General features: G+C 40.1%; 1 protein-coding gene across 6 annotated transcripts; it reads left to right on the top strand.

Moving 5' to 3' along the window:
* The first annotated feature begins 10592 nt into the window (after positions 1-10592).
* Positions 10593-111073, top strand: PCGF5 (polycomb group ring finger 5). 6 transcript variants are annotated; one of them, XM_055719996.1, is made up of 11 exons: positions 10593-10687; positions 53464-53558; positions 75342-75651; positions 84666-84762; positions 89804-89859; positions 89982-90041; positions 93893-94041; positions 95364-95462; positions 97074-97163; positions 99010-99069; positions 101355-111073. In XM_055719996.1, exons 3-11 carry the CDS (start codon positions 75540-75542, stop codon positions 101400-101402), a joined length of 771 nt encoding a protein of 256 aa, XP_055575971.1. In that variant the 5' UTR covers positions 10593-10687; positions 53464-53558; positions 75342-75539; the 3' UTR covers positions 101403-111073. The 6 variants fall into 6 exon arrangements, with proteins under 6 accessions (XP_055575971.1, XP_055575969.1, XP_055575968.1 ...); XM_055719994.1 differs by having other exon boundaries at positions 10595-10687; positions 53461-53558; XM_055719993.1 differs by lacking the exon at positions 10593-10687 and adding an exon at positions 40125-40255 and having other exon boundaries at positions 53461-53558.
* Positions 111074-115919: the final 4846 nt, after the last annotated feature.

Here is a 115919-nt window from a genome sequence, read left to right as displayed (position 1 = left end):
GGGCTCCTCTGGGGAAGACGGGCAGACAAGCAGGTTGGCTTCTGCAGGTTCAGGTGCATTGCCAGTTTAGGAGGGTTGGCCCTTCATTCTTGGCCCTTTCATGAGCTCGGGGGAGATGTGTCCCTTGGCACACATCTGCAGCAAGCTCTGCGGTGCCAGCAGTGGTTACCTGGATACACACGGCTGTGTCTTTCTGAATGGCATGAGAGTGGGAGGAATAGCTTCAACTCATTATAGGTGGAATGAATAAAAGTAACAATGCTGATTTCATCACTTCCTTAGTAAGGTGATAGCTAATCAACGCTGTGTGCTGCACTGCAGCACAAGTATCTTAAAAATAAGCAGTTTTGGCAGGGGAGAATTTTTTCGTGTTTCAGATATTTGATTTAATCTGTAATGCTGGGGACAGCTAAAACCACTGGAAATCTTGAATCCCATGCTTGAGCTGGATGCTGCAAAAGACTTCCATGTGCTATGCAATTCCTGCACCCTCCACACAAAGAAATCTGGATGAGTTTGCACAGCCCATCCTCCTAGATATTTCCCTCACCTCTTGATAAATGGCTATGGTTCCTGGCCAGGTTTACTTGCTTACTCAACCAGCCAATTTTATTTTTTTCTTCCTCCTCAGCCTGAAGGTTGTATCCTGTAACTTTCATGTGTGCATGCAAAGTTAGCGGCAACAGCAAGAGATTTAGGACCATCCAGCGGGGAGGGGGAGGGAAGATGACACATCCATTCTTGTCTGTTTGGTGCTTTAATAGTGAGAAGGGCAGTGTGGCGTCAGTGACAACTGGCTGTTGGCTCTGCAGAGGTCTGCCTGTCAAGCAGCAGCTGAAAGACTAACTGGGCCCTTATATTTGCAAATCCCCTTTGGCAATGCATGTGTTCTCCCTCTGGCAGTTGTGCTGAGCAGGGATCCTAGACCTGTGTCTTCATATGGGAGCTACGAGCAGGGCTGTGGGATTTTTTTCAGGCAGTGAAACTAGGGATGGCAAGTCCTGCCTGTGGAGATTAATAATGGTGGGCTATCCCACAGGGTCTGCTGCTGTGGGGTTTAAATCTCTGGAACAAAGCAAGCTATTTTCTTTTAATGAGTATTATGTGCTCCAAGCTTATGCTTTAATAGGATTAAACAGTCTCAGCATGGCCTTGGCAGGGTTGCACATACCCTAGGGCAGGAGAGTCTAGACTCCCTGTCTGCCCCAGGCATCCTCACCCTCTTGATGCTGGCAGGTGAGGAGCATGGCTCTGAGGGCACTTTGGCAGGCGTGGTGTGGCTGGATCCAGCCCTAACACAGGCTGCCTTAGTCTGGGATCAGGTTATTGTCCTGTAAGCATGTATTTACCTGCGAACTTTACTTAAAAAAAAAAAAAGTGAAAGATGAGCTGAAATAAAGCATGCACTGATGCAAGCATTGTACTGAGGGATGCATTTCTCTCTGAAGAGAACTGGGCAGGAACCATTAGGAGCTCAGTGCCATCTCCCTCTACGGGAATGTTTCTCTCCTGCCTGTTCCGTCATCTTCCGTTCTTTTGTCTGTATATGACTTGGTCATATAGAGATGTGTAGTGTCTAACACAGTGTGACCATCTGAGGGTGCCCTTGTTCGTAGGGTTGCTTATTCCAGGCTGATCTGTTGCAAAGCAAAAAGAGGTTGAGAGTCTGAACCAGGGTGGGAGGGCAACCAGGGCTAGACTGGTGTAAGCAACAAGCTTCATGTTGGGAGCAGGGGTCTTGTGACGAGAGGCATGAGTGCCTTCTCCTCACTCTTGCTCCTCTGCAAAGAAAGTACAACTTCTTTTCCTTCACTCTGCCTCACCAGCTACAGCTGCTCTACTCTTATGCCAGCCCTCCTGGCAGGTCTGAGATACGGAAGTTGTGGGCCCACGTTTCAGTGCCTGCCCAGCAAACACTGTGAAGGAAGAGTGCAGTTCCAGGATGGAGCTTTCCTCTTGCTAGTGCCTCTGAAGGCAGCTCTGTGGAAGCGAGTTCCAATTAAAATAGATGACTCTAGAAGACCAGTGCTGGAAGCTGTTTTGTTTTATTCCACGTATCAGTTTTCCTCATGGAAATGCAATGTGTCTGTGTCAAGGCTACAAAATAAAATACCTCTTTTTCCAGAAATGAATAAATTAATCATGAATGTCAGATGGCATTGCCACATATGCTGAACAGAGAACAAAAAGGCAACAGCAGCTTGTAATAAAATTCCTTTTATTGAAGCAGTAAAGATCCACATGATCTTCCACCTACCCTTTAAGATGGTAATAAAAGTGACTCAGCTTGGCAGCACTGGTAACAAGTGGTAGATGGCTTCAGAGTTGTTTTGTTAAAGGAAAAACACGCATTAAATACAGCCTTGGGTTGATCAGGTATTGGCTTCTGAAATAAGTGTGAGGAGGAGGATCTGCCTTTACTGCTGGAAGGTTCATGATAAACTTGCACCGTGAAATGAAAGCATCCTCTGCTACTAACGCTTCCCCTCTCTGCCATCTTTCTGCAAAGGCACATGTAAAGAGGAGCTGAGCAAGCAAACAAGAAGTAGTTCAGAGTCTTGCCAATGATTTCAGGGTGATGCTGTGGCAGAAATGGGAAGATGAGTTCTCTGTGACCTTAACTGTGTTCTCACTTCTCACGGTTGTTTCTAAGTCAAAATCACCACTTTGAGGTCTTGTAATGGAAAGCTCTGTAGCAGGGTGGGATATTGAACTCTTTGTCACATAAATGGCATCAGGAAATAGACACCCCCTCATCCCATCTTCATTCAGCTACTTCTCTATCATCTTTTCCAAACACAGCATATCTGTAGGAGTTTCCAACGAGAATGATCTGGTGATCTGCTTACCTAAAATAAGCAGGCAAAAAGTCATTTACAAGGCACTTTAGTACTCGGAGCAAAATCAGCAGAGAATTGAACTGGAAGCACTTATGAGATAGGCAAGCAAGTCTGGTGCTTCTGCGATGGTGAGAGTGCAAAGGGAGGGATGGTGGGGAAAAGCTGAATGTGACAAGCTGCAGAAATAATAATGTAACTGTTCAGGGATCCTTGTGAACAACGAGGGGTGGGGTAAATCTCTGCAGGGGTGCTTCCCCTGCAGAGGGTGGCAACAAATGCTGCTCTGGAGGTTCATTTTGTGTGCAGGCTGGTAGAAGTTCATGCCAGCTGAGGTACTCTGCTCTGACAAAGCTGGTTTGACAGGCCAACGTGACTCTCTGAAATGAGCAATCTTTCTGCCTGCCTGCAGCCCTTTGGGATCTGACTTCTGAAGGCAAACCACTGGCCTACACAGAAACTTGCATTGTGTTTAGCATCTTTGGTAGGAAGCTCAGCTGCAGTTCTGGGGTTCTGGTGGGACTTCATCAAAGCATTCACCTGCTTTCAGGACTTGGGGTTGAAGAGAGGTCAGGGAAAGCTTTTGTGGCTCCACAAGAAACATGATGGCCAGGACAAGAGGAAGAGAGGGAAGGAAATCTGTTTTGCTTTAACTTACTTAGTTTTCCTAGACGCTCTGCTGGACAGAGCATGTACTGATGCAACTGGCTGTACATCCTGGAGGCTTGTAGAGAGCATGTTGGTGATCTCATGGCTGAAAAAGTGTAGCTGAGGGGTTATGGCACTGATTCTTAGTGGTCTGAATCTTGTGTAGGTACCTGTGTTGCGGCAACATGGTAGTAGTATTTCTGGTTTTGTTTCTTTGCCAGAAGCTGAATTTTTACTACTTAAATGGTCTCTGAATGCATCCTCAGCTTTGACCGCTGAGTGCACAAACCACTGCTTTAATCTTTGACAGGGCCTGCACGCCTTTGGCTTTAGGCCAGGAAATCCTGCAGGTCCATACTCAAACCCGTACAGTATTGCTTGGGAGTTTCATTATCTCCCACTGTAGGCTGTGCCTGCAAACATCCGGAGTTTGGATTCAATCATCTGCAGGAAGATGCCTTAAAGGGTATCTTAGAAGAGCAGAGTTGAGCTGGTGCCCTGTGGCGCTGCTGCGTGAAATGGAAAGATACTGTGGATGGCTTTGGGCAGGGGGGAACCAGCTCAGTTTAACTTGGAAACACTCTGGCAAGTGAAAAGTTCAATGCAAGGAAAAGATGCTGAAAGCTGAGGAGGAAAGGGGATTTTAGCTGTTGTGCTGAAAATGCTTGTTTCTCAGTGTTGGGGTATGTGTGAGGTCTGCTGGTGTTATTTCCTGGGGCAGAAGAATTGAAGTTGTGCCCCTGCTGGTCTTTGTGGAGGTTTTTGGGAAAGAGCATGGGCAGTAGGGCCCTGCATCCCAAACAGCAATGAAAGAGGGAGAGGAACTTCTGTTAATAACCTGCTGGAGAAAACTGCTCGGATTTTCCCAGAGTAGCACTACACTGTAACAGGGCTTGGTTAGCAACCTCTGGGGATGAGAAGTTATTCAACCTTGTCATCTAGTACAGCAGCAACCCTATTAAACAGGCCCCTCGTTGTGAACAAAATATCTTGGCGCACTGCGTAGCGAGACCTTTCCAACACCAGCTCTCTGAGGGTGGGAGTGATCCTCTTGCTGCACACACACCACGTGGTAATGCTTCCATAAGCTTCTGCAGACCCTCACTTTTTAACATGCTTAGTTCCTAGTAATCTCTCCTCTGATCATTTCAGCAATTGAATGGGGCTCATGCTTTGTGATGGGAACAGTTGCGGATGCCCATATTTTGTTCTCAAAGGGTATGTCTGCTTCATGCAACAGAGTGCAAAACTAACCCCCCCACACACACACACACTCTCAGCTATCGCTGGCTATGCTCTGGACTTCACATGGGGCAGCTCTGTGCAGCATGACCTTTCCCCTGGACACCAAAAGCAGCAGAGCTATTAAGAGGGCTGCAGGCAGCACACCAGCTGATCTGGGTTCTGCCCTGTATGGATGTTGCTTCTGCTGTGAAGCTCACCTGGCTCTGTGCACCTACGCTGTCCCACAGCACTGGAGGCACCAGCAGAGCTGGCTCAGAGGTGGCTGCCGTGTCTTGCCACAGAGCAGCTGTGCCTGTAGCACCTCTAGCAATAGTAGCACTGAACAGAGATTTCTGTCTCAGACTCCTTCAGGTAACCTATTGCCCACTCCTTTATACTGGCAGCCTGGTGTGCCGTCAGCTAAGCCTCCAGGTCTCCCATGGTCAGCAACTGAACTTTCATATGCAAGTTTGCCAAGGAGGTGAATCTTTCCTGGGACAGTTTCCAAGACGGTGAAGCATGTTCCTCTTCCAGCTAGAGATCACCACAGCTTTTAGCAAAACAAATCCCAAGAACAAGGCACACATCCTCCAACCTATAACACAAACATATAGCAGTGTCTATGTTCTTAGAAGGGGGGGAAAAAAAAAAAAAAAGCCCTACCACAACGAGGTACTCCTCTGTCTGTGCCTCAAGGGAGAGATGGGAACAAACAGCATGTGACAGACCTTAGCTGTGTTTTCTAGTTCCAGGCTGGAAGGCACTCAGCTGATAAGCTGGATGTAGGAACCTAGACAGAACAGTGCTGAAGAGACTTCCACAGATCAACATGCTTTAGTTACTAGGGCATTAAGCAGTCTGCTTCAGTCCTCCTAGAAATTTAATTTAAAAAAAATATAACAGTTGATCTAGCTTTGAGTTGTTATTGGACGTTAAGTAAGATTTCTCAGGTGTGTCTTGATCTTCTTGGATGGACATGGAGAGAATCTGGGTCAAGTGTGTCAGCTGTACAATGCACACATCCAAGCACTACCTTGGGATGAGCAATGTGGTTTGCCAAGTGGTGGTGTTTCCTGAAAATCACTCACTGTGCTTAAAAAATGAGGTTTGAGTGTGGTAAAAGAGGAAAGAGTGGAGGGGAGAAAACTTGCCTGTGAAGACTATTGTGAGAAGGTGTCTAAAATGGGAGCAGGATGGGGGGGAAGAGAGGGGGCACAGTAGCTATCAGAGAAGTCACCTTGCTACTCATGATGCAAAATAGTTAATTAGGTTCCCCTCAACCTGTTTGTAAGACCTAGTGATTCATCCTCTTAAGGATGAGTCACTTAAAACAGTGAACAACTGGCTATGAAAATATTTACCTTAGTCTTCATCACATATTTGGCCTGTCCCTGTTTCTTTAGTTAGAATAACTCATCTTGTTCCTTCTGTTCTTTAATCTCATGATATTACAGGCGTTTTGACAACCTTGTATAGGCTAGGTGTGATAGGTAGGAGAAATGGGAATAGCATAGAGGTACTTTTCTGTGGATGGTAGAGATAAGGTAAGAAAGTGTTGAGCTTGTGTAGACTGGCTCACAGAGGATTAGTGGGGAAATGGCAGTTTTAAGGTACCTTTTAAAATCAGTTTTACGGAAACTGTAAGCAACTGTTTGGGCTGATACCTGTCTTGAGACAAATCTTCCTGGGAATTTTTCTCATTTTCAAGAGACAGGCTTCAGAACTCAGGCAATAAAAAGATTTGCAACATGGAAAACATTCTGATAACTTACTCTAGGAGAAAACACTTAGAAATTATTTGTCTTTTATCAGAGACATCCCATGATGAACCAAATCTGTGCATTTACGCTTGCCATATAATGAACATAGGAAAAGAGATGTTCAGAGTTAAGATGAAAAATACAAGTGATGTACAGCTACTTAGTGTTCTGAGAGCTCACAGCATCATGGTGCAGCCCTTCATGTGGCATCACTTTGGTCTGGATGCCTGCAGTCTTTCTGTGGCTGACTGACAACATGGTAACGGTTAGCTGAAGTTTGCATATGTCCAGTGATTCAAGGTTACATTTTCTCAGCTTGATAGTCAATATCCAGCTGGATGAATCTCATTGCTTTAGATTCAGTTTATGCTTTTGCAGCAGGCTGTACTGATGTGACAGCCCAACTCCTTCAATTTGGTGGAGTTTAGTTGTTGCTGAATATACAGCAGCGCAGCCAACATCAGGGCTCAACTGTACACTACTGTATGGATAGTGGACCACCCCCCTTCAACTCCAATAGTGCTTGCTGGTGATCTTGTAATAAAGCTCCATTGCTGCTGTTATGTGAATAAGATGTGGTATTAAAACTGTGACACTCATCAGAGTGATGATTAAAACTTTCATACACTTGTCCCAAGTTGTTGGCCCCTGAGTAAGACAGGATAAAACTTCTTGCTGCCAGCCTTCGAGGCACTGCAAGACCAATCCCAGTATCTCCTGTTGCAGTAAGAGCCAGTCCTGTTTGTTTTCAGGTCAAGTGAAAAGAAATTTTTATGGTAATGACATGGAGCTATCAAAATGCCCAATTCAAGGCAGGCAGGAGTTTGGGAACCACCTTTAGTCCAAAGCAAAGAGCGAGAGGTCATGTCAGCTCTTAACGTCTTCACAGAAAATGATCTGCAGGCTGCTTTTATGCTGTTTTGATGATCTAGTTTTCTTTAAAACAGCTATATCATTAATGTAAATGTGTGTTACTGCTTGGCTTTTCCTACTCCTTACTTTTGTTGTTTATTTATAAAAAAGAAGGTGCTGCAATTTCTCTCCTATACCAAAGAATTTCTCATTTTTTTCTGCTCTCACTTTAAAATCCTGAGGCTAAGCCTTCCCTGAAGACTCTGTTTTCCCGTTTCAAATAACTCCAAGTTCACCAACATAAGCTTATTCTCCTTGTGCCTCTCTTGCTCGTGCTTTAGATTCTGCTGCTGCACGTGTGTCAGTTTCACTTCAATTGCTTTCCATTTTCCCCTCTGCATACAGTAAATTTCATATAGCAGCCACTCAGTTGTTCATCCCTTTTTGATCCTTGCTCTGCTACAATTCAGTTTTAATGTTATCTTCTTTCCACTCCTGTTTCTCTCAAAGTTAAATTCAAATCACAGAATCTCAAGTAACCTGGATCTATTAGCTACAAATAAGGAGCTAGGTATTCTTTCTCTCCGGCAGTACCTCAGATCTTAAATATTCACAAGAATGGATTCTTACTACCTATCTTGGTTTTGTGTTCCCTATCCACTCGGTGGATAAGGAATTGGCTGGTGGTTGACAGCTCAATGTCCAAGTGGAAGCCAGTGACAAGTGGCATTCCTCAGGGGTCAGCATTCGGACTGGTGCTGTTCAACATCTTTGTTGGCAACACAGACCCTGGGGCTGAGCACAGCTGCACCAAGTTTGCCAACACCACCAAGCTCTGTGGTGTGCCTGACATGCTGAAGGGAAGGGATGCCATCCACGGGGACCTTGGCAGGTGTGAGCCCTTGTGAACTTCATGAAGCTGAACAAGGCCAAGTAAAAGGTCCTGCATGTGGGTTGGGGCAATCCCAAGCACAAATACAGGCTGGGCAGAGAATGGATTGAGAGCAGCCCTGAGGAGAAGGACTTGGGGGTGCTCGTTGATGAGAAGCTCAACATGGCCCAGCAGTGTGCGCTTGCAGCCCAGAAAGCCAACCATATCCTGGCCTGTACCAAAAGAAGTGTGACCAGCAGGTTGAGGGAAGTGACTGTCCCTCTGTTCTGCTCTCGTGCGACCCTCCACCTGGAGTACTGTGTTCAGCTCTGGGGCCCCCAACAGAAAGAAGGATGTGGACCTCTTGGAGTGGGTCCAGAGGAGGGCCATGAAGATGATCAGGGGGCTGGAGCACTTCTATGAAGACAGGCTGAGAGAGCTGGGGCTGTTCAGCCTGGAGAAGAGGAGGCTCTAGGAAGTCCTTATTGCAGCCTTCGAGTACCCAAAGGGGTCTGCAGAAAAGCTGGAGAGGGACTTCTTACAAGGGCATGGAGCAATAGGACAAGGGGAATGGTTTTAGACTGAAAGAGAATTTAGGTTAATATTAGGAAGAAACTCTTTACTGTGAGGCGCTGCACAGGTTGCCCAGAGCAGCTGTGGGTGCCCCATCCCCAGCAGTGCTCAAGGCCGGGCTGGACGGGGCTTTGAGCACCCTGGTCTAGTGGGAGGTGTCTCTGCCCATGGCAGGGGGTTGGAACTAGATGATCTTTAAGGTCCCTTCCAACCCAAACCATTCGATGACTCTGTTTAGATCTTCCTGAGAAGTTCTCTTTGGGCTTGCTCCTGCTACTGTCTCTAAGCTGGACCCCAAAGCCACTTGGCCACCTTCTCGCCTTCAGGAGGAGGCTGCTGCAGGATGCTTGATAGCAGAGCCTCGCTCTGCACACCCTAGCTCCAGAGACCTTTAGCGTCACTGGGAGTAGAACTGGTAAGGATTTTTTTGACGCATTAGCTTTTCCTATCAAAATACTGGTTCACTAAAACAGACTCACCTTTCCATGGAAACTTGATCTTCCTTAAATTCTTGTCACTACCAGAATACAAAAGCAGAGCAGCAAATAGCTACTGATTAGGACATTTTTCCTGGCCAAACAGAAACAGGTTCAAAGCTCTTGTCAAAATAGGACATGGTAAGGTGGTGAACCTGGGTACATGGTGTCTCAGGTCAGTTTGAGTCACTGAATTATTCTAGGATAGAAATTGTATGCCCATTTATCAAGCAGGTTTCATCTATTCCTTTACTCTTCAGGAATTTATATAAATAAACAGAGGCATCTTCCCCCCTCCCCTCCCTCTCCCCCATAAAACTCATTAATTTTATACTGAGTTTCTATTTTGAATTGTATATTTGACTTGTCATGTGTGGAGGTTTGCTTGGGGAGCTCTTGGCTGGCACTTGTTAAATCTGTTTGCAGATTACTAAATCCTATTGTATAAAAGCACATTCACATAGCCAGGGGCCATGTGAATACCCAGGTAAATGCTCATGTGGATAAATCACTTCCAATAGCTATGTCTTTCTGTGCAAACAACAGTTGTTTTCCTGCCAAGGAAAACTACTGCAATAAACATAACATACAAAAATATGTAATTGCATGTACTTCTATCAATTAAAAATACTTCTAAAGAGATAATACAAGAAATGTAAAGCATTTAATGTTATTTACATGTGATGTTGGGCACTCCTTCTTTGTTGAAATGTTGATAACAAGATTCCAGCAAGTACAAATAACTGAGGAAGGTAGTTTATTCCAGTGATGCATACTTGGCTACCTGCGGAGAATGGTGTACTCCAAAGTGATCTCCTCTTAGGAAAGTGAGATGTTCCCAGTTGAGGGTATTTCTTCCATAAACTAAAACTGAAAAGACTTCCTCCCACCCCCACCCCCCACCCCCAGTTTTGAGCCTTCTTCCATCAGAACCCTGAATAAATGAGCAGAATTATAATGAATGTTAAGCAGATGTTTCTCTTAGAATACTGTACAAACTTGCAGAGATGAGCAGGCAAGAATGAAGATAATCACAGTGGAAAATGAAAATAAAATGGAGACAACTAAAAATGAGGAGTCTGACACAGTCCTGAAAATGAAATATTTTTCTACTTCTCCTGCCATGACTGCACCATAAATCTACTTAATTCTTTATATGTCTTAGTGAAGTAGAGGGAGCAAAAACTAAGAAACCACCTAAGATAGATGTGTGCTTTGCCAAAGTAATTAAATCTCATTTTGCTGCTGTAATGACTCCCTGGACTCTGTCCTTTGCTCCCCGGTAAACACTTTTCCTCTGTGATTTCACAATCCTTTGCTGCACCAATCCATTAATGTATCTACAGCCACATATAGTTCCAGACTGTTGAATTTACTCACTCGAGCCTGCTGCACGTAACCACCAAGCCTGCCTTCGCTAAGGAATAACACTTAGCTGACAGCTGGGTAAGTCCCTCAAAAAAGGCCTTGGGCACTGCAACAGGAATTCTTGGCTGAGGCTTTCGGGTACTAAAGTAATACAAATAACTAACTACGTTTTATCATGGTGATCTGTGTGGTGTTTTAGCAGACGGCCCTTTCAGTAAAGCATAAAATTATAGGTGTAAACTTGTTCTAATGGATTTGTGCTGATGATCTCTGCTTACTGTTCTTATGTAGTTGTTTGGCAATGTGCAAAACGGATCAGAGGAAAGGGCTTACCCTTCGGCAAGGGAAGTAAGTGTCTTCTGGTACACAAAGGACAGTCACTGCAACAGTCTCAAATAATAATGATGCAGCTACTTGCAGGTAACACTGGCCTGTTACCTACAAGCAAGCAACAGGATTGTGTTTTTATTATATCCCCTGAATTCTTACTGGGCTGCTGAGAAGGCAGCATTTACTCTGCCTTCTCCCTGTGGTAGTTGTAACATAAAGGCTGCCAAAAAAACCTGCTGATTTGTGCCAGGTATTCCATCATGGTGTGATAAAGCAGGAAATGGAGCCATAGGAGTGCTAGTTTGTCACGGATGTACTGTAGCTTTGCCTGGCTTCATCTGCACTGGCTGCTATGGGAGCAGGAATACTTACATGTTTGCAGGGTCATGGCCCATGCTGACAGTAGATGCAGTCTCTCTTCCAATTCCATGTAAGACAAAACTTCGTATGTGGCATCTGTAGCTATTTGAAGAAGACAGTCCTTATGATAGCAAAAAAAAATTTGCTATTTTTCCCCATGCTGTCCTTAAAAAAAAGAGCTTAGTGTTTCATTCTGGTTTTCATTCCATGACTCTTCCCCCGCACCTGCTGTGACAGGTATGCAAACTTCTTGAGTACTTCAGAATAATTAAGTAGATTTCAAATTTATAAACAAGTTGCAGGGTATAAAACAAAGAACAGCAGTTGGACATGCAAGTGGGACAGCACAAATAAAGAACTAGGACTGAAGCTCACAGCGTCCCCTTCCTTTAAATAAAGCAACCAGTATTGGCTGGAGTGGGGAACTTCACTTAATGTCCAACAGCAATTCCATACAAATAACATGGCTGTAAACTCATTCTAAAGTATGTTACAGCATTGCCGGCTTGAGTTGACACCTCCTGAAACTGAAACAAGAGGGAAGGTGCAAAGCAGGTTTCTGTGACCAGTCATTTCGCTTCTAAAACCCACTACTACATAAATTCAGATCTACGTTGTTTTTGGTTTTTGTGGCTAACCTTGCATCTATGCTTAATGCTGGGAATGGTCACCAAAACAGCAACTCTTAATATTTCAGAATCTGGTTAGAAAACTGTTGCAAATCTGTTAGAAAACAAATACTAAAGCTGTAACCGTGAGCTGTTTCATTGGGAAAGATGATACTGTTATTTCCTTGTAACAGCTGGGAGTTCATCTGTTGGTAATGTCTAATAGAAAATATAGCTTGTGTTGTCATGGGTTTTTTATTTTTTTTATATCATGTTTGAACCTGAGTCAAAAAAGCGAAAGGGGGAGATGTTGCACTAAGAGTCTGGGGGAAGAGGGGGGGAGTAAGACAGCCCTCCCCTAGAGTCATGAGGTTCAGAAAGGATCCTTTCACTTTCTAAACTCCTTCTCAGAGAGGAGTCTAGGTGCAGCTAAATCCAACCCTAGTCTCAGACTTGGTCAACAGGTTTAAGTCTAAAGGCTTAGATGTGCAGCCACTCGTAGAACCAAGCTCTGCCTGTCAGAGCCCAGTTAAGGACTTTGGCTGAAACGGTTTTGCAAAGCTGGCAAAATAGATGATTTATTAAGGCAGCACGTATAACAAATTTGGAATTGGCTTTGATAAATACACTTGCTGCAAAAATCGAGCTTGAGTTAGGTGTACAGTGCTTGTCCTGGCTAATGTCCAATGTAGTTGGAGGCGCAAATCTGATCAAAGAGGCATCCCTGATGGGGAGGAGAGGTCCAGGCCCGCCAACCCCTGCTGTAGTTAAGAGCTGAAAAAAAAGTCCCACCTTGCCAGGAGTATAAAAGTATAAAATCTGGCATTTTAGGACTAAGTATTGTGTGCTGACTGGCCCTTAACCCAGTGCCAATTGGGGAAGGTCAGCTGGGCCCAGTGGTTCAGCGCGGAGCTGGGGGGTTGGTGCAGACACAGGTGTGTGGTTACAGATGGGGGGGTCTTCCTGGCCTTTGCTGCAGCAACACTGGGCTGTGAGGCCCCTGCCTCACCACGGGCATCACTCGGTTTTTCTCATTAGACCATCTCCGTTGCCTGTTTTGCAAGACAGATGTGCTGCTCAAGCCAAACTCTGGACTGCGCTTTGAGCTGGAGGCAGTCATTGGCCATGAGGTCAGGGTGGGGGGTAGCACACTGTCACAAGAGAGAAGAGCAATACTTCAGGTAACTTAAATCAATTTACAGCAGTCCAACTGACATCCCCTTCCTTTGCCTTGTCCCCTAAAACCAAAGCCAAAGGCTGTGCAGGGGAAGGGAGCGCATTTGAACCATTCTCACTTCGGTACAAATCAGGAGGGCTGCCACCTCAGGAGAACAGGTTTGCTCTCCCAGGCACCAGCTGGTGTAGCTGAGAGTACTACAGCTACAGGGCACAAGCGTGTGGTACAGTGAATTTCTGTGGTAGGAGGGGGAAGATTTAAATAGAAAGCTTCTGTGATGGTCGCTCTAGTTTTCTTTTAGATCTGAGCTTTGCAAGCATTTCTCTCCCTCCTGCCTCTTTTTTTTTTTTTTTTTTTCTTAAGCCAGACTTCTTCCATTCTTCTACACAATCCAGTACTAGATGTGCAAGTAAAAATATTTTGTAAGAGGTAGAAATACAAGAGATTTTATCCATTCCAATGGTGTTTTTTCTCCGAAATATATATTTATATATCTATATTTTATATGTAAATAGACATATATTTATATAGTCACTGCACTGAGTTGCTGCTGGACCAACAGCCAAAGGTAGACTTTTCTTTATTGGTGTTAATTAGTGCATCTGTTCACTGCTGGCAACAAAAACATGAAACAGGATTAGGGTCAGAAGACATAGAAGCTGCAATGAAATTAACATTTCAACAGGTGTCTCATCTATTTAGGATTATTGAGTTACTGTCAAATCCCAGTCGTACAAGATGGAGTAAGAATAGGATCTGAATCAGTTATTAAAAGCATCTTCTTTGTTTTCCAAAGCCAGAATAATTACCACCCATCCAAATTTAATTGCATGACAGCACCAGCATCATTTCTTCTCAGGGTGACTAATAAATTTTCTTGGTCTCCAAACCTTTTTCTCATGTTAGGCAGCTTTTTGTATTCCAAAATTGGGGTTTGTAGCCTTAAGTTTGAACAAGTGCATGGTTTATACAAATAGACTTCATTAAGGTAATAAGGTGAAATTCAGACAAACCAATAATTTTTGGAGTTTAATTAAACTGTCATCTTAATTCTGAAAGGATGGTTTTCAAGGATATTGGATTTCATACAGTTCCTTCATAAGCGTTGTTTTTGCCAAGAAAATTTGGGTTGTGGAAACAATGATTTACCTCCCTTTTCACCGATTACAGAAAAATAACAATTTGTGTGAGAAAGGAGTGAACCCTACTCGGAAAGTTCTTCTATTGCTGATAAATGATTATTCAAACATTTAAGTCCTCGTCAGCCTCTACAAATGTCACTGGCAGTGGAGGAATACCTGGTCTCCGGAAGGCCCATATAGCTGAAAAAGATTTTACAGCTAGGAAGACTTAGAGGATAACTTATATTTACATTCTGAAATTACACATGGATGTGTTTTTCACTTTAACTGATGCAGTTTCTCCTGTAATTGAGCCTACAAAACATTCCTCTTTGAGCATCAACAAAAACCTTCTCAGAGCTCCACTTCTAGAAACAAGCCAAGGGAGTGGGTTGCAATTAGAGCTGCCTAAATAAGCAGGGGCTTTTGGATCAGTGGCTAAGCTGGAGCATCCAAGAAAAACGTTGAGTTGACTCAAAGTGAAATTCTCTTGGGTTTTTCTCTGTAAAATAACGAAGAAATCTCCCTACCTGCGACTGTTTCACTTGAGTCAAAAGCAGGTTTGCTTTGTTTTAGCATCTGTCTGTCAATTTTCAAAACAAATGTCAGGTAAATGGTTGAAGTATTTTGACTTTCCATTTTCTCCTCTTCGGTCACCATTACACCCTAAATCTGAACTGAATTCATGAAAGCTTTCTCTACCTATTTCATCTTCCCAAGGGAGGAATTTTTCAACAAAATATTTACTGAAGGGTATTTAACTTCAACTCCAACTCCAGTCAGAAGTAGGTCTTATGGCCTTTGAACAGGTTGGGTATTGAAATCTTTGTCTGAAAGATGGTGAATTCCAACAGCCTCCAGTAACCCCTGCTCAATTAAAGATTTAGATAGCTCTTTTTCTACACATTAAGAGCCTGGCCCAAGTGAGGTTAATTTCCCTTAGATGGGGCTGGCATTACGGTTCCCAGAGCTGGTGTTGCTGCCTGGGGTCCCGTTGAACCAGGCATTGCCCAGGTCCAGGAGATAAAGCTGGTCCCTGCTGCAGGGAGGTGGAATTGCTTCTCCAGGCATGCGGATAGGTGATGGTGAGGGAGATGAGCAGCCAGGGCCCCCAGGATGGTGGACAGCAACCACTGCATGGGTGGCAATGGCAGTGACATCCAGGTGCCAAACAGCTGTCAGCTTTGTGTTGCTGCTGAAGCAGAAGAGAGGCTTGAAGGAAGGATTCAAAAGGGGATGCGGAGTAAACACTAGCAAAACCATCTCTCCTCAAGCCTTCAGGGCAGAATGGCAGGGACAGAAACACCTGTTCAAAACTTCCAGTGGGCAAGGCTGGCTGACAGTGCTGTTCTGCTAAGGGTAGGGCAGGACAGCACATCTTGCTGTCTCTACACCCTTTATGCCCATTGCTGTAGCAGATCAAGCCATTCTGTTGTGTAGGAAAGCTGAACAAGAGCTGCAGGTTAGATGAGGAAAAATAAACACAAGAATAGTTGTGTGTAGCGTTGGTGCTGACTGATCCAGGACCAGCTTTCCAATGTCTGTGGGGTTCTGGAAGGCTGGAAACATCAGAAATTCAAACCATCTCCTTTCTGCCAGTGTGTTAAGATGACTGCCCAAAGAGATGCTAGTCAAACAGATCAAATGCCTTTGTGGTTTGAACGTGCACCTGTCCCAGATCTGGGGGATGTCAGGTTTGAGCATATTGAGCCTTATTCTGGATTTCTTGTTCTGGTTCTGGCTGGAGATGTGGACCGGGTACTGGATTCTGGTCAAACGTTGGTTCCCTGAAGTTTTTGTGCACAGGAATCCAAGTCATAGTTTATTCCAGTTTTTATACAGTGGCAGAGTAGTGTTTGGTACCTCATGGAAGTGCACAGCCTTAGTCTCCAGCTTGCACATCTGTGCAACCCTTAAAGCCGTCCCAGCTCGCTTGCTATGTGCTCTTCTCATGGTGCCTTTAGGACAACAGAGAAGTATGTGTGTGTAAGCATTCATGCGTATGTTTTTAGTGGTGAAAAGGGTTGTTTGCTTTAATTAGTGCTAACCTTTATTTAACAACAAGGTTTTATGCATTCATTGGTGTGCCTGCCAAATTTGTAAACGGAGTGATTCAATAATTCTTCTAGTATTGTGATAATTACTGTGAAACAAGATAATTGCAAGAAAACTACAGACTTCTTTCAATATTGAATTATAGACGTGGAATATTTTACTTAATAGATTCATTCAAATACTTAATTTTTAGCCTTGCCTGTTCAGGAGGAAGGTTAAAATCGCAGCTTGGGCTGACACAGAATTTTAGTCAGGAATTATATTATTGTATCACAATATTTTAGCACTTATTTAAAAATGGATAAAGCAGGAAGAGGAACCTTTTTAACAGAATTTTTGTTCTATAAAGCCCAAAATGAAAAGCTTTGCATGAAGGTTTCCTGTTTGTTTAGACTTATCTTTTAAAGTTCTAAAATGCACTCAGTATTATATGAAAGGCCCCTCAGCAGCGGCTTACTGTTGGTGTTTAAGGGAGAGTGAATGCTAAGTTGCCACATGGAACTGTTGCAAAGCTGTATAAATAGAGAAAGAAAAAAACTTCACTGTTCTAGGTAACTTAAACTCTGACTACGCTGTCAGTTCTGTCCTTAGGTTACCTGCTCCCAGCATATCTAGTTGCATGGTAAGCTGTGATCTCCTCTGCCTGGGAGTCTGTCCGAACTCCCACAGTCTTCCTGATCCACAAAATGCAAAACATAGCTTCTGCCTTCAGCTTTGACCCCCTTTCCTTTGTTCATTTAGATTTAAAGCACCTGAGATGTGAGTTTGCCCAACCACTCTGGACTGTGCCAGACTGCGTAAGGTCTTTTAGAATTCAGAGCTCCAAGCAAGAGGCTTTGAAAACCATGGTTTAGAGTTGTAAACCCATAGTACAAATCTTATCTCTTGCTAGACCAGCCCTTAACTTCGCAGCTCTCTAATTTTATGAAAGACTAGTTCCTGGGCTCCTGTTAGAGAGTTGTGTTATAAATGATTGCCAACTGATATATCTGCCTTTCTACTTTGTAGTAGGAAACAAAATTGAAGTTGCTTTGCACCTGGTGGGACGCAAGGGAGTTCCAAGGCTGAGGATGACAGAAGATGCATTCTCTAATGTAGGCAGCAGAAAAAAAATGTGTATTTTTAAACTATGAGTAAGTTATGACCTCAAAGAAAAATAAGACATGCCTGAAAGTATTAATTGTAAAGACAAGGGGAGGGTAGTTTTTTGTTCCCCTGTATATTTAAGGGAAGAAAAACCTGGCAACCAACTACTGTAGTGAACTACTTATCTCAGAAAAGGATGCAAGAGCTATAGTCAAAGGTGAGTGAGATGTTATCACCTTCTCTTTGTGACCACAATAGTGTCTGGTGATGTATATCCTTCTTCACAGGCAGGAAAGACAGATGACTAGCATCATGAAGATCAGCCTGATAATCACCACTATTTTCCCTCCAGGGAACTACAGGAGAAAGGTCCTTTGGAGACAAGTTTGCTGTTAGTTCATGAGGTCTCCTGGATGCTTGCTGCCCTGCTTAACAGAAAGGCACTTTGTTTCATAGCTCTGGCTGTGGAAGAGGCAGCAGAAATTGCGAAGGAGCATGCAGAACGTGTTCCCCAAACTTAACCATTAATATGCTCATGTTAAAGGGAAATACGATGTTAACTTTGCCAATCAAATGCATCAGGTTTTAGTTAATTTGTGGCCTGGTTTGGTAACACAATAATTAAAATGCACTATCCTCATTAGAAGAAAGGAAAGGTTTGTTGTACAAAAGACTAACTAGATTACTTATACCCTCAATGTCAAGAGCTTTTGAAATCAATAACTATGTATTCTTCATGAGATGCTTGCTTTTTCTTCCACATGTAATTACTAATCCAGAAAACTGCCACAAAATAAATTGTGATTTACCTTTGAGGAACCTGTAGATCCTCAGCTGTGGATTAAAGGAATAAATGAGGCTTTATGCATTTAAAAAAGAACAAACCCAACTGAGATAGAAAGGATCACAGAGAATCTTCCTCCTCAAAACAGGAGACGCTACATTCTTAAACCTTATCTCCTCTTGGAAACCCCTGGTGATGGATATCCCATGTGATGTCTACAGAATCTACTGTAGAGCTTTACTTAAAAGGATGATTTCTGCCCCCCTTGGGCTGTAAGTTTCCAGTTCCTCAGGGGCATTTTGAGATGCATAAACCCCTTTCCATCTAGTATGCTCCCAGCACAGTGATCAGACAGAGCCTTCATGATTTTACCACCAGCACTCTGTAAACAGCCCACACAGTATAGGTCTATTTAGCTGGAAAAAAAAAAATCAAACCCAAATAGAACGATGCAGTTGAGGTACATCTTAAGAAAAACACCAAAGCTATTACCTTAGACAGTTTCCTGTTGAGACTGTGGAAGGGCTCCCTCCTGATTTTAATTGTGTAATTATAAAATTTGACTTGGCCATTGAGTTTTATGGCAGCTCAATGTGACAAAGCTAACAAAAAGACAGAGCTTGTGCATCAAGGGCTCAGTGATCACAAAGAAGTAAATCAGATGGAGGACGCCTGATCAGTCGTGTAACTCTGTATCAGCTTTTGCCTTCTGGGAATGAAATGAAGGAGTCCTAGTGATGCCAAAAGTAACTAATGATACATTATCTGATGACCAAAAGAAGACTGAAGAAGCTCTGGGCCAGATCTAATGCAGCTACAATGCTTTAAGGCAATTCATTTATGTCACTCTATGTTAGCAGAGGATTTAATAATCCACCATGGTCAGATGACATCTCTTTGGAAAAGCACTTCTAGATTAAAGTGTTTCTTTTCTTTCTCCTCCCCACCCACCATTAAACACTAGTAAGAAGGGAATGGCAATGTTAGCTGGCTTCTTCTCTCCAAAATTCATGGTGTACAAGAACTGCCTTTTAACTGGCACTGTGATGCATAGCTCTGGCACTTGCCCATGCCGTAGCACGGCTAGAGAATATGCTCTTATCGAAATGCTCCTGGCCAGTGTTGTAACAAATGCTGATTGGGATTGGGCTGATACATACTGTTGCAGTAGGGACCGGAGGGTTTGGGGGCTCTTTAAGTCAGAAATGAAAATAAGACAACGAAATGTTAATCTTTTCAAGTAGATGCAGTATGCTGTACGGTTTCCCAGATCTGGCCATCTCTCTGAACACGTGGCAGAGCCACGCAGGCACTGGGTCTGTTGCACAGGGAGATCCGCACTAGACATCCTGGAGGGTAACTAATGGGGCCTTCTCAGGGCCAGGGAAAGAAAAGGGTAGGACACTGCAAACACATAAGCATGCTTGCTGTTGCAGTGGAGAAAAGACGTGTCGTCTGAGAGTTATTAGAGATGCAATTAATGAATGGTTAAGTGCAAAATGGCTCTGTTGTTGCCCTGAATTCTTAAGGAGAAAAAAAAAAAACAAACACCCTCTCCTGTTGATTTCCTTCATGTATGTCCTAGTTATGCAGGCTGTGTGCTAGGGGGTCGGGATTTGAGCCAGTGTTTGGCAACTCCAGAAATCAAAGACTTAGCACTTCAACTCATTTGCAAGTACCGTATAATGAGCTTTGAGAATTCCTCTTTAGTCTGAGTTTGCTCTCAGAAGGAGTTCTGTAGTCCGTGTATATTAGGGCAGCATAAATGACAGATGAGTCAAAGCCTTTTTCAGTCTCTTCTCTTTTGAACCTAAAGAAGAATTATCTGACTTGACTATCTATGCTTTCCTAAAATTAATTAAAGCTTTACTTCCACTACTTTAAGTCTCAGTGAAAGTTTGTTTCCTACTTATCACAACAACATTGAAAAGCTTCTTAAACAAAATTGATCAGTAAGTTCAACACTTTCTGGTTCCCAAAAAAATTCCAAGGTGAGATCTTGGGTTTGTTCCCCTCCGATTTCAGATTCTTGGAAGGTAACTAGAATCCTGAAGCCAGCAGAAAAATCTGTGTAGAACTCTGGTTCAGCCTTGTTGAGTGAAGATGAGACGCATCCACTAAGCTAAAGGCTACAGAATCAAGCCAGGTCATAACTGAAGCATGCTTCAAGGCGCTCTGAGGGAGCCTGTTAACTGCATGGAATAGATGTTGATATGGTTTTGTTTTCATTTGCCTTATTTTGAGGTGCGTTTCAGCATTAGTTTTGAAAAGCATCTGATAGTGGCCTCAGACCTGTTAAAGTCAGCGGGAGCTGCAAGTCATGAAGTGATCATAAACCAAACTCACCAGGGTGACCAATTGTGATGGAAAGGAAAGGAGAATGGTCCTACTGCAGAATAAGGTGACTCCCTGGGACTCGGAAAAGCTGCTTTTGTAGCAGACTCCTTGTGCAATATCAACACGTTGCTTCTCTAGTGCTTCAGCTATCCTTGCTCTGTAGAGAGGATATTTCCTTACCCAGTAGGACACAGTCCGAGACACCTGGCAAGTAAATGGCTTTATGAATGCTCATTCTTACAACTGACTAAGGTCATCCTCGCTAGTGTAACTGACTGCAGGTCTCTGGAATGGTAACAACATTTTCTGGCACTACATTGAAATCAGGGCCACAAGTGCCAGACTTGAAATCTTAACAAGGAACCACAGTGTGACACAGAGAGGTTTTGGCACAGTAGCTGAATTGCACCTTGATATTCCTGCAGATGGCAGTGGTACATGTTCTGGACATGGGACATTTACGCTGTTTGCCTTCTGAAAAATGGTGATGTTACAGCTCTTGCTGTGGCCAGAAGTATTTTCTTGGAGTGCTGCTTTAGGACTTGCAACAGTTCATATGACTAGCTGCCGAAACAGTCCCTTCCTGAAGTCCCCTTCAAAAGGAAAAGTAGGAACTCTGATATGGGCAAGGGCTGCCTGAAAGGTGAGGCCAAATCTGAGCAAGATATTTGGGACAGTAAAATCAAGCCTGCCTCTTGTGCTATTTTTTCAAGGTTATCTACCCCAAACAGTGGAGGAAGTCACACAAACAAGTGCCTCTTCATTTCCAATTTCTCAAACAATTGACAAGGTAAAGACAAACACAGTCTGTCCAAAGTTGTGCTGTTCATGGTGCTAAATACCAGCTGCTTCCTCGCAGTACTTTTGATAAGGACAGCTAATTAAGGGCAGAGGGAAGTGCAAGGCTGTTTTAACTATCCTTTTACATGTTTATATGGATAAGTGTATTTTTTAATTTTAATTTTTATATATATAATTGTATATGTATTACTTTTGGAGCTACACTTGCGCTTTAAATTGGACATGCCTTTTTTAGATTTGAGTTTGTTCACTGGGTGTATCTTCCCAAAGAGAGCCAACCCTACCATTAATTAAAGAGCTCTTCAGTCCTGCCTGACAATCTCAGCTGTTGGTGAGAACAGCTGGAATTAATATTCTCACCTTACCTCGTCTGACTCTGGTTTAATATAAAATAAATGATCAAAACATTAGTTTCTTACAACTAGAAGTTAGGCTCGTTTGTTGCAAAATACAGCTGCAAACCTCACTGGTTTTGATGACATACCCCTGCTAGTGATCACTTAGAACGAAATAGGAGATCCATTGCTTAAATACTTATAAGATCTGTTCCTGCAGAAGTCTTGCTTTGCATGTTGCTGTCTCTCTTGCCTATCATCGTCAGCCCCATTACAGTAAGCAGTACAAACTGTACTTTCTTCCACATATCTCTCAAAATACCTCTTGTTATGAAGGCAGAATCAAGAGGAACACTTGATGCAGGTTATACTGTGAGCTCTGCCGCTGTATGATGAAGGAAGAAAAATGGATAAAGATTTGAATCCTGACTTCTAATGGCTGAATAGAAACAGAAATATGTTGTGGGGAAAAAACCTTCCGGACTAGATCTTAAGCTAGAAATAAGACCTTTGCACTGTGAAGTGTTCAAACTATGAAGTATAAACAAAGGATCCTTTTTAAAATTATTTTTAAAAGGTGTGTGGATTTGTATCCTCCCATCTCAAAGGAAACCCAAGTGTCAAATCTGAATGTTTCATTGTAGAATAATGGTAGACAACTATTTGCATGTGAACTTGAAATAAAACCACAAGGCGGGGTGGTGGTGTTGGAATGTAGCAAGTCTCTCAAGAGAGTGTTCTCTGCCAGTAAGAAAACAAGATGAGCCCTGAGCAGAGATATTTATTATCTCATATTGGGGGGTGGGGGGGAAGGGGCCAAATTCCAATCAGTGCTCATCTGAATCCCCCAAAGCTGTACGTGACAAAGAACTCTACTCCATTTAGACTTCATAAAAATCTTTTCATTTCTCACCAGCAAAAATGTGATTCTGATCATCGGCAGCCTCTGATAAATTCTGTGTTTGTGCTATCATATTTGTCATTTTACGAGCTGGTGCTCAGTGTAAAGATAGATATATCTAATACATGCTGATGTTTGTATTGGATTTAGCATGCAAAGGAGCAGTTCAAGAGATAAGGGCAACTGGCAGACTGCCATTTAGAGATGAAAAAATAATAATTCAAATATAATAAAATAGTTAGAAATATCCTGTATATAAGAGTAGAAAAATTCTTGTCTGCATTAATACCTTGCTGTTTCTGGGTTACTCTAAGTCCAATGTGTGTATTTGAAAAATGTATATGTTCAGTTGCATTGAAAGAGTTGGGTTTTTAACCACAGTGTAAGTGTCAGAGATGGATCGAGCTCCTTGGTGTGGGGGAGGGAGTGAAACTATTTCAGCTGCTCAGGTTTCAGAATTGTCTGCTAAGTTTTAGGCTTCCAGGTAACTGATGCAAAACACAGATAATGGGCTGGGCTGGGAGCGAGGAGGGTAAAGGTTATTAGTAGATCAGTCCTGAATGTGCATTTATTTCTGCTCTCAGCAGTCATAGCAGTCGCTGCTGCTTGCTGGGGATTTTGTTTCCCTGGGAGAGAAGGCTATCAGAAAAACAAACCTTTGGCAACTAGTACAGCTTGTCTGCTAAAAAGACAAAGCATGATGGTTGTGAGAAATACTACCTCCATAATGAGCATGTATGTTACTCCTGGAACCTGGCACTTCACTAGCTCTTCTATGAACACACAGGCTTCACAACCAACTATTTACACGTACCTGGACAGCTGGTGAGAAAAATTGTGCCATTACCTCCCCAAAAGATTCCAAATATGTTTGCTAGAGAAGGTCTGTATTGCTTGTAAGGTAAAGACTGCTTTTAGAATTCAGAAAAAAATCTTAAGTCTTGACTTGAATTTAACTAGCATATATTTCAGGGAGCCAAATTTAAGAGAATTAAAAATTAGTACTGAGAATACAGCTAATTCAGAAGCAAGGAAAGAATAATGTAATTTGCTCGTTTGAGTGACAATACAGATCATTTAACCTTTAGTTTTATAGTCCCTTCCCCCCGTATCAAATCTAATCTACCTACTAACTTAAGTATTCACAAATGCCCTACCTCCTGTTTATCAAGCTGCATTAGTGTTCAGCACAGCCTCCCTAAACTGAGCACTGCACGCAGCGCTGCACCCAGGTGAGTGATGCTTGTGCAACGCAGGCGGTCATGTCAGCAGCTGCAGTGGAAAAAGCTGTAAAAGCTGGCAGGGATGGGTTCCACAGCTGAAGACTTGTTTACCTTTCAGCATCACCCACCTAAGCTCACTTCAGTGGAAACAACAGTGAGCTTTTTTCAGTCTATGCAAAATCCTGGCACGTATGCAAATGCAGTTCCACTCTCTGCAGACACACAGTAGCTCAGATCACACCACACAGTGTTGCTCTTCCAGTGCAAGGATGACAGAGCATCTGCACCAGCTGCGGGCCCTTTGAACACTCTGCCAGTGTCAGAGTTGTCATTCCACTCCACGGTGGTGGCTGAGAAGGAGGTGAAGGAAAGGTGTGGGGGTGGGTGGGAACTGAGCAAGAACTACAACTAGGAGGAAAGACAAAAGAAAGGATGGGAGGTGTGTGTAAGCTGGGAGAGGACTGCAAGTGTTGCTGTCATGCTGTAATTAACATTACAGATTTTAATTCAGGGCAAACGTGCCTTCCTGGTGCCACACAACCGTGTCCTCCATCACCTATGTAAATGTTTCCAGAACAACATAAAGTTCGTTTGTGGAAGAGATGCGCATTTAGAGTTTTCATCAGAAATATACATTTGTCTAAAAATGCAATCAAATTAATGGTTCAAAGTAAGCTGCATCAGTATATCCAGAGTGCTATGATTCCTGTGTCACTCAAATGATGAAGCTATCTGGAGCCAACTTAATCTATAACTTGTTTCTGCTTCATTGCAGAGTTAATACCCTCCAGGTTCAGTAACTTATGACTAACAACTTGTTGGAAATACTGAAAATAGCTTATGGAAAGGGAAAAGAAAAGGGAATCAAAGGACACAATTTTCCAAAGCAGAGCTTCTGCAGGACCAAGGAGTTGTTTTCTGAAAGTTTGCTTTGGTCCTATTTCTAGTGAAAAATACTATGTAAAGGAAAACTGTATGGCTCACAAGATTAAAAAAACCCCAACTTTAAAGAGATTGTATCCTCGTTCTTCTACTTATCTGAACAGAAATACTTGTACCTTACTTAGTTCTCTCTGAAAAGAACTTCGAAACTAAGATGGACACCTATTGTTGTCTTTTACTTCTACAATAAGAGATGTCATTCGTTAGATAAAATGTCTTTAATGTCGCGTGTTGCTTTATTGATGTTATGATGATGAAGCATGTCCTTTGGTAGCTCAGTTGTGTTTACTGTATGAAAAAGTGAAACTGTTGTGGTAAATGAGAGCCATTAAGATGTCTTTAATCTGGGAACAATATTTGCCTCAAAAACTCTTTCATGTGTGTGGATTTGCCATGGATAGAAGTAGGAGGCGTGTTTTAGCTGCTGTTGATATATTGTTTTAATTGCTCTTTTCTTTCTCTGTAATTTCCTTTTCATGGGTCTGGGAATTCTTGGCCTGGTTTTCTAAGGAAACAAGGCTTATGCAATCATATGATTTGGATGTGGTCATGCATCTGTCTGTCCTGCTGTGGCAGCTTTTCAACCCACCAGCAAATTTTAACCAACTTGGAAAGTAGCAGCAGTCTGCAAGCAATTTATATTCTTATAAATTCATGAAAATCAAGAGCCCGTGGCTGAGAGGAGTGAGACTTTGAGTGCCCCTAACAAGGGAAAGCCCCTCTGCTGAGGACTCAGTTCTTATAAGACAGAAGAGATTCTGCACAACAGAAGCTATAACTATCCCAAATCCAAGAAAAATGTAACTTAAAATTCACACCCAGTTTACTACCAGTGAATTCAGCTCCCACATAATCCATAGCAAACCAGGCTCCATTAACCCCTCTGCTCACAGACCTGTTTGTTGTGACCTTGGTCAGGGGGAAGGTAGATCCAAATGCCACCTGTGCATTACTAATACCCTGTATGTTTAGACTTATCTGGAATAGGTGTGTAGAAATAACCATTAAAATGCTGTATTTTATGCTGCTTCAAGCTTTCAGTTGACACTTAATGGCATAATAAATAGAAATGCATAAAAAGCATTTATAGAGACCTTTATTAAGTGTTCTGTTCCTGGGAAATCTGTTTGGAAAGTGGTCTGTTAGTATCTCCTTCCCCTCTCCCTTGCAACGGCACGCAGCTTTTTTACCTCTAACGAAGTTCAGCCAACACAAAAAAAGTGGTAGGCATTCCAGGTCACAGGCATTGAGGTGGCTCAAACATTTTTGAGTGCTTTTGACAGACCAGAATTCATTTTGCAAACTTTCCCTTGTTATTCTTGGATGAACAAAGGTAGAAACACGGACTCCTTGCTGCGCTCTGTGCATCAGTTTTGTCTTGATGAGGATAACTTGTTGCTTCGTTTTTGCATAAATGAAACTGAGTCAAATCATCCTTTTGGCACGTTATTTCTGTTTGAATTCTCATTCTGTTGTTCAGCACTTCAACAGTTCTGAAGAAAATTAACCACAGTGACCCACCAGTTATTTTATGTTGAGCTACTGGAGTTTATTTTCCTCAGATGCTAAATGTATTTTCATGACATAAATCAAGTTAAAGAAAAGATGATATTTCTCATAAAATATTCTTTCATGTCTTACAGCGTTACAGGGCTGATAATTATGAAGTTTTCCTATTATTTTCTGTACACAAAATTAGTGTTTCTACTATTACTTCCTTGTTGAGAAGTCTTAAAAGGGAAAACTTGAGAACATATTCAGTTTTATAGTATTTTATACCTGAAACAAAACTGCGGTTCTCACCTACTGCTGTAAGAAAGCTTGCACGCAGGAAACGTTTCCCTTTCATATTGCTCACCTCCCAGTTACAGTACTGATGGGAGGTAAGAACGTTCAGCTAGCAGTCATCTGGGGGGGTCTGGTTTTCTTTCACAGGTGGCAACTACAGATCTGTCACTATCTCTTGCTTCACTGAAATCTCTGGGCATGGATGGAAGCTGAGCTGAGACTGGGTTTTGTTCTGTGTATAGTTACTTTGTGTTTGCAAAGGACTGGAGATGTCACAACTTGTGTCCCTCCAACAATACTGCCAGTGTGCCAGAGGTAACTGGAGGTAAAACCACCCAAGTGGGCCACTTGTCAGAGGTGCGCTGCCAGCTCTGCTATCAGCTCCAGGTGACAATCAGGATTCAATGGCAAGTTACAGTCTGAAGGCTTCTTGACTGTGTTGCAATAGGATTACTTCATCTGTGCTGTAATATTTCCACCCCTCTCCATGAGGACAGCTTTCTATTTTTTGCTATTAGGGAAACCACACTGCCTGGAAAGATGTCTATATTAAGATGACACATTATATGCTGTTGGGAAATAGATTTGCATCTGATTGGCTTATTCTTAGAAGATTAGAGACTGACCATATATGAAAGTATTTCTTCATGTGTTGTTTCTTATGTTTAATATACAACTTGAAAAGGAAGGCTCTGCTAAAAGCTGTCTTCAAAAATGCTTAAAATCTTTCACAGGAATTGAATACAGGCAGGGAACGATGCCTGACCCCCAGATGTTCTTATAAAATGAAGTACTATGCGTAAAAGGATGCTTTTGGCACCTGTAGCTCTTTACCTTCTGTTTACAAAAGTGTCTCCTGGCTGGGCTCAGAAGAGCCTGCTGCCAATGGGAATATTAGTGCAACAGGAGGGAGAACAACTGGAAAGACCCAATATGTTCTTCTGCAATCGCAGGGATAGGGGCCTGCATTCTGCAGCCTCCCAGTCTCCTGGGAAAGCAGTTACCCTGTGATAGAGAGGGGAAAAAAAACCACCTATGAAGGCCTTTTAAGAGAAAGGGATAGGGACAGGTTTGCACTGCCATCTTCAGCCTCAGAAAAAAATGGAGGTCTTTCATGTAGTAGACAGAGCACCTGGTTATATGGGGTATCCCCAGCCTGCTTACAGCAGCCAGGGCAGAAACTCAGGCATGGGGACACCAAAGATCCTCATAGGAAAGGTGCTTCTACTCGTCTTCATACCATGCTGAACCACTCACCTGTCACATAGGGAAGAGATGCAGGGATTTCCTCCAGGCAGCCACTATAGGTGCTACAGAAAGAAAATGTATAACCCCTCCACGGTATGGCAGGACAACAAAAATATAGGAGGAAAGTAACAGGCAGTGAAGTAAGACTTGTGTTGGGGAGAGAGAAATCTGAAAAAATGGAGCTGCTTAGAGTCCTAAAAGGGAAAGTGAACACAGAGCAGAGAGAAAGGCTGGGAAGAGTGGGACAACATATCCCCAAGCCTGCAAGTGAAGTCTGAAAAATTGGTTGTGGGTTTCCCCTCAAATACAAACTCCTCTTTCCTTAATGCAGCAACACAGCTTCAACTAGGGGTCAGAAGATACATAGTCTGGTAATGAAGTGCTTAAACAGCATTTAAGATTTTCCATTACATAGAAATACATATCCACCAGAGAAATGTATCATTATTATTGATTTAATTGCTGTCATGTTTTGCATCTTCAAAAATCTCTTGGTGACTTCTTGGAGAACGTGGAGCCCAAAGTACTCTGAGATTAGTGGGATATTTGAATTATTAACCCCTCCTGTTGCAATATCTGGAACAAACTCTTTTCTTAGGAGTTTACAAAGGACTCTACTGGAAATCCAAAAGTGTCTTACAAATACACTAACACTGCTTTACATAAAGCCACACATCTCTGGGAATCAAGCTGCAGAATGAACCATCACATTATTGTAAAGCTGAATAGCTTTAAATACAAAACGCTGAATTCCCAAAAGCTGCTATCAGTAGCCTTTCTGTTTTATGCGCTGTTAAACTTGTGTGCAACAGGCTGTCACTGAACATTTGTTCCACATTTTGCTGAATGAAGAATGAATGCAAGGCAGCTAAGGTACCTTCCCTGCTGAGAGTAAAGATGAACGAATTGGGAGCTGCTGCAGGGATTGAAAAGGAGAGGCTGAGGGCTACCAGCAGCGTGTGCTGCAGTGATGCTTATTTGGGGATTGTGGGAGAAGGAAGCAAGATACTGGAGCTCACTGAAATTGCCAGAGCTATTATATAAGCCATTAACAAAAACCCCAAAACCACCACAACAACAAAAAACCCCACTCTAAGCTGTTAGCTATGTGGACTATACTGCTAAGGGGCAGGGGGAAGTCCTCATTTGGTGTGTATCTTGCAACTGGGAGAAGTTTGATAATGGATGCATGGATGCTCTCAGAAGACAATCAGTAATAGCTACCAGGCTTTACTATCAGCCTCGAGTCTGGCTAGGCACAAAGCATGTGTGAACTGCATCACCTAATCACACTAGCCATGAAGCCACTCCTTTAGCTGAGTATCACGTGGGACCTGCATCAAACCTGTCCGATAAAGGACTCTGACCTCTTTTACTAATAATCCAGCACCCTTTACACCCCTAGGTCTACTCACCTCGGAACTCTGTGGTAAAAGCTGTTGAGGAAAGATTGGTGAAACTTTCTGAAAAGAAAGATGGCATTAAAGTAAGCATGCTGTCAGGAGGGATTAAATTTGGGCTGGTGAAATGTGCCTAAAACCTGTTCTGGAGACAGAAATCTTCTATGTACCAGACATGCTTAGCATGGCTGATGCCAGCATAAGTGTATCCTGTCACATCGGTATGCCTCTTTCTTCACCTCGCTGAGTGAGGCAGCTATGATACTGCCACAAGGACACACCTAGATCCAGTTGTCACTCTTTTTTAAGTGGCTTTGCAGTCCAAATGACCTCCTGAGTCAAAGTCATAATAAATAGAAGATCACTACTTGTCTTTTTATAAGAAAGAAGGTGTATTTTGCATTCAGAGTCTTCCAGGTTCTCCTAGTCCCTTGGTGTGGTACAGCAGGGGCCACGGTGGATGTGTCCATACATCACTGAGGGGCTCATCCAGGCAGAGAGAAGAAGAGGGGCTCCATCTAATGGTTTAAGAACTCCTGTTCCAAATAAAAAAAAAAAAGTGAGAGGAGCCTCAGGCCAGCCTTGCTCAGGTTTCTGAGGCTTTGGAGATACTGAACCGTCAAATGATGAGCAGTCAGATTTGCTGAAGACTACCACTGGTCAGGGTGTGCTCCCATTTAGACAGCCATCCTATTTTATTATTTATTTCACCAAATACTGTGACTCATTTTTGAGCCTGATACTTGACAACTGAAATAATTCACCTCAAATATAAGCTAAAATTTGGATGCATCATACCAGATTTTAATTTTGAAAATGAGAGTCCAGCTAGTTATGTGTGGGCTTTTGAGACCTGAATTCCAAAGTGCTGCAGTCACAGCAAAATTAAATTCACTCATCTTCATCTGTCAAAGCAAATCTCAAAATATTAGTGAAACTATTTGAAACTGAAAATATCAAAATCTGTGGATATTTATTTTTAAAAAGTTTGATTTTATTGTGAATATTTTTGCATATACATAGATATAGGTTGTGCAGCTTTATGTGTACGTCAGTTACTAAGCCAGGTCTGACCAAGTTATTTTGTGTGGTGGGAACAGTATTATGAAAATTATTTATTTCCAAGTAGGAAACAAAACTGGTCAGGAGCCATATATTTCCTATCTCAGCTCTATATGTATGAAGGCTTTATTAATAGGTTTCAACTTTTTTTCAATTTGTAACCTTCCCTTGTATTTTAGGAAAATACATATATATAAGGTAGTATTTCAAAGGAAGAAAGCCTTCTGCAAAACATGGTTTTATAATTAACTGGTGCTCGCTCTTCTTGCCTTTCCAAAATGCCTCCTTGAATTACAGCATCACAATAGGGATATGAAACTGTAAATGAGGGTGTCATCTTAGAATCTACCCACTTCTCACTATGCAGTTCACCAGCTGGTTTGTACATCCATGTTTTCATTTATTCTTCTACCAATGTCTGTATCTAAGAAATTATGAAAGCTTTTCTTTCCCTCTGGTTGGTCTGCAATATTCTCTATAATGCACTTAATGAGTGCATTTAAAATTAGTGACTTCTATCAGTAACTAAGGATATGTCGGGCTGGACAGAATGCAGCACAGAACATATAAGCTAAACACAGAGGGAGGAAGAAGAAAATTGCAGTAATTACAGTCATCCACTCTGGCAAGCCATTTAGCATCACTGGCAGATTTCATTCATGTGATCTTGTGGGCAACCAGATGGAAAAAGTGGCATTGATTTTCATGACTTCCACCTCCAGAGTTTGTGAACAAAATCCCCTAACAGCATGAAAAATCCTGCCGCTGCCACTGTACCTGCAGCTAGCTCTCCAGTAGGCAGAGGAGCTGCCACTGCAGCTGGGAACTTAAATTATAAGGGCATCTGACATGCATCCTCTTTCTCTCTACTGCTCTTCTTTTTCCAGTCTCTGTTTCCGCACGCTCTGCTGCTCTTTCTCATTTCATCTTTCCAGCTATGAATCTGTCTTTATTGAACATGCTATATGCCAGTGAAGAAGTAACACCTTTAATTCAAAATTCAAATTAACTCCACAGCAGTGCATATGGATCCTGAATTTGGCAGGAATTTAGATGAGATCTTGAAAGTTCCATTACATAAAATTTGGGGGTGTAAAGTTCTTCCGTTTCACCAATTCATCCTGTCGATTCTTCCTATTTACAGTTGTGGCTGTGTGAAAATAGATTCAGTGTTAAGTTTAGGTGTCCACTTACTTCCATTGATTTATCGCTTAAGGATGTCTGTAAATTTGGTTGCTTAAAGCTTTTTCTCAAAATGTTGAATTTCAATTTAAAAAAACATTATGTTTATCATAAGGTTACTGAAAATATAGTTTAGCCTTTTAACCAAGTATTATAGGAAACTGCTTGGTTAGTATTAAGAGAATTTCTGAAGGCTAGATCTAACTGGAGTGTTTGGCAGATGTTTTTTCAGATGGGTGTTTGAAGGAAGTAAGACCTATAGTCCTGCAGTTTGTCCATCTGCTGGATTCCTTTCCCTAATGATGTTTGAATTTGCTGACAAGTTACAGCTATATTTGACAGATAGAGAGACTTTGAGAACATGAAGTTCCTGGAAGCCTCATGAAAACCAGCAGCTGGTCAGGAGAACAACCCAGATTAATGCCACCCCACTTAATGGCAGCTAGTCCAACTAGTCCCGGACATGTGCTTAGCTCCAAGGTGGAGAGCTGTAAGGGATGCAGAAGGGCAGTGGGTGATGCTTTGTGTGCTGTGGTTGGGAGGGGAAATGGGCATCTGGGAGCACTGGGAAAACAGGCAGAGTTAATCTATAGGAAAAAAATGGTCAGGGAACAGATGGCCACAGTCCATCTGCTCAGAAAACAACTTGTTGGCTTACAAAGTAGTTCATATTTAAAACCAGCAGGATTCATAGAATCATAGAATGGTTTGGGTTGGAAGGGACCTTAAAGATCATCTAGTTCCAACCCCCTGCCATGGGCAGAGACACCTCCCACTAGACCAGGGTGCTCCCAGCCCCGTCCAGCCTGGCCTTGAGCACTGCCAGGGATGGGGCACCCACAGCTGCTCTGGGCAGCCTGTGCAGCGCCTCACCAGCCTCACAGTAAAGATCTAACTTGAATGTACCCTCTTTCAGTCTAAAGCCATTCCCCCTTGTCCTATCACTCCATGCCCTTGTAAGAAGTCCTTCTCCAATTTCCTGCAACCCCCTTTAGGTGCTGGAAGGCTGCAATAAGGTCTCCCTGGAGCCTTCTCTTCTCCGGGCTGAACAACCCCAACTCTCTCAGCCTGTCTTCATAGAAGAAGTGCTCCAGCCCCTTGATCATCTTCATGGTGCACCTCTGGACCCAATCCAAGAAGTCCATGTCCATCTTCTGTTGGGGGCCCCAGAGCTGAACGCAGTACTCCAGGAAGAGGGTATGTGATGACAGAAGTATTCTGTGTGGCCTTATTCCCCTAGCCTTTACAGACTAATTATCCAGAGGTGAGACACGGTTGTCTCAGGCACACTCCTCTGGCAAGAAACTTCACGTCATTAATCTCATGGACAGAATGCTTCTGCAGTTGTGGTCTCTCTCCGAGTACCTCACAGGCAGGCAATTGCCTGTATGCTGTTTTTAGAGCAATGTCAGGGTGTCCCTATGTTCCCCAGCAGCCAAACTTACGCCAACTCTTCACATGCAAAGTTGAAAATTAATTGCAAGGACAGGATATTTAAGGCTTTCTGTGAAGTATTCAGTATAGCAGCCCAAGGTGTTGACATGTCTGCCTCGAACAAATAAAAGCCACCTGTGATAACTTCCATTGCTTACCATGAAGCTGTAGCCCAGCTGCCAAGACAGAGGCAGCTCTGCTTAAGCAGAGTAAAGTCCGGAGAAATAACAATTGGACATGTGACTAAAACATTTTCAGTTGCTATAAACTCATCTGTAAACAGCGGAACTCAGAAATAAAGAGAGCATGCACCTCATTAAATAAAATGAGATAAAAATAAATAATGTTCAATATACTATAACGAAACTATGCAGTACCTGGCTTTGAATACACAAATCACATTATGAAAGCACTGTACTTTTTCTGCATGGATTTCCGGCTATAGACTCTTCACATTTTAATGAGTGAAAAGTTTCACATAGTGAGAGAATATGCATTTGATAAACCAAAATATCCTGGTAACCATTCTGATTGGAAGTATGAAGAGCAGTCTGTCAAATTCTCCTTCCTTATCTCTTGGTTGAAAATCTTTTCTATGTTTGCCAAGAAAATATACTAGTACATTACCACCTGGTAAGTAAATCTTCCACTGACTCACTTTCAAAATATATATATTGCCTAATAATAATTTAAGCTCTCAGTAGTAACTGTTGGGACTCCTCACATATGTTTTTGTAATAGTTTTAAAAATAATTCAGGATTAAAAACTGCTGGATCCCTACTGTCTGTCTGGGAAGAAGGTTATAAAGAATGTTACTGTGTTCCAAGTGATGGTGCCAACAGGTACATGCAGAGAGGATAACAAAACATATAAAATATGTTCAGGCTATGGGGAAGAAAAAAAATGCGGTTTTATACTGTGCATTTTAGTATGTGCTAAAAAACAATTTTTATACAATATTTTGTGTGCTGTGTCATCTTAACTATTCACTAGGGAACAAGATGAGCCTTAATAATTAGAAAAGCTCCTTCTCATATAGGAACTTTTCTATCCATCTGTGCTCTATCCTGTGGGAAGAATTCTTAGCTGCTGTTTCTTTTTAAAGAAATTCAAGTAAGATCTCTGATCTGTAGGATGTATTGCTACACAAATCTTTCTTTTTGGCCTTTCTCCTTGTACCGTTGCATCCCATTGTAAAGGAAATTTTCAGTATACACAGCTCTAGTTATCTACATGGAGATCTCAGCTGCTCCACCCTAAATATATAAATCCCTCACCACTCATTTGTTTTCAGCAAGGTCCACAGGCTAGGCTACAAATGAACACTACATAAGCAGAACTTTTTTTTTGTCTCCACCTTTTAAAAATATTTATTCCTACGTTCTAGCTGACGTACAAATAAAACTTAAAAATGTATTTGCCCTTTTGGTACTAACATGTTTGGATGCCCCAGTGAGGACTGTGACATAACAAACCAGAAGAAACACTTGTGACCTTAAGTATTTTGAATTTTAATTTAGAAATTGGTGTAATACATGAAATTGACTCATAATTTATCTTACTGTTCATGTTACCACTGCAGGTGTTCTAGTAGAAACTCTAGAAATTGTAAAAAAATATTTCTAGGGATCTTAAAAAAAAAAAAAAGTCTAGTCTTTCTTTCACTTCAACATTGGCTCAAATCAACATTATCAGAATAAAATGAAGACTCAAAGCAGGAAGTAATTTTCTTTAGGATAATCCAAAAATGTTTACATGGTAGAGTGTGTACATGATTCGAATGTAGGAATCTGGCTTCACCTCCTCCTCCTGAGCAGTCACTTCTCTCAATTGACTTGTGAGCTGTTTTGCACACCACAGGTTACAGAATGGAAGTGCCAAACACTAATTATAATTATGTCCCCATCTGTAAATGAAGAGTGCTTCTGGAGAATTTGCTCTGCCATCCTCCTTTCCTTCATTCATACCATTCAGCAACATAAAAGTGACTGTCTCGTGTGGTAGCTGGGCTGATGAAGGATTGACTCCAGTAATTATGCTCTGAATCTCTTGATAAGGGGTTGTCTCCTCACTGACAAAAGGGAGACTTTCTCAGAAACAGCTGCTGTGATTATTGAGTGCAGGTATCAGTCTTGTCCTGCCAGCCCACTCAAACAGAACATTAATAGTTTAGTCTATTAAAATCTACGTTTGCAAGTCTCTGTGAGCAGAACTCCCTGGTGTGAAATAATACAGCTCATTACCAGGAGACAACCTGTCTATACCCTTCTCCATTTTGGAGGGAGATTACCCATAGTAATTCACAGGTACTTTATCCCACCTACAAAATGACACGTTGTAATAGTCTCTTATATAATGTAATTATACCTTGGTTCATATTGCATAAAATTATGAAATTCAAACTACTGCTGGGAAACACCTTTCTCTGACATTAAAACTAAAATGCTTCACAGTAATACTAAGCTACAGGGCATAGTTGAGTTAAAAAAAGGAAAAATAGTGAAATGGAAGGAAGTAGAGAAAGTTTCAGGAACAGTGCGACTAGAGAAGAAATAGGAGTTGCCTCAAAGCACTAGAGCAGGTCCAAGGAGATTCCTGCTGCCTTTGCAGGAGTGCAGAACGCCCTATTGAGAATCTAGTCCTGATGTCACTGTAGCTGTGCTTATGATCTGCTCCAACATTGGAGATGTTTGTCTCTAGTACCAGATGCTGGCTGGTAGATAGAAGATGTTTGTCCTTTATTTACATATTTACAATGCACCAATAAATTATATTAAACATACCATTTATCCACAAATCTCAACAGTTTTGTCCCGAGGAGAAAGTAAACTTTTACATATTCTTGCCATAGGCTCTGTACCAATTTTGCAATTAAGCAGCTATTCCAGCTGACAGAAGATAGAGAGATCTCTGGCAACTCCTCCTCCTGCTGGAGCTGAAGCCAGGCTGAGCAGGTGTTTTATACCTCTTCCCCTCTGCAACCGAGTGAAAACATTCTCAGTCTCATCCAAAGGCAAGAGAGCAAATGTTTTCTGTCGTGTAACTCATATGTCAGTGTGTTTCAGTACTCATACAACAGAAATAAAACAATGCTCAAGTTGAAAATATCCAACAAAAATCAGAACTCACAATTCAGTTTCACTGTTGGTATGATATCCTCTGGAATCAGAGTACCACTAAGCTGTGCTCAGTAAAACTGAAACTCAAGGGTGACTGTAGCTGACCAGTAAACAACTGATAAACAAACTTGCTTGGAAAGCCTGTTCCATATGACATAGAACTGTTTACAACGAATGAAACTGAAATGACTGAAATGCAAAATCGTAGTATAAAATAGTATTTAAGAGTATAACAGTTCTAAACAGGGAGTTAGGAGTGGTGATGCTCTCTTTTCAAATGGAAGTATCATGGAGTGCCCTAGTACTATGCTAAATAAGACAGCTTAGCAGTCAAATTCTGGATGAAAAGGGAGAGTGGGATTCATCACTCACTCTGGCAAGAAGTCCTAGCTCATAAGAAAGCTGCATAATTAATGCTATATATTTTAAAGCTGTGAATCGCAATTCCTATGTAAGCTTTGGAAATGGAAGAATGTACCCTGGCAATATTCCTGAGGAGGCAGGGAGGGCACTCACTGAGACTTACGTATATGAAGTAAGAAATTGAGAGTCAGGGATCTGAAAGATAAACATATACCAAAAGGTTATGTCTTGTCCTTTAGTGCAAGTTATGGGGGCTTACTTGACAGGCAGAATCTAATGACTCGTAAGTTAACTTACAACCCTAAATGTAGCAATTGCTGAGAACCAAGTTAAATACTTTGATTTTGCTTATTTTTAGTTTTAAAAAATATTTCCCAAGCACATACTTTAACATTGAGAACCACGTTCACGCCGGTTGTCCAAAAAAATGCATCGTCATCAGAAGAGATCCAGATGTGGCTGTTTCTCTAATCACAATTAACTGACAGCTTATAAAAGCCATCATCTTAAGAAAACACTGACATTTGAAAAAGCTTGGGATCAAGAAAAGAGCCCCAGGGAGTAGTTTAGGGCTCCTCACTCTACTAGAAATAAAATCAGCAGAGGAAGTGAAAGACATATAATTAGAAAACTGAGTCTTGAACCAGACAAACCCTCTCCTCCTGTATGCACAGTCTACTGCGAAGCTGTAAAAGCTGTTTACACTAAAAATTCAGTATCATCTAAGAATCTATATTCAGTATCATCTGGAATCTATAGTTCAGGTTTTCACAGCCACTTGATGGATTTAGACTTTACGTCTTACATTGCAACAGAGCGAGTGGTGCCAGCTCTTGTGCTTTGATTATTAGTCTCTTGCTATTTGGTGTCTCCTAGGAGCCAAGAAAACATAAGAAAAGCTTTCGTCTAATATTATATTTATATAATTGCATATTATATGTATGTACTCATATTTAATCTGTGGCCCTCCTGGCTGTGAGGAAAACCTTGACGGGGAAACCCGCATCCATCATTTAGGCAGTCAGAGAACATTTGGTGAGATAACTGTCTTAGTACTGAATAGTGTTTTGCATTGGTTTTACTGTATGCCTTCCTTGCTGTCTCAGTAAGGAAAGCTAATCTGCTCTGATCTCTGTCCTGCCACGTCTAGGCCATCACCGGAGCTGCATTTTCTACTTGTAGCAATACCCTGAATATCTTTATCTTCTGGTATGGTTCCTTCCATGACTCCAGTGCAGGCATCAGTTGTTCCTCACTGACAGCTCTCTCTCTAGGTCTTAGACTTTGGTACTATCATGCCTCCCAGAACCAGGAGAGCCCTCCAAAGTTTTAACACAGGATTTGTTTTCTAGTAAAACCACTACGTGCTCAAGTACCTTCATGTACAGGAAGGACTAGGAAGGATTTTTTCTCTTTCTGCCTTTTTTTCAGATAAACAAAGACTCTGGGGAGAACTACTGTCTCTCTCTGGAAATGTTTTTCATGATCCAGAATTTCTCTATTTATTTTCTGCAAATGAAAGCTTATAGTCACAGATTTTATTTACCAACCCCTCACCCCCCCCCCCCCAAACCAACCAACCAACCAACCAAATAAAACCCAAACAAAAACAAAACAAAACTTTTAAGGATAGGACTCAGGTAAAACAATTCAGGTATGACTGAGTTTTCAGTGAGCCTGATGCAACAGCTTAAAACATAGACAGCCCACTTTATTTTCAGTGAAAATTCTTTTAATCTCTAAAAATACCCTGTGTATTGTGTGACCCCCATTGAGTACAAACTCAGAGGAGTTGAATGCACTGCTCTGATATCACAAATCTGGCTGATTATCACAAACCCAATTATAACCAACAGCTGACCTGACAGTCAAGATCAACACTAGTCTGATCAGCAAAGCCTCAGAATATCCACTTACTGGCATTGCACACTGATGCCTAAATAAATGTGATGCAGTGACCTGGTCAGATGATGCTAAAGCATCTTAAACTCAGAAATCCTGATAAATGCTCTCAGGAAGGCCTGAAGTAGCTAAAAAGGAAAAAGATCTAAGCAGGCACAAGAGAACTCTTCCCTAGATAATGGGTTTTTTTTAATGCAATGCTACCTGGAAAGCATCACAGATAGATTAAAGCGAACCCTTCAAAACTGCTCTCCTACTTGCCATCCAAGAATGAAAGCTGAACATGTGAAAAGTGCTAACTTGCAGGTGGATGCTCAGCCGTAAGTTAGCACCAGCAGACCTGACTCCTGGCCAACTGCTCTGCCGGCTTGCAGGAAAATGGTTCTAGCAAGGGCCCTTATCCCAAACTTCATGCAAGAGCCATCATGAACACAGGTTACAGGAAATATCAGTTCTGTTATCAGCATGAGGGAGTCAAGTGCTTTAATATTAAATGTCAGGAAAACTTGATTGAGCAGCTTACTCATCTGAAAATGAGTCAGGGAAATTCCTGTGGTGCATATGAGTGGAAACTGGGAATCCCTATCGCAAAGAGCTCTCATGGCATATATTTCAATATTACATTTATTGCCATTGTTGACTGTGGGATGGGAAAAAAAGGAACGGTGAGGAGTTGCTTAACTAGAATTCATGAGTACATGAGTAATGTCATACAATCGTGTTATATTCTCATTACCTCCTTGGTTAACATTACTTACTTCACTGGAAATTACCAAGGGTAAGATATGAGTCATAATCAGCGCAGGAGAAATAAGCTAATGAGAAAGTACCCATTGCTGAAATGTCTTTTTGCCTACACAAACAGGAATAACGTGATATTTCTGTGCAGCAGTTGTTCACACAACAATAATCTTGCTTCTTGAAGACGCACGCCTCGCACCCGCTCCGCCCGCGTTATCACCCGAACTTTAAGTTTTCCTGATCTGATGCGCAAAGAGCATGAGGAATGGGTCCTTCCCCCCGGCTGGTCACGCTGTCCTCTAGTCGCGACTGAACGCCCAGGACCGGGACGCACCTGCCCGGGGGGGGGCGGGGGAAGGGGCAGCGGGGGCTGTTCCTTGGCAGGAGCCGGACAGAACGGCAAACGCCACCTCCCTGCCAGGGACGCGCAGCCACATCCACATCGAGGACAGCGGGCCCGGGGCAGGCCCCTCCCGCCCAGGCGTTACCGCTGAGGCCGTGTGCCTTCACGGCGCTGAGGACGCGAACCGAGGCGGCGTCCCGCCGGGCCCGCCGGTTACGTAACGCCTCCCGCAGGGGAGCGGAGCCGCGGCGACCGCGGCGGGCAGCTCCGCCGGCCCCTCGGAGTGGGCGGACAACGCTCCTGCGGCCCCTCCAGCCGCCGAGCCAAGCTCCCCGGGCCCCGGCCGCCGCTCCCGCAGCCTGCCCGCCCCCGGCCTCCGGCGGGAAGCGAGGGCAGAGGACGGGCAGCGGCTCGGCACCGGCCTCGCCGCCCCAGCGGGCATGCGCAGCCGTGGGGGCGCATGCGCCTCCCGGGCCCCCGCCAGCGCGCCGGGCGTGCGCAGAGGCGGCGGGCAGGCAGCGGCTGAGGGAGGGCGGTTGGCGGCGGCGGGCGCTGCCGGAGCCCCGTGGGGCGGGCGGGCGGGCAGCGGTGCGCCCCGTGCCCCGCCGCGGCACGGCCCAGTGGGGGCTCCGGCGGCGGCCGAGTGGCGCCGGGGGCCGCCGGGCCGGCAGCGCCCGAGCCAGGCTGTGCCCCAGTTTGTGTCCAATCAGAGAGTGAAGTGTGTGCACCGAGCGGGGCGGCAATGCGTAAACAAGCCCCGGGAAACTCCTCCGCCCCCCGCTCTCCCCTCCGCGCCGCTCCCGCTCGCTCCCCGCGCCGCCCCGCAGCCGCCCCCGCCGCCCGCCAACAAGTCCGGCGAGGCGCGCGTTCCCGCCGCCCAACCGCCTCAGCCGCCCTCCCCTCCCCCCGCCCGCCCGCCCGCCCAGCCGGCGCCGCCCGCGCTGCCACACGCACCCCACTCCCGCACACGCCCGCGGGTGCCCGCGGCCTCCCGAGGGGGAAGGTAAGGGTCCCGCCGGGCCGGGCGGCGGCAGGGGCGGGCGGGGGCCGCCGGGCGGGCGGGTAGGCGGCGGCGGGGTGCGGATGCGCGGGGAGGGGGGGGATCATGTGTCATAACAAGTTGTTGAACGTGACATTGCTCTTGAACTGCGCTGCGGCGGCGGCGGGGAGCGGGGCCGCGGGGGGCAGGGGCCGCCGAGTAACTTTCTCCTCAGATACGCCGCGGAGGAGGGAGGCGGCGGCGCGGGCAGGGCGGCGGTGTTGGCTGCCGGCGGGGACCGCGGAATGCGCCCGGGAGAGGCTGATGCCGTCCGCGATGCTTGTGGCTTCCTGAGGGGGACGGCGCGCAGCGCGGCTGGGTGACGAGCGCTTCGCGTCTGGCTGCTGCGGGAGCCGTTGCCACCCCTGCGGGGATTTTTCTAGCAAGGCGCCTGGGCGGCTAGTTAGCGAGGAGTAGGTTCTGGTCCAAAGCATCTGTTCCTGCGGGTAATCATCCCTGGCTAATGCTCCGTGGCAGTTTGGCCCGCTTCCGTCGTGATTAGCTTGGCTTATTATATAAGATGTCACCGGAGGAGGAGAGGCGCAAACCCTCGGTGTGAGGGGCACAGGCCGGCCCGCCGCGCCCTCCCGCAGCAGGTCGCGGCGCTGGGGGAGCGCCCCGGCCCCGGCCCCGGCCCGCGCAGGGCGGGAGCTCTCCTCGCTGCCCGCCGGTGGAGCACGGCAGCTCCTTGTGCACGTGGTTGGGTGTGTTTCCCAAACCCCTGAGCAGAAGCATAACCTGCGCTGGTTCCCCTCCGCGTGCCCTTCTCTCTCTCGGGAGCAGTAAACATTTGAGCATAGCAAAGTTTAAGAACTTGATTTTTGCTTCCTTTATGTGCATGTTTAGTATGTTAGTATGATCTGGGGACGATTGAATGAATCATCAGTTCCATGGAATAAAAGCAAGTGAATCATCTCTCATACACACACATACAACCGTGCGGGAGCATAGTTGTTACTGTAGATAGTGAAAGGTTAGCGTCGGTTTCTGATACGCAGTGGGATGTAAGAAGCATAGACAGCGCTCAGAAACCTAGCAGGTTTCCTGGGGCTACTTTGTGAACTGTGAAAGTTTTGCAACACTCGCTTGCAGTTTTTCCTGGCTCAGTGGTTGAATGATAACTTCCTTCTGTATCAACTTGCTACCCTTTATTTTACCAAAATTCTCAGAAAGGTGCTGTTAATGGCAAGATTTAATTTGCTGTGTTATTCAAAATGTATTAATTTAAAATAAAATTTAAGAAAAAAAAACCCACCACCCACCAAAAAAACCTCCTAAACATAAATGATATTGCACTACGCCTATACACTGAAGTCAGAGACAGATCCCAGACGCTTTTAATCTGGGATTCGTTTTGCTTAGTTTTGTTAAGCAAAAATACTTAGTCTCTGTTAGAGTAAAAATATATAAATACATATTTGGAAACAAATTAAGGCAGTTTATTTAATAAACATGTTAGGGTTGTACCTAGATACTCTTCTGTTCTTGATCCTCTTGCCTTTTGCTGTGTTAAATAGGATTGAGGCTGGGTCCTGTGTATAGTTTTTCTTTCAACTCTGATTTGGTTCCAAAGTGGAATTTCCATCCTCCACGTTTTCTTGATGTGTCTATCTCTACCTGTACAGAGGCAGAACTATGAATTTTAAGAGATTAATTCCTCTTCTTTTTCTCAGCATACCTGCCACTTGAGAAATGAAGTCACTGTTTACAACAAGGAAGTAGTGCTTTATACATACAAGCACTTGGGTTTACAGTATATGAAGATCTTTGCATGGTCTGCCTCCTTTGGCATCAGGTATCCTTAATCTTGCTGCCTCTGTTTTCTACCTGTAGTCGTTCTCCAAACAGGAATGGAGGAACGAATCAGTCATGGAAAGGGTTGGTTTGGGTAATTGTTACTTTTGGGGAGAAAAGGCATATTACCTTTTTTTGTTTGTCTAGAACTGAGTGCACTGGCACTTCAAAAACGGTTTTATTGCGTTAGCTACAGGATTGGAGCAGCTAAGTGTGGGAAAACTACTACTTCAGGGTTCATTGGGCGGCTTTTAACACCTCACTATCAGAAGATTCTGAAGTTAACCAAGTTAGGACTACTGTGAACACATCGTAATAGAGATTCTCTTAATTGAGGTACTTTGGGTGGTCAGATTAACAAACAGGAAAGAAATAGTTTTATTTGTGCGTTTAAATCAGCATTCATCCATTTGTATTTGATTTCCGTACAAAGAAGATAGAAACATACAGTGTGGGTGGCATTCTATGCACCCAGACCTCAGCTGAAAGCAGTAAAGCAAATAATACTGAAAGTGGACTCACTACTCTGCTCCAGCCATTTTTCCCTGCTCTATATGCGCTCTAGTCTTCAAAGCAGAAGTGAAAAACTCTAGGTTTCACTTTTAAGTCTGCAGAATGTGCAAAATAAAGTGAGATAAAATGGATTGGTTTAAGGTTACTTCTCTGCAGCTCCATTTTTTGGGATTGATAAGCAGATTACTGTAGGATGCACAGCAGAACTTTGAGAACAGTGGAGGGCAACGCAGATAAAAGTGGAGTGTCAACTTTGTATTTTGTTTTTTTGCTGTGTTGGGATACATAGACTTGGTTCTTAGCATGATAAATTTATGAATGTATATTAAATCTTACACTGCCTTTTATCAGAAAGAAAACAAAGATGAAGTTATAATCTTTATTTGAAATTAATAGTACTTTGCTTAAAAAATAGTTTATAGTACTTTGCTTAAAAAACAGTTTATCACCTGCTTTGCAGATTCTTTGCTCTGAAAGACTGGTGCCAACAGCACCTTCATATGTCCTTCCAGCTCTCTCAACTGGAAATGAATAGTTAACATCCCAATGGAAAAAAAAAAAAAGATTCTTTCCATTTTGCAGTTTTGACTTTAAAGACCCTTTCTAGGCAGATCCAGCAGTCCCAAGCAAAGTTTTGAGCTGTTTCTGTAGAAGGACATACTGCTAGTGTTGAAAAAGAGAATCCTTTCTTCAGCTACTGAAAACTTTGCACCAAGTGCATGTTGGCTTGGGGGTCATTTGCTCCCTAAATACTCAGATAAAAACATTTGTTACAGTTCTAGGGGAAGAAGTTTAATCTCTGTTACTAATCTCAATATTTAAAATATTAAGAAAATAGTTAGAAAAAGTTGATACTCTACCAAGGTGTATCGCTTTGTGTATTACAGTTGTAGCTAATCTGTTCTTGAATATTGGCGGATAGCACTTCAGACATTTCCTACAGTGAAGCTTATTTCCCTTATTATTGTGTTTTTCTCTTTACATTTTTCCAGTAAATGTAGTGCTATGAAAAGTAACAGCTTTACAGAATTTGCGACTGAAGCCTGTAGTAAGCAGAGCAGGTGTAGCACTGGCAGCAAGTTCCTCCATGCTATGACAAGACTGTGTATATGTAACTGCATGTGTGCATGTGGGAAATAACAGTGTTACTGTCTCTATCTTAATCATTGCTTATAAAATAAAAATCGCCTACTGCCAAGTGTAGGACACTTTTGGAAGGAAAGCTACATAGTGTTACTTGAGCATTATGGTCTCAACAGCTGTCACTTAGTTCTTACATGTGAAACGTAATCTTGGCTGGTTACCTAAAACTGAAACCATTTATCCCATTACTAATAGTCAAATTCATGCATGTCTCAGCAGTTTTCCTAATATCTGGCCAAACTGTTCCTTTGCTACTATGCACTGATCATTTCTTTCCTGATACGGGATAATTTTCTTCCTTTGTCGTTTTATATGTGTTTTGAGGTTTGGCTGAAATAAAAAAAAAATAGCCTGGAAGTTTGCCATAATAACCCTATTTTCATAAAAGACCTAACTAGGGGAAAGATGAGAAGACTTACTTTCTTAGAGAAGGTTAAAGATGAGAGTAAAAGTTATTGGGAGGATTTTACGTACTTAAAGATACTGTTCTATTACTGACTGATGCATCAGAAGGAGGGAGGTACCAGGCTGCAAGGTGTTGCGGTCTGTTACAGTTCAAGAGCTGCTTTCCCACGCTGAATCTTCACTGGCAGTTGAGTTTGCACTGGTTTGAGTATACCACACGGGCGTTGAGCAATGACTGCTGAAGAACCAGGTATCCGCACTCAGATAGGGTGCCTTTGGTGACTTCCTGGGCACAGCTTCAGTACTGGTTCTTCCACAAGGAGAAGAACCACTTTGTTGTCATACCACTTCTCCTCTAAGCAAATTCTTATAAAAAAGAACCCTTCCTACACACTAAATCACAAATGGAGATGCACTAAGAAATAGTGTTGGGACATAAATGGTGAAATTTTGGGTTTTGTCCTCATTCACGGGTGTGATTTATTCTATGCATATTATTGATGGCAGCATTACAAAATTATTTTCTGACAAAGATACATTGTTTCTGACAACTTTCTGGGAGTTACCTGCTTCCTCGGAAAAATCTATGGTTCTGTTCTTGGTCTGTGTTTTATGAATAGCAGACAGCTGAATCGATGAGTACAATCTGACACCAGCAGGGATGGTTGTAGCTTGTAATTGCCATAAAATTGCTTGCATCCAGTTTATTATTCCCATCTTCCAAACTCCACCCTGCACACTTGTTTAGTTCACCTGTTACAGTTTGGGTTTTGTATTACGACCTCTTGGGGAACGCTTTGTCATTCATTCTGTATTTGTAAAATTTGCAGCACTTCAGTATTCTGGCTGATTTGGCTTCCAGTCTCTATGGAGATAAGTAATAAATAATAGCTTTCATTTTAGATGGTTTTGTCTGAACCTTTACTGTGTTTCTATGCCAGGCAAAACCAAAACAATTCTTCTGCAGTTTTAATAGAACATTTGTCCAAAGACCAACACTGGAAGTAAAACATGATTCCAGATAGACAGCAGTATGAATGAAAAAGTAACAAATCTAACTCATATTTTTGTCACTCACGTGAAGCTTCAGTGAGGGAGACCATGAATACCACCAAGAGCAAAATTAAGCCCTAAGAAAAATGAGACTTCAGGTTTTTTTTAACATAGTTCAGCAGGAAGAATCTTACAGGAATTCCCAAATGTGATGAACTTCTGTAAGGGACAGATTGGTTGTCATTTTCATAGTATCTTCTGGTCCTTCTTACAAATAAACAAACAAAAAAATTGTGATTTTCTTATGTAGCCAAAACAGCCTGAGCAGCGGTTTGTTCAATTTTGGACTTGGAATCACACACTTCTTTTTGTACCTGAGCTATCCTGGTTCCCTTTGCAGAGATGTAGAATTAGGGACTGCTTACATGGATTATAGACAGATGAAATTGTTACAACTGACTTCTTCCATGGGGAGCCAAATGCTGTGGTAATAGCTTGATGACAGAGAGGCAATTTATCTTCACTTTGTAATTACAAGGGTGATTTCACTTTGGCACTGTATCAGAATATGGGAAATATATGGATTTTCAATGTAGTGTTACCAGGTACCTTTATATGAATTTCTATTTGCAGTGGTCTTTAAAAGTATTAATGTTCATTGTTTAGTTTTTCAGGACTAATATAATTGTTCTGTATCAGTTTCAGTCAGTACTAATGAATTCCATTTTACCAGACAAAGCAAGAAAGTACCCAATTTAGTTTGCAACAACTGTGAGCTAGTAGTTGTGTGGTCATATAGATGATTTTATGACTGTTTGTGTGACAGTAACATATATTTCCTAGTGGCTGCAGCTGACAAACTAATTTGCAGAAGTAGAATAGCGAGATTTCTCTTTAGAACTATAAAATGGAACATTCTAATATGCATTATCATTTACATTTTTAAAACCAGTTTCTACCATCATATAAGAAATCAAAGTATTTCTTTTCTGAATACAAATATGTATTCAGACAGATAGTGTGGATTTATGAGAACACACTTGGATTAATTCTTATGTTTTCAGCTGCTTATTAACATTTTATTTTTGTTTTCAGTCACTTTAAAATTAGGATAATGTATGTAAATAAGAGCTTTTATAAAAAAAAACCAAACCTAATATAAGACAAGAACTGTAGCTTTGACTGAGCATCCTAACCCATTAAAAAGTTCTTGTTAAGGAACAATCTCAGTGTCCAGTCTTGGCATTCTCCTAATCACTGCATTTTTCATTGTCTGTGGATTTGTGATGTGGAAAGGAAGTACCTGCAGATTGAAATTACTTGTATGGTCGTAAGTCCTATTTTAGCTTTGTCAGTACAGTGATAGCACTTACTGCTCTTGATCAATAGCAGGCCTTGGTACATAAACGCAGCTCTCCAAGACTTAACACTGAGTCTGCTTAGCAGTTGCTGATGTAATAATACAACGTAAAACTTAATAGCATGACCTATAACAAGATATTAATTTCCTGAATCTGAAGTTGTACTTGGAAGAAAGAAAAAGCACTGGAGTTGCTTTCAATAGCAGAAGAATGCATTGTGTTTCCTAGTTCTGGTTCTTTTTAAAAATGCGGGTAAAATATTACCGCCTTACTAATTTAATTTGGATTGGAAAGTGTGTTTATTAGATTATTCCAGTATGTGTCCAAAGTCCCTGAAAGAGAAATTATCGCTTTTCTTTGGGATGTAAAATGCACCAGGGTTATGTGTTTACGTAAGTTTCTTAGACAGAATTTTTCAGATGACTTTTTGCATTGTGTTACATCTATTAAAATCTTTGTGTACTAACAAGGCACATTACAGTAATAGAATACAAAAAAAAAATATTCTGAGGATAGATTTCAGTGCTAGTTAGTACTGATCAGATCTGACAGACAGATAAATTCTCTCTGCCGCAAAAAAAGTAGTTGATCTTGAGATAAAAGTCTTGAGTGATTCTTAAAGAAGCATCGCCACTAATTAAAGCAAGTGAAATTATATTTATTTCCTCCCTCAAGGAGAAGAATGGAATATGTCAGAAAACAGGCTCTTGATTAATTTCCTAGTGAGAACACAGTTCTTTTTTTCAGATGGAAGATCAGCTCTTAAACAGACAATGTGTGGATTGAATGAAGTTAAAAATCATAGAATCATAAAGTAATTCAGGGTGAAAAAGACCTTTAAGATCATTGAGTCCAACCATAAGCCTAACACTGCCAAGTTTCTTTCTTCCATGGTTTTATAAAATTGTTACTTACTTTTTTGAAGAATCATCAGTACTAGCTGCAGAGACAGAAGACCCTTTGTATGATATAAATGATATTTTGACTAACTACTCTTGGTTGATTCTGGCTGTGGAATTTCCCTGCATTCAAAGTGATTTTGAAGAGCTGCTTAATCAAACCAATATTTTTCAGCTTTCCATCTTAACTCTTTGAGTTTATCATAGATAAAGTAAATTTTCATGCTTTCATCCCAAATACATACTTACCACAATTTACAAGTGTTTTGTGCGGACAGTGATGACAGAATGCAAATGGATTTATTTGAAATAATGTACTCAGTGACAGTTGTTGCCTCACGCAGACAAGTGTTTATAATCTACCATTGATGTGTAACTTGCTGACAATTTAGAACGTAAATTTACATGGGTTTAGTCTACAATTCAAAATTTCCATTAATTGCAGAGGAGCTTTTCCAATGAATTCAGTGTGAAGCTGGATGAAACCAGTGACAAATTTGTAACAGAGGTGCTTTTCTATAATGTCTGGCTTCTCAAGGTATAATAGGTCTTATTACATCAACTGATACAATAGGAAAAAACACACAAACTAGGCCCTTTGTCAGGTCTCAAAGAATTAACCTTGAACTAAGGGTGTGATTTCAGAAGACACCTATATGTACTATTGAACTGGGGAACACTATTGAACTGCTATTGAACAAGGGAAGTGCTGCTTCTATCTCTTATGCTGTTTGAGCCCTGGCAGTCATTGAACTTGAAAATAAAGTTTAACTAAGCCATCAAGAAACTAATAAAAACAAGTTTTCTGTTGGTCTGGTGTGTTAAATGGACTTAAAGATGGATCAACAAGCTCCAGAGTGGTGCTTCCCTTTTTTGGTGCAACTGATCCATTAGATCAGCTCTGCTGTTCAGTTAAGTGTGGATTTAAGGACAAGTTGGGAATAGCTGCTTTGATTTTATTGTAATTATGGCAATCAAATAGCTAATTTGAGGCGGAAGTGTGGTTATCACCTGGAAAACAAAGTGGATATTAGTATAGGGAGAAAATGTAAGGTAGTGCTTCATCATGGGCAGAAAAAACCCAGATCATTACCACTAGAAAACTGAAGGCTTTAGCTGGTGTGTCACCATGCAGTAGAGGTAGTATCTCTAGTAAGTCTTATCATTTTTCATAGCTAGAAGATCTGTGAACCCTTGTTTCCAGGTTTAACTTGATGATCAGGACTGAGAAGTGGAATTTTCTTAAAAACTTTCTCATGGAATTCATTCTGGCACCTAGAAGTCTTGCTAATATGTGTAATTACGTTGACAGAAGAGCAGCGTGAACAGAGCAGTGTACATTAAGAAAGTGGTTCTCTAATATTTATTTAAGGTAATCTCTGGTCTTTCTTGGATACTTAGTAGGCTCCTGCACTGAAGTGGATTTTGTGTCACATGGACATGAGTTCCTGGAGCAGATTTGATGTTGTCTGGTTCTGGACTATTAGGGGCAAACTCTGCATCTGACTTCTTTCTTGGCAGTGGAGAACCCTTCCCACTTCCCCCATCTAGCTGGCCTATACCTAGATTTCTCAAGCACTCTGATACATAAAGAATATTTGCAAAAATTTGCTGAACATTGGACCTTTGGATTCACATTTTCTATCTTTTTTTGGGGTAATATGTGATAACATTGACAGGTAGCGTGCTGACTGAAATTTCCTATAATTCCTACAAGTGATGATAGCTGCTCATCATGTTATTTTTACTGTATGTTTTCAAAGGAAGCATCTTGGGTCTCATGTATCCAAGGTAGTATCCATAAAAACACAAATAATTTAGAACTTTACCCTTAGCTGAACATAACTACTGTAACTTAAACCTGAGTTGATCCATTTGACTCTAGGCCAATATTGAATATGCATGTAGATAGAGAAAAGCCTAACCACAAGTACTGCTTGTACTTACCATAGTTAAGTTACCACAGACCATGCCTTGAATTGCTTATAAAATTGCCAGTTATTAAATAATTCCAAGAACAAGATTAGGGAAAAGTTGTCATTTTGCCTAGTAAAACAATTTTTGTAACCTTTTCATTAAAGCCAGGACTTCAAATTTGGCTTAATTATTGTCTTTGTATTATGAATGTATTTTTTCCTGTCTTCTGAAAATAGAGTAGTGTTTGATCAAAGTATAAGCCTTTGAAAAAAAGTATCTAAGTTTATATATGTTCTTAGAAGAGGCTGGTGAGAGTTTGCCAGCGACATTTTCCAAAGACGGCATCTGCAGCCAAGTGCTTGAGTGGAACTTTCCCTGTCATTGTTTCTCCTTGAATCCCAGTGTGGACTCTGATACAAGTATTAAAAAGGAGGAGTTTAGCTCTGTTTTGACTGTTAGAGGCACAGACATCACAAAGGAGAAAGAAGAGGTGACTGCTTTGCAAAGGAGTGAGAATGGCAAGTGGCGTCTGTTTGCAACTATCAGCAGACAAAGGCAGTTAGAAAACCATTAGGAGGGTCTAAGCACAGGGAAATGAGGAGGTGCATGTTGAGTGATCTGGAAAGGTCTCCTGCTCAGGGGAGGGTAGGAGGCCTAAACCCAGTAGAGAACATACTTCCTAAGCCTCTTCTTTCCTCTGCTATCAGCAAATAGCAGAGAGAACAACGGGTAAAGAACGTCTCTCCCTTCAGTGCTTGCTGGATTGGTATTCATACATTTGAGGTCTGTTTGGTGGGTGGAGAATTCAAACTGCTGACAATTTACACTGCACAGAGTCATACTGACTCTGCAGTAGAAATCCTGTATTTTGGGCATAGTTAAGTATAAAAGTTAGATTGTTCTCATATAGCTCTTTTAAGGCTAAAGGACTAAAATGTTAGGACGTTTCTTGTTTTAGGCTGTTGGTGTGACCATTATGTATCCATTGTAGTGCTCTTCAATTCTGTTCTTAAAAGGCTTTCTCCCCAGCAACCCCTTATTCACTGCACAGCTGTAAATTGTTTGGGGATTTATCAGTAAAGGAGTTTTCTGCAGTAGACGGTAGAATGGGCGCAGAGGAATGCAGAAAGACAGGGAATAGTCTCAGCTTAGGGAAGTTGAATGCCACCTTGGAGGACTAGTTTCTGTCCATCTTGGATGCTAGATGACTATTTCATGTTGGGTAGGTAACATACATCAGGAATTCACAGATGGGCATTCATTTTTTAACATTTGTGAAACACATGTAACCAAATTTGCCAGTGTTCTGACATTGCCAGGACAGCTAAAATCACGTGAAACTGAGCTGTTTACTGTCTGAGTGTCTTGAAAAATTGAACTTGCATCGAGTGTATGGAACTAAAGAGTACTTGAGACAGTTTGGACCTAGACTTCTGTGTCTCCTGTTTCCATATCTGTAAATTATGGCTAGCAGTGTTTTGTTGTTGAATAGGTGTATTGGGTCTGGCTGAGCCCCATAGCAGCCCTTCGAGCGCTGTGCTCTGTTTTGGTAGCTACAAAAGTGTTGATAACACACCAGTGTTACGGCTGCTGCTGAGCGGTGCTTGCACAGCATCAAGGTTGTCTCTCCAGCATTATCCCCCTCACCAGTAGGCTGGGGGTGGGCAAAATCTAGGGAGGGGATGCAGCCAGGACAGCTGACCCAAACTGACTGAAAGGATATTCCATACCAGATGATGTCTGCTCAGATATAAAAGCTAAAAGAAAGGAGGAGGAAGGGGGGGCATTTGTGATCAACAGTGTTTGTCTTCTGGAGCAACCACTCCTTATACTGAAGCCGTGCTTCCCAGGCAGTAGCCAAACATTGCCTGCTAATGGGAAGTAGAGAATAACATCTTCTGTTTTCCTTTACTTCTTTGCGTGCAACCTTTGCTATTGCTTTATTAAACTGCCTTTATCTTGACCCACAAGTTTTTTCCATCTTACTTTCTATCCCCCAGTTCTGCTGAGGAAGGGAGTAATAGAGTGGTTTGGTGGGCACCTGGCAACCAGCCAAAGTCAACCCACCACAATAGGTTGTGAAGAAGATCATTTTTTTTACTATTTGAGGAGCATTAAGTACTGGAGTAATGAGTGGGTATGTTTGTGTGATACCAAAGACCCAGGAGTAAAATAAAAAAAGCACAGCTGTCTTTTATACTAGGTTGTTTGATAGGAAATATACATTCATAGTATTGAAACTGGTATTAGAGTTCACACATGCAAAGGCACAGATTTTTTTTTCTTCAACTCTTTTGGAGTCTGTAATTTTTACCGAAGTCGTACTACTCTTGGAAGGCCCCATCTAGATAGAGAGTTCTGTTGAGTTTAGTTTCATGGAGATGTACAAGGGATTGGTTTTGCCTGAAGGTTGTGTATTTAGCTAAAGAAATATAATAGACAAATTGGGTTCAGGGAGAGGCACTAATTATACAGGTACAGTTTTCCATAACGTACTTGGGTATACTGCTTGGAGGTACAAAGATGCAATTTTATTTTCTAAACTAAATATGCACTGGGGCATGTCCATGGCATTTTAAGCAGGTGTAAGCTCCTGCTGCCAGAGCTTGAAGAAACTGAGAAAATATCTGCCTATGGTTAGTGTAATATCAAGACAGAGTATATTAGATGTGGCTCAGTGCCATGGTAACACCAGAATATGGTTTCTAGTCAGCTTACAACACAGACATATCTTGCTGCTAGTCAGCCAGCTTGCAAATTTTCTTATAATTAAAACAAATAAGATTCATTAAAAATACTTTATTAAAACAAACAATCTTGTTTTTAGGAAGCTGTGACAGTGATCTTAACGGAGGAGTTCTGAATATAGTATTTGCAGGAAGACAGGCAGAGTTTAGGAAAGAACTAGTGTAACCGTAGAACAATAAAGACTGCAATACTTAAACTTGGACAATACAGAACCTTCTCTTCTTTTATACCTCAGTGAGTGGGATGTTACCGATCCTGCTTATTGGAGTGGGTGAGATTTACCTTGTTCATGGCAATAAACCTACACATTCCTTGAAAGTGGTGATTAGTAGTTAAATGTTGATTCCTGTGCTTTCCTACCAGTAAAAAAAGTGTGAAGATTGCCAAGTTCATCCTATATTGATAAGTGTCTCAAGAGCTTGTGCTGCAGATAGGTCAGAGTAGATCAGACAGCTTAGTGTGGTGTTGCTCTAAAAGTAAAATGTTGGCATTAATGTTTATGACTATGCAGTCAACTGACAGGAGTGTTACATGACGTGTTACAGTACATCCCATATGTTAATTTAGCTGCTAAACTATAGTAACTTTTCTTTTTAATCACTCATTTCTATGTATCTTGTGGGCTGCACAATGTTTAAGCAGTGGCTAAAAATCCCAATACTCCATCACTGCTCATTTTATCATGTTATCATGAGCAACACTCACTTGGAAATCACCAGCTCTGCATGCATCAGTCCCTGGACCTGTACCAAATACAGGAAAGCAGTGATTCCTTATAAGCTATACAGCTAAACAGGGTAGGCAAGTACAACTGCTGACTGTGCAGTTGCTGCTCTTGTCTCACTATATACCAAAATGAATCAGTGTGGTATACCCAGAAACAGAGCATCGAGCAGGAGCTCCAGAACTTTTTTTGGGTGCTACTAAAATAGAAAGAAAACTCTGTGATAGAATAGTGCTCTAGCAGCTTGTACTTCTTTTGGACCATGCATAGATGCAGGAGGAGATATTTAGGCTGTATTCCTTTTCTAGAGGAAAGGCAGCAGATCAGATCTTTGCGGGATACCAGTTTGAAGTACCTTCATAGGAGTCCCCTGCAGGAGTGAACTGCATTGCAATTACATGCACAATAGAGTACTGGGCTTAATGACTGAGAGTCTTTTTCAAAGTTGTTTTCCTGTGAGCAAGTAGGTGCTAAATATTTTCAGTTTGGGGGACTGGAGTTCCTGTCTATGTAAACATATGTTTGCAGTCTTGATTTTTAGGTCTTATGCTTGTGCTTTTCTCTGCAACGCTTCTGTTTATGAGCTAGCAATGTTTTGTATTCAGGGATTTATTTTTTCATTGTCTTTCTTTTTTTCTTTCTTTCTTTGCATGTTCCTGCTTATGTCACAAGTAGAAGGAACTGATCAAAACTCCAGGTAGAAGATAAATTCCAGAATAAGAAGAAAATCACAGAAGGATTGTGGAGAAGAATCTGGAGTACAAGTTCTGGTATGAAATTCTAAATATTTTCCTTGGAATTCAGGTCACTGTCTGCTCTGGAAGACAAACCTCACTTAGTATAGAGTATAGCATGTAAAATAGTTCCACTGAGTGTGCTGGCTGGGCAAAGATTACTTTTTACCAGAAAGACTATGTTTAAATGGGTTCAGATTAGCATAGTTCCTACTCTGTTGTACATGGTATCCACTAAGATATTTTTCATGCTTTATCCAAATGTTGAAGTGCCTTATATGTAAGAAAACTTGTTTGTATGAAAACTAGCTACAAAGTCAGGTCAACTTTCTAGTGCTAGATTTTTTTGCCACTGTTAAAAATGTTTTGAGTATGATTTTTATCCTTCTTCAGGTATCAGAAGGAAAACCATATGTAAACACTCTTGAAAGGCATTCTTCCATCTCCACAGTTTGAAGTCAAATGGCAATTCATGTCTTTAATACTGAAGATGTTGAAATCTTGCACGCATTTAAATAATGCTTTATCAGTATTCACCTACAGAATACCTTGGTCTGTTTCTGACTCCATATCTCCACTAAAGGCACTGGAAAGCATTCCCGCTAATTTAAGGGGCTACAATTTGAATCCTTTATACTTACTGCAGAAATTGTGAATTTAGATCTGTGAATTTACACAAAGTAATAAATTTTTTTCCCCTTGAAATCAGATTATGTTTAAAACCCTAGAAAGCTTATTTAAATATAGGAAACCTTAATTGCTCTTTTTTCACTTCTGTAGCAATAAATTTGCTTTTTTTGACCAGTAAGTATTTCCAGAATTTGGCTATGTAAAAGCTTGTCAGGGTAAAACCAGGTATACTTGCATTACAAGTTGACTGGCTGGAATCAGTCACCTAATCCTAGAGAAAATGGCTTGATTATTTTTAGTCTTATGTAGATGGGTTTGCTGGTACAATTTCAAAAGCTTTCTCTTTGTGCTTTCTCTTTGTAAGGGCAAGACAGAACACTGGAAAGTCACCATGTATGTTTTCTAGGCCTGTATCATAGGTGCTGTTATATAAAAAAAAAACATTTAGTGCCCACTGAACTGAAATTCAAGTGATGATCTCACTGTTGCTAAGTACCAACTTCAGCTGGTATAAAATGTTGCAGCTAGAAGTTTGTAAGTTCTGTGTTCAGCGTGACCAGAAGGAAGGACAGGGAGCAGAGAGAGGAGAAGCTCATTACAAAAGTAGTTTAACTAGATGATGCAAAACTTTGAATAAGGACCAGTACATCAGCAGAAATGAAATGGAGATATAATCTAGCAATATTCTTAAGGTAATATAATCATGATTTCCCTACAGTAGGCATTTGATTCAAGTGTTAGACTACAGTACAGCTTAACTGAATCAAAGGAGTACCACAAAGGAGATGGAAGCCAAAGAATGCATGTAGTGAGTGTAGGCATTTGTATCCTACCAACTCTTTCTTTGCTTGAAACTGCAGAAATAAGTATGCAGTATTTTAGGTGTTCATGAGGGCAACAGCAGAAGAAAACCCATGGGGGTAATTCTAAAATTGATATATTCCATATAAATGTAATTAAGCTCCCTGAAATTAGATGAGTTCAAATAGAAGTCTCATACACTTCCATGGGCATATTCCAGATCTGAGGTCTGAGATAATAAAATAGAAGAATAGGATAAATAGCAAAAGAGGAATCACTGTGTAGAAACTATTTGTAGATTCTATTTACAGAGTGCCTTGTTCACCCCTCACAAAGCACAGATTTCTAAAAGAGTTTTGAAGGGTTGTGGTATAATCAGCTGCCGATGTCAAGTGGAGACAAAGGAGTGAAGGTAGTCTTGGGTGAATGGGCAAGGGGAATATCAAGCAGTTGTCAAATTACATTGCTTCTGTGGTTGTTAATCCTGTAGTCCCTACTCAAATACTGAACTTGGTTCTGGCAATTGCACTTCAGGGAGGATGCAGAAAAATTGAAAAGGGTAGAAGACCTAAAAGAATGATACAGGACTTGGGACACATTCTTTATCATGAAAGACCGGAGGCACAGTTTAGTAAAAGTAAAGCAAAGGTGACACTTCCAGCCAGTAATCAAGCCATTCCTGAATATTGTCTTTGGTAAACTAAATGGAAACATTTGAGATAAAGTAACTGATATTAAAACCCACATTGTTCAGTCTTTCAGATCAAAGGAAAAGTAAATGATTGTAGCTTAGCAAATGAGGTAATAAAACCCAGACTAATTCAGACTATAATTAAGGATTTTTTATTATTATTATTTTACTAATTGGAAGCATTAATGATTGTGGTAGATTCCTCAGCGCTGGTAATCTTGAAAATTAAGGAGGATGATTTAGTCAGACTAATCCATTGAACTTCAGGTGGGAATTAGTAAGTCCTATGGTTTGTGGGTTTTTTTAATGCAGCTCAGACTAGGTGATCACAGTGATCTCTTTTGACTTAATATGTATTACAGTAAAGGTTGTGCAGTCAGTCTTTACTGTAACATTTGGATGTTTAATTATACAAAGCCCTGGCAGAGAATGTTCTGCACACGATTACCTGAAAATCTCCAGAATTCAGATTGCTAATTCCATAAAAGCAGAATAGAGGGACATGTATATCAAGAAGGCAGTAGGATGCTATTAGACAGATGAGACATTTTTGAGAACACCGTATCTTGTGTAGTTTGTCAGCACTTTATAAAGGCATGCCAGGGTCCCTTGTAAAATATCGGGCTATTTAAATTTTAAATCATCTTTTATCTTCCTTCATAGCTGGTAGTATTCAAAAAGTGCGTGGAAAGTAAAGCAACAGCTAGCCCTGTAGCTTTGCAAAATATAGCCCCTGGATATAAGGGAGAGCTATGCACTGTATTTGCATAGCATGTTGGTCTCCAAGTAGGTTAAGTATCTGCTTGGCCATTTGGTTTCTGTAAAAATACTGTTCCTTATTTGTTCTGTGTTAAGTCTTTTAAAATGTGTTGTTTTAACAACTGATAAAAGCAAGCTAGCTAAGTTGAGGAATGGTCCAAGGTCAGCATTCCAGAGGAGTTTTTTTCTGAAAGAAGAAAGCCAGACTTGAATGAACATCTCATATTTATTTTGCAAATAATAAGATTAGAGAAAATAAATATTGTGTGGAAGTGTATGCCCTAGCTTCCCTAAGGTAACAGTAACACAAGGATGTGTGTTGTGTAAGTAGAACTAACAGATGCTTAGGAATCCTAAGAAGTCAGGTTTCCTGTCTCAGGCTTCTTCTCTTCTTTTTGGCAGATTTTTTTCATACCACTGGTAGAAAATAAGTATTTTATTATAATTGATAAATGTCCTTGTTAATAACTACATTGTCATCCTTGTACCCTATTCCAGTGGTGTGCAAGAACGAACTTTGCCTCAGATGTACAGTAATCTTTAAGCCCCCTGTAAGAGATACACAGCAGTATGCTTCAGTGTTCACAGCATTTTTCATATGTGTGACTGATGGAGAGAGTCGAAGAGTCAGAAGCCACAGGTTCAACCCCCCCTAAAGTCAGTAGAGAGATTTGCTGCAACAACTTCTGATTTATAGCCTGTACGTTTTGATTTCTGTTTTACCCACAAAATTTCTGGATGAAAATCTACTGCAAAGAGGTTGTTTTTTAATTTTTGTTGTAATACAGCATTTTCATGCTCAGTGAGAGAACATTAAAAATATTGGGTAATACAAATGGTGCTTTACTATGAGTGCAGTAAAAGTAACAAGTATCAGTGAGGTGGCACCCAAAAATACTGTCATTTATATCTAGTATATTCCCATTCTAAAAAAAAAGTCAGTATCTTCATAGAAATATCTATCTGTTATGAAATCATGTCATTATTCTGTATGGCATCTTACATTGTGTTTCTTGCCATATTAATTAAACGTCTTCCAGCAGTGTATTAAACAATGTGCCTAACATCTGTCACATGCTTTTAACACGTCCTCTCCCCAAGGAGAAAAGCGTGTGCAGTAGGTGGCCATATTTTGGTAGACTTTTTGTGTTTATTTTGGGGCAAGTATGTTGAAAGCCTTTCTGCTGACAACACAAAATCAATGTATGATGTTACACAAAGTTACTCCTATATAGCTGATTAACCTACAGACAAACTACAGACTGAGCTGAATGCTGCCTGGGTAAGTAGTTAATCTGGTAACCAGCCCACTCCCATATTCTCTCTGTTGCTCAGAGGTGCTGGTCATGTCATACAATGCACATCTGTATCTGGCCATGGAGAAATGGGACAGCACACGTGTGGTTGTAACACAGATACAGGCTTAGTCATGTCACAGGTGTGTATGAATCCTCAATACCTACTCACATATCACCGGACAACACAGCAGAAAGGTTGGACTAATTTTGATTACATTATTTTTGTGGCTTAACTCTGGTAGGCAGCTAAGCATCACAAGCTGCTTGCTTACTCCCTGCCCCAACCACCAGTGGGATGGGGGAAGAGTAAAGGAAGCAAACGTGGGGTTGAGGTAAAAGAAAATAATTGCTTAATAAGTGAAGGATAAGTGGAAGATGAGAGAAAGGAAAGAAAACAAAAAGTGAAGCAAAGGCAATCACTCTACCTCCCACAGGCAGACTGACACCCAGCCAGTTCCCAAGCAAAAATATGTAACCTCCCTAAACCCTCCTCTTTTCCCTTTTTATGGCTGAGCATGGCATTATATGGCATGGAATATCTCTTTGGTTAGTTCAGGTTATCTGCCTGGTTGTGTCCTCTCCCAACTTACTGCACCCCACTCAGTCTTCATTGTGAAAGAGGGAAGGTCTTGATGCTGTGCAAACACTGTTCAGCAATAGCTGGAACATTAGTGTGTTATCAGGATTGTTTTGGTCACAAATGTAAAAACACGGCACTGTATGAGCTGCTCTGAAGAAAGGCAGATGTCCTAGCCAGGCCCAGGTACAATTATTTAGCAGGATGACTTAAAGAGCATTTGAGACTTACATGATTGGACTTAATGATCTTAAAGGTCTTTTTGAACCTAAGCAATTCTATGATTCTGAGTCTATAAAAAGCTATAGATAGCATTGGAATAACAAAATCTTTGACAGGAAAGAAGAAGACAGTCTTTTATAGATAAACTTAGTGCTTTTGAACACATTTTATAGTTCTTATGGTAGAGCAGATGATGAATATTTCTAACCCAGACTGAGAAGGGAATCCACACATCAAAGATATTTAAGGTACATACTTACGCAGTGTGTCCCACTGAAGCAGTGTGTCCCACTGAAGCAGTGTGTCCCGCTGAAGTTGCTCAACACTTGAATGAATTGAAAAATAAGAATTTAAGTTTGTCTTGGACACAAATCTGTACTTAGGTCAGTAAGTGTTCTGTTTCATTCCTTTTACTGCAGAAGACAGGCTGCTTACACAGTTGTGTGCATTGCATAATGCTCAGCTTTCTCAAACTAGAGTGTTTATTTTCTTGTGCAGGAGTCTTTTGGATGTTTTGCCTAAATGTCTTATGTTTCCACCTACTCCTGTCTAACATAATGCATTCCTTTTATAGAGAAATGAGATCTGAAAGACCATATTTGGCATTAGTCTCTAGTGAAACTGAAATTTTTGCTGGAATCTACTAAGGGTTTTGCAGGTTTACTAGCAGTGCTGTTTTGGGAATAGAGCAAAAAGGTTGCTGTTATTTTTGTTGACATGGAGTCTGTAGGGATGTAAGCAGTCCAGCATTCCCCATGTGAGCAGTTTTATTTCCACATGATGTTTGAATATTGCATGAAAACTTCATTCTTTCCTCATGTCTGCTCACGTGTCATTAGTAATAAATAGTCACTGACTCCACTGTGGGGTTCACTCTAATGCTTATAAAGTACAGAAGTACTTTTAGACAGAGTAGAAGGTACTTATAGTATCTAACCATCCTGGGTTTGGGAGGCGTGAGAAAGGAACTAGAAGGAAGAATGGAAATGTGGCATTTTCATATGTGCAGTTTCTGCCTGTGCAGTGGTCATCACAACCTAACGAAAGAGAGCAAAGCATCCAAGGGATTATAATGCAATCTTTGTAGCTTCAAGACTAAGAGGTGTAATAGAGCAGTAGACCAGAGGACCACTTCAGTACTTAATAGCATCCACATGCTTCCAGCACATTTTTTTAATATATAATGTAGTGCTGGAATTTTCTCACAGGATGCTTACAGGAGTTAGGAGGAATGACACTTTGTTCTCCCAGAGTTATCAATGCACTGTGGACACTGGTGGTATCCTGTATTTGACAATTTTCCTCCTAGTTATTGGGAGATTGTGGTACTTGTGCATGTGTGGAACAAGAGTAGTTTACAAGTACACTTCTAACCATGCTGCAAAGAGTGCAATGATGGAGACGTTACCCTTAAACCTCTCTGCAGAGCATAATACGTGTGTGTGCTTGAAACTGTAATAATATTTTTTTTATTTGCCACCAAAAATACTTTCAGTTAATTACAAATACAAAGTGAGACAGTATTTCTGTTTCAATGATTGTTAATATTAACTGCGCTTCGGAAATGAGTGTAACTGCATTTTTATTTCCTTTTTAGTAATGAATGTGTAGCTGTAAAACACTCTATCAGTACTAGATCTGTATTAACCAATAACCTCTTCATCACAGCAGAGGTAAAAGTACATTTACATAGAGACATAAAAATAATTTGTTTCAGGAAGTCATGGAGGTATTGTGTGGGATTAGGCTCTGTAAACAGCCATATCCCCGTTCATGAGATGTTTGTTAACATGAAAAAGCAAGAAGAGTTGATGGGTCTGATTCTTTATCATCATAAGTAATCACTTGCTTTTGCTTAAAAATGAATGCAAAAATGCAATTAAAACACAGTGTTCTGTTTCACTCCCATTTTGTAAGTGTATAAAATTATATATCTATAAATACAAAGACACATACTATATAAGGTATGAAATTCTGAAGAATCCAGCTTTTTATCTTCAAATATTTTAGTTTGAAAAATGTTATACTTGCCTCCATATGCTGAAAATTTGAGACTTAACTTGTAATTCCTTACCAATTCTGTTCTAAAACTTAACTGCAGGTATCATAATTATTTTCAGGAGCCTAGTACCAATAGCAATATGAGGCAATATGTAGGTTAAGTGTTCAGTATGGCTTTTTTCTTTTTTTTTTTTAAAATAAAATCTGTCACCTCAGAGATTAGCTGTCTGATTTAAATGCATGTCGAATGAACATTCAGATGAAGAATGATGTTGTGATTAACACATGATATTGGAATTTGAGAGTTGGAAGTTTAATTCCTAGGCAATCAGGTCTCTCTGTGTGGCTGACATCAGAAATCTATTAGAAAACCAGCTAGAAATATTTTACACTTTGTATAAAACAGGTTCAGTAATGCATCCTTTTCTTCACACACTTTAGATTGGAGACTCTTTAGACCAGATGGGCTCTCAAAGGGTGTGTTTCCACAGCAGCTGAAGGTGTATTAGCTGAATGGATGTATTTGCACCAAGTGTATTCTAGCCAGCTTTGTTAAATAGCAACAAAATAATGTCAGGTGTTCCAGTAAATGGGATGATCCAGCCTGCGCTGGGCCCTTGTGTGGCTAGGTTATGCTGGTGTGCATTCTGTATGTTCACTTCCATAATTACTGGAGTTCGCTAGATTAAAGAGTAGATCTACTTTTACCTTTCAAAAAATTTGGGTTTTTTTAATCAGCTTTTGGTTTATTCCTTTACTAAATCCTGCAGTCAACATTTACATTTACTTCTGATTTATTCTTCTGCAGAAGCAAGCTTCTTCCATCCTCTGTCGTCCCTTGGCCCTCCCTGTCCCGTAGTACATAGATTCTTCCTTTACCCACAGAAGACTGGAAGGCATGACTCTGTGGCTGCTTTGCTCAGGAAACCTGTTTTGCTGGGGAATACTAGTTGACAGTTGCCCCAGAATTCCCAAGAAGTATGATTTCCTTCGTGCTTTAAGAAAAGCAAGAAATAAATACAATTAAAGCTTGAGTCAATACAGATTTGCACAGATTTCCCTAGGGCTGGATAGCAGTAATACATAGCCCAGACCCTAAATGTAGTTACCCTCATTTTCATCCCGAACCACCTCTAACAGAGAGTCCATTTCCTGCATGAGTTACCCACTTCTGAAATTACATTCTCCTCTATGACAATTGGACTATAGGTGTTCAAAAGGCAAGCAGTGCACTAAATATAAAACTTAATTGATTGAATAGAGATCTATACTATGGAAGGACATATTCTGCAGTTTAAGATTGTGGAGTTTACCTCTTCAGGAAGGATTTAGATTCCTGTTACGTAAGTAACATGGAATAACATCTCTGCCCCAAAACTGTAATATTTTGAAAACACAATTATTTTTCTGGAAGCTAACAGGTAAATTTCTTCATCAGAATTTGAGTTAAAATTTGGTGCCTCTAAGAAAAGTAGAAATCCCTAGCAGTAAACAAAGGATAAGAGAAATGGAAAAACTTGATTGAAGGGAAAGAAGAGGGAAGCTGAAACAGGCAAAGCGGCTGTTAACCAAGTTTAAACGGACTGTGTTTTGCTGTTATGCATTATTGCAGGAAGCTTACTGTAATGGTAAATCTAACCTTAAATTGTTTCGCATGTACAGTAGCTTCTTCATAATTCAAAATTTTTAGACATGTCATGGGGCAAATGGGAATGGGCATAGAGCTGCTGTGTAATATAGTGATACTGATCTATAAGGATTTTTAGGAAAACTCAGTAGCTTTTGTTTAATTTACATTATGGTGCTCACCACAGTGGATCCCATAGGCTAATGAAGACAAGGAGGTGACAGAGCCAGTGCATGCTTGGGTGTATTCCTAGTATCCGTGCTGCACGCTGACAAGGGACCAATGTCATGGCCATGAAACAAGACCCCAGCATTCACCATGGCATACGCCTCTGATACAATTCAGACTCAAACTGGAATCGCTAACACCTTCTGTTCACAGGTTGCCTAGACCTGCAAGTAGCAAGCATATTCCAAACTTACTGAGTAACTGGTTAGTATCTCACAGAATCCCAGAAACCTTGAGGTTAGAAAGGATTTCTGGAGGTCATCAATTCCACTGCCCCTGCTTAAAGCGAGGTCAACTACAGCAGGTTGCTCTGGCCCTTATCTGTTGGGGTTTTGAAAATCTCTGAGGATGAAGACTCCGAAGCCTCTCTGGGCAAAAAAAAATAATAATAAAAAAAATACGGCACTGTTCAACCGACCTCCCAATAAAACCCTTCCTTTCCTAATGTTTAAATGGAATTTCCTGTGTTTCAGTGTGTCCATTGTCTCTTGTTCTTTCACTGGGCACCACTGAGAAGACTTTTGCTCAGTGTTCTTTACTCCTCCTTCCATCCTCCATCACAAATTTATAGACAACAGTAAGATTGCCCCTGAGCCTTCTTTCCTGCAGGCTAAACACTTCCAGCTTTCTTAATCTGTCCTCATGTGATAGATGTCAATCCCCCAGTCATCTTTGTGGCCCTTCACTAAACTCGCTGCAGTATGTCTTTGTCTCTTTTACTTGGAATTCACAACTGGACACAGCATTCCAGATGTGTCTCACCACCTCTCTTGACCTGCTGGTAATAAGCCCAGGTGGCTGTTAGCCTTCTTTACTGAAATGTGCATTGCTGGCTCATGTTTAATTTCATGTCCACCAGGAAATCCAGGTTTTCTTCTGCAAACCTGCTTTTGAGCCTGTCAGTCAGCATGTACTGGTGCAGGGGCTATTCCTTGCAAGCACAGACTTCGCACTTGCCCTTGGTGAACTTTGTAAGACTCCTGAAGGCCCATTTCTCAAGCCTCTTGTGGTCTCTGTGAGTGGTGGCACAACCATCTGGTGTATTAACTACTGCTCTCAACGTTACATCATCTGAAAAATTGCAGAGTATGCACTCTGTCCCATCACCAGGTCATCAATGATGTTGTTAGGCCGTACTGGCCCCACTATCCACCCTTGGGGTACCCAGTTGTGACTGCCCTCCGGCTGGACTTCGTGTTGCTGATCATAACCATTTGAGACGAGCAGTTCAGCCACTTTTCAGTCCATCTCGTTGTGCATTTGTCTAGTCCAGCCCCTCTAGTCAAAGCAGGGTCAACTAGACAAATTGCCAAGGGTGGAGACTCCACAGCCTCACCAAAGCAAATAATTCCAGTGTTTGTCCACCCTCACAGTGGATTTTTTTTCCTTATGTTTAAAGGGGGGTTCCCATATTTCAGTTGGTGTCTGCTGCCTCTAGTCCTATCACTGGATGATACTGAGAAGTCTCTTGCTCTGTATTACTTCCCCTGTCAGTTATTTATACATATTGATAAGAACCCCCCTGAGCAAGGCTAAATAATCTCAGTTCTCTCAGCCTCTCCTCATATGACAGATGCTCCAATCCCTTAATCATTTTAGTGGCTCTTCAAGCACTTTGTACGATAAAATCGTAAACTGAGAAAATTATGTGGTAGAATAGCAGTTACCTTTCACTCTTTATTGTCAATATTTGCATCTTGTCTGATTAATGTTACTGTGTTCTGTGGTTTTGAAGAAGAGACACTTACCAAAGAAGTATGGATCTTCATGATTTTTTGTCTATGCTAAATGAATTCCAAGAATACTATAAGTGGTTACAAGTTTATTACTCTTTGAGCACTAAGCGCTGTTTAAATTGGCTCCTGTTTACATCAGTGCCAGTGATTTGGACATCAATGGACATCATTGAAAGGTCATGTTCATAGTGAGGATATTTGCTCTAAAATTAATAATATTGACCTTGTTACTAAGTAAAAATTATGTTTCTAAAGATTTGGGTGGGGGGTCCTAGACTCGAGACAAACTATGGAGCTACTTTTTCCTTCATCAAAAAATGACTGTATGTACTCTATATACTGTATACTTTCTGTATACTTTTCTGTATACTTTCCATTTCTCTTCTTCATAACAAGCTTTGTTATGTGGTTTTGTTAGCACAACATTAACTGTACCAAAAGTTGTAGTTTTCAGGAATATTATTAAGTCTCTTTGTACTAAAATTTATTATATGTCCTTATTATAAATAAAGTTTATTTGTCCTTATTGAATGAGGGACACTAATGTGAATTTGGATTATTAGGAAGCAGTTTCAATACCTCACTTTGAGGGCTTTTTAAATGGGTTTGCATTTTTTACATTATTCACTAATTTTATTTTTTTTTAAAGGAAGGTGGGGGGGATTGCTTCACTAGTACAAATGCAGAGAGACGCAGATACAATGAAGAAGTTTGTACCATAGATTTTATATCGGATAAAGTTGTAAATTGGCAGTCTATGTTCGAAGGTACCTCTTTTTGATATATTTTGTAACAAATGGTTTCTCTCATGGTTTTGATAAGTTGCTGCTTAGTGGAAGGCATTGCCCTGAAATACATACATTAGTTGCTGACTGATGGAGGGTTATGATGGCACCAGTGTTTCTGACAAGTTTAAAAGACACAAGGATAAAACACTAGACGACATTGCAGATTTCTCAGCAGGAAAATGTAAATCTCCTTAATTTTATTCCTACTGAGCTGTGGCAACTAAGGTCTTATATTTAAATGTGAATTATTAAGTAGACAGCATGATGATGATAGGAGGAGGCTATGTGTTAAATGTATCAACAAGTTCTCATAAGCCAAATACCTTGTCAAAAATTCATATTCCATCTATGCATTTGGGAAATAATTTTAAGAGTATTATGCCTTTTATTCTTAAAAGCATACCAAGGATATTAGATGAGGGAGTGGAGTGAGATTTGCCATGTAAATTGATAGGTGAAACTTTGCTTTAACCCTCCAGAACCTAAACTTATCACAGCACTGAAGAAAATAGTCACATGTAAAAAACCTCAGCAAGGTGTATACAGGTTGCACTAATATAGAAAGGTCAGATACTGTATAGTATCTTTACAACAGTTTGTCATTTTAGAAAAACATTCTTGAAATGTATTTAACAGGCAGCTTGGTTCAGTACCAATCGTGAAAAATTTTGAAAGTGAAAAGGTTTGGACAGGTTTTGGTTGTTTGATGGGGGGCTTTTGTTTTGGTGTTTGGTTGTTTTTTGTTGGTTTTTTTTTAATGTGTTGACACTGTTAAAAAGAAAATAAGAGGCAGCAGGCAACCTCAAGCTGAGGTACTGTATATGAGATAAATCTCGTCTCTTAGTGTTTGACAATGACTATAGGATTTGGAACTCTTGCAATACAAATTAGAAATAGCAGTGAGGTATGAATAAATACTAAAGAATGGTGCATGCTCTCTGCTTATTTTATAGACCTTTATAAAATATAAGGAGGTGACTTACATACATGTGTACACTGCTGCATGGACTTCCTAAGCGTGATGCAAGTGAATAGTCAGCTACCTGCTTTAGTGAGCTGGACTGTAGATTTGCATGGACTATGGGCATGCACAGTGAGGCACGAATGGTAGTGTTTGTAGAATCAGGGCCTAAATATTAAATATAAACACAGTTCAATTCCATTTAAGTATAGATACCCCTGCAGGAGAATGTAGTGGATTTAGCAAAAATGTGATTCTTGCTAAATGACAGCTTTTTAAAGAGGAAATAAAGATCTGTTTTTCTAAACATAAAGCAAGAATTGTAATAAAACAATCCAGTCTGAGCATTTATCAGACCTTTTCAGTAAGTGCCATTAGATATTTAAGGACCAAAACAGACATTATTTTGTTTTATCCAGACAAAATCATATCTAGAAGGGCTTTGCCTGTGCTTAGGAACTGATTTCTTAGACTCAAAACCATGTAATCTCCTAAAGTACTCCCTACAGTTATTGCTGTCATTTTCTTCATGCAGAATTTTCTAGCAAACGAGTTCATGATCTTGTCTAGCTGATGAGACTGGACAAGTTAGTAATGTGAGAACGAACTTCTGCAGACAGTACAGCTTTTTAAAAGCAGGATTGTGGGAGGGACTCAGCCCTGCTCTGTCCAGAGCCGAGAAAGACAGTCCAAACCGCCATAGCCTACTCAGCTAAAATGCACGTGATCTTGTAAGTACTGTGCTGAACCCAGACTTCCAGGCATTACGACAAGGAAGCTCAATATGCAGGGATGGTAAACGTAGTCTCACAGCTTTTTGTTGATTTTGTGCTCAGTCTAATTAAATGCATATCAACCCAGAACATGCTGTTTACATGCAGGCAGAGTCTGAAGGCCGTGATTTTGGAATTGCAAAAAAAATTCAGTATTTTTTTTTGCATATTGAGAAGTGTTTTATACATCTTTCCTTTTCAAATACTCAGTGATGATAATGTTAGACACAGGCACCACTTAATGAAAACGTTGCTGATCTACTGCAGTCATGGGACTAAAGTTGGGAAACCAGCAGTCAACTTCACAAGCTAATGTGACTGCAGAACTGGCATATGATGCCAAGTTACGGGCTGAGGAGTGATTGTTCACTTAAGAATAGCTTCTGGCTAGAATCCTGAGCTTGTCTCTCCCAAAACTGGCATGTTATTTACATGAAGAATCAATTAAATGTATCAGTTTTACTTAAACTTTTTCCATTAGTATGTTGGATAAAAATTACTAGCATTTCAAGATCATGCTTTCAGTAAAGTGTTATTTGGGGTGACTCTCTTTGTTAATGTGAACTGTTATGACCATCCAGAATGCATAAATAATTTCTGGTTTTGCTTATTCTTAGAGTAAGATGGAGACAATGCCTTTTATCTAACTCAGTAGGCCAAATTCAGCAGTGACTAGAGTCATATGATTGGATGGATTGGATCATGTGGAACACACTGCTGCACACAATTTGACTTTTTTTTTATATATATACACTAAATTGCTGTCAAAAAAGATCATATGAGGATGTGAAGCTAAGGTTAGAGTATATTGGTCTGCCCCCTATTTTCTCTTAATTTATCCAGAAAAACCATTATTTATTTTACAAGTTAAAAATGAAATTCACAACTATCTATTTTTTATTTCCTCCAATGAAGCCTCCTGTTTTAATTCGCAGACAAAGTGATGGTTCCCATGAATGAGAGTCTTCCCATGCAGTTCAAATGAAATGGAGTCCATCCAACATTGTGTTATTAAGTTAAAGGTTTTATTCTTGTGAGAGCTGGAAACAGAACTCCTGTTGAAAATCGATTGAAGTAGGGTAGTTAACTCCCTGAGACATTGTGAATGTCATTAATTTGTCTTGTAAAAGATGAGGCAATTTGGTTGCTACTTTCCTATTTCCTTTCAAGCCTCTTTGTTTGCTGGTTCTGCCATCATAACAGGCATGAGTAGATTTCTTGAGGATTGCTTTTGCTGAGCTTACTGGAGTTTTAAATTTGTTTTGACTTAAGATCTAGTAGCAAGTCTTGTTTTTAATTTGCAGTGCAAGTTGATTGCATAATTGTGAAGCTGTTTGACATGTGTGATACAATTTGATTTGCATTCCGGCTAGTTTTCAACTGTAAGAAACAAAATCTGTTAGTAACAATTTTAGCAGGAGTCATTGGAAGGTTGTTACAGTTTGTTTTCCATTTCCCAGAGACTGAAAAATTACACTCTTATAAAATTATTTGAACACTTCACATTATTATGTAGTTGAGCTATATACATTGATGAAAGTGGCTTTGATATTTACAGGAGAAGAGTGGAAAAATATATTTTATATATATATAAAGAAAATGCAGTATAGCATGGGAGAAACAATATAATGCTGACAGAAACAAGGATTAAAAGAAAATAAGTAATTGAATTATAGCAAATAGTCATTAGAATGTCTTCTGGAAAAGCAAAGACTTCACTGAGATCCGATTAGAAAACTTGAAACCTATGATTGTACTGGTATAGAGGTACTTTTCCCCTAGAAGGATACATACATAGAGCTGGAAGAGTGTTTGGCCCATGACCAGCAGATCCTGGAAATCTGTGGAGGAGACATAGTCTTGCCCATGCAGACAACAGCTGTATTCAGGCTGGCCTCTGCATGTTACACCACTGGATTTTTTCTGACAATGTGGCTTTGATTGTCACTGATTGATTTCTCTTTTTCCATTGTGTAGTAGCAGGAAGACTTGAAATAGCATTAATTCCTGAGTAAAGTTTTTCTGTAGAAGCCACAGAATAAGCAGGTGATATTATTCTAGAGAGCAGCGTAAAAGGATACTGAACAGGCCGAAGCACGTAATCAGATAGCAATAGAGGTAAAGTAGTTAAGAAGTATTAGAGATTACACAATAATAGAAATGGCAACACAGGAGTGATTTCCATGAGTTCATAGAAAGACTAACAAACTATGCAGTGGACATGAAATAACTGGCCAGAGATCAAAAATGTGATTCTGAAGATGCAAGATCTTTGTGGTGCGTGGAGAGCAGCTGATTTAGAACCAAGGTGGGTTGTTTCAAATTTGTGGCTTTTTTAAGCTGTTACCAAAATCTGTGACCATTCCTTGCTCTTAAGTACTTATACAGAATTGCTGTAAATTTATATAAAGCAGAGGACTGTAAAAAACTACTGCGGTCATTCTCTGTGGTTCCCCACAATTGGAGGCAACTGTGAAATAACGGCTACTCCATTTCAGCCTACAGAACATACCACGAACCTCGAAACATTTTTTTCAATACCCTATAAAAAACTAAAGGCAATGTAGTACAGGAGACCAAAGTGCGTGGAAACTACAGTGTTCCATAAGACAAAAGCAGGAGAGTCTGAGGTATTTTAGTTGCCCACAGGTCCTAACTCCACCACAGAACATTGTTTTGAGGCCAAGCACACAGGCAAATGGGGGCACAGAAGCCTCTTGATTGCACATCTTGTATGCTTCCTGCTGTTGCATCACTCCCTGTGAACAATCTCTGGTGATTCAAAGGCAAATCCCACTTCACCATGGCACCAAAAATCAATTATGTATGAAGAAGAAAAAAAATTGTGGCACAATGCAAGGCTTTATGCCATAATGATGAATTTTTGCCTTTGAAGCCAGAGTAATGTCAATTAGGTTATTCATACGTGAAGAATCATCTTGGCGACATGGCAGCTTATACTGTACCTTTACTGTGCTTAACAAAACCCACCAAACAGAAAGCAACAGCTGATCACAGTTCACTGTTGGACACTAAAGTAACTGAATAGAGAATTTGGTCACTAATATTTTAGAAGTTTGTCCCACTTCCTCTGGGAAGTTTCTTGATATGTTTGTGTCTGATGCATGCAATCATGCCTATTAAAACTATTGTTCAAAACTGAAATACAAAACAGTGACAAAATAATAGAGGCAACACAAGGAAAATACTTTTAAAAAATATGTCCATCACACATAATTCTTAAACCTACAGCTTCTTTCAGCTGAATAATTTTATTTCTGCTGTGATAGATTGGTATTTTTAAATTTGCAATATCCCTGAAGACTGTAACCACAGTTCTTAAATCTGTTATTCACAGGGAGGTATGTCAAGCTGGTCACAAGATTTTCCCTCAGTGTGTTCAATGGTCAGCTAATAATATGTTCTAAACCAGCTATTTTTTCACTTCAATCTCTGCATACAAGTGGCTGAAGTTCAGTTGTCTCCTTCATCCTTGTGTCAATTTCTAGTCAGTTTTATTTCACAGTTGTGATTTTTTTTCCTTGCAGTGACAATCTCCCTCTCCCACTGCTATGGCCCTGCTCCTTACATGTTTTCTGTTTCTCTAGCTGGAATGAGACAGTGTTACAGTGTGCCAAGGAAATGTTTAACAATACAGATCTGCTCATCTTTCCCTTAGTAGAGGCGCTAATTTGATTCGCTCTCCTTTACTAGCAGTCAATTATTATAAAACCTGTAGGAACTTCCTTTAAAAAATTCTTTTTAAAATTGGCTTCAAATTAGTTCAACAAAGTTGGAACACTTTGTGACACCATTTTACCTTACTCTTTAAATGTATCTTGAACGCATTTGTCCTGTTTACTTACTTGTCAATAGCATAATACAGATGTTAGCATTTTGCAACCTGCTTTGCTACTTTACTTTAGACTACAAAAGAAGAGTAAGCATAAAGAAATGCTATATTTATATCCCAGAGTGCTTAATATACAGCATCTTATACAGAGCTCAGTAGGGATGAAGAAAAACCCTCACTGTAGAAATGCAAAACCTCATTGCTTGTCATTTTCACAAATAAGAGATGGGGATAAGAGTAACTTAATTCCTATTGTTTCCTATCAAGTCCAGGACAGTCTTCACACTGAGCATAGTCATATTGTTTATACAATAAACAATGTTACTGCTCTTTGCCTAAAAAGCAAAGAAATATGATGCATGATCCCAAGATAATGGCAAAGACAGTAATAATGACAGTAAGAGTTAAGTTTACTTACTGCTAGTAAATTATTCATATAAATGGGAAAGTACCCAAGATGTAGCAAGGGCAATTCCAACTGGACCTAAGGGAAAAAATCCATGATGAGGATTGCCAAGGGTTGAGACAGGTTGCCCAGAGAGGCTGTAGAATTGCCATCCTTGGATATATTCAAACTTTATTTAGATAAAGCCCTGAGCAATCTGATTTCATTTTAACATTAGACCTATTTTGAGTGGAAATTTAACACTGGAAATAAAAGATCCAAAAGTGGTTCTGTCTGGTCTATTTTTCATACCTGAGTAAATATGCAGTAATTTCAAATGATTTGCCAGCACTTTGACAGAAGTGACCTTACCTCTGTTCAGCACTGATGAGGCGACATCTGGAGTGCTGTGTCCAGTTCTGGGCATCTCAGTGCAAAAAAGAAATGAAGTGAGTCCAGGACAGGGCCACAAAGATGATTAAGGGACTGGAGCATTGCTTGTATAAGGAGATGCTGAGAGTGCAGGAACTGCTCAGCTGGCAGAAAAGCAGGCGTTGGAGGGATCTTACCAGCATGTACAAATACTTGATGGGAGGGAATGAAGATGAGGAAGTCAAACTGTTCTCAGTAGTGCCCACTGACAGGACAAGGGATAATGGGCACAAACTGAAACATAGGAAATCCCATCTAATCACAAGGAGACATTTCTTTACTATGAGGGTGGGTAAAACTGAAACACATTGCCCAGAGAAGTGATGAAGTCCCCGTCTGTGGAGATATTCAAAACCCAACTGGACACAGTCCTGGACAACCTGTGTTAGCTGACCCTGCTTGAGCACAGGTGTTGGATTAGATGATTGCAGCAGGTCTCTTCCAATCTAAGCAATTCTGCAAAGTTTTCAAGATTTTGGAAGTCATTAAATGGCATTTCCATTAGATCCCTAGAGACTCAGTGCTCAGAGAAGGTGAATACTGTGGCTTCCCTTTAAATACCATTCAGATTGCTCCGCAATGCCTATTAAGAAAAGAGGGATTTCCCCCCCCCAGTATTTTCCTAGTCCAGGTGTGCCCCAGTAATTCTTCCATCTACAAAATAAAAGTAACTCTAAGGATAACTGCAGGGTAATTGGAGACTTGCCTAGAAAACCGACTCCGGTGTGGCTCTATAGGGGCTGTAAGGTTGTACTCATGTGGATCTACTTGCTGGATTAGAATTATTCGCTCATTTTAAATGCTACTGACAACTTGGCTGTATTGACAAATGTTTATTTTCTCTCTGGAATTTACTTGAGAACTGACATCAAACATTCGTATTTTTCAAAAATGTTGGAGCTGCGTCAAGTAAAATTAATTAAATGCTTAGAGTTCACAAGTTCTTACTTATCCTGGCTGTTCCTTTAAAAAGATACATTTTATTCATATTAAATGTAAAGAATTACTCTCACAGTAGATGATCCAGTAGTTCTTTGGCCATTTCAACAAAGTACTCATCTACTTTTGTAATGCTTAGAAAGCAGTCTTTCTTTTCTATGTGTTAGACAAGCTCATTTATGTAAAAAAGGATTTAGTTTTAAAAGAAAGAACTGTGTTAGAGGACAACTCTGAGAACTGCCAAGTACGAGTCGGTTAATAGGAAAGTCAGAAGTTTAAGAAACATGGAAAAATGATAGCAGCTGTATTTTCATCACAGACTTGAGGGCTATAATCACCCTCTCTGTCACACAACGTTTGCTGTCACTAATACATGATATATATTTACTCTGACTAGCTCAGTTTATTTTGTTAATTCATTTTGTCTCATAATACGAAAATGACCACCTTCTTTGATTCAAATCCTGTTATTTAACTGCTATAAGTAAATCAAAACGCTCACATTACTTAAAGGCCCTATATTTTTAAATGAACCTGTTGCATGCAATGCTAGGAGTTAACTACTTTTGGAATTGTAATTAATTCATAAGCATTTATTAACAATTTGCTTCCTCATGATTTAAAGTAGGAGTAAGTATTTAAGGATCTTTGTTATACTCGTTTCCTCTGAGGATGGAATGAGAGGTGCTTCTATAGTGCTGCTTATTTGTTCTGTATGTTGTGGTCTTGAAAGGTGCTGAATGCCTCAGCTTTGCGTTCAGTGAGAATTAAGGGCACTCAGCATCTCATACTAGCAGGGCCAAGCTCCTATACTGCAGAGATGAGGCAAAAATTTGTCATGGTACACTGCCACTTACCTGGCATGGGACTGGTATTCCTCAAAAGAGGGACTTCAGTATGGCTTGTGGGGATATACTAGTTGTGTGTGTTTGCAAGTGTCACAACTGCTGTTCAGTTATTACCGTATGGGCTACACAGCATAATAAATTATGTAACTTGTGTTTTTAATGTGCTTGAATAGAACAGGGTGCATCCTTTATTATGTAAACATGAGCCTAGCTGATAAATTTGTTTAGAATTCATCACACCCCCCCAGTAGGGACACTGCGTAAATTATGCTTTGAAATTTCACTTGAAATCCAGTTTACAGGTCTTACCAGGCCCAGTCATTTTGAAACAACCAGGAAAGCATCAGCAGTCGCTTGTTTTAAATGCATGTATATAAGTTTAATAATGCTGTGTCATGCTTAGTCTACATTCAGGCAGAGCCACGCTCATGCTCATTCTGAAAAATGTCAACTTCTGCTAAACCAACAGAATGTGACTGCTAATGCAAATATTCCCATGAGGCATATATAGTCTATGCTGTCTACTTTATATATTAGAGTTTGGTGTTCTCTCACCTTTGACTTGGCAGCGTGCGCTTTATGGTATAATAATGCAAACAATGGTTAACAATAGAAGGTCAAAACCATCGAAATACAATGTTTTGTTAAACTATACCATGTGCTGCTTGGAAGGATTTTTAGCTTCACAGACTTTTGTTTGTGTTGTGGAGAAAGAATCTCATACAAGATGGATATTTTATCAGGAAAAACTATGTAGTTCTGTTGAATTACTGCATGCCAGGTTTATCATGCATTCACCACTGCACTGTAACTTTAACTGTAACAGTTTTTAATGCACCTGACTCAGCCTGGGAAATGAATTGATGTAAATTGAGATCTACTGGAGGGGAAATATTCCAGAAGTAGGAGTGGACGGTAGGAGCAGGCCTAAGTTATTAGAGCCTTCTGCCGTTGCAGTATGTACCCTGGGATGAGAGGGGAGACTGCACAGGAGGGCTAGTGCAAAATGAGGGTCTGTTCCAAACGCAGAATGGAAAAGCAAAGACCTAGCAGTGGCAGTATTGCAGCAGATACTAAATGCCGCCCTGTGTTTCTGTTATCATAGTTAAAAGGAGCGCAAAAGAAAATTTTCTAAAGTAGTGCAATTGAAAAATACCATTAAGGCAACTTTAGTTTGATGGATAATTTCCTGGTCATACGGTGCATTTCTGTGGATAGCGGGAGCAAACAGCAGGTGCGTTGCACCACGGGGGCAGCTTTCACCGGGGCTTAACGGTTCGCTGGCCCACCGGTGCCGGCCCAGGGCAGCCCGTGCAGAACGCGTGTAGCTGCTTGCGGGCTCTGGGCCTGACGTGGCCCCTTGGCTTAGCGTGTCCTCTCGTGGGGTGGGAGGGCGGGTGGAAGTGTCACCCCTCCGCGGGCAGGAGATGAAGCTGCCCTCAAGGAACGGCCTAAGGGCCGAAGCGGGGCGAGCGCCGGGCCGGGGGCGCGGGCTGCGCGGCGGCCACTGCTGCGCTCACCTGCGGCCGGCAGCACCCCCGCCGCGCTGCCCCCCGCCCCGCTGCCCGGGGCCGCGCAGGGGCTCCCAGCCGCTCCCGCCCCGGAGCGGCGCTGCGGGCCGTGGCGCAGCAGGGCTCGGCCGGGGAGCAGCGCCTGCGCGCCCGTCCCGCCCGCCCGCTCTGGGACCGGCCGCGGCAGCCTGGCGGGGAGCGCAGGAGGGAGGGCTGGAGCGGGGGCAGGCGCACGCCGTTCCCCTTTCTCTTTCGGTGGGCGCCCGCCGGGCTGCGCCAGGTACGGCGGGGGCCGAGGCGGGGGCGGGAGGCGCCGCAGGTGCGGGGAGGCGGGGGCGGCCGCGAGTCGGGCGGGCGGCGGGGAGCGCCCGGGCAGCGCCGCGCCGCCCCGCCCGCCGCCCTCGCTTGCCGGCGGGCTCCCGGGACGGCGGGGAGCGCTCCTCCCCGCGGGGGCCTCCGAGGCCTGCGGGCCGGGGCGGGCGGCGGGGCGGCCGCGGAGCCCGCCGGGGCTGGGCAGCGGCCCGCACCTGTCACCGCCGCCCCGCACCTGTCACCGCCGCCCCGCGGCGCCCCGCAGCTGCTCCAGCGGCCCGAGCCGTCGGGCGGCCGCGCTGCTTCGGACCCCGGCCACGGGGCGCGCAGCCGCTCCTACGGGAATGTCACCCGCGTGCCCCTGCCAAGTTGATGGCGACGCTGGTCCGCCGGGGCATGTCGCCGTGCGGCCGGGTTTATGCTCCTCTCTTCCCGCGTGTGTTGCAGGTAGGAGAATGACTCGCCTGGCCCGGGAGCAGGAGTTATGAGCCATGTCCCTGTGAGACCTCCGGAGTTGGGAGCAAATGCCTGGAGAAGTCCAGCTGCACAGAGCAGCGCCACAGCTCCCGTGAACCGCGGGCACCGACGCCACTCAGACTCGCTCCTCTGGCCCCGAGCACTCTGCCAGCGTTTCCTACCCCACGAATGGCTACTCAGAGGAGGCACTTGGTGAAAGATTTCAATCCTCATATTACCTGCTATATCTGCAAAGGCTATCTCATCAAGCCAACCACAGTGACAGAGTGCCTCCATACCTGTAAGTAGTACTTTGCAAAGTATTTCCACTTCCTTGAAGCGTTAACATGTTTGACATGACTTCTGTCCCAGTTTTTGTTTACTGCTGAATTGTGGCGTGAAATGATACGTAGTTCCTGGTGGGGTTTCCTTGACACTGGTCTGCCATCTGACTTGTCTTGGGGGCACATCAACTGTGCTTAACACTTTGCAGGGTAAAGATACCCCTTTACTTTCCCCCAAGCTAGTGGTGATTGTGCTGGCTCTAGCACCAAACATGTATCACTGGTCTGGCTGATCACAAGTAAGATCGTTAGGTTGAGTGCGGTATTTTGATAACATAACTATGCCTTTGAAACTTAGGCCGATGTATCTGTTGGTGGTGTGCGTGATGCATACACCAGTTTGGTCAGTACTGGCTCACGGCTCTCTGTAATGTGTCCCACGGCACGATGCATAGAAGGACTTGAAAGCAAAACATTTATTTAGGGAGTTGATCTCTTTGAATGAAAGTGACTTGAGAAAAATTATTCAGGTTGTCTTATGCTCCTAATACTTCAAACGCATTGGTGTGTATGAATTATATTAAATGTATGAGTGATCCTGTCCAACTCAGTCAGTTCACTTCCACAAGCTAAGTTGCCTAACTACTTGATTTTTTAAAATTTTTTTGTTTGTTTTTTACAGTTATTCCCAAGTAGAAGATAGTTTGCTTGAACTTTTTTGAGATTTGCTATCTTTCCAAATAAATTGTGAATTATTCTAATAGCAAGGGGAACTCTGTGTTTTCCACTAGATTCCCCATTTTTAAACCTTTAATAAATATCAGTTAAAAGCCTTGTCTTAGCATTTCCTGTCATTTCTGTGTAGCGTTGTTCATGCGGTTGTTATTGTCTTCACTGTTAATTGTTACATTATGATGTTACATCCCTGGTGTATCAAGCTCATAGAGAGTTAAAACATGTCATTCCTCTATGGTATTCATAGTACAAAGATAATATGGTTTGCCATTATAATAATTTAGGTTTTGAGAAGAAATAATGTTGACCTGACTTTTTCCAAGTCTAATATCATCTAAGGGTTATAATGTGTTTTGTGGTATTACTTTGCTGTTTTGGCTAAGTTGGTAAGGGAAGTTAAGTTCAGGAGGCACGAAGTTAAGCAGTGTCCTTATAACAACTTGAAATAAAACAGGAGGGAGAGAGATGTTAGCTGTTATTAAATTATCCTTCCCTTTAAAGAAAATGGAAAAAATCCAGCATTGGTTAACTTTTTTATGGTGGAAGTTTAATGACAGTAGTAGCTTTTAAAAGGTTGGGGTGAGGGCAAAAAGGTGGCATCATAAATCAGCTCAGACTTAGGAATTTTTTTATTATTATTACGGTATCTTTCTGTTTAGATAGTTTATTTGTTTATTTACTTTCACTCCCATTACAAAAAAATAATGGCAGAAGGAGCGATTTTTTTCTCAGCAGCATCTGTTTCTTTTGTTCCCTTGTAGATTGTGAGCTCTTCACTGAGACAGCTCTGTTACTGCCTAGTCCCCAGATTAGGGCACATGAATTCAACTGAGCTGCCATATAGTTGCACAGGTCTCCTCCAAGAAAAGCTGCCATGTATCTGGGTCATTAAGCAGAACTGCAGGAAAGAAGGTGGTGTTTCTTTAAAGCAAAGTTTAGTTGCTAAAATGCAACGGTTACAATGATGGGAAGGAAAATGAAAAACTTCAAGTGGTGACATGGAAGTCTTTTGTCTGTAGAGGAAAAAGTGATCTGTATGCAGCAGAATTCAGGAAGATACCCTGATAAATTATTTTACACTTTGGCTTTTAGAAAATATTTAAACTTCTTATTTTCCCCCTGAAGTACAGGCATGGTTCTTCAGTCATATCCAAATAGTTACCACAAAATAAGATTTTGACTGTCCTTTGGTATTTGTCTTTTACTACTAATTGCCATAATTCAAAATAGTGTTGCACAAATGATCAAAAATTGTAGATATTGGTGGTTTAAGAAGCCGCATTAATTCATTAGGTTCTGGGAGTGCAGTGTATTACTCTGGACAAGGCAAAAAATGTGTGTTGACATAGATGTTCTCTAGTGATCATAGAGGAACTACTGTCATCAGTAGTAACCAAATCAGTTAGTGGTTAATTCACATCTTCTGTGTTGCTGAAAAATGTTAAGTAGTAAAGTTCTGCTCTGAGAAATGTGTGCCTTATTAAAAAGAGATGTTTCTGATGGGATTTTGGAAATGTTAGACAACTCCACCATTTACTGAGAAGAGTAAGTGCAACTTGGGCATCAGCAGTACAAAGTTTCCTATCTCTGTTGGGAAGGAAATGCTTATATTACTGCAAAATAATTATTCTGCAAATTCAGTACTTCATTTATCTTTTGCTATTTGCAACAGAATAGTTTTGTCTGATAAAGACAGACCTTTTTTTCTAGTGCATTACACAGTTGTCAAGGATGTTTAAGAACTACTGGTTGAAGCAGGCTAGATGTGAGGTAAAAGGTACGTCCCATCATCTGTCTCCTGAGTCACTCTGCTGTTTAGTACAGTGTGTACTTACAAAGCTTGGGAAATAAACTATCCTAAGGAACATTCTTTAATGTCTAAAGAAATATCAGACTGTTTACACAATCATAGAAATGTTGGTTGGAAGAGGCATCCAGAGGTTGTCGAGGCCAACTTCATGCATGAGTCAGGTTAGTTGCCAACACTATACCAGGTCAAAGCATGGCTCTGTGCAGATGAGTTACAAATTCCTAAGCATGGAGTCTCCACAGCCTCTCTCAGTAACCATGTCTGCTGCTATGCTATTTACCTCATGAAGAAGTTTTTCTGTATGTCCTACCAAACAACAACTTGTGACCATTGCTCCTTCTTGATACTATTTGACACTACCAGGAAGAGCTGGGCTCTGTCACTCCTGTAACTGCTATTCAAATGGTATAGGCTGTTACTAGATCACCTACAAGCCTCAACCATGATTTGCCTTTGGTCAATCAGTGTTGCCTATTCCTGATGGCATTTTTGTCCCTCATGTCGTTGGAAATTGGTTCCAAAGGTTGTGACATGATCTGCCATCTTTCCAGGGAGCTAGGTGGGACTGTTCAGCTGTAGTTACCTGGGCCATCTTTATTAAAGGTGGGCATAACACACTACCCTTTTCCAGTCTTCGAGCACCTCCTATAATCACCATTATTATGGTGATAAGCTTTCAGCTTAGTGAATGTTACCTGGCCTACACATGTGAATACATCCAGCTTTTCTCAGAAGGCCCTAACCTGGGGCTTCCGGACTGCTGGTCGTCCCTGTCTTTCCCAAATCGTGCTGGTATGCATGGAAATCTGGGATCGGGCTCTGCCTGTGAATACCAAGGCAAGAAAGATATTGAGGACTTCAGACCTGTCTATGTAATCTATTCTTAAGTTGTGTCTCTCATTCATTGACAGACCCTCATTTTGTCCCTCTTTCAGCTACTAGTCTACTTGCAGAATGCCTTTTATGTCCCTCATCAGTTTTAGCAGTGGCTGGGCTTTGGCCTTCCTAATTCTGTCCCTAAGTGCCAGAGCAGTGATTTTATATCCTTTGGTTTCCCATCCTTTTTACCACTTCTAATATGCTCTGGTTTTGCATATTAATTAGGAAGATGGTGCACTAAGCAGTTCTTCTGAAAAAAATTCTCTGTGCAGTGGGCTAGTTAGGTCTAAATAAATTGAGGTCTGAATAAATTTTCTTATTAAAAAAAAAAAAAAGGGAAAAAAAAAAGAAAGAAAATGGCCAGCTCTCCTATGTAACTTTTTCTAATGATAGCCTCCTTAGGAAACCTGACTAGCAGTTGCTTAAACAAGCTGGAGTCCCATCTCCTGAAGTTCAGAATCTTAACTGCTGTTTAACTTGTATCCTTCCTCAAGATCCTGAACTCAGTCATCCTGTGGTCACTGCAAGGCAAGCTGCCATCTACAGGTGTATTCATCACCAGTTTTCCCCTGTTTATAAACAGCAGATCAAGTGGTGTATTACTCCGAGTTGGTCTCTGTAGTATTTGCCTTAAGAAATTGTCAACCAATGCAGACTAGGAACTTTCAGAAATGTCCTTCCATGCAGGGAAATGACAAGAGATGTAATTTTCAATATCAAACCAATATTCTTGCAACCAGAGTGTTTTTCAGATTTTGCTAAAAACTTATTCTCTCACCAGGAGATCCCCAAAGAACTTTACTGCAGCAAAAATTTCCACCTTCAGGCAAGCAAGTTGAGCTGCTTTCATACTGCTGCTCCTGCAGAAGCTTCAGTCAGTGGCATGTAGCAGGTCTTAGTTTAGCAGATCCATCTTTATTTTTTTATTTTTCAGAAAGATTTCAACCCAGAAACTGTGTCTTGATCACCACATACTGGAATTATCTGTCTCTTTTAACAGAAGGGTATCCAGTCTGACTGTGTTTGGTAATTGTAATTAACAGTGAAATAGTCTCACATGTATAGTTTCTGAGAAGGGTAGTTAACTATATTAAAGTTTTCTGTCCTGTTTTTATGCACTTTCCCTAAAAGTAAGTGCTTTTAAGGCAGGTTTAAGGTAGCTAATTAAAGACTTCATTAAACATACCAAATGGCTTGTTACATCTCTGTGCCATCACAGAGATGAGTTTGATGTTCCGCTAGCTGTGCGTATTCTCTGCCCCTCCTTTGCTCACTGGATCAAAGAGTGATTAACTTTGAGAGAGGAGATCCATAGAAGAATTTGAAGGATGAGTTGACAAAGAACTTGTCCCACAATTAACTCATTAAACTTTCACTTGTTGAATACTTTGTTTTACAAAATGCATTATGAAATTTTATTTAGGTACCTTGTTAATCAGCATTTTAAAAATAACCTAGGAAGAGTCTTCTCATTGAACAATGTGTGTAGATATGCGTAAGATATGTACTTTTTATGTTTGCATGACATGAAGATCACATTCAGCATAGTCCTGACACTTGTGTCTGTATTTTTCAGCTGATTCCAAAGATCTGAAAGAATGTGTGAACCAGGTATCTCTGTGTTGGAAAACATAGCATTATGTAGTATGTTATGGTTGCCAGCCAGTTAGCTTGTGTCACACAAGTGCTTTTATCAGCTGTAGGAAGTCATCTTATGTGAGTTTAACTTTTATTGTGGCTCACCTGAAGTGTCATAGTACAACCATGAAATTCAGGACCTCGTTTCACTGGTGGTTGTAGCACATACCTCAAAATTCTGCAAACTGTGTACATGTCGGTTAAGCTCTTTACTTTTGCCTGTTTGCTGCCACACTGTGACCTACACTGCGAAAAGTGAAACCCTGTGATTTTTATTAATCTGTACTGGAAGTGTTAACGGGTTTTGGTTTGGTCTTCCCACCCTCTGCCCCAAGGTGGTGAATTAAATATATCTGTAATTTAATGGGATTTAAAGATTCCCTTATTCCCTCAATACTTAGACTTCATCCTGTTCTCTGAAACTTCAAAGTGATAAGGTTTCAAAACGTCCTGGTTTCAGCTGGGATAGAACTAATTTTCTTTTTAGTAGCTTCACTTAGTTAACCCATGACAGAAACATGTTCAGTGTTTTATATTGAGAATAACAGAGGATGATTGTACCTATCATATCTGAAAATACTGGTTGATGATCCTACTCCTAGTAGGAATGTCACATACCATTTCATTATTCTTGAGTGCTAGAATTTACGTAGTGTATCCAGTTCTGGGCTCCCCAGTCCAAGAGAGACAGGGAACTACTGGACAGGGTTCAGAAGAGGGCCACAAAGATGATGAGGGGACTGGACCATCTCCCTTATGAGGAAAGGCTGGGAGAGCTGGGTCTCTTTAGCCTGGAGAAGACTGAGAGGGGATCTTACCCGTGTCTACAAATATCTTGAGGGTGAGTGTCAAAAGGGCAGGGCCAGGCTCTTTTCAGTGGTGCCCAGTGACAGGACAAGGGGCAGTGGGCACAAACTGCAACACGGGAAGTTCCACCTGAGTATGAGGAAAAACTTCTTTACTTTGGGGGTGACAGAGCCCTGGCACAGGTTGCCCAGAAAGGTTGTGGAGTCTCCTTCTCTGGAGACATTCAAAACCCACCTGGGCACAACTCTGTGCAACCTGCTTTAGGAGAATGTGCTTTAGCAGGGGGTGATCTCCAGGGGTCCATTCCAACCCTGCCCATTCTGAGAAAGACATGCTACCAGGATGGCCAATTTCAGAAAGAAAAGCTCACTTCATCCTAGCTTTCTCATGAACACTATCAGAATTTCCTATTAATTAAGTGTTGTTGCCCATTGGCTTTTTTCAGTTCAAGCATTGGAACAGGCTTCCAGGGAGGTGGTGGAATCACCATCCCTGGAGGCATTTAAAAAACACAAAAAACACATAGATGCTGTGCTTAGGGACGTGGTTTAGTGATGGACTTGACAGTCCTGGTTTAATAGTTGGACTTAAATCTCAAAGGTCTTTTCCAACCTAAGATGACGTGGTATGCTCATGATTTAGCTGGAGCCATTTTTTGGGGGGACAGCCTTCAGGACTACTGGTAGTATCAAAAAAAGTAAAAGTACAGTAATTGGAGTTTGAAGATAAGAACATTTTTGGAGAATATTACATGAAGTTTTTCAGCCAGCTAATGAAATTCTATCTGTGCTGGTGTCTGCTAACAATTCAGGTCTGGACAGTTGCAGGGTTTCTATTTGTTCTTTAGTATATGTTTTTACAAAGCATTATGTCCTACGGCAGTGCCTGTTCAAAGAGTCTTAACTTGTGGAAAGTATTGCTGCTGCTTCACCTGTGACTGAGACCCATTTGTGACACTTCCTGACCTCGGGACCAAACATGCACTGTGAACTATGCGGTCAGTTGCTCCCTGTGCTGCTTTGTATTTCAGGTGGGTGACAGAAGGATAGTTCAGGTAGTTTCAGGAGCTGGGATGTCTGAGGAGCTGCTGATCAGCTGAAGAATTCCACCTTGTGATGTTTGCCCCGGGCTGAACGTGTGTGGACACTAGGTCTTAAGAAAAGCTTTGAGCCAAGAACCTTCATATCTTTTCTATTTCAAGGATTACTTCTGTTGTTTTCAGTTCTAGAGGAGCTTCTCAGTCATATTAATGAGGAAAGTTTATAGAAATATTGACTACTTATGTTTTAGAAGTCAGACTTGTGCTTTAAGTGTGTTCTTAAATGCTCTGTTGAGCTGGCATGAGGGCTTCTGTGTGGGTGATGAAATTCTTTGTATTCTGTAAGTGCAGTAGCAAAATGTTTAGTTTTAGGAGTATTAATTATAAAAAGTATATAGAAAAGCGAAGAAACGCTGTAGGTATAAAACATCACATTTGTTGCTCTGTACTAGACGTCTTACCCAGTGGAAGTGTTAGGGGATGCATGCGCAAAAATCAATTAAGTCTAGTTTAACAAATGATAGAAGATCTGTGGTACGAGAAGAGTTCTGTGATTACAGGTTCTTGCATCTGTATGCCAGCACTAAATAACCCACAAGCTGAGGTTAAGAAAAACTTCACTCGTATCCTGAGGGCTGGACGGTGCTCGCATAGCATCAGCGTTCTCGCCTGTTTTGGAGTCCCCGTGTGCAGGGGACAGCGCTGCGCCCCACCTACTGAGCTCGTTTGGCAGGACTTGTGGGCTTCCTCAGCTCACTTTACCACATCATCGGAAAGCTGTCCTGCATCCAGCACTGCTAGAGCCGTTCAGCTTGGGGAGAGCGCCAAGAGCCAGGGAGCTCTGAAGTCTGTCCATCAGACTTAAAGAGGAAAGTTCATTGTAATTTCAACCAAAGCTATGAAGTTAATGTCCTTAAGTCAGTGTTTTAAAGCAGCTGGAAAAAACAGCTACACGGAGGCTTAATGTGTGTGCGTTGTCAGTGTCACCTGATTTATAGTAACTCTTTTTGAGCATACTGAGGCAAAGGTAAATGCAGAGGCTTTGCTTGTTAGGTGACTTTTGTTAAATGAATTTCAAGATACCCTAAAGATTGTCATATAATTAGGATTTACCAGCTTGTTTAGAGGTACTCTTAGTTCTTTAGGTAATTGATGAAAGAAATTACAGTGTTTCAGCAGAAAGCATATTGCAATTGCAGCAGTCCATTTATTTTTTTCAGTCCATTTACTGATGAATTTGCAGTTCTCATTTCAGTTTAGGTGAAGTAATAATAAACAGAGGATAGAGTTTATCTCCTTCTAGAATATTGTAATGCAGTAATAATAGCAGGCATATTTATTCTCATCAGCTTGACTTCCATTTTCTTATTAATGGCAGTAAAATCTATAGTGTGCAATTAATCATTTGGAAGCAACAATTGTGTGACACCTTGTTTAATTTAATTTCAGTTTATTGGATTTTAAATTCACATAGTTGTTGTCTTGGGTTTGTTTATACTTGCTGTGGTCATGATCCTGATTTTTTCATTGTAAGATTCAAGTATTAAATGTTTACTGTAAATTCTGTCATTGCTTTTGAAGGCTCTGTGTCAAAAGGGAAACATAGCCACTGTGAACTTTTCTCTTACAATAAGTATTTACAACGGTATTTTCAGTTGCCAGTGACAGTGTTAGAAAGAAAATAATGTGCATAAGTCATTTTCAAATCATCTGAAATGATGATCGGCTCTCCTGGGGTAGTGCATGCTGGGCAGCTCTTTCTCAGAACGTGCTCTTTACATGTGCTGCATGGTATGGGTTTTGCATTTGTGCTCTTTACATGTGCTGCGTGGTATGGGTTTTGCATTTTATGGTGCTGGGAGAATTCCATATAGTAAAAATACGATGTACTTTAAAGCAGTGTTTGTCTGACCTGTGCCATTGAACTCTGTGTCTTAGCACAGCAGAACTAGCTATGTCTTTGAGGAACAGGAAGTGGATAAGATGCATTGTAATTATTTGCTTTAAAATAATAGTCTTATCATTGATGCATCAAGTAGTTAGCTGGTATCAGTAGATCATGCTCAAGTAATATTACTTAGAACTTCGTCTCAGTTGGTTTTTTTCTTTGTTTTGTCCGTCAGTTTGTAAGACTTGTATTGTTCAACACTTTGAAGACAGCAATGACTGTCCCAGGTGTGGCAACCAAGTGCATGAGACCAATCCACTAGAAATGTTAAGGTAAGATGACATTGCACATTTACTGAAATGGAAGAATAAACCAAAAAACCTTAATATTTTCCTCTTGAAGGGGGAGTGGGGGTGGAGGGAGAGAGAGAGCGCGCAACTGTGCTTGCCCATAGATGCTGTCAATTTCTCATCTCCCAATAAATTGTAAATTGGCTTTTTTCAGATACAATAAAAGGAGGAAAGATAAGGGGAAGACACAGAAAGACTGGGTATATCGTACAAATCAAATATTTTAGTACCTCTATTAAACAAAAATGAGCCAGATACCTTTTATTCTTTACATTAAATTAAATTCTAGAGTTTCTTTTTTCAAACCGTTTCGGGCTTTTCCAAACTGCATGCAACTTTCTGTGTTCTTAGAGCAATGTAGAAAATGAATCATGTAAGTAACTGAATGCTTTCCAGCGCATAGATCTACAAATCTGCTGAAATCTGCTGTCAGATTAATGAAGACGTGCATGAAAGAAAGTTTTGACACTAAAAATACCCTTTCTTGAGAGTTTGCCTTTTTTATTTCACAATAACGCACCATTTTTAAACAACCATTTTTTTCTGAAAATTCTGTATTCTCTTTTAGTGGTGTTATGTTGAAATAAAGGTGATAGCTATCCTACAAGTGTAGTACAGAGAAATCAAGAAATGTCATCATAAGTGGAAGAACTTCATGTTTTCCAAAAATGATGAAGCTGCTCCCTGCCCTCACTGCCAGCACTCCTTACACACCCACACCCGTACACACCCCCAGTGGTTTTGGTTTGTACCACTGTAGTGAACTTAGGAAGAAATATTCTTACATCAATGTTAAAATAAATCTTTACATCTGGAATTTTCTAGGGTTGGTATTATTTCCTAATGTCGTTGTGTTTGTTACAATTTGCCATGTTTTGCTTTGATTTTTGACTGGTATGTGTATGCTTTGCAATTCTATGTTTCAGTTATATACCAAGAGGATAGGTGAGAGATTAAGTTCAGCAGCTCTAAAGGGTGTTACTAGCTTAAGTCTTTATAATATTTTTTTTTTTTGGAAGGGTAGGGCTAAAAACATTTATGTAGATGTTTACCATAAGTATTTTTCTGATCTGTCAGTGTCAGAGGCACTGTGTCAGCCATAACAGAAGATGCTATACAGAGTGCATAAGGCTACTAATAAGCTGAAAACAAAGGCATTTTAGAAATATTTCTTTTATTCTGATAGGACCATTTCATAGGAGCTGGAAAATGCATCTTCTGAAACATCTAGTAAATGTTTAGTAAATTAATAGTATGTTTTAAGCAGGAAATGATAGACGGGTGAGAGAAGTTGAGACCACAAACCAGAAATGTTGGAAGAGCTATTTTCTCTGCTATTATTTCCTGAAACTCCTTTTAGAGTCATTGGGGGTTTACTTGCCCACAAACTGCATGTAGCTACTAGTTTGCTGGTTGTATTTTATGAAACAGTTTTAAACATTTGCTAAACTAATAATCAGAAGAGCACATGAGCAGTGTAAGGGAATTATCTTTTTTGGATTTTGCCTGCATATCTTAATATGTTTTATACTCTGACTGCAGAGACCAGCCCCATCATTGCTCAAGAATGCAGTCATTTTTTGAGAAATGGCGTTGAACACTCTAGACAGTATTTTTAACTGAGATTTTGAGATAAACTTATAAACTACTTTATAAACTCAGTTCTGAATAACTTCATAACTATGTGATGGTTTTTAGATGTGGGTTTTTTTCCAGCTGGCAGCACTTTGGGTCTGTTGAAACTATAAGCCTAAGTCTGAAATTCAACATTGACCTTTAAAATGAAAATCTAGGAGAAGTGTTAAATTCTAGAATTCCCTTTCCTGACATAGCACGATTCTGCATCATCAGTATTCAGTAGGGTCTGTGTTGGTTGTACCACGAAGGCAGGCTTCTTTTTTTCTTGGTATCATGCTTCTTTGGATGCAAGTTTTCTTGAGTGATAATCTTAATTTGCTTCACTTCAGATAATTAGCAATTATCAGAGAGTAGCTTTGTTCATATAACTCATTCAACATTATAGAAGATGTGAAAAAAGAAACTATAGGAAGCTGACATAAATGCTTGGTTCTTCTTTCTATACATTCTTATTTGGAGGTCGGAAGATGTGGGGATGGAAAGAGGTATGTCTAAAATACTAATGTTTCAGCGTTAACAGGAAGTACCCTGTTAAATGACTGAGACCAACTTTGGAGTTACGTCAAGTAGTTTCATTCTGGAATAGGTTTGGTGCATATCACAGAAATACAAGTCTTTGTTAGAGTGCTCATAGCATGGATAATAGGAACACTGTCACATGCATCTGGAATTGAGGCTCTTTTTATAATTTCCTATTTCTTTCCCTGTAGTTTAAGTTTAGTTTCCCTGTACTTAAAGATCAGATAAGTGTTATTTTTTTCTGGGTTTTTAAAGTACTGGTCAGTATCTACACTATAAGGATGAAATAGCTCTTTTTGTTTGGTTTTTGAAAGAAAATAGTCATTTATAGAATATGAAGACAGTTCTAGCTGCTAGCATTGTAAATATGCTAAGTACTGGTTTTCTTGCTATGTGAACATTACTGGTGACTTTTGTTTTGGGCTGTTGAAAATGAATTAGAAGTCCTAAATAGGAATTTTCAAAAATAGATGTAGAAAAAACAGCATGTATTATGCCATCCTGAGGAATGGTTAGTGGGATTTTGAATTAAGGTAGTGATGTTGTCTTTTGAAGTCTTTATTTCTTTTCTGTTAATGAGTGAGTTATGAAAATTGGAGCTTTCTTACAATGTGAAATTAATTCCATTTCCAAGACCGATCCCCAATGTCATGTTTTAGCCCTGGCTGGCAGCTAAGCACCGCACAGCTGCTTACTCACTCCCCCCACAGTGGGATAGGGGAAAGAATTTGAAGGGTAAAAGTGAGAAAACTCACATGGTTTGAGTTAAGAACAGTTTAATAGGTAAAGCAAAAGCTTCACATGCAAGCAAAGCAAAACAAGGAATTCATTCACCACATCCCACCGGCAGGCGGGTTTTCAGCCATCCCCAGGAGAGCCGGGCTCCATCACACGTAACGGTGACTCTGGAAGACAAACGCCATCACTCCGAATGTCCCCCTCCTCCCTTCTTCTTCCCCCAGCTTTATATACTGTGTATGATGTTCAGTAGCATGGGATATCCCTTTGGTCAGCTGGGGGCAGCTGTCCCAGCTGTGTCCCCTCCCGACTTCTCGTGCACCCCCAGCCCCTCGCTGGTGGGGTGGGTGAGGAGCAGAAAGGGCCTTGGCTTGGTGTGAGCGCTGCTCAGCAGTGACGAAAACATCCCTGTGTTACCAACAGTGTTTTCAGCACAAATCCAAAATGCAGCCCCATGCTAGCTACTATGAAGAAAATGAACTGTACCCCAGCCAAAACCAGCACACCCAAGTTTCCAGTGCTCTGCTGTGGGAACTTCACAGAAAGCAGTACCATCTGGTTGCATTGGATATTGACAGGAGAAGCTAGGAGAGATAATGGACCATTTGGAAAGGTAGATCTATACTAGCATCCATCAGAAGCTAAGTGCTCAGTCACCTATGGTTTTGGTTTCCTTTCTGTCTGTGCGAAAGTATTCTCTCTGCTTCTTTGCTTTAAGGGAGCTCTGTTTCACTTGTTTAAGATTTCTTTATTTCTTTATTTGGGAGTTTAATCCTTATAAAAAGAAGCAATTAAAAAATGGAATTCCAAAAAATTGGAACTAGTCACAGAACAAGGAGATTGGGTAATAGGTCTTAATTGTAAACTTTAAATTTCAAAAATCTGAAATGCTCGTGTATTTATTATAAGAAGGTAATTGTTATCTATTAAAATGGCTTTTAGGCATTCCTCAACAATAAAATCATTCAGTCGGCTTACAACTTTGCTGCTGCTAGTGAACAAAAGATAGAGAACAGTTGTATGTTTTGTAACGAGCCTATAGTGTATTATTAGTAACATGTACATATATACATGTGTGATAGAGAGGTATATCATTACTGAGATGAAAACTGAAGGCAATTGGAAATGTAACAAAGGCAATTATTGTATTGTAGCTTCTGACTGAATCTCAAGTTACTTAATTTCTCTGCCCATGTTACTTAGTACTTTGTTTTGTCATGGGTTTTTGTTTAGGCTGTGAACAGTGGGAGTTAAAGTTCACAAAAGAAGATGTAAAGGGCAGAGGAGAGAAAGGAAAAGGAAACAATGAGAGGGAGAGGAGTCTGAAGGATAAGTGAGACTGGGAGAGGAGGTGGAACTAAAAAGTAGATGACTAATTAAATGGATAGAAGAGGAGCTAAAATTCAGAGGAAAGGGAAGAAAAATATTTTAGCTTCATCAGCAAAGGTAGATGCACTGTGTCCCCCGGAAGGGACCGTAACATCTGTTTCTGGCACTGATACCACAACGTCAGAGGATATGCCTGAGCTGCATGGTGTCATCTGGTAGACAAACTCATGACAGATTTAAATAGTTTAAATGAATTATGTTGGGTACTAAGAACTGTCTAGCCAGAGCAGCATGGATGCTCTGTGGTCGTCTTTTTTCTTGCCAAGACTGGTTTGTGTGTGTTATAAAGAGTAGGGAATAGTCTGTTCAGTTTTTTGTAATAGCCTTATTACCAAAGCACTTGAACACTTAGCATGATAGTGGAATTTATAATTTTCATGCTTATTTCTCAAGACCTGGACCTTAAAATTGGATACTAAACAGAACAAACTGGAAAAACACAGTTGTTTTCATGTAACACAAATTAAAACAATGAAAATTTTAGAGTATGATATCTTTCCTCTTTTCCTTCGTTTTTGTCTTTATACATTAAAAAATAAATTCCTTGGTTATTTCTAAAAAAAATCCACTCAAGATGTGGTTGAGATAAGCTTTAATTCACTTGTCTCTCAAGCTAAAATCAATTGGTTTTTGCAAAGGTTGTATTAGCAGAAAAACGCAATTCATTTTATTCAAGAGTTTTTGTTATTTAAAGGCTAAAAATATTTTAAATGTGAAATGTATTTTTTCCCTTTGAAAGGCTGGATAACACCTTAGAGGAAATTATATTTAAGCTGGTGCCTGGACTTCGAGAACGTAAGTTTCTTATCGGGTTTTGGGTACCTCTTTGGGTTGATGGAGGGAATATGGCTATTTCTAATGATATACCTGTAATATTGATTTAAAAATTCACATTAATGTTCTTTGATGTTAACTAGAGGAACTGCAGCGAGAGATCGAATTTTGGAAGAAAAACAAACCTCAAGAAAATGGACAAGGTGATGATTCCCCTCCCTCCTCCCCCCCCCCCCCCCCCCAAATGTTAGGTAACATTGCTTATTAAGCCCTGTTTCTTCAAACAGTTGTGCATGTACATTATTTTTACTGTGTTCAAAGATACTACAGAAACTCATAACAAATCTATGTAAATGTAGTCTGGGACTTCATGTGCTGCTGCTTATCTATTAACCAGTTGTTTTACAAACACTGGCTGTTTTGCCATTATTTTTATTTGCATTTGCCTTAGCTCTCACTTACAACACCCACTCATGCAATTTTCCACTTGAATTCTTAATTTTCTTAATACACCAAAATGCAGAAGTACTTGAGTTTTTTACAGATTATTTTCTGTTACTGAATTTGACCAGCTGTTAAGTAGGAGGTTGTCAAGAATTAGTTATGACAAGTAGTAAAACAGTTTTCCACACATGCTAAACAATTGTTTTATATAGATTCCAAAATGCCTTCTTTTTTTTTTTTTTTTTAAATTGACCCGTGAACTTTGAGAGCTCAGTATTGAGGTGCTAAGTGAGGATTACATCCAACTGGTTTTATGCCCCTTCAGATTTGACATCAAGGTTTTGATACCACAGCCTTGATTTGGGCATTTTAAAGAATTTTTGAAAGGCTCTGCTAAGCTCAAGAAATAGCTATGTTTTAGCTATTATAGCAAGAAAGGATTGTTGTCAAGTAAACGTATTGCAATACTCCTCTGCCCGCAATTGTTTATAATATCTTCTTTTCAACTTTGTAATATCTCTATTGTCTCATGTTCTTTCTTGCTAGTTTCATTGATTTACATTTGGCATCCACAATAAGGGACAAGATTCTATCTATTATATAATTAAGAACTGCAGGACAGTTTAGATTAGATTATATCAGTTTACTACAACATACTGTGTAGTGTATACCTCTTGAGTTTTTAAAACACTTGGAAAATATTTTTATGGAATATAGATGTTTGTTGACTGTTTAGAAAACTATTTTCTGCTATATTCACAGATTAAAAAAACAACTTACATTTTGAAAATTTGTGCAAAAGAATGAGACTAACTTTAACCAATTTATTCTTCTGATTCTTACCTTCCTCCCATAATGTAATGGTAAACCTAATGGATGTTGGTCAGAAAGTGTAATGTGTGATTGTATTGTTTTGTGAATCAGAGGAAGGCTCTATAACTCTGAAAATGTATTTTTAAGTAGCTACAGATGTATCCAGCTCTGTTAGTGACTGTATCCTTGGGCTATGGAAATTTGGCTCTACAAAGCATTTGGAAGTCATGACAACTCATTGAGACAAATTATGAGCATTTAAACTCTTCTCTGCCATAAACAAGCATCTTGCCTGAGAATAAATTATTTGGTGAGAATAATTTCAGTAAGAAGGGTCTTCTTAGTTGTCAGTACCATGCCCTGCCATCACACAGTCAGTCTAGTTTAAAAGAGTCCATCAGTTATGTCCTGTACCACAGGTCACAATACAGTTCCTAACCTTAGCATCTAAGATCTGTAAAAAAAAAATCCTGGGACTTAACAGTTATCACGTGTCAGAAAAAAAAAAAAACAAACCCAAAAAATAAAGCATATCTCAGGCATTGATGTCTCCAACAGGAGAGCAATTATCAGAGAGAACTGATGGACAGTGCTAGGAAACATACGTGGTACACAGAAAAAAAATCTTTTTTGGTCCTCTCCAGTCTGAACTGGAGAAGGAAGAGGGCAAGCAGCTTTATGTTGACTCACTCTGGTGATCAGTTTTATGATGAATATCTCAGAAAAGCACAGTAAGTAGATGATTTCCAAGGTTTGCAAGAAAATTGAGGAGAAAAAACAAACCACGAAACATACTGATCTCCTTTGTAAGGAAGGACAGAGTGGAGGTGTGGGGGGGTGTTTGTTTTTCCCGTCTTCTGTTCTTGGCTTGATGATACTGGCTTGAAGAACACAGAGTCCATTTTGGTGAGAAGCAAATTTCTTTTTTTCTTTTTTAACTTCTGTCATACTGAACTTTAATTACGTGCCTCTAAAGGACTCTCATTTATTTCTGGAGACTGTCTGTACAAACATCATTAATTCTAATATTTATAAGGATTTTTTACCAAACAGTCTGGTACCATTTACATGGAGGAGTATTTCAATTTCTATCAGAATACCTTGAAAGATGTGACATTTTTTGCCTTCACACCAGTTTCTGGAATGATTTTATGTTTGGAATTTGCTAATTTCCGTCATTTTGTGGTTGGTTTGCCTTTCAAGACTCTTCAAACTGCATAATTAAATCTGCCTCTATTACTCAGCAATGATAACTGTTGAAAGTTGTGGATGTGTTGGCATTACCAAAGAATCTGTGACTCATAGTCAAACTCCTCACACAAATGCTTGTGACAGGTAGACTGCACCTGCTTGCTTAAAAGAGTTAATTTCCTGGATTTTCACAAAAAGAAAAAAAAGAATTTGTAGTTTGATACTGTAAACTGTTCATAGCAAAATGATAGCAACAAAATGCATGTACGATACACATTCAAGTAAATGTGTCAATAGCTAGTAGGGAGATGTGGAGAAATCTATCATTATAAAATACTTCAAAATTTTGAGAGACAAAAGTAGTGAAAACTCATCTTGAATATATGAACAGAATAAAATGAACGAATTACTGTGCCTAGAAACTTAGGTGTGGTTTGATACTTCTTAAAGTTTTCATTCTATCTTCCCATCTTAACTCTTCTAAATGACTTCAAAAGTTTGTGTAAGTGTAGGAAAACAGCAGAATGTGATCTGAAAGTTTTTCATGAAATGCACAAGTAGCTTATTCAAGTTACTTGTGATAGTGTTTTATTCCAACAGTTTAAAATTTGTTTTAAATCAAAATAGATGGCTTGGAGATACAGAAAAAAACAAATTTAAATAATAGGGTCGTTGTATATTGGATTCCAAATCTGTAAAGATTACTCCATTTTGTGGTTCATTGTATGGTTATTTACATATGTTGTGGCCTTATCTAGATGTACTTGCTAGTCTTAACATCCAGGTGTTCAACTATGCTAAATCTTGGAAAACTGTAGATGTTACCTTTTCCAAAGAGTTCGATTTTTAAACTAGGAATCAGTAGAGCATGTAAGAGCATCGGTGAAGAGAGATAACATGGTATATGTGATTATATAGGATTATGTGATCTGCCAAAAGTATGGGGACCATTCCTCTTTTCTGTATTCTTTGTTTTTAAAGGGGAATAAGTAGGTATATGACTCTTTGGTTATAAAATCCTTCTGGAGAGTGACACCTGGAATTTTTGCAATTACAGTACTTATACCAGGTCAAAAGTGAAAGTCAAGTTTTTTATCTTCCCTTAGTTTACTTCATGATAACATTTCAGGAACTTGTTTCCGCTGGATCATTGTGGCAGGCAGTTAATTGATTACCCATGTTGCTTTGATATACAAGGGTTGGGATTAATTATTCCACTGTTTATTTAAAGCAATTATTTTTTGGCAGTGAACTGCCATGCCATAGAGTAGGTTTATGTGGCTGAGTGATCTTGATGCATGTACAGTGGCAGGGTGTTAATCACTGTACACAAACAGAAGTATACAGCCATAACCATTAGTGGCCCATCACTGTGTCACACAGAAATCTGTTGTTTGCATATTACTTTAAAATTTAAGTAGTAAAACTTTGTTTTCAGAGATTGGTAAATTGATCAATTTAAGAACGCACTGAATTAAAATTGTATAAAGTTAATTTGAAGAAAAAATATGCTCTTGAAAATGAAGTATTACTTTAAATATGTTTCTTGCTACTGTGACTTGTAATTATTTTACACTTAAATAATTTCATCTTTGTATTTTTACAGATGAAAGCCCAAAAGCTGATAAACCCAAAGTAGATGAGGAGTGTGATGAAAATGAAGAAGATAAAGACTATCACAGGAGTGACCCACAGATTGCGATCTGCCTCGACTGTTTACGCAACAATGGGCAGTCAGGAGATAATGTAGTCAAAGTGAGTAGTAAAGATAATCTGTGCTGTTGTTATTGCTGGCAGAATAGCATCTTACCGGAACCAAATAATTTTATAACTATCAACAATGAACTTTGAAGGTGGTGACCTGTCTCCACTTCCACACTCATTTAGTCCTTTTGTTTAAGACGTTACAATACATCTTGGAGTTTTGTAGAAGATACAGTTCCATATAGGAATCCATCTGTGACAGTGGATTTTTATTCTTTTCTAATGGATTATAGTTCTGTAGCCTACAGCCCTGATGGTATATAACTGCATTACACAGCAGATGACAGCATACTATGGAGGTACTTAAAAAGCTAGCTGTAGGTGAGCTGCCTCACGCTTCCAAGACCGCTGTCTTAACATGCCAGCATGAAGCTGCTTTTCAGATACGTTGTGCACTGGGTGACTGGGATCCAGATCTTCTGAGCTGTAAACCTGATTCTGACACTGATGTGTCATCTGTGGCCTTAGGCAGGTCACTTCCATCTGTAAAATGTGGAGACTAATACCTGCTAACTGCTGATTTAAGAATTACAGATACTTGGTTTCTGTTCCTGAAGGGAACATTACCTAATGGTATCGAGTCTAGAAGAAAGTGTTTACAAAGACAAAAATTAAAAAAAATACTAAAGATTTGTCTAATAAAACACTAACATTTTCTGTGTGCTACATCACATGTATTATTTTGGAAGTTCTTACACAGGAAAAAAGTTCTGATTCAGCAAGAAAATATATGTATGTGTTACCACTCTCTGTTCATGCTATACACAGTAAGAAATCTTTATCTCCATCACTATGTAGGAGTCGCAGGTTTCCAGCTTTCCTGTTGAATCAAAGCTGTTAGGTTCTGGATCACAGATTCTGTGATAATAGATCATGTCTCAGATGTGTGTAGCTTCCCTGTATTTTACCTAGATTATTTGAGGATGGTTTTAGTTCCCCTTTCTCTCAAGGACTGAAGAAATTCTAAAGAAATGTAACATCTGTTTTACCCCCAGTGTTACCAACACAGACACTCAGATTATTTAAATTCTGGGGCTTTTGGTGGTTTAGTGTGTGGTTGTTTGTTTTATTTTCTTTCCTCCCTTCTTTTGGAAATTTCTGTAGAACCAGAGATGGGTCAAATGAACTTGTTTGTCATCCTGTAAATTTTGAACAAAAATGAATCTATGGTGCCAATATGGATTAGAAGAGAGTTCTAAAGAATTGGTTACTAGTTGAAAAAAATATCAATTACAGCTGTCCTTGCACTAAAGATTGCTTACGTGCCTCAAAATTTCTAACATGTTTTTTCTGTTTTGTTGCTGTTGCTTTAGGGTTTAATGAAGAAATTTATCCGCTGTTCTACTCGAGTGACCGTGGGAACTATAAAAAAGTTTCTCAGCTTAAAATTAAAACTTCCAAGTTCTTACGAGGTACATTTAAAAGAATGATGCTTGTATTTTTATTTCCCTACAAAGTAGTAGGTTTTTATGAAATGTAGTCATACTTGAATTTGAGGAATATTTTTAGCCCAATCACTACGTACTGTTCAGTATTCCAAGCTGTATTTTCTTCCCTTAAGTGAGAAGTGATCATTTTACACAGTGATTGAAGTTACTGATCAAGGAACTCACACAATTCTAGTAACTTCAGTTTGTTGCTCACCTGGGAAGGAACAGATACATAAGGTTTTGATATTTTGATGTAAAAAATAAATGCTTTCTTTTTCCATGTGGCTTATAAAAAAGTCACTTAATACAGGTTTGGGCTTGTAGTTACTGAGGAAAACGAGAGCTCAACTAGACATACACCAAATTACTCTGCAGTTCTGTTGTCTTTAGATGTAAGAAAGTCTCCAGTAATTTTGAAGAAATGAGGAGCGATACCATTTGAATCTTTCAGAATGCAGAGACTTTTTTTGCACCTTCATTGGAATTAGGTAGAATTTGATGGAGAGAGGGTCTTTGCTACGTGAGTGGTTTGATCTTGGCCAAGACTGTTCCCTGGGGGGATTTTCTAACATAGTAGTAGTTGTGATTCAGGGTGGAACTGGGAAGTGTGAGACTCCTGCCTCTGCTTCCCCTCTTCCCAGGGATACAGGAATTTTGACCTCAGCACAGACTCTTTGTTCAGCCAGTTCTCTTACTAGTCAATGACTCCATGAACTGCATGCTGCCTCTAGCACAAACGGCAGCCTCCCAGCTTTGGTCAGAGGTAGGGCTGAGTTAGCCTGGGTGCAGAGCTATACACAGGAGCTTGTCACCGTATCATGATATGCTGACCAGCCATTTTGATGTCATTTGGTTTTGCTAATTATGTTAATTTAATCTATCTCTGGCACCTTAATGGTTTGTGTTACGCAGTATCAGTTTACTTCAAAACCTGAATTTAAAAAAAAAAAACAACTAGAAAAGCATTATGGCTATAGTATTGTCAAACATTTTCAGTGGAGGCTAGAAGTAAGATGCTATGATGCAGTTTAAACCAGTCATTTTTCACATAAAATCATTACTTCTCTTTTTCTTTTGTCTTCAGTTAACGAAGAATCATGTTTGTACACTCAGAATTACATCTGCCTTGTAATTTATAGGGGGTTTTAACTTTGTAAAATGACTTTATCATTTATTTTTAAAAACTAAAATTAAAGTACTTCTGGTTTATATCTTTCTGTTTGAAAGACTGTTGATGCAGCAAGAAAGCCTTCAAAATACATACAAGGCATTTTCTTCAAACAGATACTGTGTAGTATTAATAAATACAGGGTGTGTTTTTCGACTAGTGATTTCCTGTCTAGTTTAGCAGACTTTCTTCTGTCCACACCTTAATTGAAAACACAAAAGTGAAAGAATAAAGTGAAATACTAGCGTACAAAATAGCAGTGTTAGCATGTTGTATTAATCCAGATTTTATGTATGTGTCTGATAGAATTACTGTATAATAATAGGAGTTTGAGCGATTAACTGTCAGAGATTCACTTAGGAGTTCATTTAGACATTAAAATTTTGCATCCCTTTCTCTTACTGTTTGTTCTGTTGTATTTTAAGCTGGATGTACTATGCAATGGAGAAATCATGGGGAAGGATCATACTATGGAATTCATCTATATGACAAGATGGAGACTAAGAGGCGAAAACGTAAATGCTGTTACATTATTAATAAATGATGGTTTGGTATATTTATTATAGGGACTACACATGCTTTCACAGCTGGGTACAAAACCCCCTTATTTAAAAATGCATTTTGCATGTTTTCTGGATTTCTTATGTTAAACCCTATGAGTGAAACCCTGCAGCACGTATATTGTGAAGATTCTGAAACTAAAAATAGCAAGTATACAAATTTTACATGCAAGTTCTACTCAGAGGTTTAAGCCAAGTATCTGAAAACCCAAGCACTTGTTCTTTTTCTGCAAATTTTCTTTTAGTGACCTTTTCAGTTACAATAGTTGGGGAATCTGCATCCAGCAGTTCTTTATTAAGTATCTTTTATTCAGTTGGTAAACTGAAAGTGACACTGAAAAATTATTGGTGAAATCTAATTGTCTTATTACTATTTCTGTTAATACTACACCCAGTTTTTTAGACATACTGTGTAACACTAACGTCCAGATAAGACAGCTAAATGGGTTTTCCTTGCTGCGTGTGTATATTTTAGAATTGCAATATCTAACTGACTAAAAGACATTTTTTTCAGGTCTGGTACTCTGATTTAGTAGCCTGTATATTACCTGTGTATTTAATTTTTTTTTGTTAGAAGTCATATCCCCATTTCTTCTCTTTCTTCTATACATTTGTGTGTGGCCATTGATTGTTCTTCACTCTATTACTTTGTAGTGTGTGTAGATTTGTTGTCTGTCGCTACCAGTGGAGGCTATATTGGAGTGCCGCTGAGGTTAAGCACTTAACACATGTTAATATACTGATATGTAAAACTTTCGGTTTGCTTGGTTTGGTTTGTGGGTTTTTTTAAGCTTCCTAGTACTCAGCACAAAAGCACTGGGGCATGGACAGAGAAGACAGAGGATTAAGCATACTGTGAAGTTAACAATTCACAAGTTTGTTTTAAGTTTTAACTTAATCTGAAGGGGGAGGGGGAAGGATAGACTTTGATATAAATTAGGGGAGTTAATGTGGTCATTAAATTTGAAAGTAATACTGCACTGAAATTTGATGATTGCTGAAACCCCAGTATGGCACCAATACATAGCTTTAAGTAGTACTTTTTCCAGTACTGCCATGAAATCAGTGGGTGTTTGTTTGGCTTGCCATCGGCAAAAACTTTACTGATAGTGGAATTCTTCAATGACAGTCCTGCAGCTCCTGCCTACAAATGGACTTCTGTCAGTTGCATTGGTTTGGAAGCAACAGTAACTATCATCTTGACAAAAAGGACATTATTTGTACTGGTTAAAATTTTTCAAAATTCTCAGAACTGTAGTTTTTAACATGAAGTGAATATAAGAGTTGACAACTCTTGATTAAATTTGTAAGTTGTGTTTATGTACGCATAGTATAGTCAGGTATGTGTTCATCTTTTCCTTTATGTAGTTTTAAAGCACTCCCCTGAAGTCAGAGATGACAGACAAAACTCTGTAAAAATTACATTGCACTGGTAATAAATCCAGTGACATCTGGGCTTCTGTGACTTTGTTTTCCTTAACTGCATTGGGTCTTGTTGTAAAACAGAATTTGCAATGGTAATTAATTAACAGTCTTTTCTTTTGGATGAAGGTCAAGTAAATCCATTATCTCCGACTTCGGTACTATTCACTGTGAGCTTTTACTGGCATACATGTGGCCCTTACAAGAGGTAGAGTAGTAAAGGGAACATAACCATTTATGCATTAGAGAAGTCTCCTGTTTTAAAGAAATAGGTTATTTTTAAGCTCTTCGTTTGAAAATTTTTAAAAAATTAAATAGTAAATGTGTATGTCCAGCTGTGGCTGCCTCTTATCTGATCAGAAAATCATCTCCTTCGCAGTTTCGGTGTCAGAACTGCTCATCTTCGCAAGTCTGCTCTCAGGATGGCACTTTTTATCAGGTAAGAGGCACTCACGACTGTACATACTACAGTCATTAAGGTCCTGTCAGCACTTCAATTTAACCCAAGTTGTGGAGTTTTTATAATTCCACACTACAAAGTGCTAAAACTCTATGAGCAAGGCCTGAGCGTTTTTGTTCCTTCAGAAAAAGCTTCATTGAATGAATAACTAGAACCCATTCAAAATGTTTAGGAGTTTCTTTTACTTTACATTAGGCCATTTATGGTTTTGTTAGAGAGATATTCTGTGGGCTGATAACCTGCATCAGTCTGGAAGGATTATCTACTTCTTCCTATCTCATCCTTCTAATTAGTAGCATTGTGCAGTCATTGATGAGGGATCCAAAACTGAAGAGTGTGAATCAAGAGAGACTTCGAGTTGGTTTCATCTCTTTATGGCAATTCACATGCTGTCTTTAATGGAGTAAGGAAATGTTAGCTGTTTCTAATTCTATATTCCTTTCACATCTTTTAAAATTAGAAATGGAATAATGCCTAATCTCCAGAATATAACAAACCAAAACCTCCTGAACCTGCAAACTGAAGCTGATTTCTGAATTTCATTGATCAATCTGGTTCATACCAATATGAAACAGTATTTCAGTTTCATCATTGAGAATTTTAAACTAGTTTCTACAAATTACTTTGGAAGATTGAAATAATATTTTTGCTTGAGCAAAAAGTTGAAATTGATGATAGAGGTTCACTCACCACTGTGGATGGGAGTGACCTACTGCAGTCATGCGTACTTCAATAATTAGAATTGTTGCAGCATAGTGCATTTTATTTGTACAGTTGCTTTGTAAATTTATTTGCAAGACACAGAGCCTCGCTGGTTTACATGGCAGTTTCGGTGAGATGACCGCTCTGTCTGTGCCTTCGTGCACTTGCAATTAGATCGGAAAACTTTAAGAGACAATTTATATAATCAAAGTGAAAAACATGTGAAATACCATTTAAATAATATGGTAGTCATATCCTATGCAAAAATAAAAATAAAAATCTGAGACCAAGTAATTTATGATACTACAAATGTATATTTGATAATTGCACATGCAGACTACACATGGTGCCCCCTGTCTTCTCTTCTAAATGCTCCTGCTATCCTGCTACTGTTGAATACTTCTTGGTTTATGTTGTGATTTCTCTGCACTCCAGTTTGTAAATCCCCAGCAAGTGTGATCACATTTAGTTCTGGTGACCTTTTCACTACCATGGCATGGAAGGTTTATTAACCTGTATAAGTCTCTGCAGCGGTATCTTTCTTTTTTTGGTCGCTGAAGTTCATCTGAATTGCATTTGAAGGATGCAGTAAAATATTCCTGGTTTTAATGATAGCTTCTGTAGTAATTCTTTGTATTTCCGAATGTGCCATAAGAAATTTATATTAGTTATGTTCCTCTGCCCTGTGGCAAGGAGGTATTTAAGCTGCTGAGACAATAAGATTTTCCTCTGTTTCATGCTGTAGAAAATGTCCAGTATCCTAATGAAGTTAAGAGGAAAACATCAAACTTAAATGAAATGCTGACATGCTGAAAAAATAAGACAATTAGTGAAAAAGCACTTCCAGCAACAAGCGCCCAGGCATTCCACAGCACTTTCTGGAAACTCACTCTTGCCTCCCATTCCACAACAGTTTTGTCCAGTTCAGGGATCCCAGCAGTTGTCCCAGTAGGAATTAATAAAAATGTATCACTGGATCTGAAGCTGAGGAGTTTGGATTTGGGTGAGAAGTTAGCCCTCATCTCTCAGAAAATCAGCTGACAGCAATTTGACCTGATTTTTTTTTTTCTTTTTTTTTTCTTTTTAATACCAGAAGTAGCCTGGTTTCCATTAACTAGTGCTGACTACTAGTATAGCTATGGAACCTCCGTATATATAAAAATCAAAGATCATAATCTGTAAATATACTTTGGTTTAGAAACTATAAAATTTCAAGATTGCTTTTTCTCAAACACAGCAACACAGAACTAAGAGGAGTTGTTTGAGCACTCCAAGTGAAATATATAAAAGCAGCTACAGGAATTTTATATTAATGACAAATAACTACAACTAACTGACTTAGAGATTAAATAGAGATTTGAAGTACAGGTGTGGATTTAACTGTTGAAATGTATAGAATTATTCGTATACATAAAACTGATTCTCATATACATGTGTCTTAGAGATAAGCTATGGCTATTCTTAAGGCAATCTTTAATAGTATTTTCTTTGTAGTTTTTATGAATTATGTCCTCATGTTTTCTTGTCTGTTTTTGTTGTTTTTCTTTTGCTTTTATTTTTAGTCTTACCCTATGGTACTTCAGTATCGACCTAGAATTGACTTCGGTTAGACCAAAGGGCCAGATCCCACTGAGATGAATCCTGCACTATTTGTTTACCCATCGACAGATTGCACAATGAATGGATGTGCCTGGATTAGGGGGACACAACCAGATTTTCAGCATGCAAATAAGGACATTGTCTTTCTTAAAATTGTCAGTTGCATCTCTGTTGTTTCTTATTAGAGCAAGCCAAGTGCCATTCTGCTACTGAAATGTGCATAAGATATTTGTGTATCTTACGAGTGTGCTGCAAATCATAGCCAAAATCATGATGTGTACAGTCAAGATTCAAAAACTATGGAATATTTTTGCTTGTGTGTTAGAAAATTTTTCTGGTCCTAATATTGATTACACTAGCAAAATGGCAGAGTGCTCATTCCATGTGGTGTTGCAGTTTCACACACTTACTATTTTACTGAATATTGTTGTTTAAATCATAGAGTACTGTACAAATAACTGAGGATTATACCTTGAAAATATTTTGTATAGAAAATATATTTAGACAAGTGGTGATTGGGCCACTACTTTTTTCTTGATAAGCTTCTCATGGGTCCAGGTATAGCTCACTCATGAGTGTGCAACAGTCCTTTTGCAGTGAGTAAAGATTAATTACCCTTAACAAGAGATGCAGAAAATGGTAATTCAAAACAGCAATTTTAAATCTTCTAAATAGAATTTGCTAATATTGCTTAAAAGCATCACAGCCTTTGTGATTGCACTTTTCTATGGTTTCCCTAAAGACTGGAATGTGGGATACTAGCTATTTTTAGGGAATGGCTTCTGGTCAGATTACATTTCTTTTAATAAAGCCTCCATAAAAATGAAGTTAAAAATAATGTAAATGTCTATGGAACAAATAAATTTCACTATAAGATTACAACCAAGGCAAAATTTTACATCATTATTGCCGTTTATAGTAAGCATTTCCTTTTGAGATTGGTTGGAGATATATAATACGCTAAGACAAAAATAATACATAGCTTTAATTACATTATATATCTCTTGTGACTATCTGGAGTTTAGAATTCATTACAGAAATTTTCATTAGTTAAAGTCACATCATAAAACTATTTCCATAAAATTAGAGGTAATGCAATACTGAAGATAAACAGTCTGACCAAAATAATTGTTAAGGTCATTTTTTTTTTCCAAGACCTGGTAGTGCTGGATAAAAAGAGATTGTTGCCTTAGGTATTGCAAGCGTAATGGTCCTAGTATAGAATGTTTATTGGGGTTCCTGGTAGTGTTGCAGGGAGCATAGTAATGCATATGTTTTCTGTAGTCTTCCGTTGTCTTTGCTCTGCTTAAAAGTCAGTTGAGTTTTTCACTTCAGATTCTGTGGAGATACTACTTATAGTTCAGTACCTTTATGTAATTTCTACTTAATACATGCCTGCTAGTATTGTAAATAACTATTTGTTTTCTTATGCCTTTTGCATACAGCAAAAGGGAACCAAAATCAATTTTTCAGAAGCTACTGTAGAGTGAGCTAATCATTCTTGGATAAGGCGAAATGAAAATTCTATCTTGGGATCAAGTACAAAAGACAGACGCAAGGCTTAACTCCTTTGTAAATTTACGTTCGTGTACATTGGTGTGTTGCTGTAGGAGAAGTAACCATGTTGTGTATTACATCTGGCCCCTTTAATGTTAGTAGGAGTTCCAACATTGATGACTTGAGGAATCCATATATAGTTGGGTTGAATTCTACCATTGCACTCCAAAGCCCGTATGACATGCAGAAAAAAAAGATACTGTCGGTAGCAGTCTGTTCAGGAAACCTGCCATTGCAGGTCAAGGTTGCACATATTGTGCAGATGCCAGTGAACCTGGGGAAGCAAAGCATTTAGGAAGCTGCTGCTCCTTTCTGCAGGCAGTGTGCTGACTGCTCCAGGCACCAGTTTGCCCACAGTGTAGATGGGAAGGGGTGCACGTGCTGGCTGCAGGGAGTGGTCCACTTTTTGCCCACCCGGTAGATGTTGTGCTATTTGACAGAAACAAGAGGATACTCCATGTAGGGAGGGCCCTTCTCCTCTGCAAAGCCTCTAGGGAGAAAGAGATTCTTTGTGTATATGGAGGCCCTTCTCATGGAGTAGCTTGGCAGAGCAGAGCATGCGTTCTAATTGCAAATCATTCTTCTCTTTAGAATATAGTTGTTTTGTACAGTAGAAATAAGATATTATTCGTAAATGCACATACAGTGACACCTTACAGTTTTTATATATTTCACGTGTTTTTATACTAGAATTTTCACTGTAGACTCACTTGATGTAAAATGCCGCATTCAGTTTATCACAAAACTAATGGTAGTACGCTTAAGCATAATTTCTGCTTGGTTCAGGGGACGATTTTTTTCTCAACAATCACACTTGCTGTTTTGACAAATTTGAACAGGCTTGTTTGAAAAAGAGGAGAACGCATTATTTTTAATCCATTTTAAGTTATCTTACACGGAAGTTTGCACCACCTAATGGCACTCCTGAAATAGGACTACTTTGTATTGACTTCTGAACGGCAACTAATAGAAGATTTGACTGTTTAATGACTTTCTGTGTTCACAGTTCAGAGAACCATGAGTTCTCTTGATCAGAATTATTGGTTTAATTCATGGTATTTTCTTGATAGGACTTAAAGCTAGATTGCAGAAGGCAAATCTTCATTTTAAGCATGGAAAATACTGACAGATATGATTTAATGTTCCCAGCTGAGAATCATGGCATTAAATGCATATGATCTAGCCGCCCACACTTTATGCATTTCTGATTTGATGGCAGGGTGCCTGAGTGCTGTTATAGATTAATAGTTTCTGTAGCAGTGAAGTGCCAGTGAAGTACGTATCTTAACTGGGCAGCTTGTATAAGACAGGTGTTGCCTTCTTTACAGGAAATTTCTGTCCCATGCAGTACGTATGTGCCAAGTATTTACAGATATGCATATTTAATTCATTTGTGCCAATTAAGAATATCTGAACAGCATAGGAGGATGAGAATGCATGTACAGATTCCTGTGTGCCAAAGATGGGGTAAAGTGAAACGAGTACCTAAGCATTCCATTAAAACTGCACCATATGCCATCCTAGAGCAGATGTCTGCGTACAGTCACACTTTCCGAGCACTTCCATGACAAAGTGTCAACCACTGCATGTTTATAAAGAATAGGAATATAAAATAAGTGCTGCTGCCACTGTGTCTCTGTGGCTTTTCCATATCGGCAGTACCTAGCTGCAGAGGTAGACCTAAAAAATTCCACACTACTACCTAACCTTGCTGTCTCTTATTTGGCACATTTGGTGGTGAGGCTTTTTTCCCTGAAAGCGAAAAAACTTGTATCTACTTTTAACTCTGGGGTGACTCATTAGTGAAAGTCATAAGCAACTTTTTGTTGAGCATAGCTGGATGCTGAATTTTTCTGGTAACAAACTGTAAGCTAGAATTTACAAACAAGATCCTATAATATCTCAAACAATATGGAATTAGATGATTAATCAATAAATGTATCTTTCATCATGCATTACTACACTGCTCGTAGCTAAGGGCCTAGTCATATAAACATATTTTTATTTGGATGAAATACCAAATACGATTACTACAATAATCTAAGTGACTTATCACTATAGGTACTGTTCACATGAAAGCTTCTGGGATTTGGGTCCTAGGAGTACGCAGTGCTGTAAGTATATTGTGCATACTCAGCTGGCTTGCAGTTATTATGCAAAAAAAAAAAAAAAATTATAAAAAGTATAACTTTGGCTTTACTGAAAACATTACATAAAGCAAAGTGCCTGATAATACGGAATACCTTTAAGCCCATTATTTGCATTTGGCAGGCTGATATTTCCTTTGGTATTTTATTTATGGTCTTAGTATTTTCAACAAGAATATTTCATAGACATGCTGTATTGAGAAGCTTTCTTTCATGGGAAACAAGCAGAAAAAAACGTGTTCTATTAGATAATTTAAAATTGAAAAAAAACCCTATCTCGGTGGAAACTATGTGAAAAGAATTACTTTTATATTGAAATTATTTCAGTTTCTGCATGAGGGACCCTTGAATTCTGGATCTTGCTCCTTTTTTATTCTCCATAGGTTCCAACAATTTGATTTGACTTTTCTCTTCTGCAGTTATCAAAACCAGTTCCAGTATGTATCTGCAGGAGAAAAGAGGTTGATCACGTACCATTTAGATATAAGCTAGGGTCGTCTTCTCTGCTGCAGGTAAAGTAATGGTCCAGAGTTTCATCTCATCTCTCCCATGTATAATCATTACGCATGACTTTTTGAGAGAAGTAAACAATTTTTCCTTCTCTGCTGTTCTCTAAAATAACAAAATAGGCCAGGTTTTAGTCCTTTAATCGAACCGGTGAATGAGTTGCATTGTTCCATTTGTGATTTTTGTACATTTTCATATCACTGAAGACACCAAGAGGCATTCACTCCACAGAAAAAATAGTTCTGGGAGGGCTTGCAACAAAAGGAATAGCATCCAGCTCAGGCAGGTACTATGGTACGACTGGAGAACAGACAGTTGTTCAAAGCCAGTCTTAAGTCCCAGAATAAATAGATTGAGCGATTGAGCCCTGTTTACAGAGAGGCTACATAAAATACTGGTTAATTACATGGACTGATCATTTTTATCTTGGAGAAGACCAAAGGCAGTTAAGACTTACATGCCTATCCACAGCACATATATACGCTGTCAAGAGCTTGTTCCAGTTTCTTCATTTAACCTAGACAGGTTGGCAGCATCTGTTTGCTTCCATTGGAAATGCATATGTCATGCAGGATATTCCTCTCTCATTTTACTTTATGCTATGTTATGTTATTATTTATCTCCGTTAAAACGTCTATTCAGGCACCCTCTGTCCTGTAATTAATCCTAGGTTCTTACAAATCTTTTGCCCATTCCCATACCTGAGCCCATTTGCTGCCCAACAAGTAGAAACATTGTGAAGTTCTAAAGGAGAAACTGCACAAGGCATCACTCATTGGGTTTTGTTCGTCGGGTAGCTCTAATGGGTTTTAACAAAGTTTTCACAGTTCGGCATTTAGAATCCTTTCTAGCCAGTTTGAACAAGGTAATGCTTCCACAAGGTGTTCGGCTAGAGATACATGTTTGGGGAAGGATTGCAGTCTACTGGAGTGTGTTCCAGGATGAGTTCCAGGACAGAGGGGATTGATTCACCCTAAAGGAAAAGTGAAAAGCTTCTAACTGCTCGTTACCAATAGTTATACGACGTGGGTAGTCTGGCCTTCAGACCTGAGCTGAAACATCCCTCTGTAGGAATATCCTCAAAAAAACCATCTTGTAGTTGTAGTGTATTTTTCTTCATAAGCAGATCTACCTGTTGATTTATCTTTTTTTACTACCAGCTACACAGTCTGTAGATCAGATTAAAACGTCAGACTCCAGAATAAGATACTGAATAATTAATGAATTCCTGACAGATTCTGCCATCCAAGATATGTGCCGTAAATCTTCTGAATTCAGGTAGCCTACTACTACAGTTGAGTAAAGCTGTTGTTTCATTCTCTAGTAAACTATATAGATCCATACAGTTCTGGAGTGCGGCAGTGAAACGGCAGAGCTCTATAGAGGGATGGAAATGTCCAGGCTACCTTTGGTACTTGCAGAAAGAGACCCAGTTCTGTAGGTTCAGGATGGAGGAGACATTCTGGAATGAAAGATATCTACAAGTGGAAGTTTTAGGCATTACATACATCTTAACCAAAGAGAGGCATTGGTTTGACTTTGCTTGTTTATCTGAACCATTACGCGTACTTTTCTTTGAACTAACTTTATTGTGTATTTTTAGAAAATGCTTCTAACAAGGTTAATAATGTGACAGTTGACAGGATGAGGTGAACAGAAGTAGTTACTGTGCATTTTCCTTTTTCCTCATGGTAGCGAGTGGAAAGCAGAGTATGAGCTGAGAGTAGGTTGCTATATAACAGAGAATTTCTGCAACAGTAAAACATTTGTGCTGCTAGTTAGCATACTGAGGTTTGTATTACAAATGAGGTTGTAATAAAGATGTTTATTATCGAAGTGCAAGGCACATTTTATGACGGTATTCTACTCCTAAAGTTCTGGTTTGTATTATATTGGGTATAGTAGACATTGCTGCTGTTGTCTCATGAATTTTGATGCGATAAGATGAAACATGCTCTCTTTTTACTGAAAAGTACCAGATGCTAATTGATTTTAAATTACTCTTTGTTGTCAGATATTTAGTTTGTTCATAAAAAAAAAAAAAAGTTTTTTTAAAATAAACTATTTTTATGGATAATTTGATTGCCTAGTAGTTTTAAGGGACCTATTTAATACCAAAGGTAAAGCCACCCAGAAACTGACTCGGAGAAGGCACTGACACTTCTCTGGAGCGCAGTGGTTAAGAGTTAAACCTGGAATCAGTCAAGGAGAACTTAACTGGTGGTGGCCGCCTGTCACCAAGCTAAGGGGTTAGGCACACCTAGCGGTCTCCAAAACAAAACAGAAAAGGAAAAAAACCAACAGGAGTAGCATGAAGGTTAACAGACCTAAAGTAGCTCGTTGAGTTTACATAGCTCATGTTCCCGAAGCAAAGCACAAAGGCTTGTCTCCCTGATGTGTCTGCTATACCTGGCCTGTGAACTGATGACAAACTTCAGTGTGCTGTCAATCCTGCAAACCTTCCAAAGCACAAAATATTCACCAAGCTACTTTGGGGTTTTTTAGTCATAGTTCAGTGATATTTTGGAGGGTGGAAAGGACAGACTTGGACGATAATGAGAAGATACTAAGTATGTTTTACAGATTTTTATAGATATTTTTTTAGCAAATGGCATTGCTGTCCTTGATGTGAGACCATTGATTTAGCAAGTCAGTTATTTTACTTGTGCAGTCTAAAGTAGAAAGAATAAAGAAATCCAAATATCTTGATTTCATTCTCCAGGATAGTGATTAACTAAACTGGAAAGTAAAAGGACAATTTAATTATTTAGCTGACTGAAATATTTCATTCTAAAAACTTACTGATCATATTTTTTTCTCAAATACAAGCTTCTTAGAATAAACATGAAGCAATGCATCATTTTTTCCCTTACTGTAGACTTAACTATTGAAAGGAAAATATTTTGCAGTTTTTAAAATTAGTGCAAAGCCTGAATTGTTGGATGTTCCAAGCTACGGAACAGATGATATAGAGCTACACTCAATGGAAATTTTTTTTTTTTTTTTTTTGGGATGGGGGCCTAAGTGTCCTTATATAAGCTGTGATCCAAGTTATGATAAGAAAGGAGCCTATGGTGAGCAGTAATAATGTTCTAATGCTTCCTTGCATTTGATCAGTGGTTACCAGTTTTTAATAAAGCAGCCCTCACAGTACTTAGGAGCTCATAGAACATATTGTGATTTTTATGTTGCTAATCTGTTTTAAAGTATAAAATGTTTTAAGCTTTTTGTCAAAAGTGATAACATCATATTACAAATAAACCTTTTTGTGGTTGTAAAATTTAGCTTATAAATCATTCAAATTGAAGTGAAAGAAAACACAGGTCATTGTTAATGACAGTCTATCCTACTATTAAGAGTATATGTATTTTTGTAAAGGCAAAGCACTTGTAGATATTTAATCAGTCCAATATCTATCTATGTTAATGTTTTGAAAAAAAAGAAAACAAAACCAAAATGCTGCTTAGAGAATCACTTAGATATTTTTATTTTTTGTGCTCAAATGCATTTTCTGTTGATTTATGGAATGTTTATTCTGTGTGAAGCTGTATAGTTAGTACAGCTGGGCTAAATGCATTTCTTAACTTAATCAACTGTATCTGATGATGAGAATATATTTTCTGTCCAATCAGAAAACTAATTGCAAAACATAGGCTGGTGGTGCTGTGTTCCATCTTTGATATTAGCTGTCTTATAACATTTCTAGTTCATAGTAATTACAAAAAATACTAATAATTTTTTTGCAATGGGTGTGTTTTAATGGACGTTTCAGGGTATATTTGGTTATTCAGCTGAATCTTACTATACTTATAAAGATTTTTATAAAACGGAGACAGAATTTTATGCACAGGATTTAAAAAAACAGTTCCCCAGATGAAAAAGTATGCCAGATTAGTCAAGTATAATACTTTCCTCCAAAGGAAACTGCAGCAGGGTACGTACATGAAACATGATTGCATCACTACAGCTTCTGAGCATTTGTACAAATAGTATTTTTTAAATTCAGAGTAACTTATTTCTTGTAGTATTTTGCATCTGTTTGAAACCTCACTCAACTATATTTTGATCAACATAGTGCATTAGTGCAGTTTCAGGGGAAAAAACAGTAAAGCAAAGGATTTTATTCAAGTACAGTAAAGAGTGGTGAATACCGTTGTGGTTGTTAGCAGGCAGTCCAAAATCTATTTACTTGTTCCCATGGGATTCTACAGGGGTCTACTCATGGGCCCGATGCTGAGTTAAGCTCTTCAGCTTGACCTCAGTGGAGCTACTTTCTTTTATTATCCTTATGGCTAAGACTTGAAATGGCCCCACTTCCTCACTGAATTTCCTTTCATGGGTGGCTAATATTGCTTAAATTTAATCTTCTTACATTAACCTTCCCATAAGTAAATGAGTTTTGCAACACTGAGTGTATACACTAGCAGTAGAATTCAGTGTTACAGTTCAGCCGAGTAAATACTTGTGTAATTGTCAAACTGGTGGATGGTTTCAGTCAGGCTATGAACACTTGTAACGGCACAATGCCGTTAATACACATGCCTCACAAAGATCTGCAAGTGATCAGGTTTTGATGCATTTTATTTTTTCAATATTGTCCATTTTTATAATTTTTGTTGAGCTAATTTCTATAGTAATTTATTGGAAGTCAGCATCTCAGGGTCCACAAAGTAACAATTTAAAGACTTAAATCCGTTTGAGTGCAACTACCAGTATTGCAGTCTTGTATCTTTTAAAGAACCAAATATGTTGTGTTTTGAAGTATCTTAAAAACCACCGTAAATTTCACCCAGTGCTACCAATGGAATGTTGGGGGTTTATTTTAATCTGTGCTAAAGCCCTTAGAAGCTGAGTGTGGCCCTGGAAAAAATGAGACGTGTATAACTGAGTTAGCACTAGTAGCGATTTTAGGATTAGGTAAGGGGAGCGCTGGTACTAGGGGGGAGTCTGGCAGAACCCCACGGTCCTGCCTCTTGGTGTAGAGGGAGGTGTGCCTGTTCAAAGCTACGCTGACGTTTGTAAACGAGATTTATTTTAAAGCAACAGCTCATGCAAACCCTGTAAATGGACCTTTTAGAATCTTGTGTATAAATACCTCCGATAAGTAAAGGTATTTTTAATTCTGTAACTACCTGTATGGCCCAGTACCAGTGACATTAAATTATTTGAGTGCTTCATGCTAATGTCAAGAATGTTGACAGCACCTTTATAATAGCTGATAACAAATAACAAATTGGTCTGACCCATATGCTGCAAGATGCCTCTAGCCCAGTTGGATTAATTTTCTGAAAAATCTAGATGAGCAAGAAGTATAACTAATCTGCTTACTAGCACTGAAATTGCTCCTTTCTCAAAGCAATAAATATATTCATGTTGTAACATCTGTTGTGCAGCCTACAATACAAGTTGTTTTGTTGCATTGTTTCTATATAATTTATTTTGTGCAATAAAAAATCTCTGGTTTTATCTGACTTCTCTCTGGTTTGTAATAATATTTGAATTAAAACATTTACTAGCTTTATATCTTAATCATGCAAGCAAACTATCAGCTCACAGAAGTGCAGCAAAGAAAATGGAATGCGGTAACATTTTCCCTTCTAGAAAAATCTGAAGGTACTTAGCCTAGTTTTCTTCTTGTTAATGTCATAGAGAGCTTTACCATTAATTTTCATGGGTGCAAAGGCTGCATAACACTGAAGTTGGCTGGATTTGACATCCCATTTGTAAAATACAACCAGGTGGGTTATGCAGTGTGACTGTGTGTTTGAGACTTTTTCTTTTTTTTAAAAAAAAAAGTACATTTCAGTACTAAACAATCCCATAGAGCTTCTGCCACAGGTTTTTTTAAAACATAATTTCACTGCTTTTTATCATGTCAGATTTTTTTTTTCCTTTTCGACATTTTTCTGACTTAATATGGTTTCAGCAGTATTTATTGTTCTGTGCACTTACCTTCCGATTACCCTTTATTATGTTGTTGGGGGTTTTTTGACTCTAAGGTAACATAAAACAAATGTGTATGCAAATTGGAAGCCAGGGGATCTTTATAAATGAGCCCTTGGTATGAACTAACAGTCTTCGTGCTAGATACTGAGTTATTGCAAAGAAAAACAATGGAGGGAGAGCTGTCAGTCAAAAAAACTCATACCTTTTATCTGAGATGCTGCTGTGAAACCTGCAGTACCACTGCATGAGATCTGAGATGTGGTTCAGGTTTGGGAATGGTGGAAAGGATTGCTGATTAAACTAAAATGACCTGAAACAAATAGCATTTTGCATCCTCTTGTAAAATCCCAGAAGTTAGCAGAAGAACAGATATTAATTGCTTGTGAACACAAAATGTGAAGGTATATACGTTGCATTATATATATATGATTAAATGAGACACGTTTTCCTTGGGATTTGTTAGAAACATTGCGGTTTGCTGATAGACGGGCAAAGAGCAGTTGCAGCACTGCTGGCAGCTGTGTAATCTGTGCAGGGAAAGCACTGCAGCCTCACTGGCTTTCTTTGAACCTTCTTGATGTTGAATATTTGACCTCCAGATTTGTCAAAGGTCACAAACTAATACTTTCTCTTCATCTAAAAGTGTTCTTGAGATTTAGGGGTCACTCAGTGGAAAAAAAGAAAACAACCAAACTTCACATAATGCCGCTACATTCTTTATGGAACAGAAATTGAATCATATTTAAGTGCGAAATTCTGGTCCTAAGCAGGGAGTGATGTTCAAGCAAGATTTCCATTAAAAATGTTGGTGATTCCATTATTTTAAAGAATTACTTTGTTTCAGGTAGCTAAAAAGAGTATCATTGTGGGGAAAAACACAGGCATAGGACTAGTAACAAATGCTTGATCAGTCATAAGTCCGGATTATTTTTTTTTGAAGGAGGAAGGTAGGTGGTATACAAACAGCTATTTACATCAGGGGCACAGCATATGAATTTCCCCGTTAGAACTGTGATCCAAAATGTTTTCTGTCCTGGTCTTGGGGTTTTTTTTTTTCCTTTTATTCTAGAGAATATGCTGTGCAACATCATTATAGGCAAGAGTAATGTTTTTCAGAAGAAAAGTGATTTAGTAATCTAGTTTTCATTAAAGAAACAGAAATTTGCTGGCAGTATGTAATATGAGCACCTCGTTCCAGTGGCAGACTTCCAACATCTTCATTTGGAAAGAAAACTGCTGCATTCATAATTCATAAAAGCATTGGCATGTATCCCATTAAGCTAACACAGGAAGAGAAAACATTCTTGTATTCAAAACCATTCTGTCCATCTTTTCTAAACTATTTATAGGTGAAGTTCGTCCTTTCCTGCAGTACACAAATGACTACATTAGGTGCATTTACAGATACGGAAAATAATTACCATAAAGAACCTATTCTTAAGAAAAGCTGTACTTAACAGCAGTTTTGGAGACACTTTAAACTCCTTGGATTTAATGTCATCCTTTGGTGACTGAAGATGCACAATATGCATGTGCCAGTGCCCGCCCCTGCAGACTTCCAGTCCAGCTGCCAGTAGCCCCTACTGGTTTTAATGTCCTAGTACGTCTGTAGAACTGGCAGAGCTTGTTACTAGCCAGTATTCTTCCTTTTAATTTTTCTGTCCAGGTCTTTCTGAGGGGTATGCCTTTTGCCTTGACTGCTTTCTAAAAGGTGTTTTATTCCCATGCTCCTCCCTGTAAACTCCTAAAAGTGATGCAGATATAAAGAGACTGCTCTGCGTGCTCATCTTGTCCTTATGCTGCACCAAACACGAAGCTTTCTGACGACCCGAAGGAGTGAGCTGGGGAAGTTTGCTGCTGCTCCTGTGCTTTGCTAGCTTAGGATGTTAAATTTGGAAACCACCTTATTACTCGTGAAGAACTCCCAGCAGAAAAATGGCTTTGAGCAGCAGATGTAATGGTCTCTTCTGAGACAGATAATGCATGACTCCTGCTAAGAAATAAATTATTTACTCGTGATATAAGGGGCTACTTGCCTGATTCCACAGGACTTACAAAACTGAACACAGTCACCTGAGTCTGGTTCATATGAACAGTTTGACTGTCACCAGCCTTGATATAAAAGAATTTTATGATAGCAAAAAATTGCCTGTGTTCTAGTGTACATCTAGGAAGTGTTAGCTTAGCTGAAAAGAACAGATTTCCTACTATTTATTGTAAAACCTACTATACAGCATTGTGTACAGACTATGTCTTTGGGTTTATACTGCATATATTAAATAGTTCCATAGATTTTCTATGGTACAGCATCCAGAATTGGCTATTTGGACAGCATTCATTTTCTCTAAGTTCTGGAATGTATTTGAATCTGTTAAAAGGGGGAGAAGAGATGTACTCCTAAGGGGTACCCCTTGAAAGCAAACGGCACCCAGAATACCACCTGTACTTACCAAAGTGTTCTCCTCCATCCGCAGCATTGATTGCATTATAATGTTAAACAGCAGTTTCACAGACGACTTCTAGACCCTTTCTTTTTCTACAAATGTTCAGCTCAGATTGTTGTTCTCTGGTAATGAAATTCCCTGGAACGAGAGGAAAAAGGCATGGATCTGTAGTGGTAAAGAGTTCTGTAACTTGCAGCAGTCATCCTATCCTTCTTTTCATGTTCTGCTGATTGCCAGAATCTTTCTTCTTAGAGTGAAAAGGTGCTTCCAGAGTACCTTACAAATAAATGAAAGAACACTGCTAATCTGCTTGAGGTAAGCAATGCGTAAAATTCAAAAATTTTTCAATTTTTGAATAATTGCTGTTTTGAAGAGCTCTCTGGCTAACACTTTGAGGACAAATGTGCATGTTCAGAGCATTACCCATCTATTTTGACATTTTTTTATATTTATTCTCAGACTTATAAAATGAAAAATGTTTGGTCCTTGTGACAGGCTAGTGGAGATTTGTGTTAATACAAGAATAAATAAATAAATAATGCTATAGCTTATTTGGAGATATTATACTATGAAGGATAAAAGCTGCACTGTTCTTGTTTTCAACCAAAGGCTGCTATAACTTAATTTTCCATACTTGCTGTGAACACCACAAGGAATTGTGTTTGCAGTATTGTAATAGCATGGAACCAAATACATGTTATGTAGATGCTTGATCCTGTAAAAAGGCATGTGCTTAAAGAGTACTCATATGTGTAACATGTAACGTGTACATAGGCTTTTAGATGCTGTTGTGGAAATCTAAACCAAGAAAATCACCTGGAAGATAGATGCCTACCATGTCAAAGGAATCCAGAGCGCTTTGGAAGTTATGTATTTAAAACATATACATGCAGGAGTGACTTTGCCATGGCAACGTGGACATAGGTGAAAGCAGAGTAGAGCAATTTAGTACAAGAAAGTAACTGAAAGATAAGTTTTCAAGGCAACAGTAATGTGAAATCAGAATTTATACCTAAATCTGTTCAGGTCTGTCTCCTGACTTTGGAGAAAAGTGCCCAGACCAACCCTTTCAGTGACTGCACATGGTGAGCCGCTTACCATCTGCATTCAGCCTTGGAACCCTTCTTGCTGCCTGCAGCTCTTGGCCAAGACCTGTTCTACGGCAAACAAATTCTCAGGAGTAAAAGAATTATTTCATCAGAAAACATGGAGTAAGATGCTTTATCACGATGAGCCTTAATATAGGCCCATTTCCCAATGTGGGGAAACTACAACAACCGCTGCTTAAAGAAGCTGAGGAGAAGCTAAATTCTTTTAAGTTCCTCTTAATATCTGCTGGATTTTGAGAACGGAGTGGATGTGGTGGGAGACACTACTCGTCTTTCCAAGGGAGGGGGCTGTATACTAATTTTCTTTATCCTGGTGTCATCTACTGTTAGTCACATGGGGAGACTGGCTACAGCCAAAGGTGAAGAGCCTGTAAAAAATTCAGTCTTCAGCTCCTGTAGTTCTCAACTCTCTCAATTGCACAACAGCAGGTAGGGCCACAAATTTCCAAAGACGTAGCATTGCAGACAGCACCACGCGGATGAAATTGCAGGATGTGCCAGCACAAGGGAATACCAGGTAGCCAGCCCACGGGGCAGCAGCCGGTGGGGTACCGGCCCCGTAGCTGCAGTTGTGCAGCACCGTTCAGGCTGTTGCAGCTCTGTGCACTGAGCTGGGAACTGGTAGCAGACAGGCGGTGGCTGCGGGCTTTGAGCCCAGCTACGAGCTGCGGTCATTGCTAGTCAGGCTACCTTTACACCGTCCTGCGTTGTATACGATATGTTTGCCTGTGGGTTATATATAAAAAACTGTATTTCAAAGTATATTACCTTTCACCAAGAAACAGATTTTTAATATCACCCACCTTCTTAACTGCTGC

The sequence above is a fragment of the Falco cherrug genome, chromosome 9 (assembly GCF_023634085.1).
Source record: "Falco cherrug isolate bFalChe1 chromosome 9, bFalChe1.pri, whole genome shotgun sequence".
Taxonomy (NCBI): Eukaryota; Metazoa; Chordata; class Aves; order Falconiformes; family Falconidae; genus Falco; species Falco cherrug.
Note: the sequence above shows the minus strand (reverse complement) of the source record. Positions and strands in the feature narration are given on the sequence as shown.

Coding starts and splice junctions, on each gene's coding strand:
- PCGF5 (XM_055719996.1), top strand. CDS start 75,540: ATGGCTACTCAGAGGAGGCACTTGGTGAAAGATTTCAATCCTCATATT. Junction 89,860..89,981: donor GGTGCCTGGACTTCGAGAAC/GTAAGTTTCTTA, acceptor GATGTTAACTAG/AGGAACTGCAGCGAGAGATC. Junction 95,463..97,073: donor AACTTCCAAGTTCTTACGAG/GTACATTTAAAA, acceptor TTGTATTTTAAG/CTGGATGTACTATGCAATGG.